The 120680-nt window shown below is 32.7% G+C and overlaps 5 protein-coding genes across 8 annotated transcripts; 4 read left to right on the top strand and 1 right to left on the bottom strand.

Annotated features, from left to right (window-relative positions):
* Positions 1 to 29723: 29723 nt before the first annotated feature.
* Positions 29724 to 37901, bottom strand: LOC139486905 (multimerin-2-like). Its single transcript, XM_071271958.1, has 3 exons — positions 37650 to 37901; positions 31908 to 31992; positions 29724 to 30199 (listed from the first exon to the last, which is right to left on the bottom strand). Exons 1-3 carry the CDS (start codon positions 37899 to 37901, stop codon positions 29766 to 29768), a joined length of 771 nt encoding a protein of 256 aa, XP_071128059.1. The 3' UTR covers positions 29724 to 29765.
* Positions 37902 to 39042: 1141 nt separating this feature from the next.
* Positions 39043 to 59524, top strand: LOC139484841 (transmembrane protein 144-like). Of its 2 annotated transcripts, none has more exons than XM_071268835.1 (11): positions 39043 to 39133; positions 45777 to 46029; positions 46618 to 46740; positions 47658 to 47757; positions 48815 to 48895; positions 50754 to 50829; positions 51717 to 51800; positions 53628 to 53707; positions 55178 to 55284; positions 55837 to 56108; positions 56816 to 59524. In XM_071268835.1, exons 2-11 carry the CDS (start codon positions 45810 to 45812, stop codon positions 56897 to 56899), a joined length of 1227 nt encoding a protein of 408 aa, XP_071124936.1. In that variant the 5' UTR covers positions 39043 to 39133; positions 45777 to 45809; the 3' UTR covers positions 56900 to 59524. The 2 variants fall into 2 exon arrangements, with proteins under 2 accessions (XP_071124936.1, XP_071124937.1); XM_071268836.1 differs by having other exon boundaries at positions 39054 to 39145.
* A 3419-nt stretch (positions 59525 to 62943) lies between these two features.
* Positions 62944 to 72552, top strand: LOC139484840 (transmembrane protein 144-like). The gene is made up of 9 exons (XM_071268834.1): positions 62944 to 63414; positions 63862 to 63984; positions 64658 to 64757; positions 65618 to 65698; positions 66314 to 66389; positions 66776 to 66870; positions 68346 to 68452; positions 69072 to 69343; positions 71829 to 72552. The coding sequence occupies exons 1-9, from the start codon at positions 63156 to 63158 to the stop codon at positions 71910 to 71912; spliced, it is 1197 nt and encodes a 398-aa protein (XP_071124935.1). The 5' UTR covers positions 62944 to 63155; the 3' UTR covers positions 71913 to 72552.
* Positions 72553 to 74816: 2264 nt separating this feature from the next.
* LOC139484839 (transmembrane protein 144-like) lies at positions 74817 to 85745 on the top strand. Of its 3 annotated transcripts, none has more exons than XM_071268831.1 (11): positions 74817 to 74922; positions 76007 to 76279; positions 76936 to 77058; positions 78028 to 78127; positions 78954 to 79034; positions 80763 to 80835; positions 81612 to 81674; positions 82890 to 82969; positions 84027 to 84133; positions 84500 to 84771; positions 85415 to 85745. In XM_071268831.1, exons 2-11 carry the CDS (start codon positions 76024 to 76026, stop codon positions 85496 to 85498), a joined length of 1239 nt encoding a protein of 412 aa, XP_071124932.1. In that variant the 5' UTR covers positions 74817 to 74922; positions 76007 to 76023; the 3' UTR covers positions 85499 to 85745. The 3 variants fall into 3 exon arrangements, with proteins under 3 accessions (XP_071124932.1, XP_071124931.1, XP_071124933.1); XM_071268830.1 differs by having other exon boundaries at positions 75969 to 76279; XM_071268832.1 differs by lacking the exon at positions 74817 to 74922 and having other exon boundaries at positions 75963 to 76279.
* Positions 85746 to 88089: 2344 nt separating this feature from the next.
* Positions 88090 to 109241, top strand: LOC139484853 (translation factor Guf1, mitochondrial-like). The gene is made up of 18 exons (XM_071268851.1): positions 88090 to 88358; positions 89696 to 89762; positions 90585 to 90696; positions 91200 to 91348; positions 92657 to 92737; positions 93137 to 93298; positions 93925 to 93989; positions 94769 to 94881; positions 95327 to 95417; positions 97877 to 98006; positions 100663 to 100772; positions 101291 to 101418; positions 102252 to 102322; positions 103698 to 103799; positions 104759 to 104892; positions 105636 to 105681; positions 106461 to 106673; positions 109096 to 109241. Exons 1-18 carry the CDS (start codon positions 88264 to 88266, stop codon positions 109219 to 109221), a joined length of 1995 nt encoding a protein of 664 aa, XP_071124952.1. The 5' UTR covers positions 88090 to 88263; the 3' UTR covers positions 109222 to 109241.
* Positions 109242 to 120680: the final 11439 nt, after the last annotated feature.

Below are 120680 nucleotides of genomic sequence, written 5' to 3'. Positions count from 1 at the left end.
CTTGGAATAAAGATCGCACAATTCTTTTACCATTTATACGGCAAATATATAACTAATAGAGGGGCGAAAGATGCCAGAGGGACAGTCAAACTGATAAAATCGAAAATAAACTGACAACACCAAGGCTAACAAATAAAAAGACAAACAGACAAATAATAGTACAAAAGACACAACATAGAAAAATAAAGAATATGCTATATTGTATATCATTGTCTATTGACTTTGATAAATTTAAGAATAATAATCCCGGTACGTGTATATGGCACTCCGTTATTATATTTATTCAATTTCGAGATATCTTATTTAGTTAAATAAGATATCTTATAAACTAATTGAGATATCTTAATAACAAAATGAGATATCTTATATATTAATTGAGATATCTGATTTATTAAATAAGATATCTTATATATTAAATAAGATATCTTATATATTAAATAAGATATCTTATTAAAATGTTTATAACGATATCTTATTAAATATATAAGATATCTTATTTAAAATATAAGATATCTCTATTAATTTATAAGATATCTTATTAACTATATAAGATATCTTTTATATGGTTAATAATAGAGATATCTTATGTACTTAATAAGATATCTCCATAAGTTAATAAGATATCTCTATTAGTTTATAAGATATCTCTATTAAGTAATAAGATATCTCTATTAGTTTATAAGATATCTACGGAAGCCTGGAGCTGCCTTGTATTATTGTTTATAACTAAACCATATATGATAATCATCGCGATAATGTTTTGTATATTGCAATACGACGCCTTATTTATCGCAATATTTCGCTATATTTAACAACAAGGCACTTTATTTAGCGCAATGATTTTTTATATTTAATAGTAAGAAGACTTAATTATCGCAAGAATTTGCTTTATTTAATAAGACGACTTATTTATCGCAATAGTTCGCTATATCTAACAACAAGGCACCATATTTAGAGCAATGCATTGCTATATTTAAAAAGAAGAAGCCTTAATTATCGTTATTATTTGCTATATCTAACAACAAGACGTCTTAGTTATCGCAATGATTTGCTCTAGACACCTTATATATCGCCATACTAACAAGATGCCTTAGTTATCGCAAGATTTTGATTTTAATATATATTCCCACACTTCAGACTGTCTATCAACTCCAGCAAAATTTCCTTAAAATTACTAAATCGGGGACAGCATCCCAACAACAGGTTGTCCGATTTGTCTGAAAATTTCAGGGCAGAAAGATCTTCACCTATTAAACAATTTAATTCCTTGTCAGATTTACTCTAAATGCTTTAGTTTCAGAGATATAAGCCAAAATATACATTTTATCCCTATGTTATATTTTCAGCCATGGCGGCTATCTTGGTTGGTTGGCCGGGTCATCGGACACATTTTTAAACTAGATATCCCAATGATGATTGTAACCCAAGTTTGGTCAAATTTGGCCAAGTAGTTTCAGAGGAGAAGATTTTTGTAAAAGTTTACGGACGACGGACGACGGACGCGAAGTGATGAGAAAAGCTCACTTGACCTTTCAGGTCAGATGAGCTAAAACTATTCAAGATAATAACCAAAATCTTTAAAATTTTCTTAAAATTACAAATTCAGGGGCAGCAATCCAGCAATGGATTGCCTGAATGGTCTGAAAGTTGCAGGGCAGATAGATCTTGACCAAAGAACAATTTTGTTTTTGAAAGATTTGCTTGAAATGCTTTGGGTTTAGATATATGAGCCAAAATCTAAATTTTACCCCTATGTTCTATTTTTAGCCATGGCGGCCATCTTGGTTGGTTGGCTGGGTCACCGGACACATTTTTTTTAACAAGATACCCTAATGATGATTGTGACCTAGTTTGGTTAAATTTGGCCCAGTAGTTTCAGAGGAGAAGATTTTTGTAAAAGTTTACGGACGACGGACACCGCCAAGTGATAAGAAAAGCTCTCTTGGCCCTTTGGGCCAGGTGAGCTAAAAAGGAAGAGGCGGAAGACATTTGTCTCACCAGAACTTTTTCGAGCGAAAAGAACAAAAGAACGAAAAAAAAATATCAAGAATTCAAGAATAAAATAACTGTTCCGCATGAATGCACACGGGTTTTAAGGGGATTATGAGAGGTGACCTTTGGTGACACCCGTCGCTCACAATCAAGATAAAAGTCTATAGGGATTGTAGAAGTACATGTTTGCCTATACCACCCGGCTATTCTACTGACACATTTATGCAGTATGTATATATGGTGTCTCTGACTGATAAATACAGTCTGTATATATGGTGTCTGTGGTTATAAGATGTTGTCTGTGGTTGTTAGATGTAGTCTTTACATTGTATCTGTTGTTGTTAGATGTAGTCTATATATGACGTCTGTGGTAGTTAGCTTTAGTCTTTACATGGTGTCTGTGATAGTTAGATACAGTCTGTATATATGGTGTATGTGGTAGTTAGATAAAGTCTTTATATGGTGTTTGTGGTAGTTAGAAGTCTGTATATATATGGTGTCTGTGGTTGTTAGATGTAGTCTTTACATGGTATCTGTTGTTGTTAGATGTAGTCTATATATGGCGTCTGTGGTAGTTAGCTTTAGTCTTTACATTGTGTTTGTGGTAGTTATATACAGTCTGTATATATGGTGTATGTGGTAGTTAGATAAAGTCTTTATATGGTGTCTGTGGTAGTTAGAAGTCTGTATATATGGTGTCTGTGGTTGTTAAATGTAGTCTTTATATGGTATCTGTGGTAGGTAGATGTAGTCTTTATATGGTGTCTGTGGTAGTAAGATAAAGTCTGTATATATTAGGTGTCTGTGGTTGTTAGATGTAGTCTTTATTTGGTGTCTGTGGTTATTAGATGTAGTCTATATATGGTGACTGTGGTAGTTAGATACTGTCTACGTATAACAAAATAGAAGTTATCTTTATATGGTGTCTGTTTTTGTTAGATACAGTCTGTATATGGTGTCTCTGTTTGTTAGATACAGTCTGTATATGGTGTCTCTGTTTGTTAGATACAGTCTGTATATGGTGTCTCTGATTGTTAGATACAGTCTGTATATGGTGTCTTCGGTTATTATATTAAGTCTGTATATGGTGTCTTTGATTATTAGATTAAGTCTGTATATTCTGTCTGTGGTTGTTAGATGCAGTCTACATATGGTGTCTCTGGTTGTTAAATGTAGTATGTATATGATGTCTGTGGTTATTAGATTAAGTCTGTATATTCTGTCTGTGGTTGTTAGATGCAGTCTACATATGGTGTCTCTTGTTGTTAAATGTAGTATGTATATGATGTCTGTGGTTATTAGATAGTCTGTATATGGTGTCTGTGGTGTTAGATACGGGCTGTATGTGGTTGTTAGGCACAGTCTGTATTTGGTTTCTTGGGTTGCAAGATGCATTCCGTATATGATGTAGGTGGTTGTTAGATAATGTTTACGTATAACAAAAAAAAGTAGAACATGTGGTGTGATTGCAAATGATACAAACTCTCAAGGGGGCCCAAAACAATGAAGTGTTACAACTTCAAAATCGTATAAGGGGAAAAGAGGTATGTTTTCAATTATTTAGTGACAAGGATTGAGTTTTAAAGGTATGCACATGAAAATTATTGCTTTTCGTGTGTTTATTATTTACAATCAATTCTATACGATATGGCAGCGAACACAATCATGATCATGATGTGATGGGATTTAAACCTGCTTTGAAAATTAAGCAACACTGATCTTTATTTTTAACTTGATACTCCGAAAGGTTGTCGTGCAGAAGGACACAGGTTACCATACCAAGTCCCATTAACTAGTACGATTGGGCTGACCAGTATTTTTCCTATTGAACAATTACTTGCTAGGAATCGAATGTTTATCCGTAGTACGAACATATAATATGACAATTGCATGTCTTTTGCTGGACTTCTGATGTACGTAGTTTTACATTTATGTTAAGGTAGCACTGCACAGTTAGAAAAATATTAATTAAAATTGAACCACAAAATGTTTCATCATTTTCTATTCCTGGCTTTCTAATACATTAACCTAACTGTTTGTGTTATACATTTTCAAATGTATGTAATCAGTTACTTCCATAGATTTGATTTTCAAAAGTTAAAAGGGTAAAATATGATTCCTTTTTGTGTATCCATGGGAACATTTTGCATTTATTTACATAACATATTGCAAAAAGAAGGGTGAAAATGTCACATATTCCCCCAAAATTTGAATCAAACTAGAAATTCAATGCCTTTGAGTGATACCTTTTCAGAAACTGTTCACATTAATCTATTTAATGATCAAATAAAAAATGGGTGTCTTTCGCCCCGTTTTTGTCGCAAAATTAATCATTATGTTCGTGCGACAAGAAAATTGTTGTAAAAAAATATTACAATAATTGACAAACCAATGCCTGGTCTGGATATGCAAAGACAGACTATCATACAGAAAACAGGCCATATTTCATACATTACATACTCTTGATATTTATATGAACTCACTATGAAGGCTATTTTAATCATCTTAATCATCAGCTATCCGAAAAAAGAATTTTATTGAACACTAGCTTTTATATTTGAAAAAGTGACCAAAATGCGAAACTACACACCGAACTGTGGAGTGCTACCTAAATCATAGTTGTGGTGTAAATAGGAAGAACTAATGTACATGAATGTCGTGTATTTCCAGTACTTATTATATCACTGTATTGATCATGAGTTCTTTCTGTAAGTGTATTAGTAAAGTGCGTTGCTTTAAGCTTAGTCCATTATTATGCAAATGTATTTTTTGTGAAACAAAAATTTGACAAACTCAGTGGTAGATCCAGAAATTTTCATGAATGGGGGCCAATTGAATGCCTAAGTGGGGGCCCGCTCCGGTCATGATTCATTCATTTCCTGTATAAGCAAATAAAATTTCTCCGAAAAATAGTTCATGCATGTAGGTTCTCAGATACTATCAGATACCATCTCGTAAATTTAAACCAAGTCATTCTGAAAAGCACTTAATGTGTTACTCTCTTTTTTTTGTTTTCACTGGCATTTAATTTCAGTTATTTTATAAGAATCATTTGGTAATGCATGCAATTAGCGTCTCCTACGTGACAGTCTTTAACAATATAACTTACTATTAGAAACAAAAACACACTAATAAATTTTAGTATTTGGTACAGGTAAAAATGAGAAAGGAAATGGGGAATGTGTCAAAGCGTTAACAACCCGACCATAGAGCAGACAACAGCCGAAGGCCACCAATTGGTCTTCAATGTAGCGAGAAACTCCCACACCCGTAGGCGTCCTTCAGCTGGCCCCTTAAAAAATATGTAAACTAGTACAGTGATAATGGACGTCATACTCCGAATTATAAACAAGAAACTAAAATTAAAAATCATACAAGACTAACAAAGGCCAGAGGTAGAGTGTCGCTTTGCTACAGTTGAACACAGAACAGTTAAATGTTGAATAAAGGAGAGAACTCTTTTTCTCAGAAAACACAGGCAAACATTCAAACAATCTATTCACTCTGAACTGTGTCCACACCTGTTTCCCTAGTAAAACTTGACATGTTTTCTTTAATAAGTCTATAGATGGCTGCTTGCAGACGTAATGTGCAGGTTGAAAAAAACATAAATAGTTAAAACGGCTTAAACCGACAAATCTATGTAACAATAAAGCAACATTAGGTAATATGACTCTAGGCATTTCATTTGCCAGGTTATTTCTATACCAACTTTTATCTACTGTGTAACTACAATAACATGCCCTAGATACCTTGGAATCGAAAGTGGATAATGACAAAATCTAATGATTTGTTAGACTACATACAACTAAAGTATGTTTTATTGTACAGTAATATAAAAGAATTGACACGAATATTCACCATTCCAATGTTAAGGAAACATTTGAATAATTGGTCTTGCACTGATCTACCAACAGACATAAAACAACATAGATTCAAAGACGTTGACTTAACGAGAGATAAATGGTACTTTAGAAGAATGAAAACCCACTCAAATCAGAAATGAACATTATATCTTAAATTGATGCTATAAAGGTTTCTTAATTTTTGTTACGTTCGAAAGATGTGTTTTTCAATACTTTAGTAACCAATCGGCATTGTAATGAGAAACAAACGTGTTTCTCTTCTTCTCGACTTGTTCATTTACCTGTTTACATTAACTTCTAAAGACGAATGAAAAGCAGCTATACAGATATTTGCATCTCACTGAATTCCTAAGTCAAAGTTTGCTGACTATGTCATGTATGTTACGTTGAACGCATTGATTCCATCGATCATGAAATAAATGGATAAAACATATATACAATTAAGTCTGTCTTATATCATAACTTACATCTTTAATTGACAATGAGGGTCGGTTAAAAACAAATCTGTTGATTTTTACTGGTTTTGTATATTTAAATATGTTTAGCAATGTTGAATGACGTGTATTGTATCAAATCATACAAATACCCCGAAAAATACCAAGGGTTTAGACTCAAAGAAAACAAGTAAGATTTCCCAAGTATTTTTGTTGAATACTAGTAGGTGCAATTTTGGTACTCGGTGCAATTTGGGTACTGTGACTTTATATACCTTCCAAATATCGTGGTTTATGTGAAACCATGCCCCCTTTTATACTCAGTGACGTGAGCGACAGACATGCTATATCATACATTTTGTTTCTCTTTAGTTTAGCTACACTCTGTCCAGTTCATTAAGAATGAAACGGATTGGTTGAGTTGACACCAAATAAGATTTGATTGTACTTAATATTTTGTTAATGTATGACACGTTAAACTCGATGGTCATTTTTATGGAAAAGTGTTTGGTTTTTGTAACAGATATGAAAAATGACTGAATGATACTCAGCTACATCATGAAGGAATAGACCAATATGGCATATTTAAATGTGTCGAACTGTTATCAATTTAATGATGACTCGGGCATAGGAAAGACTTGGTAAAAGAAACAGTCTTGGCATTTATTCTTTACTATTTATATAATACTAAATACAACAGAACATTTTCTTTCAATATTTACATCGATTCTGACATAAAAGAAGCATAATCAACGAAAAACAAGAAAATTAGTATGTACACATTATGCACTCTAATGTTGTTCTTTGCATCAACAGATCAAACATCTTATGCGCGTATATATTCGGGTCCATATATTCGACAACATGGTGACATAACAGATAATTATCATGAATAATAAATGAGCTGCGTCGGATAGAAATCGACCGTATGCAAATCAACATCAATGTATCTGTTAACCTATTTAGGTTTGAAAATGAATTCAACGGAAGGTCTGCAACTGTTTGTAAGGTGAATGTGTAAACGAATGCTACAAAATGGATAAAACTTCATCTTTTATTTTATTGTTTTTCGTAAATGAATGCTCCAAAAATAAATCAGAGTGTTGAACATGTACATATTTGCCTTAACATGCATAAGGTCGATTTCTATCCGACGCAGCTCAAATGTTAAATCTATAAATGTCTATCGATTTAACAAATGTTGTGATATTACGCCTGATAACAAGTTGAACAATTCTTTGGCCTGTGTTGGAGTTTCAATGACATCGAATTCTCCGATATCTAAAAACGTGAGAGTATTTATTAATTGTCTAAATTCTTCTTTAGTGCCTCTAGGTAGAACAGCATCCGTGTATATATCAGTTAAGTAATCCAATACAACTATGTCGCACGGCAATTCATAAGAGCAGTCATATTTATCGTAAATAAAAGGTTGGTAGAACATAACGTCAGGTATACCATGTGGACATTCAACATTTCTTTGAGATCTTATTCTGTGTGAATTCCATGATTGTAGAAACATGTCTAAATGTCTCTGAATAAGTGGTAGGAAACAAAACCGTATGCATTCAAGATGCACAGGGTCGGCATTGTTAAGTATACCTTCATCTACCATATCTTTAAAAAAAATCCTCCAAAATGTTGTGAAATTTCGCATCAGAAAACTCCATAGCATTTCGATCTTTTGGTTGGCCGTTGATCTTCCTATTGAAACACTTCTATGTCCTGCCATGCTATCAGTATGAAATGATCTCAAAGCTATTTGAATACGTTCAACTATAACATTTTCAGTTCCTGCATCCATGCGTACTACCCTTGGAACCCTCTTGCTTGTCTTCAAATACTCAAGAAAATGTCCTGCAACTATACGGGGATTTTTATTTGAACTTGTAGCTTTCAGCCAAAGTATCTTTCTTGAAAAACCGTCGATTCCACCATGGACAGATATTCCAAACGGCTTTAACTTATCATATCCATCGACGTGGATGCAAAAGCTCGGTCCGTTACTTGTGTATCGTCTTCTTGTAAGCCTATGTCTTTGTCTCATTAAAACGCCGTCTCCGTCAATAGCTTTCAAAACTAGTCTAACCGTGTGTTGTGAAGCTCTTACGCCTAGGCAGCGAAGTACATTCCATAAAGATCGATAACCTATATTGGTATATCCTGCATTTCTTAACTGTAGAATTTTTGTAACAATATCAGCAATAGCACTTTCAACTCCTCTTTTTTGCAATCTCAAACGTTTTTTAATTCTATAAAATGATCTTTCGCTCAGCATTATATGATGTATGTTTAGTAAAAACCCGAGTACTTCTTTTGTTGTAAATGAAAAACTTGTATAGTATACAACTAGTTCGTCTAATGATGCATCTATGTCTGGATATGGAATAGCACTGGCCTTGCAGAACAGGAGAAGAGCAAGTACCATCTGAAACATAAAAGTGTACAACATTAGACTATTATTTTATTGCATTTGTTCCACTGAAATGGTCTTATCCGATGTATAGTAAACTTGGGGAAGATGTTCAGATAGCCTAAAAGATTGGATCAAAATGAATGTATGCAAAGATATTTATCAGTAGATAACTGTATTATATTTTAAGCTGCGACGGCAGCAATTCGCGATTGGATGATTGCAAATTATCTTTACTGGCAACGCGTTGGCAGAGCCAGTAAACGGGTATTTGCGATCTTCAAATCACCAATTGATGCCGTGGAGCTTAAAATAAATATTGTTATCTTCATTCTTATGAAACTGAGAGAAAACTCATATCATCAATTTAAAATCTGCCATGCATCGTATGCACTTGTGTGTACATTATCACAACATCATTTGTCAATTGATGCCATGAAAATTAATGACGTTATCCTATCAAATGGAACTAAAATACTGAACTCCGATGAAAATTCAAGACGGAAAGTCCCTTATCAAATGGCAAATGGCAAAGTCGGATGGACAACGACTGCCATATTCCTGACTTGGTACAGGCATTTTCAAATGAAGAAAATGTAGGATTGAACCTGGTTTTATAGCGCTAAACCTCTCACTTGTATGACAGTCGTATCAAATTCCATTATATATAAAACGATGTACATGTATGAACAAAACAGACATAATAGGTCAAATAGTCACAATATTGGTATAGCAGTCATACTTGTGTCACAATCTCAAAACAAACAAATATTTAACAAACAGTCACCTATCAAATTAAAAACCCGCAAAGGGTTGCTAGCGAACTCGTACGAGCTTTCTAAAAACTTTTTTTTCTTCAATGCCAATTTTATAGGTCTTATTTTGAGGTTAATGTTGGATTATGTGTATGAATGTTGAAATATTGAAATGACTTAAGGTTAATTTTGTTCTACCAAACAGATTGAAATTCTATCACGATGTTAATGTTGATTAAAGAAAGGTTTGTGTGGAAAATTTGGATTGTACTTTCAACCGTTTCTTAATCACAGTTACCTTGTTGACCAGACTAACATCCGCCCCTTTTTATTTTTGCTTATTTCTAACTTCCTCTGTTGTAGGTTTTTTGACATAAAAGTAATAATTTAAAACATTTTAAATTAAACCACGGAAAGTCATGAGCAGTACAAATCTATTTCAAATAATTCATGCTCTTAGTAGTTCAAATGTAAAGAAACTGTATTTTTGCTCATTTTGATATGCATGCAAGGTGTAAAAACTAAAGTTGATTATTTTCCTTTCTTCCTTTCAGGCTGAATCGGAATTAAACAATTTATTTAATCTATTTCCCTTTGGATCAGAAAGCATGCACTACTCAAAATTATTTTTTGATGACACATGTAAAATTGTATATGATTTGATATGATTAACCATATATGCCTGTTATAAACAGGTCGGGAACTCTAGATTTTCTGACGTGAAAATATTTTGCATAAATATGGCCTTAAAGTACTGACCAATCGACTCAATGAACTACAATGCATTGTAGGCTGCTTCGAGTTTACTATGACTCGGAAACACGTGAAATAAGTAGGAAAACTGTCCACTATTATAGTTTCTCGGACTCTCATAATAGATGGTGTTGTTCTGTGAATATGTCTAATGTAAAATACATAACATAATATTCAATTTGCATGTTCAGATTAAAATAAAAATTGTTTACTGGCTTCACGATTCTATTTTCCTTTTCGCCTTGTAAAAGTAGTTGAACTGTTTTTTATACGCCTGTCAAAATTTTGACGGACCTATTATGGTATATAATTGTCGTCTGTCCGTCCGTTTTGTTCAGTAGTTTAGGTTGATCTTGCAGTTGCGAATAAGAAATGAATACCCGTTGATAAGGGATGGCAAAGTCCATGTTTTGCTATGGCAAACCCCAAAAAATATAAATTTCAATCAATATATGAAATAAAAGGAGCACAGAGGCATTATATTATAAAGAATTTGTGAAAGTTTTATTAAGTTTTGTTCAATGGACAAGGATGATCTCGGAGTTGCAGATAAAAGATTAGTACCTCCTGCATGACTTCCATAACGGACGGAAAGACGGACGGGGGTAACGATTACTATATCATGACCCCCACGTTTCAAGTGGGTGGTATAAAAAGAACAAACAGTAGCTATTATGTTGATACAATGAAATATTTACTTACCAAAAGCATTGTTCAGAATGAGGGGTAGCTTTCTTTGAATGTAGGTCCACTAAGTCTTCTCTAGTCAAATGAAGAAATTATTAAACAAATGATTCATACGGGAGAAAATGGTCTGGTTGATCGGGTGTTGATCATAACGAAAATGGCCGTTGAATGGCTGCTCACGCTACATATGTAAATTGAAATGTGCTATCGCAATAATTATGATGACTTAGCTTTAACTTCCGAAATTTAAAGCGAAAAAAATTGTAAATCGCGTTAAATAAGTGGTACTGTTTTTACACAATAAAATCATCGCAATAACAAAGACGTCTTGTTGTTAGATATAACGAAATATTGCCATAAATAAGGCGACTTGTGGTATATATATAGCAAATATTGCGATAATTAAGTCTTCTTAGTGTTAAATTTAACAAATCATTGCGCTAAATAAAGTGCCTTGTTGTTAGATACAGCGAATTACTGTGATACATAAGGCGTCATTTTGCAATATACAAAACATCATCGCAATAATTATCAAATATGGTTTAGTTATAAACAATTACACAAGGCAGCTCCAGGCTTCCGTAGATATCTCTATTTATTAATAAGATCTCTTATAAAGTATGTATTTAAAAGATATCTTATAAAATTTTAGAGATATCTTATATACTTTATAAGACATCTTATTAATTATTAGAGATATCTTATTAACTTATAGAGATATCTTATAAACTAATAATGATATCTTATAAAATTTTAGAGATATCTTATTAACTTATAGAGATATCTCATTTAATTGGTTATAAAGATATCTTATTAAATATATAAGATATCTCTATTAATTAATAAGATATCTCTATTAGTTTATAAGATATCTCTATTTATTAATAAGATATCTTATAAAGTATGTATTTAAAAGATATCTTTATAAAGAAGTAAGATATCTTATATACTTTATAAGATATCTTATTAATTCATAGAGATATCTTATTAACTTATAGAGATATCTTATAAACTAATAGAGATATCTTATAAACTAATAGAGATATCTTATTTACTTTCAAATTAAATAAGATATCTTATAAAAATTAAAGATATCTTAATACTTAATAAGATATCTTGTTAAATAAATAAGATATCTTCAAATTTGAATAAATATAAAAACGGCGTGCCATACGTGTATATTGAAAAAGATATGATACAATATCAATTAAAAATTAAATATATTGTTTTGGAAGTTGAATAGGTTTAAGATTACTTTGAATATATGATTTAGGCTAGCTCTTCATCGATTATTTGCGCAAAAAAAATATAGGGTACATGAAAGGTTGGCAGTTGTCTCGTACATTTTGTACTATGCTTTTTACATCGCGATGACCTTGAGGTCATTTCGATGAATTGCTATCGCCTAAATTTCCATTGTGCATTAATTATGCAAATTAGTTTTAAGTTTTCAACCGATCTATGATTATTTTAGATCCGCGGTCATTACAAGTGAAAACAAAGTGCATTTTTATACATCTGATTCCGTTCTCCGCTCATACGATGTTTCAACAAAATACGGAATCATTTCAGTTGTTGATTTAGAACTGAAAATTTGACTGAATTATCTCTTATTAAATACGGTTTTATATGTTTAATTGGTGTTTAAGAAAAAGGTCAAGTGTTCTTGTTCATTCATAAAATTATCGCTCATTCATAAATTTATCGTAAAATAAAAATCACTACGCAGGTCACACAGGTTATAAATACGTAGTGTCAAATGATTATCTGTAATCTAAAAATAGACAAACTTACAACAACAAATGGAAGTTTTTAACGACCTTGACTGGCTATACAGTCCTGGCACGGCCGGTTGACAAACTTAACTGACTCCCCTTTATACAAATAAAATGGACCTGAAATTTATTTCACATGTTTTCGAAATATTGAAGATAATAATAATAATAATAATAAAATTCTTTATTGAACGAAGGTAACACGTTTCGCAATGTTTTCTGAAAATTGATAAATATCAAAGCAGCATAGAGCTGCTTGTTCTTGTTCGTATAATGACGATTTAATGTCACGTTTGTCTGTGATGTTCCCCCTTTTCGGGATTGCATCAGAATTATAGTTATCTCGTATTGCATGAGGATGACACATATCAACTGAGGAATTATGTTTGGGACTTAATTAGTTTTAACAAATGATGTCAAACTAACATTATGAAAATATTTGTTGTAAGCGGAAATATATATTTATTGTTTACATGTTTAAAGTCTTATAAGATATTTTATTTTTGCCCCGTTTTTCAACATTTGCGTCTGGAAAGTTGAAATGTTTTAACTGAATGGTTATTTTAAATTAATTATGAAAATTGTTAAAATTAAATCAATAAAGGAGATTATTGCCCAGTTACAAACACCACTACCAGGGGATAATCCATAATGATTTCTTTTTGAGTTATATTTTTCCGCACATGTATAATTAACCCAAACTTTAGCCTGGTAAACTTGTTGTCTCTTTGTGAAATATAAAAATGTTTTTCTTCTAAAGTCTTTTATTGATATAAAGTTAAAACCTTCTTGCTTCTTACTAGACATGCACACTTCTGTCCTGTCAGGTTTAATTCTTATATATGTGGATGAAAAATAAAAGTCCCCAAAACATTATGGACGTCAAGTTGGTTACCTATTCCCTATTCCCTATTCGTTACCTATTCCCTATTCCCTATTCGTTACCTATTCGTTACCTATTCCCTATTCCCTATTCGTTACCTATTCGTTACCTATTCCCTATTCCCTATTCGTTACCTATTCGTTACCTATTCCCTATTCCCTATTCGTTACCTATTCGTTACCTATTCCCTATTCCCTATTCGTTACTTATTCCCTATTCCCTATTCGTTACCTATTCGTTACGTATTCCCTATTCCCTATCGTTACCTATTCGTTACTTATTCGATTTTTAATATCCTTCCTCCTTTTTAATTAATTATTTTTCTTCTTCCTCTTCTTCCTCTTCTTCTTCCGCCACTTTAAAAATGAACTTGTCCGCAGCATTTCTCCAAAACTACTTGTCAAATTTACTTAGGGTTTCATAAAATGTTAGACTAATATGTCTAGGTGAGCCATCAATCGCTCATTTGTGCATTGGGGTCTATTAACGGGTACTTTGGGGGGCAGAAAGAAGGGAGGGGTTTACTAAAGAACCCTTTGGGATTTTATTTTCTAAAATTTTCAAATGAATATAACTTGAAAACTGTAAGTGATAGATACATGCAGTCTTCAGAAATGATTAAAGGACAATAAAACAAATCACATAAAATATAGGGGAGTCCCTGGGGGGGATCCCTAACCCCTTCAACTCGAGAATATGCTTTTAACTTGTAAACAGTCCAGATCCCCACCCCTAAACCAAATATATTCTTGTATGGAACAATAAAACTAATCAAATGAAATTAAATAAAAGTTCCTGGGGGTCACCCCCACCCCGTTCAATTTGAGAATGTACTATTATCTTGTAAACGGTCCAGATCCCCACCCCTATACCATATATGTTCTTGAATAGGCCGATAAAACAAATCAAATGAAATTAAATGGAAGTCCCCGGGGGTCATCCCCACCCCGTTCAATTTTAGAATGTGCTATTATCTTGTAAACGGTCCAGATCCCCACCCCTAAACCATATATATTCTTGTTAGGGACAATAAAACTAATCAAATGAAATTAAATGGAAGTTCCTGGGGGTCACCCCCACCCCGTTCAATTTGAGAATGTACTATTATCTTGTAAATGGTCCAGATCCCCACCCCTAAACCATATATATTCTTGTAGGGGACAATAAAACAAATGAAATGAAATTAAAGGAAAGTCCCTAGGGGGTCAGCCCACCCCCTCTTGTTTGAAAACTTGTAAACGGTCAACATCCCCACCCCTAAACTATATATATTCTTGTAAGGGACAATAAAACTAATCAAATGAAATTTAATGGAAGTTCCTGGGGGTCACCCCACCCCGTTCAATTTGAGAATGTACTATTATCTTGTAAATGGTCCAGATTCCCACCCCTAAACCATATATGTTCTTGTAGGGGACAATAAAACAAATGAAATGAAATAAAAGGAAAGTCCCTAGGGGGTCAGCCCACCCCCTCTTGTTTGAAAACTTGTAAACGGTCAACATCCCCACCCCTAAACCATATATATTCTTGTAGGGGACAATAAAACAAATAAAATTAAATGTAGGTAAAGTCCCTGGGGGTCACCACCACCCCCTCCTGTTTGAATACTTGTAAATGGTGGAGATACCCACCAGTAAGTCATATATATTCTTGTATGGGACAAAAAATCAAATCAAATGAACATGGGACCATATGAGTTGCGAGTTATGGGAGCTTTGTTTGGGAGACTTCGTAACAGCATCCTGTTACAATTACTTCTTGTTGTTTATACTCTTATATCTGGTACTAGTTCTAAATTTGTTGAGGTAAAATGATCTTTTTATGACCTTTTTATATATGTTTGTGCTCAACCGATCCTTTTACTTTATGTTCGATACTCATTTGTTCCTTATTTGCTTTTTATACGTTCTACCTTTTAACTGCTTTATGTCCGTATGTTTGAAGATGGATCTTGGTTCGAAGGGATGAAATCACCGTGTTAGCGCTTGCATAAAAAAAAAAAGATGTGGTATGATTGCCAATGAGACAACAACCCACAATAGACCAGAATGACACAGAAACTATCAACTATAGGTCAATGTACGGCCTTCAACAATGAGCATAGCCCAAACCGTGTAGTCACCTATAAAAGGCCCAGATAAGACAATTTCAAACAATTCAAACAACAAAACTAACGGTCGTATTTCATATACAAAAAAATAACGGAAAACAAACATGTAACACAAAAACAAACGATAACTACTTAATTTCAGGCTCTTGTCTAGGGACAGGCACATACTAACATAATGTGGTGGGGTTAAACATGTTAGCAGGGTGTACATCGTTTCGGAGCATGCTATTACCTTGTTTAATTCGTTCCATCACTCGCTTATAATTCGCTTATAATACGTGTATCATACGTTGCACCTTTTAAAACATGATTTTCAATTGTTTTGTTGTCTCTGGTGGTAGATTTGGGTTCTTAGAGGTGATATAACTCTATAAGCGCATATGTACCCGTTCCAGCGCTCGAATAATACCCTGTTACTTATTCGTTCCTTATTCGCTTTTAATGCGCGGGGTAAGTATACGTTGCACCTTGAAATAAATCGTTTTTTAATTGTGTTCATGTCTCTGGTGGTGACAATGTGTTCTTAGAGAACAAATGACCCTATTAGAGCGCATGTACCCGTTCCAGCGCTCGGTTAATACCCTGTTACCTATTCGTTACCTATTCGTTACCTATTCACTTATAATACGTTTGTTTTACGTTGCACCTTTTAGAAAAGGATTTTCACTTGTGTTCATGTCTCTGGTGGTAACAATGTGTAATTAGAGATGAAATGACCCTATTAGTGCGCATGTACCCGTTCCAGCGCTCGGTTAATACCCTGTTACCTATTCGTTACCTATTCCTTACCTATTCACTTATAATACATTTGTTGTACGTTGCACCTTTTAGAAAAGGATTTCCACTTTTGTTCATGTCTCCGGAGGTAACAATGTGTAATTAGAGATGAAATGACCCTATTAGCGTGCATGTACCCGTTCCAGCGCTCGGATAATACCCTGTTACTTCTTCGTTCCTTATTCGCTTTTAATGCGCGGGGTAAGTATACGTTGCACCTTGAAATAAATCGTTTTTTAATTGTGTTCATGTCTCTGGTGGTAACAATGTGTTCTTAGAGACGAAATTACCCTATTAGAGCGCATGTACCCGTTCCAGCGCTCGGTTAATACCCTGTTACCTATTGGTTACCTATTCGTTACTTATTCGCTTTAAATACGTTTGTTGTACGTTGCACCTTTTAGAAAAGGATTTCCACTTGTGTTCATGTCTCTGGCGGTAACAATGTGTAATTAGAGATGAAATGACCATATTAGCGTGCATGTACCCGTTCCAGCGCTCGGTTATTACCCTGTTACCTATTCGTTACCTATTCACTTATAATACGTTTGTTGTACGTTGCACCTTTTAGAAAAGAATTTTCAATTGTGTCCATGTCTCTGGTGGTAACAATGTGTTCTTAGAGATGAAATGACACTATTAGCGTGCATGTACCCGTTCCAGCGCTCGGTTAATACCCTGTTACCTATTCGTTATCTATTCGTTACCTCTTCACTTATAATACGTTTGTTGTACGTTGCACCTTTTAGAAAAGGATTTTCAATTGTGTTCATGTCTCTGGTGGTAACAATGTGTTCTTAGAGATGAAATGACCCTATTAGCGTGCATGTACCCGTTCCAGCGCTCGGTTAATACCCTGTTACCTATTCGTTACCTATTCGTTACTTATTCACTTTATATACGTTTGTTGTACGTTGCACTTTTTAGAAAAGGATTTTTACTTGTGTTCATGTCTCTGGAGGTAACAATGTGTAATTAGAGATGAAATGACCCTATTAGCGTGCATGTACCCGTTCCAGCGCTCGGATAATACCCTGTTACTTATTCGTTCCTTATTCGCTTTAAATGCGCGGGGTAAGTATACGTTGCACCTTGAAATAAATCGTTTTTTAACTGTGTTCATGTTTATGGTGGTAACAATGTGTCTAGAGAAGAAATGACCCTATTAGAGTGCATGTACCCGTTCCAGCGCTCGGTTAATACCCTGTTACCTATTCGTTACCTATTCGTTACCTATTCACTTATAATACGTTTGTTGTACGTTGCACCTTATAGAAAAGGATTTTCACTTGTGTTCATGTCTCTGGTGGTAACAATGTGTAATTAGAGATGAAATGACCCTATTAGCATCATGTACCCGTTCCAGCGCTTGGTTGATACCCTGTTACCTATTCGTTACCTATTCGTTACCTATTCACTTATAATACGTTTGATGTACGTTGCACCTTTTAGAAAAGGATTTTCAATTGCGTCCATGTCTCTGGTGGTAACAATGTGTTCTTAGAGATGAAATGATCATATTAGCGCACATGTACCCATTCCAGCACTCGGTTAATACCCTGTTACCTATTCGTTACCTATTCGTTACCTATTCACTTATAATACGTTTGTTGTACGTTGCACCTTTTAGAAAAGGATTTTCACTTGTGTTCATGACTCTGGTGGTAACAATGTGTTCTTAGAGATGAAATGATCATATTAGCGCACATGTACCCATTCCAGCACTCGGTTAATACCCTGTTACCTATTCGTTACCTATTCGTTACCTATTCACTTATAATACGTTTGATGTACGTTGCACCTTTTAGAAAAGGATTTTCAATTGCGTCCATGTCTCTGGTGGTAACAATGTGTTCTTAGAGATGAAATGATCATATTAGCGCACATGTACCCATTCCAGCACTCGGTTAATACCCTGTTACCTATTCGTTACCTATTCGTTACCTATTCACTTATAATACGTTTGTTGTACGTTGCACCTTTTAGAAAAGGATTTTCACTTGCGTCCATGTCTCTGGTGGTAACAATGTGTTCTTAGAGATGAAATGACCCTATTAGCGCGCATGTACCCGTTCCAGCGCTCGGTTAATACCCTGTTACCTATTCGTTACCTATTCGTTACTTATTCGCTTTATATATGTTTGTTGTACGTTGCACTTTTTAGAAAAGGATTTTTACTTGCGTTCATGTCTCTGGTGGTAACAATGTGCAATTAGAGATGAAATGACCCTATTAGCGTGCATGTACCCGTTCCAGCGCTCGGTTAATACCCTGTTACCTATTCGTTACCTATTCGTTACCTATTCACTTATAATACGTTTGATGTACGTTGCACCTTTTAGAAGAGGATTTTCAATTGTGTCCATGTCTCTGGTGGTAACAATGTGTTCTTAGAGATGAAATGACCCTATTAGCACGCATGTGCCCATTCCAGCGCTCGGTTAATACCCTGTTACCTATTCGTTACCTATTCGTTACCTATTCACTTATAATACGTTTGATGTACGTTGCACCTTTTAGAAAAGGATTTTCAATTGCGTCCATGTCTCTGGTGGTAACAATGTGTTCTTAGAGATGAAATGATCATATTAGCGCACATGTACCCATTCCAGCACTCGGTTAATACCCTGTTACCTATTCGTTACCTATTCGTTACCTATTCACTTATAATACGTTTGTTGTACGTTGCACATTTTAGAAAAGGATTTTCACTTGTGTTCATGACTCTGGTGGTAACAATGTGTTCTTAGAGATGAAATGACCCTATTAGCGCGCATGTACCCGTTCCAGCGCTCGGTTAATACCCTGTTACCTATTCGTTACCTATTCGTTACTTATTCGCTTTATATATGTTTGTTGTACGTTGCACTTTTTAGAAAAGGATTTTTACTTGCGTTCATGTCTCTGGTGGTAACAATGTGCAATTAGAGATGAAATGACCCTATTAGCGTGCATGTACCCGTTCCAGCGCTCGGTTAATACCCTGTTACCTATTCGTTACCTATTCACTTATAATACGTTTGATGTACGTTGCACCTTTTAGAAGAGGATTTTCAATTGCATCCATGTCTCTGGTGGTAACAATGTGTTCTTAGAGATGAAATGACCCTATTAGCGCGCATGTACCCATTCCAGCGCTCGGTTAATACCCTGTTACCTATTCGTTACCTATTCGTTACCTATTCACTTATAATACGTTTGATGTACGTTGCACCTTTTAGAAAAGGATCTTCAATTGTGTTCATGTCTCTGGTGGTAACAATGTGTTCTTAGAGATGAAATGACCCTATTAGCGCATATGTACCCGTTCCAGCGCTCGGTTAATACCCTGTAACTTATTCGTTACCTATTCGTAACTTATTCGCTTTATATACGTTTGTTGTACGTTGCACTTTTTAGAAAAGGATTTTTACTTGTGTTCATGTCTCTGGTGGTAACAATGTGTAATTAGAGATGAAATGACCCTATTAGCGTGCATGTACCCGTTCCAGCGCTCGGTTAATACCCTGTTACCTATTCGTTACCTATTCACTTATAATACGTTTGATGTACGTTGCACCTTTTAGAAGAGGATTTTCAATTGTGTCCATGTCTCTGGTGGTAACAATGTGTTCTTAGAGTTGAAATGACCCTATTAACGCGCATGTACTCATTCCAGCGCTCGGTTAATACCCTGTTACCTATTCGTTACCTATTCGTTACCTATTCACTTATAATACGTTTGATGTACGTTGCACCTTTTAGAAGAGGATTTTCAATTGTGTCCATGTCTCTGGTGGTAACAATGTGTTCTTAGAGATGAAATGACCCTATTAGCGCGCATGTACCCATTCCAGCGCTCGGTTAATACCATGTTACCTATTCGTTACCTATTCGTTACCTATTCACTTATAATACGTTTGATGTACGTTGCACCTTTTAGAAAAGGATTTTCAATTGTGTTCATGTCTCTGGTGGTAACAATGTGTTCTTAGAGATGAAATGACCCTATTAGCGCATATGTACCCGTTCCAGCGCTCGGTTAATACCCTGTAACTTATTCGTTACCTATTCGTTACTTATTCGCTTTATATACGTTTGTTGTACGTTGCACTTTTTAGAAAAGGATTTTTACTTGTGTTCATGTCTCTGGTGGTAACAATGTGTAATTAGAGATGAAATGACCCTATTAGCGTGCATGTACCCGTTCCAGCGTTCGGATAATACCCTGTTACTTATTCGTTCCTTATTCACTTTTAATGCGCAGGGTAAGTATACGTTGCTCCTTGAAATAAATCGTTTTTTAATTGTGTTCATGTCTCTGGTGGTAACAATGTGTTCTTAGAGATGGCCTATTCGTTCCCTATTCCCTATTCCCTATTCGTTACCTATTCGTTACCTATTCCCTATTCCATATTCGTTACCTATTCGTTACTTATTTGATTTTTAATATCCTTCCCCCTTTTTAATTATGGCATGGAATAGTTTAATATGGCTGCCGTTACCATGGAAACGGCACAATTGTGAAAAAAATGAGTTTTTGGTTTTTGGTGAACTGTTTGGATATGCTTCAACTCAGAATCATCATATTTTAAAACAATGTAGGTGCCCACTATATACAGGTGTTGGATGATTTTGGCGATCATTGGAACTACTATGTTGCCATGGAAACTACACCAAAATTTTCAAAATTCTAAAAATGCTCAAAACTTCATGAAACTTCACAGTAATGATGAGCAACATTGGAGTTGGAATTTCCAAAATAGGTCTTGTTACCATGGAAACAATGCAAAAAGGTCAAAAATTTCAAAAATAAGAATTTTCCGCAAACTGGATGAAACTTTACAGGAATGGTAACTGGCATAGGCAAAGTTGGATTTTGAAGTTAGAATTTTCAAAATGGCCGCCGTAACCATGGAAACAGCAAAAATATCAAAAATTCAAAATGTTCAAACTTAATGAAACTTTGCAAAAATGTTACTAGACATCTGTAGATGCTCTCTTTGACTTTGGAATTGTCAAAATGGCTGCCGCTCACCTGGTAATAGGGGGAAGGGGTGCCTTCCGTTATTGCTAGCAATTACAAATCTAGTTGTTAATAGTCTTACATATGGTAATAGTTCTGAATTGGTTGAGGTAAAATGATCTTTTTATGACCTTTTTATATGTGTTTGTGCTCAACCGATCCTTTTACTTCATGTTCGATACGCATTTGTTCCTTACTTGTTTTTTATACGTTCTACCTTTTAACTGCTTTATGTCCGTATGTTTGAAGATGGATCTTGGTTCGACGGGATGAAATCACCGTGTTAGCGCTTGCGTAAAAACGAAGATGTGGTATGATTGCCAATGAGACAACACTCCACAATAGACCAACATGACACAGAAATTATCAACTATAGGTCACTGTACGGCCTTCCACAATGAGCATAGCCTAAACCGTGTAGTCACCTATGAAAGGCCCAGACATGACAACCTCACACAATTCAAACAACAAAACTGACGGCCGTATTTCATATACCAAAAAATAAACGGAAATATGTAACACAAAAACAAACGATAACTACTTAATTTCAGGCTCTTGTCTAGGGACAGGCACATGCTAACATAATGTGGTGGGGTTAAACATGTAAGCAGGGTCTACATCGTTTCGGAGCATGCTATTACCTTGTTGAATTCGTTCCATAACTCGCTTATAATTCGCTTGTAATACGTGTATCATACGTTGCACCTTTTAAAACATGATTTTTAATTGTTTTGTTGTCTCTGGTGGTAAATTTGGGTTCTAACTCTATAAGCGCATTTGTACCCGTTCCAGCGCTCGGATAATACCCTGTTACTTTTTCGTTCCTGATTCGCTTTTAATGCGCGGGGAATACGTTGCACATTGAAATAAATCGTTTTTTAATTGTGTTTATGTCTCTGGTGGTAAGAATGTGTTCTTAGAGATGAAATGACCCTATTAGCACGCATGTACCCGTTCCAGCGCTCGGTTAATACCCTGTTACCTATTCGTTACCTATTCGTTACCTATTCACTTATAATACGTTTGTTGTACGTTGCACCTTTTAGAAAAGGATTTTTAATTAAGTTCATATCTCTGGTGGTAATAATGTGTTCTTTTAGATGAAATACCCCTATAAGCGCGTATGTACTCGTTCCAGCGCTCGGATAATACCCTGTTACTGATTCGTTCCCTATTCGCTTTTAATGCGCGGATTATACGCTGCACCTTGAAATAAATCGTTTTTCAATTGTGCCCATGTCTCTGGTGGTAACAATGTGTTCTTAGAGATGAAATGACTCTATTAGCACGCATGTACCCGTTCCAGCGCTCGCTTTATACCATGTTACCTATTCGTTACCTATTCACTTATAATACGTTTGTTGTACGTTGCACCTTTCAGAAAAGGATTTTCAATGGTGTCCGTGTCTCTGGTGGTAACAATGTGTTCTTAGAGATGAAATGACCCTATTAGAGCGCATGAACCCGTTCCAGCGCTCCGTAAATACCCTGTTACCTATTCGTTACCTATTCACTTATAATACGTTTGTTGTACGTTGCACCTTTCAGAAAAGGATTTTCAATGGTGTCCGTGTCTCTTGTGGTAACAATGTGTTCTTAGAGATGAAATTACCCTATTAGCGCGCATGTACCCGTTCCAGCGCTCGATAAATACCCTGTTACCTATTCGTTACCTATTCACTTATAATACGTTTGTTGTACGTTGTACCTTTTAGAAAAGGATTTTTAATTCAGTTCATATCTCTGGTGGTAATAATGTGTTCTTAGAGATGAAATGACCCTATTAGAGCGCATGAACCCGTTCCAGCGCTCGCTTAATACCCTGTTACCTATTCGTTACCTATTCACTTATAATACGTTTGTTGTATGTTGCACCTTTTAGAAAAGGATTTTTAATTGTCTCCATGTCTTTTGTGGTAACAATGTGTTCTTAGAGACGAAATTACCCTATTAGCGCGCATGTACCCGTTCCAGCGCTCGGTATATACCCTGTTACCTATTCGTTACCTATTCACTTATAATACGTTTGTTGTACGTTGCACCTTTCAGAAAAGGATTTTCAATGGTGTCCGTGTCTCTTGTGGTAACAATGTGTTCTTAGAGATGAAATTACCCTATTAGCGCGCATGTACCCGTTCCAGCGCTCGGTAAATACCCTGTTACCTATTCGTTACCTATTCGTTACCTATTCACTTATAATACGTTTGTTGTATTGTTTTGTTGCTTATTCGTTCCTTATTTGCTTTTAATGCACGAGGTATACGTTGCACCTTGAAATAAATCGTTTTTTAATTGTGTTCATGTCTCTGATGGTAACAATGTGTTCTTAGAGATGAAATGACCCTATTAGCGATCATGTACCCGTTCCAGTGCTCGGTAAATAATCTTCTTACCTATTCGTTACCTATTCGCTTTTAATGCGCGGGGTATACGCTGCAACTTGAAATAAATCGTGTTTTAATTGTGTTCATGTCTGGTGGTAACAATGTGTTCTTAGAGATGAAATGACCCCATTAGAGCGCATGTACCCGTTCCAGCGCTCGGTAAATAACCTGTTACCTATTCGTTACTTATTCGCTTTTAATGCGCGGGGTATACGTTGCACCTTGAAATAAATCGTTTTTTAATTGTGTTCAGGTCTCTGGTGGTAAGAATGTGTTCTTAGAGATGAAATTACCCTATTAGCGCGCATGTACCCGTTCCAGTGCTCGGTTAATACCCTGTTACCTATTCGTTACCTATTCGTTACCTATTCGCTTATAATACATTTTTTTATACGTTGCACCTGTTAGAAAAGGATTTTCAATTATGTCCAGGTCTCAGGTGGTAACAATGTGTTCTTAGAGATGAAATTACCCTATTAGCGCTCATGTACCCGTTCCAGTGCTCGGTAAATAATCTTGTTACCTATTCGTTACCTATTCGCTTTTAATGCGCGGGGTATACGCTGCAACTTGAAATAAATCGTGTTTTAATTGTGTTCATGTCTGGTGGTAACAATGTGTTCTTAGAGATGAATAACCCCATTAGAGCGCATGTACCCGTTCCAGCGCTCGATAAATAACCTGTTACCTATTCGTCACTTATTCGCTTTTAATGCGCGGGGTATACGAATAGGTAACAGGGTATTAAACGAGCGCTGGAACGGGTTCATGCGCTCTAATAGGGTCATTTCATCTCTAAGAACACATTTTTACCACCAGAGACATGAACACAATTAAAAAACGATTTATTTCAAGGTGCAACGTATACCTCGTGCATTAAAAGCAAATAAGGAACGAATAAGAAGCAGGGTATTAACTGAGCGCTGGAACGAGTACATACGCGCTAATAGGGGTATTTCATCTAAAAGAACACATTATTACCACCAGAGATATGAACTGAATTAAAAATCCTTTTCTAAAAGGTGCAACGTACAACAAACGTATTATAAGTGAAAAGGTAACGATTAGGTAACAGGGTATTTATCGAGCGCTGGAACGGGTACATGCGCGCTAATAGGGTCATTTCATCTCTAAGAACACATTGTTACCACCAGAGACACGCACACCATTGAAAATCCTTTTCTGAAAGGTGCAACGTACAACAAACGTATTATAAGTGAATAGGTAACGAATAGGTAACGAATAGGTAACAGGGTATTTACCGAGCGCTGGAACGGGTACATGCGCCCTAATAGGGTAATTTCATCTCTAAGAACACATTGTTACCACAAAAGACATGGAGACAATTAAAAATCCTTTTCTAAAAGGTGCAACATACAACAAACGTATTATAAGTGAATAGGTAACGAATAGGTCACAGGGTATTAAGCGAGCGCTGGAACGGGTTCATGCGCTCTAATAGGGTCATTTCATCTCTAAGAACACATTGTTACCACCAGAGACATGAACACAATTAAAAAAACGATTTATTTCAAGGTGCAACGTATACCTCGTGCATTAAAAGCAAATAAGGAACGAATAAGTAGCAGGGTATTAACTGAGCGCTGGAACGAGTACATACGCGCTAATAGGGGTATTTCATCTAAAAGAACACATTATTACCACCAGAGATATGAACTGAATTAAAAATCCTTTTCTAAAAGGTGCAACGTACAACCAACGTATTATAAGTGAATAGGTAACGAATAGGTAACAGGGTATTTATCGAGCGCTGGAACGGGTACATACGCGCTAATAGGATCATTTCATCTCTAAGAACACATTGTTACCACCAGAGACACGGACACCATTGAAAATCCTTTTCTGAAAGGTGCAACGTACAACAAACGTATTATAAGTGAATATGTAACGAATAGGTAACAGGGTATAAAGCGAGCGCTGGAACGGGTACATGCGTGCTAATAGAGTCATTTCATCTCTAAGAACACATTGTTACCACCAGAGACATGGGGACAATTGAAAAACGATTTATTTCAAGGTGCAGCGTATAACCCGCGCATTAAAAGCGAATAGGGAACGAATCAGTAACAGGGTATTATCCGAGCGCTGGAACGAGTACATACGCGCTAATAGGGGTATTTCATCTAAAAGAACACATTATTACCACCAGAGATATGAACTTAATTAAAAATCCTTTTCTAAAAGGTGCAACGTACAACAAACGTATTATAAGTGAATAGGTAACGAATAGGTAACGAATAGGTAACAGGGTATTAACCGAGCGCTGGAACGGGTACATGCGTGCTAATAGGGTCATTTCATCCCTAAGAACACATTCTTACCACCAGAGACATAAACACAATTAAAAAACGATATATTTCAATGTGCAACGTATACCCCGCGCATTAAAAGCGAATCAGGAACGAAAAAGTAACAGGGTATTATCCGAGCGCTGGAACGGGTACAAATGCGCTTATAGAGTTATATCACCTGTAAGAACCCAAATCTACCACCAGAGACAACAAAACAATTAAAAATCATGTTTTAAAAGGTGCAACGTATGATACACGTATTACAAGCGAATTATAAGCGAGTTATGGAACGAATTCAACAAGGTAATAGCATGCTCCGAAACGATGTAGACCCTGCTTACATGTTTAACCCCACCACATTATGTTAGTATGTGCCTGTCCCTAGACAAGAGCCTGAAATTAAGTAGTTATCGTTTTTTTTTGTGTTACATATTTCCGTTTATTTTTTGGTATATGAAATACGGCCGTCAGTTTTGTTGTTTGAATTGTGTGAGGTTGTCATGTCTGTCTTTTACAGGTGACTACACGGTTTAGGCTATGCTCATTGTGGAAGACCGTACAGTGACCTATAGTTGATAATTTCTGTGTCATGTTGGTCTATTGTGGAGTGTTGTCTCATTGGCAATCATACCACATCTTCTTTTTTTTGCAAGCGCTAACACGGTGATTTCATCCCGTCGAACCAAGATCCATCTTCAAACATACGGACATAAAGCAGTTAAAAGGTAGAACGTATAAAAAACAAGTAAGGAACAAATGCGTATCGAACATGAAGTAAAAGGATCGGTTGAGCACAAACACATATAAAAAGGTCATAAAAAGATCATTTTACCTCAACCAATTCAGAACTATTACCATATGTAAGACTATTAACAACTAGATTTGTAATTGCTAGCAATAACGGAAGGCACCCCTTCCCCCTATTACCAGGTGAGCGGCAGCCATTTTGACAATTCCAAAGTCAAAGAGAGCATCTACAGATGTCTAGTAACATTTTTGCAAAGTTTCATTAAGTTTGAACATTTTGAATTTTTGATATTTTTGCTGTTTCCATGGTTACGGCGGCCATTTTGAAAATTCTAACTTCAAAATCCAACTCTGCCTATGCCAGTTACCATTCCTGTAAAGTTTCATCCAGTTTGCGGAAAATTCTTATTTTTAAATTTTTGACCTTTTTGCATTGTTTCCATGGTAACAAGACCTATTTTGGAAATTCCAACTCCAATGTTGCTCATCATTACTGTGAAGTTTCATGAAGTTTTGAGCATTTTTAGAATTTTGAAAATTTTGGTGTAGTTTCCATGGCAACATAGTAGTTCCAATGATCGCCAAAATCATCCAACACCTGTATATAGTGGGCACCTACATTGTTTTAAAATATGATGATTCTGAGTTGAAGCATATCCAAACAGTTCACCAAAAACCAAAAACTCATTTTTTCACAATTGTGCCGTTTCCATGGTAACGGCAGCCATATTAAACTATTCCATGCCATAATTAAAAAGGGGGAAGGATATTAAAAATCAAATAAGTAACGAATAGGTAACGAATAGGGAATAGGGAATAGGGAATAGGTAACGAATAGGCAACGAATAGGGAATAGGGAATAGGTAACGAATAGGCAACGAATAGGGAATAGGGAATAGGTAACGAATAGGTAACGAATAGGGAATAGGGAATAGGTAACGAATAGGTAACAAATAGGGAATAGGGAATAGGCAACGAATAGGCAACGAATAGGGAATAGGGAATAGGTAACGAATAGGGAATAGGGAATAGGTAACCAACTTGACGCCCATTCATTTGAAATGTATCGACGTATTATAAATAAGTAGAAATAATATGAGCTATATATAACTATAGCGGACAGGGCTGTAACTACATGGAGGCAAATGAGGCAAATGCCTCATGTTGGAAATTTAAAAAAAAAAGTTGTCTTCACATCAAATTGTTTTCTCGGCGAGTGTCTTGCAATAAGCAAGTTCTCTTTACTTTCTGATGTCGCCCTGCATGTTTTTTTGTGATCCATGTTTCTAATTTACTTTAATTTTCAGTGCTGATGGTCTATTGTTTGTGGTTATGTGTCTTATCTCTTTTGTTCATTTATTGTCTTACTTTATGACTATAGGCTAAATGTTTATTTTCATTTGTAAATTAAGTAATTTTGTTTTAAACTTGAGTTTTCTTATACCGAAGGACCTTTTGTCTAATTTAAAAACTACATTAAATTGTAAGAATATTTGAAATTAGATCTACGATGACGGGTGAACGGTTGTGTGGGTTTGGCAATGTTGCATGTCCACCGATGGCCAGACATTCTGCGAGAAAATATTTTAAGAACATGTTAGAAGATACGATGCTACTTGACACAGAAAAATTCATGGAGAATTGAACTTAATATAAAAGAATACAAAACTCTTCAACTGGCTCTCTTTTTTGTAGATAAAACTAGTTAGCTGACATGGGTTAAATTTTAGTGAGACCACCAATCTCCCGGTATCAAATCATTTGAAGAAAAAAAAAATGTATTGCCATATGACCTTTTACATTAATGGGTTAAACCTTGCATTAAAGTCGTGTTCAGACCCTTTAATAGAAAATAAAGGAATTATGGATTAAACATGCTGGGGACTAAATCGACCACAAAGTCAATACATAGAAAAAATACAAATTATCAATGGTCAGGGTTTTTATTCCTGTTCTTCATCTTGATAGTCGTTGGAGGGTCTACAACAATGAAAGAATCATTAATACCATAAAACACGGTCAAGATGGTCCCTAGTGTCGACTTAAGCAGTACTTAAAGTATAATACTGCATTGTTATTATATTTCAATTCATTCATAAAAAAATTCACCAAAGTCTAAACACAATACACATGATACAAGACAAAAACAGACAACTCCGATATTAATTATGAGAATTAATATTTTTGTTTTGCTTTATCCTACATATCGGTCTTTTGATGTTGTCACTTAAACCTTCAAAAAGTCTTAAATTACATTGAATCTATATATTTTGCTTTGAGACCAGAATATTGTCGAAAAAAATGGTTCAAAATAAATTGCGTTTCAGATTAAGAAAGAGTCCGGGAAACGCTCAGAATGCACGATTTTGCGTCATTCTTTTCAGAGCTTCTGGGGGCCCCCTGACCCCTCTCTGAAATATTTTTGGTGAATATATTTTGCCTCACTTTTAAAAGAGGCTAGTTACGGCCCTGGCGGACCTTAAAAGAATAGCAACACGACGGGCTACATGTGGATCAGGATCTGACTACCCTTCTAGACCGCTTGAGATCACTCCCGGTTTTTGGTGGGGTTCGTGTTCCTCAGTCTTCAGATTTCTTTGTTGCGTTTTGTAAACTGTTGTTTGTCTTTGTGTCTTTTTCAGTTTTTGGTATGGCGTCTTCATTTTATTTTCGTATTATGAGTTTGAATGTCACTTTGGTATCTTTTGCCTCTCATTTTGAAATTCATTTAAGGTTAATTTTGCATGAAGGAGTTGATTTTTAACAATTTCTTAATCGATATAAGTAAACTATGAAAAAAAAAAAAAACTTCATGAAGCAAAAAACACATGACAAATATTTCTTTTGTAAACTATTGTGAAAGTTGAAATTAATACAATCTAAAGCCTGAAAAGCTGCACCGGATATACTGATCACTTTCCAGCTGATTTCCACCAAAAAAATTGCCTATCCTTGCCATAACAATATCTCCAGCTTTAATGGTCAATGGTGTGGAAGTTGTGGCAAACGCACGGTCGTTATGGTCCATCGAATCTGCCCAGGAGACATCTTTAACGACACCATTCAATACTAATTGTACACTGGCATGAGACTTATCAATTGTACCAGTGGCAATACCGAAAACATAAGTTCCCGGAAGAGGCGCTGTGAACAACCCATTGGCGTTATTATATGCGTTCCCAATGTTTAGGTCAACGGTGTTATATATTATTGTTTGGTGTGTTTTCATGCCAGAAAGTGCCAGGTTTGACTGTAGATGTGCGTAAAATGCTATCGGTGTGTTCTTTGTTTCCAGGTCTGAAGCTTTATTAAAAGAAAGCACATCAAAATTAATGAAAAAATGACAAATAACTGAAAGTAATTGGAGCCGCTCAAAAGAATCATGTTTGATTGATAATATTTTTCGATTGTTTTGGAAATTGAGATTATGCTCCTTCATCATAAGATTTGGTCCTTTATCTATACAATGTATGGCTTAACTATATAAGATATGTAGGAAACACTATAATTATACTTAGATAAAAACATTATCTGCAGATTATTATAGTGATATATTCCTAAAAAGTACTACATATTATCTCATTTTACTGATGCTGAACCTTATTTTAAAAGCGATCGTTGTTCTTGGTTAGAAGTCGATATCAGAATATTTATATATTTTTCAAACAAGCATTTGCAACATTTCGTTTACTGTACAGATAACGTTAAGATATATAACCACTGCATGTTTGCAGTGACACTGATGCATTAGAATGAAAATAGGGTAAAATTTCGAATACTGCAAACTTATATAAGGGACATTGATATAATTGATTTGCGAACACTTTTATGTACTAGATTTATTTGGGAAGAGCAGACATTCAATAGAGCAAAAGCTAATAGATATAGGAAGATGTGGTATGAGTGCGAATGAGACAACTCTCCATGATAGACTCCATCCAAGTCACAATTTATAAAAGTAAACTATCATAGGTCAAGGTACGGTCTTCAACACGGAGCTTAGGCTCACACCGAACAGCAAGCTATAAAGGGCCCCACAAATTACTAGTGTAAAACCATTCAAACAGGAAAGCCAACGGTCTAATCTATATAAAACGTAGGACAGGTGCAAACAATTGCAGCGGGGTTAAACGGTTTGATGGTATCAAACCTTCTCCCTTTTCTGACACATCACATTTGATCTGTGATACAATGTAAATACAGAGTTAATGAAAATAAGGGATGAATTATTAAAGCAAAAGTATAAAACTGCTGTGAAATGTTCAACAATATTAGAAAACAATATTAGAAAATTATATTAAAAAATAATACACTTTATCGTCACATATTTATAAAGCCAATATAAAAAAGAAGATGTGGTATGATTGCCAATGAGACAACTATCCACAAAAGACCAAAATGACACAGACATTAACAACTATAGGTCACCGTACGGCCTTCAACAATGAGCAAAGCCCATACCGCATAGTCAGCTATAAAAGGCCCCGATAAGACAATGTAAAACAATTCAAACGAGAAAACTAACGGCCTTATTTATGTTAAAAAAAAAATGAACGAAAATCAAATATGTAACACATAAACAAACGACAACCACTGAATTACAGGCTCCTGACTTGGGACAGGCACATACATAAATAATGTGGCGGGGTAAAACAAATCTCTGAAATGTTCTTGGAATTAAACTATATATATAGGTTTGGGATATTATTTTAAAATTATGCTAATTGTTGAAGGTCACAAATGGACCTAAATATATATTTTTGTTTCATTGTCGTTGTTTTTTTAATGTTTGTTTTCTTTAAAAAAATCTCATTAAGATATGATATCCAACATCTCCTTTTTACATATTATGTAAAAAAAAATTAAATTGATATATGAATAAAGAATATAAAGAGAATTCATTACCAAATTGCATTGTAAACCAAGTATGTTATTTGATACATTTCTAAACAAATAACCAAATTTGCATTTTGAAAAGCGGATATCATATTTTATTTCTTGTCGATCGTACCTTGGTTTTGTAAACTTTGGACTAACCCAGTGAGGTTTTGGATTTGTGTCGTCTTTTCGTCTAAGGAAGTTTGTAGTGCAGTTACCTGTAACAATAAGGTTATTGCAAAATACATACAAAGATATACTTTTATTAGCTCATTTGGATATTTATATACCTGCGTTGCAAAGAAGAAATTAACCATACTATTTAACAACAATATAAACGACAATATGAACCACAGGTACTTGTGGACAGGATACCCTCTGGGTGCCCCTGAGTGGGAGCATAATCCATTTCAAATGACCCCCTATGTAGTTTAATAAGGTCTTTCCACTAAAGACATTTTGTTTTTCTTCTTCTAATTATTTTTTTTCTTCTGTCGTCTGAGATGCTTTTTTGTTTTAGAACATATCGAGTGGATTTTTGGCCAATGATGTTGTTCAGTAATGGGGGTTCAAAGCTCACCCAGTGTGACCGAACACTTTTTCTTATAGGAGTTATCTCCCCCGCCCCCTTTTTCTTGTTATCGCTATATCTCTAAAACCGTAAAAGATTTTAACAAACTGTTTTCATGAAATTGTTTGTCTACTCTTAAGAATGATTTGGTTAATTTAAACTGGAGTGATCGGAAGACATCTTATGGGAGTTATTTCGCTTTGAAAATTTAAGATAGGCGATATGTTGGATAAATTCATACGTTATAAGTCGTAGAGGCCTACAGTCTTTTGATATGAAGTCCTTGGTCCATTTGAAGGAAATTGAGGTCAAGGTCAAAGGTCAAGGTCATGTTATAAATTTTGAATTGAGCTGGTTATCGTTATTAAAAAGAAACTGTAACAGTTAATGATATGATGTGTTTGTCAAATAACTGTTTACAATAAGGCGCAACTTCATCATATTTTTAAGTCGGAGTGTTTTTGTTAACTCTTATAGGAGTTTTCTCCCCTTATGTATTTGAAATCAGTATTTCTCCACAACCACACAAGTGATTGACCTCGGGTCTTTCGATTTGAGTTCACTGACTAATGACCTTGAAATTGAGGTCTAGGTTGAATGTCAATGGCATATCCTAAATAACATCAACAAGGAGTGACATTTTCTAACATCGTTTTTTAAATTTCATTCTTATTATCGAGGTGGAAAGACCTTCAATTGTTCTCTGAAGAATTGGTTTTTAATTTTTATTTATTTTTCATTAAACGTTTATTTTAATTGGTTTTACTTGTAATATATGTCGAAGTTACTGACAAACAGCATTTGAGATTTTTGCCAGTCGACTGATATGGTCTATCATGGGCGGATTTAGGCGGGGGCGTGGCGGGCGTGTGCCCCCCTAAATTTGCAAAGCATGGGTAGTCTTCAAACTTTTTTAAGTATCAGAAGAGACCATTCCATCTTTTTGAACAATTCAAAGTATATAAAACAGTCAGTTTAATAGAATCAACGTGATAACTAATTAACTGACCTACGATTTATTCAAGTTCTATAAATATTATATACTTCAAAGAAAGGTGTCAAAAGCGGAGCTGTCTATGTGAGATTCTTTCTTACATGTAATGTCCTTAATGAAAGATATATAGAAATACTGTTTCAAGCGAAATGTTAGTTTATAATTTGTTTCTCTGTGTCTTTATATATTTTTTACTTGCAACCTGAAAGTTTGCCGAATTATGTACTGTATTAAATGCATGGGATCCCCAGAAAATAAACATAACTACGTAAATGCATCTCATTCTGATTTTAATGGTTTGTGGTGAACACAGTAAATATAAAGTCTGGTACGACCTCCGAAAATAAAAAAAAAGTATAAACAGATACTATGAAAGAACAATTCAAAATCACGGAGAAAAGTATAAATTTTTGTTTGCAAAATCTAATACTAGTATTGGTCAAGGTGAGCTGTCTATCTCAACTCTTTACATTGCCATCGTCTTAAGCAAGCTGATGTAATGGAGTGTTAGAGCAATTTTTTAGTGAAACGGTTTCATTTCACATTATTGAAACCATGTACAATTGGCTTAGACAACTACCAGCACCATGTCTTTCAAGGATAAGTTGAGATATGTATTACCTGGTATTGCTATACAGATAATTTTACAACAAGTGCTGGTGTCTTGGTTTTAGATTGGCTTGCATTGGAACACAAAATCAAATTAAAATGTTCGCATGATCTTCTGTTTTTTGGGCTGCAGCTTTAAAACTGTAGCTTTATAAACTCATATGTGCAATATCAATATCTTATTGTGTTAGTAAGGGGTGTTTGGAAATTGTTTTAGATTTTTCTAATTTGTAGGAGATTATGCCATCATAACTCTAAGGTTCTTCGCGGAACAGGAACATATTGTGTTACCTCTGTCCATCCATCCATAAGTCAGTCTTTAGTGATTGTAGATTGTTGGCAGGGTAGATTTAGGTGGTTTCTGCTTGAAACTTTTTAACATTTCTCGCTAATTTTACCTCACAATAGTTCGAAATACCTACATTGCACCCCTTTAGAAGAATATTTCAATAATTTAACCTCAAAATAAATTTAGCCTCGCTCCGCTCGGCGAATATAAAACTTTGCGCCCCCCCTAATCGGAAATCCTGGATCCGCCCCTGTCTATATATAACTGTTACCCTTAGCTGTAGTAGTGGTAATTATTAAATTATGGTCATCATGCTGTCATCATACGGCTTGGCTGCGGATGACAATTAATGTCTTTCATACGGAAGATTTTATTAAGCTATTATTCCTATTTGATTCAAATATTAAATATGTTATCCCTAGTAGAGTATTGTACATATATCAATAATGATAACAAATACGAGCTGGTGGATCCAGGCATTTTGTAAAGGGGGTTCCCAACCAAGGAGAAAAGGGGGTTCCAACCCTTGGACTTTCCACTCCCTCATCCGCCCTTGTGGTGGACTTGATCTTGGATCGAGGCTTGGGAATGAGTGAGAGTTATGTTAGAGGGAATTGGGAGTCGGGCGGGAACCAGGTGACGCGGGTAGTAAAATAGAAAAAAAATATATGCTTCATAAAACAAAAGGGTGATGGAAGTGGGAACTAACCCATGCTCACCTCTCAATTATAGGGACGGGGACCAGGTGAAGAGGATCCCAAGTGTATTGTACATATACGGGTCATTATAAAAAAAAAAGTGCAAATTTCAACGAGGTAATATTTTGAAAAATTATGTCATTGTTTAAAACTTTTAAATGTGTCCCGCTATTCTATAATATGGTAGCAACGATATTCAGAAATATGCAATGGGAAAAATGAAGAGTTTCTTCAATTTTAACAATTTTAGGTCATCCTTTGAAAGAATCGTGTCAATGGTGTTACCAATTTAAAGCATACATTTAGGTACTAAATATTATTGTTTAACATCAAACAACTGTTCCAATTTGTTGTTTAGGTTTAAATTACGACTTATTGACATTATTCATATAGCTGTGCATTCTATTTAAACATAAATTTCTGAATACATTGTCGTAAAAAAGTTGGCTGTCCTAATTATGGCCGTTGTAAATACTAAAAAATACACTTAAACTGAATATATGTGAATTGTATAAGATTAAATGATAAAATATACCTAATCCTTCGTACACGACCTAAAAACACTTTCATTTATGAATAGAAATTAAAAAAATGTCGCATTTTTATATAGTAACACCACTGACCCTTCAGTAACTCCATTGACACAAAAGTATCACCAATGACATCACATTTCAAATTTTACCTTTATCAAGTACTGAACGCAAGGCCAAGATCACCGAGCAAAAGAAAAAGATGAAAAAATAATTCTTAGGCTAAAAAATCTCAAATTATATAACATAACATCCATTACTAAAAATGTCAAAAGTGTTACTAACTAGTGTCATTGGTGTTACCAGCATACATCAGTTTGTGAAAACTGTGTATATGTAATACATGCTATTGTTAAAAAATTGTTAAATATAAGTATTGTTTTTCATAAATAATATGATGTTTAGCTTGTTAAATATGAAAGAAACACAAAACAATGCTGATTGTCATGATATATTCAGTGGTGTTTCTAAACTCGTCTGGTCAATGGTGTTATTTTAACAAAATGGTCTCACCATTGACAGTAACACCAATGATTTAAGGTGTATTTTAAGATTCAGTTACGAAATAAATGCTTCATTCCGCTATTCTATATGTTTTTACTGGTGCATGTTTCTATAATCAATATGTTTCATTATTCAAAGTTAAGGAAATGTTTTCAAAAAATGATTTTTATAAAGGGTACACCATGGACACTATTTCCAATTACGATATAACCTTTACTTACTTTAAATTTACGATTTTTTCACTAAATCTTCAACATGATTGTTTGTTTTCTTTTGTACAACATGCTTACAGGTAACATTGCTAAGGGAGAAACTGTTGTAAATGCCAAAATCTTGCGAAAGATAACTTTTATCCTACTAATTTGTCCTTTGGTAACACCATTGACTTAAAAAATGTTACGTTTCCTTTTGGTGAATTTTTTTTTATTATAAAACCAATATACACCTCCCAAAATCATTAAAAAATGTTTGTATGTATCAAAATGCAATAAAAAGGGATAAATCATAATAACAAATGATATGAATAATAGTCCTATTTCAAGTCTGAAAGGATTTATAGTAAAAAATAACGGTTAATTCTGGCTACCTTCAAGGGTTTAAGAAAACATTACGGGTGATTTTATACATTTCATACTGGAGAAAAGGGGGGTTCCAATCCTCGGACCTTCCACTCCCTAATCCGCCCCTGAGGTGGACATGATTCTTGAATCGAGGCTTGGGAATGAGTGGGTGTTAGGTTAGAGGGATTTGGGAGTTGTATGGAAAGCAGGTGACGAGTGTAGTTATAGAAAATTTCTTTGTTGCACAAAAAATTAAAGGTTCACCCCTTAATTACAGGAACGGGAACCATTTGAAGAGGGTAGGAAACAAGGGATAATCTATGCCTCACTGACAAAAAAAAATGTAAGGGAGAGAGAAGTGGGAGTCATTCCATATTCATCCCGTCAATTACAGGGGTGCAGTGGCGAGGACAAAAGGGGAGGTCCAACTACATGTCCCCATTTAAATGCATTGATCGTCCAAGAAAAAAGGGGGGTTCCGGCCCTCCCCCCCCCCCCCCTGGATCCGCCATTAGGGGTGAGTGTATCAGTGTATGTAATGTTCGAATCCTGAAATGTCTTTTTCACTGTTTCCGTGATGATTTTTTTTTATGTAGAATGATAAATAAACAGACGACAAATTCAAGATTTTTTAATAAAAGAAGAAATAATATACAATATGTACTGTTTTTATAAATTCATGATAAAGGTATTTGACATGTTTGATGTGAACGGGTTTTAATCGCGCCTACAGCCATCCGGCCAGGTTTAAAATTGATACACCAGTAGATAAATAATAAGAATAGTTCACAAAAAGAGCGTGCAAGAGATTTAAAAGTAGCAGTCAAGTTTCATTTGCAAAAAAAATGTATCTTTTAACATGATTAATAATGTTGTATAACTTAAAACAGGTTTTGTTGTTCAGCTTGTTACATAGCAAAACAAATTTTGATATAATCAGTTAGTCTATGAGATGTAGTTCAGTGGTAAGAGGCTGTTTTGTGGAGCCTTTTGAACGCGTGTATAAAAAGAATAGCATTTCTCGATCATAATTGGGACAGCTTGACCAGGTAAAACGACACAGATTTGGTTTACAAAATATTTTAAAAGGTATTGTTGAATTTGTGCTTTATATCTGTACCTGGTTATCCTTTTGGTTAAGTCTATCAGCAAGTCCATGAATGACGTTTTGCATTTGTATCAGATTAATATCTTTCTCCGCCAGCTTTGTCTTTACATCCTGAATATCAATATTTATCTGATGAAGTTGTGATTGGACATAACTTGGATCGTCTATCAGAAGTCGTTTGCTCTCAGTTGCTTTACAGCAGTTAAGAGTAAGAAATGAAAATATTCCGAACCAGAACATATAAGAATTAATGTATGCGGCCATTGTGTTTAAGATTACTGAACACATCCAGAAGTGGGATACAGATAAGGCATGAAATTTGTCATTGAAACATTTAGTCTGAAATATCTATGTAACATGGTGACCGATATATCTATAAGTAAAAGCTTGTGCAAGTAAATACATGAAGCAATATGGTTAAAAAAATGGCTAGAAATTACGGGAAACAATGATTGCATTAAAATACATTTACGTAAATTACACAACATCTGTATGTTCGGATAAAAGCTGTTCAAATTTCAGAACAGTTACTATTTTTTTCTTTAATTTGTTATGTGTACATCTATGCGAGCGCTCACAGATATTGTTCAATCCATTTTTATCTGTTGTCATTAAAATCAATGACCGACTTGTTAGCTTGATAAAAATATGGTGATTTTAGATTGAGTTGAGTATTATATTACTAAGCTTGAAATTTAAGAATTGAAGTTTAAAATATACCCAAAAATATAACACTTGACTTGAACTCAGTTGCGTATATACATGTCCTTTCTATTTATGTACATTTATTAATGTTGTAATGACATTATTATTTATTAGTTTTCACTATCACTGTGATGTAAACTATCCGGGACTTTTCAGTATCAAAATAATAATTACAAATAATAAACTTGCTTACCGATCTTCTTTTTGTCTGATTTTTTAAACCAATGCACTGAGTTACAATAAGATTATCGTTGAAAGGCAACTAACAAGGTGGGGAAACAAAAACCAAAAATTAGTCTATAAAACTACAAACACAGAAAATAAAGACAGAGGAAGAAGAATTATAATTGACTAAAAATGTGTCATACATGTACATGTATATACCAATTACCAGGTTGTCTGCATATTGCTATTATAACTTTTTAAATATCAGCTACAAGTAAGTAAGTCTCTGATACTGTCTAATCATTAGACAAGTTTTTGTCTCCTTGGCCATCCCCTTTTTTGCCCTAGCCCTATAGTTTTACTAGTCTTGAAAATCACAAAAAATACCGATTATTTTTCTACATCCTACTGAATTCTGTTGTATACTGAAATTACATACACACGATATTTATAAGTGTTTAGAACCAAGGATATTTATAGTAAGACTTAGTAATCCTAGTTAAAACACTTTTAATCCGGAATATAGTAACGACCTATTCCGAGTTTGTTTTCTTTTAGCAATTTCTTATCATTTGACAATTTGTCAACAAAAAATAATGGGAACAACTTTAAATTAATTTAGATCTGTAAGTTTTTTAGTCCAGACTATTATAAGTCAACTAGTCTGGTCTTCTTTTGTCAGCCCAACTGCACTTTAGACTAATAGATAGACAAGATCGATCTGGTTAACACCTCTCTGAATGAAAGAGGACGAAGTCCGATCAGACGTCTTTTTTAACTGCATAAAGCATAAAAGATTTATTTAAAGTCGGTTATACATATAACAATACAACATAAGCTCTGTAGAGCTTTTATCCGACACTGTATCAGTGGCGGATCCAGGGGGAGGTTTCGGGGGTTGGAACCCCCCTTTTTTTGGACGATCAATGCATTTAAATGGGGCCATAAAGTTGGAACCCCCCCTTTTTCAAATGGCTGGATCCGCCACTGTGTATATGATAGCAATCATGGCTATCGGCTAAACCCCCCCCCCCCCCCCCCCCCCCCTATAGTATATATAGCCTTTCCTCTAGAATGCTAGAATCACGATCTTTCCTTTGCAATACTGGCACTGAATAAAGAATTCATGTTGTTGCACCTGCATGATTGGTGAAAGTTATTATGTAATTTAATAACAATTCATCTGTATAAATAAACATGCAGATTGTTGCAAATATAACTTGTCACATGTACATGTGCATGTTTTTGTTTGACATGTTTGATACTTAATATGATTATGTGTTTCATTTCCATCCCATCTGAAAATGGCCATTTGAAGCCATAAAGTAATAACCTCATCTGGTCTTACAAAGTCGTTCAAACATTGTCAAACCCAGTTAGAAAAATATTTACAAGGGATATTAGTATTATATATTATATATCTGTTTTACTTGTAGTTCATGCATTTTAATCATGTTAATGAATTGTATGAAAAATAGCATAGGTTGACAAAAAATATGTGCATTTGACACATATACAGCTCTGAGATATGGGGTGCTTTTAATCCAATGTCATCTAAATATAGAAATGGAATTTTTTCATTTGACCATATTTACTCTAAATTACCTGCTGAAAAACTTCATACTAAATTCTGTAAATTTATTCTTGGAGCTCCAAAAAAAAGTACCAATTTTGCAGTATTAACTGAGTTGGGAAGACTACCAATATATTTTAACATGATTAAAGCAATGACTAAATACTATTACAGACTAGAAAAATCAGACACTAACTTTCCATTGTTATATAAAGCATTTATAGAATCAAAAAAATTGTATGAGTCAAAGAAACCGTCGTGGTATATGTCATCTGAAAAACTTCTTTCACTGATTAATAATTATCCAATATCCTCAGACACGGCTAAACCAATTGACAACGGAAAACTAAGAAATGCCATGTTGAAAGATTGGGAAAAAAATCTCAAAACTCACTCAGAAGGAAAACTATGCACATACATGACATATGTTACCTTTAAATCAAATTTTGGTTGTGAAAAATATCTTAATATTGTTAAAAAATTTGAAGATAGACGGAGTCTAACAAGATTTCGCATATCTGCTCACCATTTACTTATAGAGAGAGGTAGATATAGTAATACTCCCGACACAATAGAATTTGTAAGAGATGTTGTAGTAATGAGGTCGAAGATGAAACACATTTTCTTTTCAACTGTGATAGTTTATCGGACCAAAGGAAAGACATGATAACAATGATAAATAATTGCTGCAAGAATTTTATAAATCTTGACCTTAACCAAAAACTGATATGGTTAATGAATAATGAAGATGAGAATTTATTATCAGAATTATGCATGTTCATTAAGAAATATGAAAAGTGTTAATGGGATTTATCTCCCTCTACTACTTGTAATTTGAACTTTATATTTTCTCTATAGTGAGTTCTAGAGCACCGTCCCTTGATGAATATTGCCCAGTAGCAATGTCAACCCTTGCTGCTGTGCATTAATCATGAGGAGAATCACTATTGGAGTTATCTCATGTATCTGTAGCTAGTTCTGAAGGATCTCCCCTTGATGACCTTTGCATTGTTGTGATGTAAAAGTCCCTCACTGCTGTGCACTGGTCATGAGGAGAACTACTGCAGAATGAGATACTATATTCCTGGTTCTATTTTTACTTTTTGTTTCCGTATTAATAAACTTTATATCATATTCTTTTAATATTAAATCGACCTCATTGCACTCAATGCCTCTTACCTTAATTATATCCTACATTGCTCATATCATCAATTTATTATTTGTGTATTACTTATAATATTGTGTATTTCATTAATGTTTATATAATCATTGTATGATGTTTTTGTATCTTGCCCGACAAGGGCCCATGATTGGTTTAATAAAATAATGTCTATAAATGTCTAATGTCTAATGTCTATACTCCAAATTCTTATTTTCAATGGGAAGGGAGAAGGAGTGAAACCCATGTTATCCCAAGAGAACAGGTCAAATTTATGAATTTCTAATCAAACTCAGATGCAAACAATAAAGGACAAGGTACACTAAGGGCCGTATTTGACCCCCTATTTTGTCAAAAAATCATTTGCATCTTATAAATGAACTGAGCATCATAAAATATCTTAATATATATGTTCTTCAATACCACATGCCCAATTTGTCTTCTAGTATGGCAGAAACCTGATTTTGGGTTGGCTAAAGTGTGTTGATAACGTCAAAAGATAGAAAAATGTCCATTTGTGGACTGCAATCCTTCGTTTTTAAAGGCCTCCGCCAACGTGAGCCACGGTAATAATTAGTGATAAAGATGGCATACAAACAGGGTTTTCCAAATATGAAAAGAAATTCTTGGCTCACGTTGGCGGAGGTGCTAAAAAATTTAAAAAATCTCTCGTAAAAAAACAACAATTTGTGTCAAAACAGTAGTATCGGATCGAAGTCGCAGAAAGAGCTGAAAATATCCTCATTCGGCTGTTACGGCAAGACACCCTCAACTAAAGCAAGAATACTTCGATAGGTGCTTAAGGTTTTCAGTTGTATGATTTTGCCATCATTCAGTTTCAAATTGTATTTTTTATCTTTATATCAAGGTGGAGTGTGTTTTATCGATTTAAATCAACACCTTACATCATTTTGTACATAGTGAAAACATACGTATACGCACTCGGCACACACGATAAACAGGCGTTTTGCAAGTGTCCCCCTCATAAAATAAAACAAAAAAAGTTTGAATAATTTGTTTTTCCTTTTTTGGGTTCTTTAGAATAATGTGTAAATTCGGGACAAGATACCTTTGGTCGAGTCTGTAATTGCATACGACTTTGCAAAATACCACCGCCGAAAAGAACAAGTTAATTCTGTTTTATATTAACATGAATCTTTTTTGTTTAGAGTACACATCTTCTCATATAAAGGAAACAAATGGAGAGGTAGTCCCAGGGAGGTAGTTAGCCCAAGTCGGGACTCCCTGATTTCTTTTTTCATTTCTATCAAAAAATTCATGACTTTACAGTATGCCTATAAATACATACATTTACCACATTTGAGACAACGTAGTGTAGTGGTATCGCGTCGGCTTTTGAATGCCGCGATTTACGTTCGAATCTCATACTGTGTATATTTTTGTCCAATACATTTTTCTTCTAATAATATTTAAAAATATTTCAACGAGATAGAATGGCTGGAGTATTTGTTTTGATTATAATAGCTATCAATTTAGTTGGTTGTCAATACACATTCTTTTTTAGTATTTTTCAATGGGATGTTTAGGGACATTCTTCGCGGTTCTAGTCTCACTTACAGTGTTTCTTTATAGGCCGCTGATTTCTGCTGTTTCTGGGTAATTTTGTTTTTAACAAAAAAAAAGCTGTAGAGGCTTTTTGAAAAAATAATATTTAACTTAAAATAAGGAAGTACTTATCTATATACATCATGTAGTTTCAAACGCACATGAATTTTTAAGTGTGTAACTTTTGTCAATGGATAGCAGACAGATGTCCTTTCAAAATGATTTTTATATTTTAAAGTTAAAATAAATAATAATCATGACATGATAAAAAGGTATAAAAAAATCATGGCCAATCTGATCATTATGATATGTAATGTTTGCTATAATATATATATTACTCGCAAACTCTTTTTCAATTGATAACTTTACATCTAACCATTTCCCTGTCTTTTTACAAATATGAAATTGGCATCCTGAAAATGTAAACCATGAGCGCAACATAATGCAATACATGGAATGTCTTGTGTCTGTTCTCAGTTAATAGTATACATGGTATAGTTGTTTTGTTGTATATCATTAAAGACTTAATGATTTTTGTATTCAAAGATCAGATCACTTTTTAAGCGACCGGGAAAATGTTTGCGTCCGTATAATATTATCATATGTTGTTGTTTGGTGTTTGTTGTTTATTTCTTGACCAATTTCAATGGGATTTAATTCCGGGGGTTCTTTAAAATGCTGCATCTAACTGTGTTTTTATGTTTTTGGATTCAAGGCCCCGTGTTTAAATTGTTCTAAACGTGAGGTCTAAAGTCCAAAATTAAACTTTGTTTAATTTCATCAAACATTAACATGTATGCCAAATATATCCCTGAATATATATTTGTCTATTTTGGGCCCGATTTCATATGAGGCCTACAATGAGGTCTCAAGGGTCCAAAATTATATTTTTTTGGTTTTACCAAAATAAAATTCTTGCGGTTCTTTTGATGAGCTGAATCTGATGGTGTATTAAGATATTTGATTTTGGAGCACCTGAGATCACCGCCAGTTTTTGGTGGGGTTCGTGTTGCTTATTCTTTAGTTGTATATGTTGTGTCATGTGTACTATTGCTTGTGTGTTTGTCTTTTTCATTTTCAGCCATGTCGTTGTCAGTTTTTTTTCAATTTATGAGTTTGACAGCAGTGATTTTCCTAGTATTGAGGGGAAGGAGCCCAGGGCCCATGCAATTGAGAATAAAGTTCGTGAAATGTTGGATTGTGGGGAAATATATTATGTCTATTCATTTATTTATTTGCTATTTTTTTTGGGAGGAAAAAGTGTGGGGGGGGGGGGGGTGTTGTTTGTTGAAAGTGAACATCAAGCTATTTTCATCCATAGTCGGACATAGATTAATCTTTAAAAGCTCATTTATTTAGACGACAAAATACTATTAGAAAAGACAACATCAACGTAAATCATAAATGAAAAAGGTGATTGCTATGCAGTTATTATGGTTGCTAGGTAGTTTCTTAGCGAAAAAACAAGCCAAACAAATTGTAAGATTTGTACAATTGTCCTGAAAGTACCTAGCAATAGAAACAGCTTTGGTTAACATATTATTCTTTACATAAGCCATGACCATATACCAAAGTCTACTGTTGCTTAATATATATTACTGTTGCTAAGGGCCATACTGGGGTTAAGGTGTTGATAAATACTCGTTCAATTAATATAGATAACATTACTGCTTTAGATTTCCATATATGTATTTTACAATTATACATTATGATTCATATGGAAAATATGATTTTTTTTTAGATAAGGTTTAAAATAGCATATTATTGGCAGGTTTCAAATCTGTTGCTAGGCAACCAAAAAATGAGAATCACCTAAAAAAATGCCATTTTTTTAAGCTTCTATACCCTAGTCTATTGAAATTATAAAATTTAATGTCTTTCAAGAGGGGGCCAAAATTGGCCCTTATTGTACCAATTGTCCTTTCTGTAAACATGGTAAAATCATCTAACAAAAGTTTGTAACTGTAATTAGAGCTCTCTCCTCAAAATGTGCTTCAGAGGTGACTCAATTTAGTTGATGTTTGCAATTTTTGATGTGCCCCATAAACTGCAAAGTAACAATGGTCGTAAACAGTACAGCTTTGGTACTATCAGAGTTAAAGCTCAAATTGCCTGGACACCATTTTCAGGGTTTATAATTAAGCTTATATCCTTGGATTTAGAAATAATGCCTAACATCATTTAGGCAATAGTCATGACAGTCTCAAGCCTTGTACCTAAATGTTAGCTATTTGCCTAAGATTTAAGCTTGATGCCTTATTTTCAAACTGTATCATGTGTTTGTATGAAATTTATATACAATGCAATACAATATTTTATTTAGTTATATAATATAATTAACGGCTCACCTTTTACAAAGCAATACATAACACATTGATTAAAACAAATTACCGGTACACAAAATGTACAAATGTTATAGTGTAGGAATCTGTTTCTCTGATGTTTTTTATCCTTCTTTTTCAAAGATTTTTAGAAACTTGTGTTCTTTATATGCGACGTCATCAGACATGGTCGCCTTTTTTCATGACGTAACATTAGGAAAATTTAGAAGAAAACAAAACATTTTGACAGCAAAAATAAGTTCGTTCTAGCAATCTTAAATTCCCGTATCTCCCTGTCTGGATGCGGATTGGGGCTACTCCACACCTAAACTTGGTGTAAGCACTTCTATACAATGTTGGCATATAAAAAAGAAGATGCGGTATGATTGCCAATTAGACAACTGTCCACAAGAGACCAAAATGAAACAGACATTAACAACTATAGGTCACCGTACAGCCTTCAACAATGAGCAAAACCCATACCGCATAGTCAGCTATAAAAGGCCCTGATAAGACAATGTAAAACAATTCAAACAAGAAAATATAAAAAAATGTAAAAAAAAAAATATTTAACACATAAAACAAACGACAACCACTGAATTACATAGTCAGATATTAATATATTATATTATACATGTATGTGTTTTCAGAGAGAAAGAAGAGAATACTGAAAGATTAAGAAAATGGCAGCAGATCTATTTAGTAACATTACCACAATGTATAGTAACATTAGCACAATACTTCCAGTGACGTCAACAGAACCATCATGGATTTCAATACAGACAACAGCAGCTTCACCACCAGAAGAGATCCCAGAACTATGGGGATTTATTACTGCAGGGATTGCTATTTTATTTTTTGGCAGTAATTTTGTTCCTGTTAAAAAATATGAAACTGGGGATGGTAAGCTTATATCATCTATGTACTTGTATTATATCTAATTGATGAGGAAAACCTGACCCAAAAAAATGTGAAAACCAGTGTTCTCCCCAGGACCTTTTTGCCTCTTGGTAAAATATGTAAAATGATGATCTTAAATGTGATGCTACATGCACAAAATGTATTTGAAGTTGTTTTCTTATAGATTATGTTATTGATGGGATGAAACAAGATCCTATTTCAATTTCCCCTATTTACTAGGAAGCTAAATGAAATATCTGGGGAGAACACTGAACCAGATCCAAATAACTATTGCCTGTCTGTTAAATATTAACAACTGTATTTCAGGAAAAGTATACATAAGATAAATTTTGAAAAAAGGAGGTTTCAATTGTATTTCTGTGTTGAAGACCATACTTTGACCTACAATGGTTTACTTTTATAAATTTTGACTTGGATGGAGAGTTGTCTCATTGGCACTCATACCGCATCATCTTCTTATATTTATATATTTATATAAGCATATATAGTTAAAATATAGTTAAAATATCAATGAACATGTATACACTATTGAAGAATTGATTACAAAACTTAATTCTGATTTCTTTCTAGGTATGTTTTTCCAGTGGATAGTTTGTAGTGCTGTAATGGTGGTCGGTATAATTGTACAATTAATCAGAAAGCAGCCACCATTCTTTCCTATTGCTATGATCGGTGGTGTTGTTTGGGAATTAGGTAGGTCACAATGTCAACTTTTTATTGTACTGTTACACCACTGTCCCAGGTTAGGGGAGGTTGGGATTCTGCTAACTGGTTTCATCCTGTTGTTATTTCATTAAGTAAATGATTCATTGCTACCAATATAACTGTTGATATATCTATTGCAATGTATTACATACTGTAAAATCAAAGGATTCATTCCACAAAAGAATATTTCAATAAAAATGACCCATTTAAAGTGAAATGTAAAATAAATCAGAGATGTAACTGTAAGCTGTGTTCAGATAAACAAAATGTTATCAAATAATTATAGAATAACTAATCGAAGAATTCAAATAGAGAAAAAATATTCAACAAGTGACCGAACAACACATTAATTCACAAATGTGCGTAGCGCATGAGTTAATTATCAGTGTTGTTCGGTCACAAGTTGAATATTTTTTTCGATATTTGAATTTTTTAATTAGTTATTCTTTTTATTACATTGGCAAATCGCTTTTGTTTAAAAGAAACGTTAACTAATGTAAAACATGTAAGGAACCATATCTTTTTTCTACCCATTCACAATTTGTTTTGATCCGCCGTTATCGACGCCTTGACAATGCCTATTGTATGACTTTAGAGAGTTAAATAACCACATTTATTTTACATGTAAAATTATTGGTTTTTATTTAACTGGGAAATCAATAGAATTCATTGCAACCAATGTAATAATTGACATTTCATTTAATGAATTTCTTCTTTTTATAGGCAAACCAATAGTTTGGAAACCAGAAAATAGATTTCTTAATCCTGAAATTCAAAGAAGTGAAGCTTCTATTTTCTTTATTTGTAGGAAATGTTTGTGTGGTTCCTATAGTCAAGACAATTGGTTCAGGGCTTGGTATATGTATATGTATTTGGGGAATGATTGACCTATTTTCTTGTTGTAGGAAATGTTTGTGTGGTACCTATAGTTAAGACGATTGGTTTAGGGCTTGGTATATGTATTTGGGGAATGGTTAACCTGCTGAGTGGTTGGTCCACAGGAAGGTATAGTACATAGTAGACATTTTATTGTTATGTTTTTGTAAATGCTATCTTGACTTAGTTATGTTCTGTGAGCTTCCTCTTTTGGGGTAAAGTTTGCATTGAATGCAATCAAAACCCTTTGGGTCTGACTTGATATTTAAAAAAATTCTAAGGCTTATCACTACTTTTGAGATACACAAAACATAATATAAAAAAGAAGATGTAGTATGATTGCCAATGAGACAACTATCCACAAAAGACCAAAATGACACAGACATTAACAACTATAGGTCACTGTACGGCCTTCAACAATGAGCAAAGCCCATACCGCATAGTCAGCTATAAAAGGCCCCGATAAGACAATGTAATACAATTCAAACGAAAAAACTAACGGCCTTATTTATATAAAAAAATGTAACACATAAACAAACGACAACCACTGAATTACAGGCTCCTGAATTAATATTGGGACAGGCACATACATAAATTATGTGGCAGTGTTAAACATGTTAGCGGGATCCCAACCCTCCCCCTAACCTTGGACAGTGGTATAACAGTACAACATAAGAACGAACTATAAAAATCAGTTGAAAAAGGCTTAACTCATCAGATGGACAAAAATACAAGTAGACGTGGCCCGGTACTTATACATCCTGACACAAAAAGACATAATGAACAGATCTGAGAGTTCAAAGCCACTATAGCTAACAACTAATAAAAAAATCATGTAACTAAGACTAAACATAATGCATTAATCATAACATTCTATATACATGATATATACATCCCATCCTTGAACATTTCCAAAAAATTATCAGTGATATAAACAGATATTCAAGTCACAAAATGATGTTATTGTTAAAGTCATCTGTAAAAATTATATCAATGATATCATTGTTTAAGTCATCTTTAAAACTTACAGTTATCTTCCTTTTTCCAGAATTGTAGTTGAAACAACCACAACCAATACTTTATACAATACAATATTTTATTTAACTTCCCATTGATAATTTAGAGCAATCTTTTTCTTTATGCAGAATTTTACTCTTCATGTATGTACATGTACATAATTTTGTAGATTTGGCTTCTTTGGACTTACAGAATCTGTTCCTCATAATGAAGTAATGAATTATATTGGTGTTGGAATGTGTGTATTTAGGTAGGTAAAATCACGATATAAAGAATAGATAATTTTCATCTCCATTTACAACCCTGATAAAAAGGGGTAATGGTAAGAAAATAGTGAAAAAGCTGTAGGACTAGGGTTAAATTCTCTATACCACATACATGAAATTCTTCATTGACTAAACGTCCACTTATATTTTTGTCCATCTGATGAGTTAAGCCTTTTTCAACTGATTTTTATAGTTCGTTCTTATGTTGTACTGTTATACCACTGTCCAAGGTTAGGGGGAGGGTTGGGATCCCGCTAACATGTTTAACCCCCACCACATTATTTATGTATGTGCCTGTCCCAAGTCAGGAGCCTGTAATTCAGTGTTTGTCGTTTGTTTATGTGTTACATATTTGTTTTTTCGTTCATTTATTTACATAAATAAGGCCGTTAGTGTTCTCGTTTGAGTTGTTTTACATTGTCTTATCGGGGCCTTTTATAGCTGACTATGCGGTATGGGCTTTGCTCATTGTTGAAGGCCGTACAGTGACCTATAGTTGTTAATGTCTGTGTCATTTTGGTCTTTTGTGGATAGTTGTCTCATTGGCAATCATACCACATCTTCTTTTTTATATGTTCTACCAAATTAGAGATAAATATAAAGCACTTTTTATTTATTGGTTAAATATATCATTCACATGTCAACATTTCTCAGGCAGACCATTTTTCATTTTTTTTCAAATTAACTATTGGTAGATAAATTTTCCTTCTCTTTACTAGTAAGTCACAGTTTATACTATAATAATTAGAACAGTAAAGAGAATAATGTGGATTAATTCAGTTTTGTTGGTTCCAATTTGATCAGAATTATGATATTTGGTATGAAGGTGTATTTCTACAAAATAGTGTGTTCATATCATCATGACATTAGTGTGACCCGGACAAAATGGACCAAAGAAGTCGAGGGGACTTTAGATTTGCACTCTGTCCCTATGTCTGTCTGTCCATCCATTAGTCCAGCAAATCAGTTTTCCACACTTTTTTCTCCATGCTTTAAGATATTGCTTTGATATATTGTTCATCATCATGACAAGCTCAGATCAAGTTCAAATTTTGTTCCAGACTGATAATTTTGTGTAGAGTTATGGTCCTTGGAATTTGAAAATTCACTCAAATGATCAGTTTTACACACTTTCTTTCTTTATGCTTTTTTATATTCTTTTAATATCCCATTTATGGGCTTATGATTTTTAGGTCTGTGTGTCCGTTCATTTGTCCGTCTATACCGCTTCAGGTTAAAGTTTTTTGTGAAGGTAGTTTTTGATGAAGTTGAAGTCCAATCAACTTGAAACATAGCATACATGTTTCCTATGATATGATCTTTCTAATTTTAATGCCAAATTAGAGATTTTTACCTATTTTCACAGTCCATTCAACATAGACAATGCTAGTGTGGATGGGGTATCCATGTACTATGGACACATTCTTGTTTAATATTAAATCTTAAGCTCACATGGATGTATGACCTACCACAATGATAGATCAAATGCCATGGCTCTATAAGTACTCATATAATTATTTTATGTCAACATAAATATTATAAGATTTTATCATAGATATATAAGAAGATATGAGTGCAAATGAGACAACTCTCCATCCAAGTCACAATTTGTAAAAGTAAACCATTATAGGTCATATTAAGGTGGTCAACACAGAGCCTTTGGTTCACACAGAACAGCAAGCTGTAAAGGGCCCCAAAAATTACTAGTGGAAAACCATTAAAACGGGAAAACCATAGGTCTAACCAGCTTTTTTGACCATGTTGATGCATGCAGTTAGCACCTCAGTGATATACATTTTCAAAATTGTTTTAGTAAAGCAAGTTTTCTTTTCTTTCTCACAGTGCTATAATATTTTCCTTTGTGAAGAATGAGGTAACACCTATAAACAATATAGAGAGTGAACCTCTAATTTCACAGGTAAGTACACTTTAATTGGTATGTGCAGCGTCCAATATCAGGTGTAATACCTCCGTTCTTTTTCTCCTGTTAGTCTTTGTTAAATTTGTACTTTTCAAGGGAATGTGCAGAATTTATCATTATTTTAAATAAAGAAGTACTTGGCAAGAGTAAAGTTTTATTTTGTCCAGTTCCATACTCAAAACTTCAAATAACATTTCACTGCATATAAGAAAAAAAATCACCTTTTTTTCCCTGAGTACAAGCTTTAGTAACCATGTAACCTCAACTTTGATAAATCAAGAAAGACCTGAAGTATACAGAAACATGGACAAGGATTTATTATTTTATCTTTTATTTGCTTTTCAATAGTCAGGATTTTACATACCCCCATACACTACCACCTGACAAGGGTAACAAGGGGGTAAATACAGAAAAATAATGCAATATACAACATGTATCTCTGACTAATTGTTTTTAACAGTAAGAATATTTATGTTTAGGCTACATATGAATTGTATTTGATTAATCACACTCTCTCTCTCTCTCTCTCTCTCTCTCTCTCTCTCTCTCTCTCTCTCTCTCTCTCTCTCTCTCTCTCTCTCTCTCTCTCTCTGTGACTTTATTACATACAACACTAATACTTTCACCCATCTGTTCTACTACAATATTTATCATGACTTACTTTTTAATACAATTATTTTAAAGACGAACATAAATTTGCTCATAGTAAATAACTTTTCTCTTAACTAAAACATAGATAATATGAAAACAAGGAATCTTTACATAAGGGAGATATATTATCATGCATTTTTTTGTTTGTCATGAATATATAGAGAAAAAAACTTTGTATATGATACATTTTTTTAAAGATAAAATCATTATATGAAACATGATTATTTTTTAAGAAAACAGACTTGAATACCCAGGGAAGTGATACATTATATAGTTCTACAAACAACCATGATGTGTTAGTGTTTAGCAGGAGAAGGGTAATGTTAATACACATTTAGTTATCTCTTTGTAGCTGGCAATGTCAGCTTTTGCCATCACTTGACATGAATAAAGGTTGTCTGTCATCCTAAACCTATATAACATTAATACACAGATTTTGCAAATCAATGAAAGAATGAAGCAGAGTATGACATATAGACATATTGAAATTAAAAAAAAAAGCATTTGAATAATTAACCATTACATGCTTTTCTGCAGAAAATAAATATTTTCCCAGGTTGTTTAGCTTTTTGACAATTCTCAGACATTAAGCACCACCAGAACAAGTTTGAAGATTTGTTTCACAAGGATATAATAAAAAAAAGAAATAATTTGAAAATCTCTTCATGTCTCTGATATTCTCTCCTTCTCTCACATATACACTCTCAAACTGTTGTTACCTAATTTCTAGATGTATGTTCCTTATGGCTATCTAGTTAAAAAAAAAGGTATACAGAGATTTGATCCAACAACAAAAAATGGCAGCTGTTTTTATAATAAACTATAGCGGTGAAATGCAGATTTTGGCTTATATTTCAAAATCTAAATATGTTGTAATTCAGCATTGTTTGGAGCAGAAATTGAACATCAGAACCAAGGTGGACCATCCTAGAATTTCCATATGTATTTTTCATTATATTATTAAATATCATTATGGTCTAGGTTGGTGCTCATATTTCAAATTGAGAAGAAAATTAAATATTGTGGCTGTTGTTATCAGTCAGGGGCATTACTTAAACAAGTAATTTTTTTAGTTACTTATATAGGTAATTTTTTATTTAAAAAATTATAAAATAACTCAATAGAGTTATTTTAAATTTCAATAGAAGCATGGACTAAAGGTAGTTTTCATGAATTTTTTCAGTATTTTATATCATAAAATGAAGAATTTATTAGATTTAAGAGGAGTATAGAGATTAAGGGTTACTTAAAAAATAATGACAAAAATATTACTTGAATAACTTATTTTATACATCTTTGAAAGAATTAGTAATAACACTTATTTAAGGAACATATATACTTGTTTTGGGTTACACATTATAAATAACTTCAAGTCTTAATTATTTCACAAGTTTCTATCTATTTATATCTGTCTACCTTCAAGATTTTTGAGGAAAATGATATTCTAATAGTCCCAAGAGACCAATCTTTGACCCAAAAGCGTCGATATGAAAGATAAGTGCGTCAGAAAGGCAATTAGTGTTTCAGAAAGATTAGATTTCATATTTCATGGGAAAAATAACCAGATGACTGCGAAAATTTGTTTAAGCTAGTATAATCTGTATAGTCGGACACCTATAAAAATTATATTTAGAAAAGTTACTTATATAAGTATTATTTAAAATAGCCTCGTTTTCAACATTACTTGTATAGGTAATTTTAAATGTTACTTGTTTAAGTAATGCCCCTGACTGGTTATGTTGAATGAAAACTTTGTAAAATGAAGAATGATAGAAAGTTAGATTACAACAATAAGTTTAAAATGGATAGAGTAACACCATCGACAAAAAACAATTCTCCAAAGATTGCTTAAATTATATTTCACCTAACGAAAACACAACCAAATTTTTTAATGTTTCTAAACAAGATTTCTGTTGCTAGGTTGTTCATAAGCTTTTTTAAAATATTTAATTATTAAATTGGACTTATGATTCATTTTAATACAACTAGTCATCCTTGTATAGACATTTTGATTTGATTTTATACTTATTTAGTATATAAAAATTCACTTCTTCATAAGTTATATTTTTTTTCTATAGCTAATTCAAATTCAAAACTTACTGAATACTCTTGATATGACATATGGTTATATTTGTGTTTATTAGGGAAGCAGTACAAATATACAAGATATGAATGAAGATGAATCCTTTATAGATAGGATGTCACCTGGTGCAAAAAGAGCTTTGTAAGTGTTCAGATACAACATATCCTGTAAAATTATGATACCTTAATTGATTTGAGGTAAAATTTAATTTTTAATGTGTTTACCTCAGAGATGACTTCATTAAAGGAGATGCAGATTAAACATCAATGAAACAGCAACCCATCAACAAAAATAAGTTAAAGATATCCAAAGTCCAACAATCATGACATAGTTCAACAACAGAAAGTTATATATTTAATTTGTTAAACTCTGAATCATCTATTAAAGCAAAGAATAATTGTTAGCAGAAACAAGCGTTGATCTTGTTGTTTGTTTGTATGATGGACTAGGTCCGAGACCACAATTAATTCGTAGTGCATTTCTTTTAGAACATAAATGAAAATTTAAAAAATCCCCCCCTGCACTTTCTCAATGAAATTTTTACAGTGTGTTGTACTACTTTTGGGACAAATTATATCAAAATTATAGAAAACTTCATCGGCTCTAACTCAAAATATAGACAATTTTATGTTTAGGGCATCCTGAAATCTTTTGACAGCTTCCGAAGTGCTAATTTTTAACCTTTTCCAGCTGGACCAAATCACTACTTTCCTTTAAAATTCTGGACCCAAATTTTTTTACAGTGTAATTTCACCCCCTTTCTTCCAATTTAAGGCATAAAACATGGAGAAATAAATTTGGAAGGGGTATGAAAAATATTGGTAGGTAACCCACTGTCAACACTAGGGACTATATTCGTGAACTACGAAAATCAAGGGACGACAATTGTGGTCCCGAACCACTATGTGAAAAGTAACAGAACAATTTGTTGTTTTTCCCCACTAAAACATGGAATATATTCGGTATATCATTACCAGTCTTTAAGTGCATGAGCATGTTCACTGATACAGCATAATAATTTTAAACATAGTGTTCAAGAGTTATTTGAGGAAACTAAGAATGGAGGTTTGATAGTGTATTTAAGATTACAGATTTTTATGTAGTTTAAGAAAATATTGCATTTAAATATTGGAGGGTTTGAATACTTTATTCATTTTGATAATTCTTCAAGCGTTAATATTGGAGATTAATCTATATAAAAACATGTTTGCATTGAGGTACATTTATGTGCCTCAAGCATTGAACTATGTGCTTGTAACATGGAACAATGTACATACACTTTTAAAGAAAATATAAAGAATGGTGGTTTGAGAGTTTGTTGGTTGAGAGGATTGCATTTTTTGTCTTTTTTAGAGCTATGTGACTTTGCATTTTATTATATAAAAAACTAAGGTTTCATAATTTCTTATAAATATTTAGGCTTTATATTTTTGTCACTTCAAAAACCTGTATAACATCTAAATAGAATGTAATTTTTCACTTTAGATCTGTTTAACATATGAAAAATTCAATTAAAAACAAGTAGTAAAAAGTAAATATATTTGAGAGCAAGATTATTTCATGTACATTTCAGTCATTTTTCCTCATTTTTCTCTTTTATCTATATTACAGGGGATTAATATTATGTTTATTCTCTGGTGTGATGTACGGTCAGATGTTTACTGGTGCCACTTATATTCAGGACCATCCAGACAAGTTCCCAGGGGCTACAACAAATGGTTTGCATTTGTTTTATTAGACTTAACATTAACTACATTTATCATACTTGAATTATGTTTTTTTGTATGTTGAGTGAATGAAAAGTTTAAAATAATCAGTGAAAATGCAATACAATTTTGAAATGTCTTACAGTATTCTTTTTAAAAATGTTTTAAGTAAATAGATTTTTAAGGACCTGAAGTTGAACATATTATAATCCTGATGCACAGGGAAAGTCACTTTGTCTATTCCATTTTGCAAATGATTTAGGTTTTAAAAGTATGAAAAAATGATTATCTTCTATGGGTGGATAAGCTGGTTTTGTGGATAGCTTCAATTGAGATGTCTTTCATATTTTAATATTTCATTAAAATGTTAAAAATGTTAATAAAGGATTCTTGAATTGGCAAGACTTAAAACAAAATCATGTTACATTTATAGATAAATCAATTAAGTGTTCATGTATTGTGATTTCAGAAAAATATGATAAAAAGGGGTCTCATTGGGGGGTTCATCTAACAAATATACTGTTCAAATGTATTCCTGTATAAAATTTATATATATTTTTGTAGGTTTAGACTATGTGTTTTCCTGTTTCTGTGGTATATATTTAACCAGCACAACATTTTTCTGCATTTATATTGTTGTAATGAAGAACAAACCAAAGATATACCCCAAAGTTATACTGCCTGGCATTGCATCAGGTATTATGTGGGGCATAGCAACCAGTTGTTGGTTTGTGGCTAACAGGTCATTGTCTATACCAGTGGCATTCCCTATAGTAACAGCTGGTCCATCTGTTGTAGCCTCATTATGGGGTGTTCTTGTATTTAAAGAAATAACAGTAAGTGGACATAATTACTAGTTTAAAGACATATGGACCACCTAATGAATTTCTTAGTTATCTAAAACTTAAAATATAGAGAGCAAGTACAGTACAGAACAATTTTTTTTTATAGAATAGACACTTTATTAGAATTGACAGTTTTTTGTCGTAAAATATATAGATAAAAAAATTAAGCTTTTTTCAGTATAAATTGTTAATTGATTAGTGCACTGTAATCCTTATTAAATATATTTAAAAATTAAATGAGAGCTGAGTCAACAATGAAGGATACTGCTGGGAACACATCCATATACTTTTGCTACAAACATAGAAAGTGAAACATTGAACACATTTCATGACAAAAAATAAAAAAAAAAAAGTAAGCAGTTAAAATTGTTGAAACATATTTAGAAAAAAATCTTTTTGTTATAAAAATAAGATTTGGTATGAATGCCAATGAGACATCTTTTTAACCACAGTCTAAATGAGTTGAATAGCAGGATGAAAAGAAGCATTGTTGGAAATTGTTCAAATTATTAGAATTCTTTAAGACAAGAAAAGTTTAGCAAGCCTAACTTTTCTTCCAGGTTCTAATGCTCATACCAATTAAAATCCAAATATATATTTTCCAACAAGGTGTGTTTATTGTATTTGTTGTAAATAAATTTTAAAATTGTCCTTTTCATACCTGTTTTATGACTATATATATTACATACCTTTTGTAGGGAAAGAGGAATTTGTTGATTTTAATGCTTGGCTTCTCTATAGCCATTGGAGGAGCGGTATTAGCAGGAGTATCTAAAAACTAAAAATTAATTGGTACACAAGATTACATTACATAATTACCAGTGCAATAACATAATGATTTACCATGTTAAGTTTTTTAAATTGTCTGCCTTTACTAGATAAGTCAAGGTAGATCGTATCATGACCTGAGGTGGGTTGATACATTTATGTTCATGACAAATGAATAATATAAGTAAAAAAGGGTACACATTTCCGGTGTAAAATTGAAATATTTGATTCGCCAGTGGATGTAGCAGGAATTTTTTTGTATGCATATATTAGTAAATGTTCAAACATTCCAGATTTTCTGATTCAAATATATGGCTAAGTGACAAATATTTAGCTTCCTAATTCCTGTTGATACTTGTATAACCTTTAATTTGCTTTTATCAAAATGTTACGATGATATTTATTTTAACTGTTATAATTTTTTATTCTTTTATTTTAACTGGATGATTAATACTGATTATCATGTGTACCCACAAGAAGCATGTAATGAAGTAAAAAAAAAATTATCCATTTTTCATATAAAGTATAAAAATGGCACTACATATTTTGATATTATGATTACAAATACTTTTATGATTTATGTCTGTGATACCTTTTTTATTTTATGTCTCTGTTTTTTGTAAGTATATATGTGTTTATATTTTTCTCTATCAATCAAATTCATGTAGTAACTTGATTTTTCCTAAACAATATTATCTTCTTTTGGTTAAAAATACAATATTTCCTACATTTCACTGCATGTATACTCATTTGTTAAAGATATTAATTGGGGTCATATATCTGCTTATTTTCATAGTACATACATGTTTCAAAACATCTTTATATAATCAACTATGTTCATACTTTGAGATTATACTGTAATTCTTATTATTACATACATGTTATTCATTGTAAATTGAGATTTCCTTATAGTATTTATGATTGTCCCATGCACATAGTGTTGAGATGGTAATGGTGTCATTTTGAAGTAACTCTTTTTAAGGGAGTTATCAGACTTTGAAATTTTTATACTTATGTTAGTTTTGTACCTAATGACTCTTTGTGAATTTAACTCCTTTTACAGCTGTTGACATCACAGAAAGCTGTCTACCTTTATAGGTTGTTTTGCCATCATATTATGTTGTTGACTATATTGTATTATCATTTTGAGTGTAACATTTTTATGGGAGTTATGGAAAGTTTTACTATATTTATGACATTCATGTCACAATGACACATTAAAACACACAACAATTATCAATTCACCTATGAATAGAGGGGTGCAAGACATTAAGCTACAGCAAAGTAATCTTGGGGTTTCTCAAACTGTGACAGTCCTTTTATTGGGCTAATATTATAATAGCACACAGGTTTAAATTCTGAGGACATTATTTATATGTAGAATTATATTTTCTCCAATTAGGGCCTGTTTACCTATATTTACATTAATAATAAATGTACCAAATAATTCATAATTTATAATACTCTGCCCAAACAATGCAGAGAATTGATGATTTCCATTGCAATGACATGACTTTTGTTCTTTGGTCTAGTAGTTTTAGCTTCTACAAAGTCTCAAGTAGTATCAACAATGCTTATATTTATTTATACACACGTACCTTACACATGTATCATTGTAAAAATGAATAGATATATTTTAATGCCAACCACTGACAATATTCCTGACTTTGAACTGATGTTTGAAGTTGAAGCTCTCAATCCTTATGCTATGTCTAGCAGAGTGCACATCTGGCGTATTATAGGGACATTTTTTGAAGGTTGATTGATGAGATGCTAGCATAACAAATATTTATGTATTCTGATCAATCTACATCTTTCTACTCAGAACCTTCAAACTTCACAGAAAGATTGTTCACATATTGAAGTTTTGCACCTGCTATTATGGAATTGTTTGATAAATATATGTTCCATTTTCCTAATTTGTGAACAAATTAATTTTTCACTTACATTATTTCTATTTATTTATATGTTCCTTAAATATCATTCTCCATTGTTGAAGAAACATTCCATACAATCTATGTAATTGACTCTTTGTTCAACTTCAATGGAATAACACAAGGTACTAAAAAAACCTTCAAAATTTGGTTTAAACAGAACTTTATATGAACCTCATAGCTACTGTTGGCAAGCTCAATTATGCTGAATATAAACATCTTGTTAGATTATACTCTGATGTTTCATAGTAAAATGTATTCTGAAGAGTAGATTTCACACAGCAGCATCTTGAGTTGTCCAGAAAGAGAGAACCTGTACCAACTCTTATAGTATTAGTCTGTTAAATCACACACAAATGATTGTAGGTCAGTTACTACAAACACACTCATGTATGCTATTTGCTAAGCTTTGTTAAAATTGTAAATCTTAAGAAATAATTTATATTTTGAGCAAATTACTGTACAAATAACACCTCTGCATGACTTATATTTTAAGATTACGATGTTTTCATGGTTTAAAGTAACAGTCATTTAAAAATGAAATTTAATAAGTTTTATGCCAGTGATAAGAACAAGGTTGTATTTTTTTAAATGAGATTAATACATTGTATATTCATGAATTGTTTATATAATTGAAGTGTTAAAATATCATTCAGGAAATATTTATAGTTTATATTTGCATTACATAAAGTTAATGGAAACTTTTGTTATGTGTGTTTCAGTTTTTCAGTGTTGAATATACTGTATAAATAAGAAGAAATATGAATGATTGCCAATGGGACTTGCATTGTATCCACCATAGACCATACATAGATGTTAATAAATATATGTTGCTGAATGACCTACATGTTACAACATCGAGCTAAACCCATAACAAAGCTAAAACAGGCCTCAACGTTACCACCTATTACATAGTTCAAACTAAACACTTACACCTGATATATTAAAAACAGAAACCAATAACTACCACTGAAAACATTCTCCTTTATTGATTGAAAAAGAGGGACGAAAGATACCAGAGGGACAGTCAAACTCATAAATAGAAAATTAACTGACAACGCCATTGCTAAAAATGAAATAGAAAAACAGACAAACAGTAGTACACATGACACAACATATATAAATAAAGAATAAGCAACACAAACCTCACCAAAAAATGGGGTGTTCTCAGGTGCTCCGGAAGGGTAAGCAGATTCTGCTCTACATGTGGCACCCTTCTTGTTGCTCATGAAACAGGCACATACGAATTAGGCAGTCAAACAAGTCAAACATGTTTGTAATTACTCAACCCTCCCCTAACCTTGGACAGTCGTTTTGTAGCACAATACGGAAAACACCTAAAAATAAGTAGTTGCAGCATTGTCAGTTGATTTTAGACTATAGATATATGAGTGGGAATGTCCGTTTGGTATCTTTCGCCTCTTTTTATTTTAAACATAGCTTGTGTCATCAGTTCAACCCAAAGTACAGAAAACAACTAACAAATGACGCAAAAAACTAATCTTAGAGTACTATTAAGTTATCGAGAGCCAATTACAACTGGTAATTATTATATCATGTTTAACCAGCCAAAGCTTATCCATTGCGTCTATAATTTAAACTATTACCGAGACATCTTTTTAAAATTACAGTTCTATGATTGATAAGACCCTATAATCAGTGAGTTAAAGTGTTGGTTACTGTATGTGAGGAACAAGATATCTTGTGTAAGAAAGTATTCCTAATTGAAGCTTTGTATTGAAGGCCTTCCAATCCTTTATGAATACTTTTTGCAGGTCTTAATGAAAGAAGATAGGGTTTGAATGCCAATTACCATTCAAGTCACAATGTATGAAAAGTTAGCAATTATAGTTCTAAATTCGGGCTTCCAAACGGTGCCTTTGCTCACACTGCATAGCAAGATTTTAAGGGTCCAATTATAACTAGTTAAAACAACTAAAGGTCTAATTCATATATGAAATATTGTCTCTTTAACACATTCCCCATTTCCATTCTCAAAGATTCAAACACAGTTATAATTATCTTACCTCCTATAAACTTCAAGGGATATCTTTAGTTAAAAGGGAACACGTTGAGACCCTATATATCTTGTTAAGTGCTATTTGGCGTGTTTTATTTAATACAGGTTTGAAGTTGTGTTACTTATCTTTATAAAAAGTACATAATTAGGGGGGAAATCTGAAATGTTATGCCTAAACAGCAGATGATTATATTGAAAGATTGAAAATAAAAGCTATAAGATTTGATCACTATCATAGGCCACTAGTTTATAAGCTTCATGTTTAGAAAGTCGGTAAGATAAATGTGTTGCACAGTTTACTAGTGACCTAATATAATTCATGTATGGGGTCTGTACATTCTGTATTGGGTTCGCTCTAACCCCATATGTATCGAATTTACACACTCAATGTATCGTACTAGGTCAATAACACACTAACTATTATTGTATCTCCTTGTTATTCTGATAAACGTTAATACTAGATATGATTATATCGGGTATTGTCACAAACTTATTATAGATAGACACACAATTATCTTTTGATTGATAAAATAAACCTTTCACCGTAATACTACTTTTAAAAGAAGGTAAATATTATAACTAATTACACGTATTATAAAAGGAACCATATTAATGAAACCTCTTTTTTCTTTTTGTTTTCCTTAAAACATTTATAAAAAAGTTGAATAATATAACCTTATTTGAAGTTTTCGGATATTTTATTAATTATTGTATACTAGTAGATAAAAATAAGAAGATGTGGTATAGTGGCCAATAAGACAATTTTCCACCAAAACCAAATAACATGAAAAATTACAATTAGAGGTAACCGTTCGGTCTGCAACAATGAGCAAAACCCATACAACATACTCAACTATGAAAGGCCTCGAAATAACAATGTAAAACAATTCAATGATAAAACTAACAGCCTGTTTTATGTATGAAAAAAGGGAAAATGAACATGATAACCTACAGCGAACGAAAAGCACGCAATTACAAGCCCCGGACCTATGACAGGCACACATAGTGGTCTGTGTTTTTGTTAGGTGTGTTTCTGTTTTGTATCGATCTGACAATAAAGGTCCTTCAAATAAATTTGAAAGTTGAAAGCATCACGTTTGTGACGTTGTCATTTGTGTCATCATCGACGAAAGGATCAGGATATGAGGTAAACTTTCTAATCTCTGTAGTATTTCGATCAAAAATTCCAATCTCATAAGAATGCAATTACTCACTACGATGATTGGTTTTTGAGTTACAGGATGTCATTAATATACATGCATATGAAATTGGCAATAATATATAGGTATTTGAAAGTGAAATCAAATACCTGTTCTAAGTTAGATATTTGGTTATTGTTCTTAGTATTTGAGAAGGTTTTAATGAATTCTACTACATTAGAGTTCAACAAGTAGTCATCAAAGATTGTTACACATTAGAATATCGAGATTGATTTTAAATATCAATATACCAACATAATACAATTGTTGTAGATAAAAACATCTGCATTTTGATGATATCTTTTACGTCATATTTATGTTTTGCGTTACATTGTTTCTTCACACAGTAAACCTTTTAATGATATAATAAACAAATTGTATCTTCGATTCCCAGTTTATTAAAATAATTTCTAAGCTGGTAAGATTTTTTGCAAGAAGTAAAAAAATACCAATGAGTTGATCCAAAACCATAATTCGATGCCAGGCAGATTTCCAGCAAAAAGTTGCATCCGGTAAAAGACGAAAAAAATGTGAATCCTATCTTCTCAAAAATAAAGCTAGACCTATATATAAGTAATAAATGATTAAATATGTACGTTTAGACTCCTACATCGACCTTCCAGTAAGATACATCACTAATATCAAGTCCACACTAAGGGAAATGACTTTCATGAATAGTTATTGTTAGTCATTTTGATGTTTTGATAGTGTTGTTTGTAATCCCTTGCAGAATCAGCAACATCCCCATGATCACATTTCAAAAAAGGTGAAGATAATATACAAATTAATATGTTAAACTGGAAAATCAATTTTTGAAACTTTGATTTAGGTGGTTGAATTTTATATTGGTTACCCTGGAAATCGACGATCTTTCTCACTCTTGATAAAAATATATTCATCGATGGTACGATTTTATTATTTCATAGGAGTGCATAGTTTAATGCTTTATGGATTTTTAATACAACACTTTTAAACAGTTCAACATTAAAACCTATATGTTTTATTTTCGAAATTTATCTATATCATATACATGATGTTAAAGACATATGCAAATTTATATTAATTATGACATAGAGAATGGAATCATAATAATACATCAACACATTGGACTTCTGATATGGCATTGACCACTGCATCTTCAAATATTACATCATGGCAGAGCTCACACATCCCATCGACGTCATCAGTGCCATTGAATATGACATCCTTTTGGACGAATTCTACAGAATCATATAATACAACATATACTCATACAACAGCTGTGCCATTTACAGATGATACAATACCCGAATACTTGGGCTTCATAGCAGCTGGTATTGCAGTTTTATTTTTTGGCAGTGTTCCACTTCCTGTTAAAAAGTACGAAACGGGTGATGGTAAGCAATCGAAAGGAATTACATAGAATATTATGACAGTACAAACTTTTAGATTTTATTGTAGTTTAATTTGTTAAAAGAATTGGTGATGATATTAAAAAAAATAATGTACACAATGAATGGTTAAGGCATAATTTCTGACACCAAAGTCTTAAGACGATTGCCAAAGACACAAATAAATCATGTTTTGCTAAATACCGGATCAAGATTTACATATGTAATCAAAAATAATAGTGCTATGTTCGAAGAGTAAATAAACAATCTCTATTTTGCGTGCTTTTTAAATGATTTGACCAAACTATTTCGTGTGTAAAATACAAGCGTTATGATTTGTTCAGTTTCTTTTTGATTACTGTTATTTATTATATATTCTGTTATTAATTGTATATTTTGGAGGGGGGTAAATATGTTGAAATTATAAGTTTCATTGTCTTTTCACTCCTACAGGCTTGTTTTTCCAGTGGATATTTTGTAGTGGTGTAATGCTTGCCGGAATTGTGGTTCAGTTAATTCGACAACAACCTCCGTTCTTCCCAATAGCAATGACTGGAGGAGTTGTCTTTGCATTCGGTAAATTATTTTCTATTTTCATTTTTTTTTAACTTTATTTCTTTTTTTAGTTTAAATCTTTTTAGACATTATAACAGATTCAATATAAGTTATTCAAAGGTAAACTAACAATTATATGTATATATGCATGTGTGTATTGCCAGTTTGAAAACGAAATTCTCTATTCTAATTGTTATACAATAACGTGCTAGCTTTAATCCATTCTATATACATCACATTCATTGCAAATATATATATACATATATATATAACTCGTCTAAACATCAACCCAACAATGTTAGATCTATAAATTTGCTTTCGCAAATTTTTGGTTCTTCCCTTGCCGGGATTCGAACCCATGCTACTGTGATATCGTGACACCAAATCGCCTGCACTGCAGCCGTCCCGCTAGACCACACGACCACCTGGGCTCTCAAAAAAGAGCTTTCGCTGGCCATGTGTTACCTTTCCACGTCAGTTTTAATCTAGCGGCGTACTACAGTACATGATATATAAGGCATGAAGATGTTATTGATACAGATCAGCTAAATTATCTATAGTATATACATATGTATATATATTCCACTCATTATGTCCTTTTTCTAAGAAGGATGATTGTCCTGTTCCATCTTTGCCATCCATCAACAATGCTGTTCGGATGAAATATTTCTAGGTTTTTTTTTTACTGTTACAGGAAACATATGTGTTGTTCCCATTGTGAAGACCATTGGATTGGGACTTGGATTTGGTATTTGGTCTATGGTATGTCTCCTTAGTGGATGGTCTACCGGAAGGTTTGCAAAATTCTGAAAAAAACTTATTCCTTTTAAATTTTACCACATGATTTCAACTGTCTCAGGAAAATTGGCTATATATACTGGTTACATGCAGGTCCTTTTTCATTATGCACTATTTACTACGCATCACTCACGAATGATAAGATTTGAGCATACAAACTTTTTAAGTATTTACGTAAAACCTCATCGAAGATTCCAGGTTTATAATTTGGCAAGCAAGACGCGTGTCAGATATTCATAAGACTGATCAGTAAACACTGGAATCAAAACGATTGAAAGGCCTAAACCAAAAACGAAGTAGTGAAATCATTAAAAAATGAAAGTTCTGATAAGATGCGTCAAATACGGTTCAATGCCTTCGGGAGAGACTTATTTTTGACTACATTTTTGAAACAATAAATTAACAGAAGATGTGCATAAATCAATCCAATGGCATCGGTTTTATTTATCGCGTTAACATTCTTATACTAGCAAGTAAATTCTATCAGTTTTATTAAATCATTTATATTATTTTTTCTGTTTGGATCATTTTTAAAAATCGGTGATCAATATGTTCTTTGATTAATATAGTAAACATTGATCTTAACAAATTCAAAAAATTCTGTCAAAATCTGTAAGGCATCCAGGAATTCCTTGTGTAACAATCTTTATTTAAAGAAAAGTATGTTACAAATATTTGCATTCAAAGCATTTATAACTAGTGTCTATCTATTTAATTACACTACGTAATTTTCATGAACTGCTTGGGATGGACTTTTTCGTGCCAACATACCTTTTAAGTAAAATTACTTTCTTATTTTATTTCAGGTTCTTATATCATCAACATCATCATCAATAAAAAACAATTTTTTTTTCAGATTTGGGTTTTTCGGTGTAGACAAATCAATACCAGAGCATATTACCATGAACTACCTAGGGGTTGCAATTTGTGTGTTAAGGTCAGCTTAATTACAACACAAGAGGTTATTACAATGTGAAGGGGTTTTAAATCATAGGGAAATGTCATTCCTAACGTAATAAAACAAAACCCAATGCACTTCAAACTTTGAAGTAGGCTGAAATTAAGCACAAGCAACATGGGGCTCAGGTAGGATCAGCACTGTTTAACATATTTCACGAAATTTAGACACATTTACATCTAGCGTGTGACTTCTCGGCTTATTTGAATTACAACGATTCATGAAAATCAAATCGAATTACACAAACAAGATCGTGTTATGTGGTATGGTCTTTTTGGTTGTTTTCCATTCGTTGAATGTGTTTGAGTTTTTGATATTGCCATTTCATAAAGAATATATTTTTCATTTCCTTGGAGATTAATATGTTTGTTATTTTCCTGTTTTATTCGTATTAGAATTGGAATCTTATACAGCAACACATATAAGCTGCTACCATTAACGCACACAGAAATCATGAGAACAATTAAATTCAAATGATTTGATCAATAATTTCCTTTTCACATGTACTCGATCAGCATAATACATATGTATACACTACTGTATCGGTGAAGTTGGTTTTTATTATGAAACTCGTCCTCTCTTGGTGTCTTGTAGTGCATTTGTATTCGTTATGGTGAAGACTGAAGTAACACCAGTACAAGACGAAGAGACAGAAGCTTTGTTGGTAACTGTAAGTTATGCAACATAGACTTTTTGTATTTGCTTTTCTAGTACTTGTTTCAATTAAGCACATTGATGGCCAGTTTATAGTTACATATATTCTTGGTCCTTTTCCAATGTTTCTGCTCTTCAACATCTCTCTTATGTTCAGGATTAATAAATCATTGCTATAACATTCCAAAAGAATTACAGATTAATCTGAATTATTTCATTCAACGTTGCTAATAAAAAAAAGTCTATTTATTTTCTTAACAAATGCAAACAAACAAAGTATAAGGCTATAATCGTGATTTCAGGACTCATCTAAATATCGACACAATGTCTGAGCACTGTATCTTTAAACAATTTACATCAATTTAACTAAATAAAAAGTTTTTTACACATCAATATTTTCAGGAATATCCAAAAAATGCCAGTAGCATAAAAGTTGACACTGCAATTGACGAAATTTCCTACTTTGACATGCTCTCTCCTGGTATGCGAAAAATTGTGTGCGTAAATATCTGAATGAGCAGTTATGTTATATTTTGCATGTACATTATTTTGGAAGTATAATTAACGCAATTACATCACTTAATATTTACACCTGTTTTCCATGGCGTGGCAATTACAAAAACACAACACATAGTAATGCAACCTAACCGAAAAATGTGTGTCTTAAATATGTAGGACTCTAAAGTGCGATGGTACTCTAAAGTGCGATGGTCACGCTAAAGTGCGATGGGCTACGCTAAAATACGATGGTGTCTCACGCTAAGTGCGATGGTTGTTTGTTTGCTAAAGTACGATGGTATTTCACGCTAAAGTGCGATGGACCAATATGTTAAAGTCGACGGTTTAAAACATTTAAATACATGGATTTAAAAAAAATAAAAAATAGTCTATTTGCAAAAGCTAGAATGCGAAGGTATAACATATGTGATAGGCTTTATGATTTATCGGTAAGCTTATATAGTGATAGTTTCTAAATTTGTAAGACCGACCACATTGTCTGAATACATTAAGTAACATTTATTTGTACAAGGTGTTTAGCTTTATTCTTAAATGCGAGAAAAAGCGATATTCGTCGAGCTTTCTCTTTTCCGTAAAAAAAACATGTTATATTTTTCTGCACTGTACAAACTATGTTTTAGCCGACAATTTATAATTTACGCTGAAAAACATGAACCTTTATTTTCCTGACGTTACTTTTCAATAAAATCGAGAATATTTTAACGGGAACCTCTATATAAAGTAAAACTGAATTGTAAACAATAATTTCAGTGCATCCGTTCGCTGCCAATAGAAGCAGGATCTACGATACCTATGCGTATACTATTTTCAACCTATTTAGCATCTATAAAGTAAAATGGTCGACTGAAGGACACAAGTCCTTCTTCCAGCATCCGAAATAAATCAACACAGTTGCTTCAGCCGACGAAGCACGGTTAGGTCTGAAATTAAATCATGGACATTTGGTTTAAAAGTATGAATCAAATGTTCTTAATTTATGTTCCGGCATATACATTTTTTGGTTTGTATAAACGACTGTTAACGTCATAATCCAAGTACAATTCTCTCGTCTATACTTTCGCGGACCATCACACTTTAGCGTATGGAGGAATCGTACTTTAGCGTAGACCATCGCACTTTAGCGTGACCATCGTACTTTAGCGTCCCCATCGCACTTTAGAGTCCTACAAATATATCACCCAGCATTTGAGATTTCACGAGTACAATGGCGCCTTTAAATCTGTTCTCCTAAATCTATTTACCGTGTATGCAGCTGTATATTAAAGTTTTAAAGAGGCTTGATCAATACATATAAAGCAACGGTACAGTAACTGACTCATGTTGGTTTGATAAATCTTTGAATCTTTTGCTAGTACATCTTTTTAGTAAAATGCTTTTATTTACTACTTTATCATACGTTGCAAATTCTAATGAAAGTGATGCAATGTTTATAACTCTGACTTTCTCATTTCAGAGGACTGCTTCTATGCATATTTTCTGGTCTAATGTATGGACAAATGTTTACTGGAGCTACATATGTACAAGATCATCGAGATCATTACCCAGGGGCAACAATAAATGGTATCAATTTTAAAAGAAAATTTATAAGTATTTACAGCCTGCAAAATATTTTGCATTTACAAAATCTCGAAAAATAGTGCAGATAATAGAATACAGCTATCTATATTATCTAGTAGATGCAAATTATTACATTGGTAGAAAGGAATTATAGTTATAAAAAAAAATATGTACCAAAGTAGTAACAACTAAATGCATTCAACATATAAACTACACAAAGTGTACATCCATAGCAGAAGGTAGTTTGAAACATATTACAACATGTTAAATAGATCTTAAATTTTTTGTGCATGAAATATAAATATTTCATATATTGAATATATTCTGTAATTGTACTGCTTTGTTTTCATTTAAATGAATAATATGTGATGTTAATAATGTTAGCTGCATATAGAAATAAGTAAGATGCAAAGAAATAACAGACGAGTTCCTTACATTTTATTTTTAATTTAAATGTACGGTAACATCAAAAGTAATAATAAATATTAATAAAATCGTAAATACATATGTTGTTCAATCAATCGTGTTGAAATAAGTATATCTATCTTATTGCAACGACTGTTTGTTAGTTTCAAGTTGATAACAAATGTCATTGGTATAAATCATACATTTTATATTTCAGGTTTGGATTATGTTTTTGCTGATTTTTGTGGCGTATATTTGACAAGTACCACATTTTTTGTTACATACATTATAGTTATGAAGTTTAAACCAAAGGTCTACCCAAAAGTAATGATACCTGCCTTGATATCTGGTGTAATGTGGGCAATTGGAAACAGTTGTTGGTTTATAGCAAATAGAGCATTATCAATACCAGTAGCATTTCCTATTGTTACAACTGGACCATCGATTGTAGCTTCTTTATGGGGCGTTATTGTCTTCAAAGAAATTAAGGTAAAAAGATACTGACGTGTAATAGTTATCACAGGTACCAGGATTATAATTTAGTACGCCAGACGCGCGTTTCGTCTACATAAGACTCATCAGTGACGCTCATATCAAAATATTTATAAAGCCATACAAGTACAAAGTTGAAGAGCATTGAGGATCCAAAATTCCAAAAAGTTGTGCCAAATACGGCTAAGGTAAAACATTGATTATCCTTTTGTAACATCTGTGTGCTTTTGAAACAGAATACGAAATAGCGATGTCCAGTTAAGATGCGATATGGTCATCCACAATTGCAAACTTCTACCTTATCTTTGCTATATAATTGTCTCATTTGCATTTATTTGCATTTTATTTTAAATTGCCCTCCCACTTTGAAGTTTGACCTATATAGTTTTTACACTTATCAGTCATTTTGTCATTCCGTCATTCTGCAACAACCAATTATACGGATTGTTTTTCTAAACGCCTTCACGTATTGAGGGATTTTTTGTAAATGGGTTTACTACAGGGATGGGGTAGATTACTTTAAAATTTAATCGATTAAATTACAATTACTTTGCTGATAAAATGTTATCAATTACATTACAATTACACCCTTTTTCATATGTAATCGATTATATTAGATTACTTTTCTTTAAAGTAATCATGATTACTTTAGATTACTTATGATTACATTGTATATTGCAATATCAAAGTTTTTATAACTTTTTATCCTCACAAAAAAGCTAACTTTGGGGATTTCTTTAAAAGCCTTAATTTATTCAAAAATTATTTTAATAAAGAATTAATAGACAAGTACAGTGTAACATGTGTAATTTGTTAACAATAACTATAGACAAGTGTACATGTTCTTTCTCTATGTAAATATATAACTTGATTTTTCTACAAATTTTCAACCAACTGCCTAATTAACAAAAACGCTGAACAAATAGAGAAAAATTAATTAAGTAAAGTTTGATTGTCTGTTGGGACATAATTGACACATCCATTAATGTTTTTACAGGTGTAAATCACTAATTCCATTTTTTTACAAACAATAGGTGAGCTTGGGTATTAAACTTTTCATTGTCTTAATAAAATATCAATAAAGTTAGAAATGGTTGATTGTCATTATTTGTTTGAAAATTTTTAATACTTGATCTAATTAATAATTAATAGAGTTTTTGTCAGGTGAAAACACAAAACAGCTTTGTAACTTAGGAAAGTATATACATTTCTCAACAGTTTATTGTAATAAAAGATATTTTGTATTGATGAAACTTCTGACGTCACCTATTGTTTACTATGCACATTGTTTGTAATAGTATGCCATATGTTTACACTGTACATGTACTTGTTTATACTGATAGTTGTCAATAAATGAAATCTGGTTTTAACTTCCATTTTTAATTAAGTGGGCTCATATATTTACGTCGACAATCAAAGTCAAATTGGAACTAAATGTTTTCTGCATGTTAATTTCAATGTAGTTATGTTAAAGTATTGGGTAAACTTTTATGAAATTGGAGTTAATATCAGAATTTTCAATCAAGGGAAAACAATGCTTTCAAGGCATATTCTTGTATCATAAGAGCTCAATCTCACAATGAAATATTGGAGAGGCAATTGCCTTTAGTAAACTGTTTACAAAATAGAACACTTGGTTATATACATTTTTTATATAGATGATACAATTTATCACATGAAACAAGGTCCCATCATTGTGAATACCAGTTTCATGATTCTTCATTCAAGCTTTACATTTTCTTATTTTCTTGTCTATCAAAAACTATTTTCATATATATACAAGATTTGTAATCAGCAAGTAATCATATGAATGTAATTTTAAAGTAATCTAAAAGTAATCAGGATTACACCTGTGTTTTGCAATGTAATCGATTACATTATGATTACTTGTAATCAGAAATGGCATGATTACTGATTACATAAGATTACACTGCAAAATGTAATCGATTACAGCTGATTACGATTACTGATTACGATTACCCCATGCCTGGTCTACTATGATGAGATTCTAATCAAGTTAACGTTTTTTTCCTATCAGTAAAACAATTACGGGCTTTGTGGTTTGAACATTTTCTTTTGCGATTGGGATAATTCTTGTCGTTCCGACACATCTAGTTTATTATAAAAACTCATAGATAAACGACATCTGTCTAATGATTAAAAAGGAAGATGTTGAAATTTGATTTCTACATGATCAACACTATGACGACCAATAATATCAATACTGATGTTATCACGTGGACTGTGTATTTTTTCCTTTATGACTCTTGACTGTCAGACAATTTAGTCGCGCATATACATTGTAGATAAATACATCATATTGTCATAGAAAATCTTCATACGATGTAAAGTGAAGTTCTACGTTGATGTCTGGCAAATTATCTCCGTTAATAGAGTAACTCAGCTAGATGAAGGCGTTTAAATATCATGTAGCGACATGACGCAACACTGCATAAGAAATATTCTATCATTTTTATTTCAGGGTACATATAATTTACTGATCCTTGTGATAGCATTTACAATGGGCATCACTGGAGCAATTCTGGCGGGAGTATCGAAGAACTAATTCTGAAAGACAATACCATAACGAGCGAGTTATTTTCAATTTCGTTTTGTCACGCACAACAACTTACGAAGGATGCCTTCATTTTGAAAGAGTTAGCTATGAACAACGAGGCTTTTATGTCTTCTATATACCAGAATTTTGATAAAACCGAGTTGAACATTGTCACTGATTAAAGGATGAAGCAGCCAAAATGTATATTAAGTCTGTAAACCTTGAATTAGAAAAAATGATTTCTGCTGACTTGTCATTCATAGATGAAATAAATAAAAAATCATGAGAACATACTTATTTTGTTTTACCCTCAATTTGTTTGTTACTCTGACAGAGGCAAAACTTTGTTTCAATGTGAAATGAATTGTTTAAAAAGTTTACGGTCGGCTTTATTTTGTGTATTTGACACTGTTCGTATAGCGGGGCTTTAGTTTGATTGTGTACGTTTTACATAGTGACTTCTCATTTTTCGAATTTATCTATCCAGGATCGAATAATCCACATTTTACAGCGCGCGCGCGGCGTTAGCATATGGGACATGCTATAATGTATTATTTTCACAATCAGCTCGCTAATATCAACCAAAAGTTGAGGTATATTTGTCCATTTTTCGTATCTGATTTTCTCAAATAATTACTTACAAATATATTTTTTTCTGTTAAACATTGTTATGTTTTTATTTCAAATAAAGCTGTGAAAAGTCTAATTGATTTACTGTTTTGAATTTTGAACATGTGCAATACAAATTTACATATCTATCTATTTTTATAAGAATTTATCTGTGTAATGTTAAATATGTACTGTAAATATTATAGTCGAATATCTATATTTATTTTATAGATATACTCATTACATTTTGATACACTGAAGTATCATATGATTATCATGATACATGTATGTTACATGTATTTGTTAATTAATAATATTGACCTCTTTTATGGAATATTATATCTCTAAACTTGATTTATGTAACACTTTCAGGTGAATATATTATAAAAAGGATTTAAGTTTGTTATAACTTTTTGGGGGGTTTGTTTTCCACATTGCATGGTTGTGTGAAATATAAACTAGAGATGATTATTGTGTCAACTTAAAAGAAATTCATTAACTTTCTTTTCTTCATATAAACATTATTGAACGAGATCCATTCTCATTCTGCACTCATGTAGCTTTACAATTCAAAACGGAAAGTCTCTAATCATAGTATCATTTTAAATCTTCATTTTATATGTTGAACGAATGGTTAATAACCTTATTTCATGTTTTGATATGATAATTAACAAAATATTTATTTTGATTCCAGTGCATAAAAAATAAATACTATAACGTAATTCATACTAAAAATAACGTCATATAAAATTGAGAATGGAAATGGGGAATGTGTCAAAGAGACAACAACCCGACCAAATAAAAAACAACAGCAGAGGATCACCAACAGGTCTTCAATGTAGCGAGAAATTCCCGCACCCGGAGGCGTCCTTCAGCTGGCCCCTCAACAAATATATACTAGTCCAGTGATAATGAACGCCAAACTAATTTCCAAATTGTACACAAGAAACTAAAATTAAAATGATACAAGACTAACAAAGGCCAGAGGCTCCTGACTTGGGACAGGCGCAGAAATGCGGCGGGGTTAAACTTGTTTGTGAGATCTCAACCCTCCCCCTATACCTCTAACCAATGTAGAAAAGTAAACGCATAATAATACGCACATTAAAATTCAGTTCAAGAGAAGTCCGAGTCTGATGTCAGAAGATGTAACCAAAGAAAATAAACAAAAATATGTATCTTCATTTATTGAGTTTGTATCGATTTTAAAATGTTTTTTTTTGTCCTCTTTTAAATAATCATACTGAAAATGTTCAAACAAAAACAAATGTTTGGTTGTCGGCTTCCTGGTGCAACATTCACAGAAACTTATCAAATGGTAACGTACTGCCGAAAAGATAAAGAATTGATTGTGTAATTTCCTATCAATTACTGTTTGCTTGATATTGCAAAATATTTCATGCGTATTCATTACAAGAACAAAATAAACAAAGATAATAAAATATAGGTGTCTTTTCTAGCAAAGTGACTGATTAAAATTAAAGCGGGCTGAAAGAAACCCCGGTACATAGGATAGGGAAGATATTTGCAAAAGATCACATACAGAGCACATTTAAAAGCCTAAAAAGAGAGATCAGTCTTCCAAAACGGGACATGAAATTCGATGTCATAATTATTTGTGATGTGTTATATACACACTGCACTAACAAAAGAAAGTGCTCTCACCGAGACTAACTTTGGGACAGGGGTAAATACAAGTGACCATTTGTAATAACTAGAGGGGATTGTAATGTTATACTGCTGATTCTTTGTTATTCCCATGATACAATGGAATGTGAAATGACGTGCAGATTAACACCACGCATTTCATTTGCATTCATTCAGCATATAAATGATATAATTATTTGTTGGTCCCTTCTATGTACTAATTAAAATCTCAACAGGTAAAAATACATGACAAAACACATATCGTCATGGTCATCGTTGCCTTTTTTCTATCAATTTTCCTACAAATCATGAATTTAGTTTGGAGAAATTGTACTAAAAAAATACATACTCCTGTTAATTTTGTGTTGGCTATTATATATTAGGAGAGAAAACTACTTTTTGTGTTTTCATTCACTATAATATTATTTTTGCTTTGAACGAAATTAAACTAAAGCTAAATAAAAATATAAAATCAGAGGGTTGATTTTTTTTTAAGTTGATTTTATCGATTTATAATATTTTAACTGCCCGTTTCACTTACAAAACAGTTTCATAACATTGAAGAAGTTCAAACAACAGTGTAACGATTTTTATTGCACTTAACTGTAACAGGTGTACTTAATGAGAAAATACAATAAGAAATACAATCAGAAATACACAATTGCATTTAAAATCAATATGATTACATAGTGTATATAAAGATATATATTAAGCATCTATTAGCGGAATATGAACAAATTAAAGACCATATTTTTGATTTAAGGTAGGTATGTGATATTTTGGAAACTGAACTTAAATATGAATGTCCCGACATCAAGTTATATCAACGACATAATGACATCATAAACGATGAAATTACGAAACTCTTTAATATAAATGGGAAGGTCGTAAAGAGGCAACTTCAATTTCTGTTACAAGTTCCTGATGTATCTGTGATTTTTTCTCAGAATTTTTCTTTCTAGTTTTTCTTTCTTGGTGGTCTTAAATAAAACAACTAATGACTAGACAAAATATTAAGTCATGAGCGAGACAAATTACATGTAGTTTTCATTAGATAACCCGCATATATTTGTAAATTCGGGAAAAAAATAACTAACAGTTCGCCGAAAGTATCCTTTGGTTTTTATAGTGAGGGTTCCTATTTCTCACCGCTGTGCTCAGACCAGAGAAATCTTGATCGTGTATATAAATCTTTCTGCAAAATTGATTGATTGTTGAGTTGCGAAGGGCGCTCGGTCTAGAACTTTAAACATATATATGAAAAACAATATATATAATTTATTTTTATTATAACCAGAAGTAGGTAATGATAAAACTCGTATAGAAGGTGAAGTGATCTGGTTATCTTTTGGTATAGTTAGGAGCTCTAATACAAAAAGTATTGGTTAATGAAGCATGTCAATCACAATAAACAAGATAAAGTTAAATAATAATGACATGTCATTAAGCAGTCCTTTCCGCAAAAGCATGCTATTCAATGATAACATATGTAATTAAAAAAGAAGATTGCAGATTTTGAGCTTTGCATACTTTCTGGGTTGTCTTTATAGTGCATCAAGATACAAAGCTAGTAAAGGATAGGCAAAAACACTCGTGACACTATACGTTTGATTTCCCGTGATTGATTTATCGTTAGCAGCAAAACAAGTTTCTAGATTATCCCAAGTATTAACAACAATAACTTCATATTATCATTTCAAGAAGATTTTGTTTGTTTCTTTTTGTTTGGTATGCTATATTTAGAATTTCATTTTCCAATGACGTGCAAACAGTTTTGTTTTTCATTAACTGAATATGTTATAATTGCAGTTACTTGCGATATATGGATTGATTTTTACTTGGTTTAGACAAAAAGAACCAAACCATGGAGCATGTCACATTAGGCACGATAACAAATAACACAACCCATTTCACAACTTTCAACCAATCTCAGAACATAACATCTTGGCAAAGTACACAAGTTCCGATGACATTATGGACAAATTCCACAGATTTCCAAACTACAGCTCAACCGTCACAAGGAGAGATCCCAGAGTACTGGGGATTCATAGCAGCTGGTATTGCAATTCTGTTTTACGGAAGCAATTTTGTTCCGGTAAAACAATACGAAACTGGAGATGGTATGAAGTTTTGATATGTACATGCATATATTGTCAAATCATACCTATTTCAAATAAATTCGTTATTCAACATTGAAATGTAAACAAAAACAAAAAAAGTTTTTACATAACGGTATTACAAAACCGAGACATTAAAATATTAATAACATACAAAAAAGGAGAAATTTACTTATGTTATAGTTAGAAATAAAGCAGCGTCAATCTGTTAGAAAGTAGATTCAAGAATGCATATTGATTAAAAGCTAACCTTTCTGAGTAGAAATCATCTTCCAAATAGACATAAGACTTTAACAATTATTCATTTCATATTTCATAAATACACAAATGTTCACACGTATTGATCAGAAAAACCGAAAGGTACATACTTATATTATATTCCAGGATGTGGCATCTTCATATAAATGATTTGTTATTGCCAATGAGACAACAACCAAAGGATGCAAAAACTCAAAAGTTAAAAAAAACAATATTTTACCAAAAGAGGGTGTTGAGATAATTTAAATAAATATATTATTTTGATTGCATATTTGTTTTTCTAGATGAAATGAGTGTCAACCTACATGGCAGAAAACGATTTTTGGACAAAGCTTTGTTTTAAAGTTATCCTTTACATTCGGGTATTTTTTACTTAATTTATGTACAAACTTTACATTCAGGTATGTTTTTCCAGTGGATAATGTGCAGCGGTGCAATGCTTGCAGGCGTTGTTGTGCAGTTAATACGAAATCAACCACCGTTCTTTCCTATGGCAATGATTGGAGGTGTGGTTTGGGAGATAGGTATAAACATTTGCTATTATCATTTTAAATGTTTGTCTATGGAAATGTTATGATAAATGTATAGTGTGTGTGTTAAGGGCATACGATACATTTACAGGGGAGGTAATGACGTTGCTAACGTAAATTGTTATTTTCGCGACGTCAAACTATGACTTATCGGGAAAAGATGGAGTTTTCGACTGATTGTTATCATTTAAACTTATTTAACTTGAAAACGAGTTCATGGACCCCTCTTTTTAAAAAGTCATTTGGATTGATTCTGCGGGAAAATTATGTGTGCCAATTTTCATGAAAACGTAAATAGTGCAATTGTTTTAAATTTGATAAATATACAGCAAAAAATTATGTTTTTTTATACATTCATGAACATTTAATGAAATGAATATGAGTTATTTCTGAATAAAAAATGTATAAAATACAGAAATTACAAATTATTTAACAAAAAAACATTTTTGTTTATCTTTTAAAACAAAAAAGTTATGTCTTCCTTTCGAAAGGAAAAAAACGGCCACAATTCCAAATTTTCAGCAAATATACAAATATACAAAACTTCGACCTCATTTTACTCAAAAAGTAGCATATGAAGGTATATTATTATCACATATTTGATATTTTATTTAATCAGGTAAAAATAGTCTATATGGAAATTTTTATCAAAATGCAAATACGGGATCAAAACCGTATCGTATTCCCTTAAGATCAAAAACATCAGTTTCCAAAATGTATGAAAGGGCAACATCATGAACTAAAGTTGACAACAGTCCATACGAGTAGGATTACATTATACTGTTATAAATTCCTAGTCACTTTGTTAGCAACGAGCAAAGCTGTCATTTTTCTTTCACATATAAATTTTTATCATTCTGGACATGCATGTTATATTTTACGGCCGACGGTAATTTTTAGCGCCTACCATCCTTTCGCAGTTTTATTATTGGTATACACATATTTATATGCATTATATTGTAGGTAACATATGTGTTGTACCAATAGTAAAGACGGTTGGTTTAGGTCTTGGGCTATGTATTTGGTCAATGGTCAATCTTCTCAGTGGATGGTCTACTGGCAGGTTTGTGTTTATGAATCAAATGCATTTTTAAAAGAGTACAGTAATATGAACCTGGACGACTTGGAGAATATAAAATGACGAGTAAAGGTAATATTGCTGCATTTCATTCTTATATTTACTGGACGACTTGGGGAATATAAAATGACGAGCAAAGGTAACATTGCTTCATTTCTGTTTTATATTTACTGGACGACTTGGAGAATATAAAATGACGAGCAAAGGTAATATTGCTTCATTTCATTCTTATATTTAATGGACGACTTGGAGAATATAAAATGACGAGCAAAGGTAATATTGCTCCATTTCATTCTTATATTTACTGGACGACTTGGAGAATATAAAATGACGAGCAAAGGTAATATTGCATCATTTCATCTTATATTTACTGGACGACTTGGGAAATATAAAATGACGAGTAAAGGTAATATTGATTCACTTCATTCTTATATTTTCCGCTGTATCTATAGTTTGAGCAGTACACAGACAAAAAATCACTTTCTGTCATCCTCAAGGTAATGACATAATTTGTGTATATAATTCAATGCAGAAAATATTCGATTGTTGTCTTTTTACAACTCTCAAGATACTAGACCAATTATGATACTATTATTGGTGCACTTAAAGTTCTATTTGGATTTTGTTTTTCATTTCAAAAACTAAAGGGTCAAAATTATAGAAAATAAAAACATTTAATCTACATTTAAAACATTTCGAGACAAAAATTAGTCCAGCATATATGTAGAGAAGGGATGTCTACGTTTCTCTCATTATACTTACTATAATTCTCCCTTCTGATAGGGTTTTCACTATCTCATATATTTGGTAGATTTGGATTTTTTGGCGTGACGAAGGCAGTACCAAACAACAAGGCCATGAATTATGCTGGTGTCGCTTTGTGTGTTGTGAGGTCTGTATAGTAAAATAACATAGAAAAGAATGTCATGACATGCATAATGATTAATTACGCATATTGTCAATAAAAAGTAAGGATAGTTACAGTACTTATTTTATAAAATGACATGATCATTTACCTTTTATTTATGGAAAAAAATTATTTGGAATAGGTCAATAACCAAAAGACATTTAGAGGGCAGTTTACAATAAAATCAACGGTACCAAGTTTGTTGCACCAGATGCGCATTTCGACAATAAATGTCTCTTCAGTGATGCTCGTGGCCAAAATATTTGAAATCCAAAGCTTATATAAAAGATGAAGAGCAATAATCCAAAAGGTCCAAAAAGTATAGCCAAATTCGTGAAAGGAATCAGAGCTTTGCATGAGGGAGATACATTCCTTAATTTATAATAATTTCTAATATTTTGTAACAGCAAATTTTAATAACACAAAAAATCCGCATTTTCATGCCAGTACCGAAGTGCTGGCTACTGGGCTGGTGATACCCTCGGGGACTAATAGTCCACCAGCAGAGGCATCGACCCAGTGGTAGTAATAAAATCAACGGTACCAAGTTTGTTGCACCAGATGCGCATTTCGACAATACATGTCTCTTCAGTGATGCTCGTGGCCAAAATATTTGAAATCCAAAGCTTATATAAAAGATGAAGAGCAATAATCCAAAAGGTCCAAAATAATTACAACATTCAACAATATATATGCCTCCATTCTATATATGCAAAGCTAAAATTCGTTTGGATATAACAGAATCTTGTGCATATTTTATCTAATTCTTTTTTTGTTGTAGTTTTTTTGACAATACGTCGATCTCAAACAATGTAAATGTCTCAACACTATATAAAAAGCTATTTATTTATCCATGATAATGATAGTGTATGTCATAGATCATTGTCGAAATATGTAAAGGATGAAGTGCAATGACCAGACCAATTTTGATTTTGATTAATACAAAATAACAATTTAGTAATGTTTCAACGTATAATTGGACGATTGCAGTAAAACAATCGAACTAAAGGGACTATATTTTCACTGCCATCTTAATAAAGGAGTAGGTCCGGTAAGGACCGATTTTGGCCTCAAATTTCAGGTTCATCTTACGAAAGATTTTGACCACTTTTTAAACACTTAAGTGTCTATTCCATTTGAATCAATTAATGTATGTGAAAGATTTTAACCGATTTAGTCATTAAAAACAACCCGATTCAAGCTCAAATATGAAAAATCTACCAAATATGCCGAAAAATGTCACTTTTCAGATGATGTTTGTCAAAGATGAAATTGGCCGCATCCGTGTTCATTCTCAACCTTTATATATGTTATGTATTATCGTAAAATACAACTGACATTTCAATATTAAGGATACACACGAATGCGGCCACTTTCGTTTCACACAAAAACTGTCTAAAATTTAACTAAAATGCTAGAATTGTGAAGATTTCAGTAATTTAGCATGACTTAATGGTGCTAGTACCCGATATATGTGCATTGTATTGTCAAAAACAGCCCATATTTATGTAGCAGAAGCATTCTATTGTCCAATAAATAACTAAAAGTTTACATCTTAACAATTTTGTAAAACTGCAATATTTTGGGGCCAAAAAGGGGTCTTACTGGACCTACTCCTTTAAAGCATTGGCATCATTAGGTCTTTTACAAGTGTTCGTCTTGATTTTGTAAGTACACCACTTGTATTGGTCCAATGTTTTTTTTTCTTTTCAGTGCTGTTGTCTTTTCTTTAATAAAAAACGATGTAACACCTGCTGAGACCGAGAATGAACCATTAGTATCAGAGGTATATCCCTTATAAATTAATATCAATTCATGGAGACTTCTTAGGCTTATACTTCGCGTAAAGTGAATTTACGTGTAATCATGATTGTTCTGTGAGTTGTGTTTTTTTTAACTTGACCGCTGATTTTAATTAAATCAAATATATATTAAATGGGATATAGACTCTGTATAGATAATACGATTTCATTTGTGTACGCCAGACGCGTGTATCGTCTACAAAAGAGTCCTCGGTATCAATCGAATTAAACAAAATTAACAAGGCCAAATAAAGTACGAGTTTGAAAGCATTGCGAGACACACAGCCAAAGATACCAACTAAGCTCTCTCTAACTGTTGTTTAATTTATTAACATGAACAACAATTGCTTTATTATAGGGTTTTTAATTGAATAGATATATACGTATACAAATGAGATACAATTTACTCTCATTGAAATATTATATAGAAATTTGAAGAAAAAACGTAGTCAGCCGTGTACAGCGAAAATGTCAAAACAGATGAGTATTTATATTAATGTTCTTCATTTGTGATCACGGAATGCAACATACTCTATTGTTATTGTATCAAATAGTCAAAGAAGTTTACACAGAAATAAAACAATACACGAGCGTACATACTTATATGTCTATACCTAGAATTAAGAAGAATGTGATGAAGCTGACAATAAGTAGAATAGCTTAAACTAGCATTTGATATTATCACTGATACACCAACTTAAATTAAAGTGTAGCAAACACTTAGTATCTCATAATATTGTTTTCATGTGTTTTATTTAAGGTATTACAACAAAGTTATGGTTCAAAAAGTAATGATTCATCCTACAAGTCGAAAAATAACAAGGTAACATTTTTTTTTCATCCCCGACACAAACATACGCACATAAAATGTTTTACGGAAATCTATATTCAAAGGTGCTTGTAAAGGTTTAGTTTACGGAAGATCAAATAAAGGCAACAGTAGTATACCGCTGTTCAAAACTCATAAATCCATGGACAAAAAACAAAATCGGGATAACAAACTAAAACCGAGGAACGCATTAAATATAAGAGGAGAACAACGACATAACACTAAAATGTAACACATATAGACAAAATCCCACGAGAATAACAAATATAACATATATATATAACATCAAAACCAAATACATGAATTTGGGATAGACAAGTACCGTGACACGTCTTATCGCAATGTGAATTTACACTCAAAAATAAGAGAAAACAAACGACACAACGTTATAATGTAATACACACAGAAACAAACTATAATATAACAATGACCATATTCCTGACTTGGTACAGGGCATTTTTAAAGGAAAAAATGGTGGGTTGAAAACCATTATAGAGATGCTTCCACCTACCGATTGTTACTGCAAAATCAATCTTTGTTCTTAACTAAACTGTTTATATACAATTTGAAAACGAAAAAAACGTAATTAAAATCAAAAAAATAAAATCTAGTATAAACGTTTAGCAAAAATACTGAACTGGAGGCAAATTAAAAAAAAAATATATAAAAACTGACAAAATCGAACACTATCATTCAACTAAAAAAAGTGAATAACAACTGCCATATTCCTTTAAATGGTACAGGCATTTTCAGAAGAAAGTGGTGGGTTAAACCTGGTTTTATAGCTAATTATAAAACGTATTAGTACAGTCAATTAATACAGTGCTTTCAAAACGTAATAAATGGTCATGTAAACTCTAAGTTTCAATGTTTTCATAACGCTTAAAAAAAGTTGACCGTTATTGAATATCCGTTTCACAAATGACGAATGATATGTTCCAATGACCGTCACTTTATTTCCGTCCTCTTTCCCCCGAAGGTGACCTACCTACTGAGCTGGACTTATCATCGGGTTTTTACTTATTTGTCTTTTTGTCATTTTCTTTTCATCTTTTTTTTTGACAAGGCGTTATCGGTTTATTTTCTACTGATGAGTTTGAATATCCCTTTGGTATCTTTCGCCTCTCTTTTACAGTTTTACACATGTTACAATAATTGTCAAGCAAATAGAATTGTTATATTCATTAACATTACAATTACCATTTGCAGGACAAAACTATAAATATGGATGATCAAAGTGATGAAAAATCCTATATAGACAGACTATCGCCGGGTATGCAAAGAATTGTGTAAGTAACTTGTTTGTAAACATTTTTAGAGGGTAGTATAAAGTATCGTGTACATTGAATTGATAACGTGTATGAGTTTAGTTACACAAATGATATCGGATATGTTCCTTACGTCGTAACTACAATCCCCTTCCCTTTCATCAATGTGACCTACCAAATTATACTATTTCCCGGATTTGTTATCACATAAGCAACACGACGGGTGCCACATGTGGAGCAGGATCTGCTTATCCTTCCGGAGCACCTGAGATCACCCCTAGTTTTTTGGGGGGTTCGTGTTGTTTATTCTTTAGTTTTCTATGTTGTGTCATGTGTGCTGTTGTTTGTTTGTCTTTTTTCATTTTTAGCCATGGCGTTGTCAGTTTGTTTTAGATTTATGAGTTTGACTGTCCCTTTGTTGTCTTTCGTCCCTCTTTTAGTTAAAAGCAAATAAAAAAGTACACATTTTTCTTACTTAATTATAGACGATGGAAAATATAAAAAAGCTACATTATTAAATGTCACTTATTAACTTATTTGAAAGCTAAATGATTAAAAAAAAAAAATCAAAAGGCATAAGTAAGAAAATCGAAATAAGAAAAGAAATTCCCAGCTGTAATAGTGCAAAACTGAACGGAATGGTCAAACAATAAAGCATTACAGAAAACAAAGTTATCAGAGGTACCAGGAATATTATTTGATACGCCAGACGCGCGTTTCGTCTACATAAGTCTCATCAGTGACGCTCCGATCAAAATAAACCAAAACAAGTACAAAGTTGAAGAGCATTGAGGACCCAAAATTGCAAAAAAAATGTGCCAAATACGGCCAAGGTAATCTATTCCTTGGATAAGAACATCCTTAGTTTTTCGAAAAATTCAAAGTTTTGTAAACATGAAATTTATAAAAATGACCTTTAAATTTATTGATATTCATGTCAACACCGAAGTGCTGACTACTGGGCTGGTGATACCCTTGGGGACAAAACGTCCACCAGCAGCAGAAATATGCTTATTCATAAGATAGTCTATTTAATCTCCATGTATGGTTTAATTTAATTACCTTTTCTGCATTTTAGAGGCTTGGTACTGTGTATATTTTCCGGTGCTTTGTATGGTCAAATGTTTACTGGTGCTACGTATGTTCAGGATCACCCAGAACTCTATCCCGGTGCTACTTTAAACGGTAATAGAACTATATTTTGTCAGGATAAAATGAATTAACAATCAAATAAATTATGTGCAGGTAAATACAGTTGGTTAATAAACTCATCATAGATACCAGGATTAAATGGCGTATTGTTTTCCTCAAATAAAATAAAGAGTTTGTTGGAAAACAGTAAAAGTTTAACCTACTGATCCTATATCTAGAACGTTTTGAATTTGTTGAATTTCTTTTTAATTTAAATTTCACCTGTTTTACTGACGTTTATCCATTCGTTTGATGTGTTTTGTCATTTGATTTTGCCATGTGATTAGGGGCTTTTCGATTGAATTTTCCTCGGAGTTCAGTATTTTTTGTGATTTTACTTTTTATCTTTATCTTTTGTAGGTCTTGATTACGTATTTGCCGATTTTTGTGGTTTATATATAACAAGTACAGCATTTTTCGTTATATATATTATATTCATGAAAAATAAACCAAAGATATACCCTAAAGTGATTTTACCAGGATTAATATCAGGAGTTATGTGGTCTGTTGGAACTAGTTGTTGGTTTGTGGCAAATAGGTCATTATCAATACCAGTTGCGTTTCCTATAGTCACAACAGGGCCATCGATTGTAGCATCTTTATGGGGTGTTGTAGTTTTTAAAGAAATTCAGGTAAGCATAAATACGAATCAGATCTAATTTCGCTGAACAATGAATAATGATAACATGTACTTGATTTTTGCTTTCGTTCATTTGAATGTTTAAATTAATAATGCAATACAGAAATTAAAACAAAACCTAACACAGGCTGTTTGCACACATTGTTAGCGGGAATAACTTATTAAACAGCCATATATCCTTATTCTGTAAGTGTTTGCCCTTTTTGACTTTATAGAATGAGATGCAAGGTAAAACTTAACATTGCAACCTCATGAATAAAAGTAAAATTTTCATAATTTTCCCAATCTGTGTAGTATGAAAAACTATAAATTTTGTTTTAAACAATATTATTTAGTTTTCAAAGGAAATAAGGTTTAACTACTTAAGTATCACGTTTTTATACCATATATATCCTGACCAGCTTTCTTCAAATATGTTTTCCCATTTTGATTTTGAATATAGTTGAGAATGGAAATGGGGAGGATGTCAAAAAGACTATAACCCGACCAAAGAGCAGATAACAGCCGAATGATTCATGTACATCTCTTCAACAAATCTTTCATCATAACAATTGAAAAAACTAACAAAATGAAAATCTTGACATTTGAAAAATACAATTAACATAAATCTAACAATTTTCTTCTTTACTTTTCAGGGCACTCGTAATTTACTCATACTTTTCCTAGGATTTGGTATAGCCATTACAGGAGCTATTCTAGCTGGAGTCTCAAGACATTGATAATTATTTCCAAACATGGATATAAATAAAATTAACTATTATTAAATTATCAGTAATTCAGACAACATAATAATAATAATGTTATATATTAATTATGACAAGAAGTAGTAGTAGCAATATTAGTAGAGGTAGATGTAGATCATGTAGATGTAGACGTTTATTTTAGTATAACTGAAGTGTCAACTGATGTAAGAAAGTTGTTAAGTTTCACATATTTGTCTTTACAATTAAAAAAAATGTCAAGCCATTAAAGATTTGTTTTTGCCTAAAATGTTCAATGAATGATCCAAATAAGGAGCACGTGTATATTGACATGAATATGCTGAACCGAGGTCAAATCAAAATGCCAAGTCATATCAGACTAATATTGAAGAGTGAACACTCCGAGTCTTACTCCAATAAATTCAAAACAGTAAGACAACTGGTGCAATCAAAACACTTCGTATTAAATCAGTACTGATACATACGTACCAGGATATGCAGAATAATTCAACATATGAACGCCCAGATTAAGGCTGCTCCGGGCCCTTCAAATTCTTTCACTCCATGGAATCTCCAATAGTATGTATATGTTTAGAACTATCCAACAAACCTGCCCAAGACTGTTCCCACTAGTAACCGGTCGCTGCTTAGACATTAACTTTCCAGTAAAAAAATTGTTCATCTTGTATCTTTGATAACATTTTTTGTTATTAAAGTGAACGTGATCGTGCAAATAATATTTAAATATTTAAATCATTGTTGATTCAAACTTGTCTTTTATATGTCATATATGTGTTAAAAAAACGGTGAGATATTGTTTTGCTGTTTCCATTTCATGGCCCTTTACAACTGACTATGCGGTATAGGCTTTGCTCATTGTTGAAGGTCGTACGGTGACCCATAGTTGTTAATATTGTGTCATTTAGTCAGTTGTGAAGAGTTGTCTCAATCTTACAACATCTTATTATTTTTTATTTACTCAAACATAATATTGTTCGTTTTTGAATTCGTTTTTTGTTAAAGTTTATGAAGGCACTTTCTTTACCAACTTTTTATAGAAAGCTCCTGGTTTATGAATCTGAAGTAAGTAAGCAAGTAAATTTTATTTAGAGTCGGCATATATATGTTACAGTGAATTTGTATTATCAGTGAGTATGTCGAATCCCTGAAAATTTAAGGGATTATGTAGAATCACTGGCTAGTTTAGGGATTATAAATAATCACTAAATATTTTAGGGATTATGTATAATCACTAGAAAAAACGTTAGGGATTATACATAATAACTGAAATGAAGAAATAGTTTTATTTATTAAGAAATGAATAAAAGTCAAATAATGTATTCTATTAAATCAAATTCAAACATCATTATAAACATAAATTGTAAAATATTGGGCACAATATATTAAAATGTTAGACACAATATATTAAAATAATATGCTTCACATCTGCTTCTATCACAATATCCACATTTAAAAATACCTTTTCCTTCACATATCGAATCAAATTTTTCGACACGCCTACGAAAAATAAAGTGTTCTGTAAAACCATCTCAAGGTATCCCGAAAAAAAGGAAATTAGCAGCCTCGAACCTGATCGAGCAAAATACCATGTTTTGTGGCCAGGCAATACTATAGTATTCTTTTTCAGACTTTTTGTGAACAATTGCCAATGATTGTTTTTTGGGTTTCCCTTTTCTTTTTTTACCTGCGGAATTGCTATGAGAATATTACACCAAATGCCAGCTTCCTCTAAAATTTTGTTCTATTTATCAATCTTAGTTCTGCCTGTTTTTATCATGACATATAGATGTCTAAGTTCTCTCAGTTTGAATTCTTTTTGTTTATTTGACCAAAAATAAAAAAAACAAGAAAAAAAAAACAAAGTTAATTTAAACCACAAAACAGGGGTTCCATAACCTTCTATACCACAAATAACAAGCTCTGTGGATTTACAAATAGAACATGAATAACCATTTGATGGCGGCTTTTAAACAAACATGTATTTTAGTTATCGCTATAAAGGGAATGTTGATTATTATGAATTTTGAAGTCTTCCAGCTTTATCTCAAAACCCTGTGTTGGTTATATCTTTAAGATTATCCTCTGTGTTTAAAAGTAAACTTATTTCATCTGGCAAGGAATATGAAAAAAAAAATGATAATTTGTCTATACTATTTATATTTTAACAAACAAAGGATCCTAAAATTATTGATAATCCCTGAAATCATATTAGGAAATATGTAGAATAATTATTAAAATGTTCATTGATTATGTAAAATATCTGGTCATTTTCAGGGATTATATTATCATGATTATCAGAGACATATAAATATACATGTCTCTGTGATTATATACTAATGATTTCAGTGATTCTACATATTCCCTGAAAAACCCCATGATTCTACATAATCCCTAATTATACAAATTCACTGTAGCATATATACATAATAACAGACAAAACATGAGCTCTAGTGAGCTCTTTAACCTACTATGAAAATTTCTGCTTGTCAGAAAAGCTGAAAAAAATGTTCTTCGGGGTGAGTTTTTATTTAAAAGTATTCTTAGTGGATCTCGTGATATTTCAGATTGTTCAATAAGGGAACAATCTAGGTACTTCTCTCTGCCTCGTTTTGAATCAAAGATGTCAGCCCCCATCTCCCTTGGAAATGTCAAATAGAATACGAAGCAAATTAAAGTTATTTTGATGTATTAGACGGAAATATGAGTAACATTCATTTATAATTGAATAATCTTCCAAAAACAACATCAACATTACATCGACAATGATGTTTTTGTGGAGAATTCCAACTTTTTCCTCGACTTGTCGTATGTGCAAACGATGCGAGCAGAAAATATTTAGCATAAAAAGAAATTCCAGGCATGTCTTAACATTCATTCACATAATTTCAGAGTGTATTATTGAATTTCTATCTCTATACGCTTCAAGTGCATAAGAAGGATTAGTTTTGGAATTTTGGGACTGAAAAGGTACATGTTCAGTTGTTCATTCTCTTTGGCAGAAAATAACTCAACTTTTTTAGGAATATCCTTCTGTAGTCTGTCTACATGTTGTACAATCGGTCATCATGTTGGTTCGTTTAGACTTGTAGGTTATTGTACTTTTCACACAGGAAACCTCTGCATTGATGTCACTATGCTTATACATGTACCATTGTATACCAGCTTACAAAACTAGTGCAGAATACGTTTTTTTCTACTAGGAAAAAAAATATTGATTATTCTAAAGATGTGTGTTCATTGTTATGTTCAGTAATGTGTAACAATGCAGATATTCTAATGGCCATTTCATACCTGACTTCTGAATGCCTTAAATCATTTCAAACTTCCAAAACATCCCACTTCAGCATATCCCGACTCCATTGTTTTGTTATTTTACATTCCATTAAGCATCATCAATCTTAATGGCAGACCAATCAGGCCGAGCAAATCATATTTAAAAAAAAAAATGACAAGCAACTTATGTCTCTTTGTCTGCACATGATTTTTCCAAGAAAAAAAACCATCACACATTTTCCAAAACGAAAGAAAAACTTTGAGAAACAAACAATATTAATGCCATATTTTTGTTCAAGAATATAGAGTAGGTTAATAAAAAACAATATTTACCATGTTTACATATACTACATGATATCAAAAGAACCGAAATACCGTACGTAACGTTCCCGATTTTGATTCTGTTGTTAGGGAATAAGCTGTGACGTTCTTTAAGTTATGACGTCATATTCGATGTAAACAAAAGAAACGCTTTCATCAGGTAACGTTTTTTCATATCAAACAATTATTAAAATTGAATTTGTATTGAGATCCAATCTTATATTTTACTAGACTGATAAATATACATTTTTTCAAAGTCTCATGCAAACAAGACAGGTATCTGCGCAAAAGCGGAGAGAACCGAACAGGAAGTAGATCTGAAAAAAAAAGTTAACGATTTTGAGTTCATTAGTTGAATGAAAAATTCGGGAAATTTTCCCGATTTTTTAATTTTTTTTTTTTTATTGATTTTTCTACCGTAATTGGGGACTTCGTCCCCATAATATATATAATAGTCCCAGCCAGAAGCATGATAAGTGAATATTCATTATAATTTCATATAAAATCCCATTGATGTCAAATTTCATGGCTAATAATGAGGTTTCCTGTTTAATGAACCCTTATAATAATTTAATAAGATAAATGATATATTTTTTCCAGAATTATTTCACCACACAGTAATAGTACAAGAAATCTTTTCACTTCTCTTGGACTACAGACTAAATTGGTAAGATTTTGTAATTTTTATCCCCCACCTAAGATAATAGAGGGGCATTATGTTTTCTGGTCTGTGCGTCCGTTCATTCATCCGTCTGTGCGTCCATCTGTGTGTCTGTTCGCTTCAGGTTAAAGTTTTTGGTCAAGGTAGTTTTTGATGAAGTTGAAGTCCAATCACCTTCAAACTTAGTACACATGTTCCCCATGATATGATCTTTCTAATTTTAATGCCAAATTATAGTTTTGACCCCAATTTCATGGTCCACTGAACATAGAAAATGATAGTGCGAAATTCAGGTTAAAGTTTTTGGTCAAGGTAGTTTTTGATGAAGTTAAAGTTACATCAACTTGAAACTTAGTACACATGTTCCCTATGATATGATATTTCTAATTTTTATTCCAAATTAAAGTTTTTACCCAATTTCACGGTCCACTGAACATAGAAAATGATAGTGCGAGTGGGGCATCTGTGTACTATGGACACATTCTTGTTTTAAGAAGTTTTTGACTTAAAAGGCATTGCTTATTGCTATATTTGAATAATGTACAGTATTAAAATCAAGTCCGGCTACACATAGCATTTAATGTGGAAAAAATAAACAACTGTTCATGTTTATAGCTATGGCAACACTGATTTGAGAGCAAACACAATTGCGAAAACATTTATTACATGATAAGTGCAAAAATCTAAAGAAATATTTAACATGTTTAAGTTCTTCCACGATATTATTTTTTTTTACATCAAAATTTCTTTCACATACTGTAACATCACTTGACCCTTTCGAATTCACTATAAGATATATCACACATCATCTTGTTTTTAAAATTACAGGAGAAGATAGATTTACTACAGTTCCCAGCAGATCTTATCAGAAATTTCAGTATTATTGCTCATGTAGACCATGGTAAAAGTACACTAGCTGACAGACTATTGGAAATTACAGGTAAAAGACAACCATTATACTACTTATGTTTAAATCAAGTCAGTCAAAGTAATTGATTAGGCATACTAGGTTTATAGATCTTCATTTATTCTTATCCTAATACTTTACCAAAGATATTATGTTTATAATAATTATAGACTACTGAATGTTGTTAAAGTGAATTCTAACAACATACACATAAGAAATGGAAATGTTGTTACAAATGAAAACTAAACGACAATTAAAATAAATCACACTTAAAGAGCTTGAAAAAAAATGAATTGATATGCTTCTTGCTCAACTGCTCGTATAAAATTCTGATGAATATTAATTTGGAAAAATTGACCACAAAACACTGGTTGTCCAATACCAACTTTGGTTTTATAAATTCTTGATTGTATTTTTTTCAATTATACATGCAGACCGCTTTAAAAGCAGTTTGTTTTTGTGATTGTAATACTATTTAGAGCAGCTGATATTTTATGAGCTTTCATCTTGCATTCCTTTATTGTTTATATTTACAGGTACCATATCAAGTAACACAAAGAATGAACAGGTGTTAGACAAACTACAGGTAGAGAGGGAAAGAGGAATTACAGTGAAAGCTCAAACAGCCTCATTATTTTATGAATATAAAGGACAGACATATCTCCTTAACCTAGTGGACACACCAGTAAGTACAGATTGCATATACTATCTAACATGCCTAAAGCAAACAAATTCTAGTATTAGCTGCTTATACATTTAATATAAGAAGGAGAAGATGTGATATGATTGCCAACTATCCACCAGAGATCAAGTTTTGTAAATGTTAGGTCACCATCATGACCATTCATACTTCAACAATGAGGAAAACCCATAGTGTATTGTACATATAGTTAGAAATAAACGGCCTGACATAAAAAAATTATGGAACAAATAAATTGATTTTATAATACACCTTATCGCTAATCAGGCTGACCCGGCCGCTTGAACTTTTGACGCATACAACAATCACTTTTCCATTGTGGCGTCAGATATTTTGCTTTATGACGTCAAAATTTTACGGGAACCTGTGTGATATCCAGTATTGGCTGACAAATAGCTATAAGGTGTATTAAAAAACAACAACATTTAAACAAAAAAGCAAGAATGACTTAATCAATGACATTCACTGATTATAGGCTTTGGACGGTAGTGGTACTGCTCAACTTAAGACAAAACTGTAACAACAGGTGAAAAAAACTTGACTCATCAGATTGACATAAAACACAGAAAAAAAATAGCATCACAAAGACTGAAGACAAACAAAATAATTATCAAAGACCTAAATATATCTTGTATAATTAACCAAATATTGTCAATAGTCACAATGAAACTCTTTAGACATTACAACTGCATATATCATTCTTCAAATCTTGAATTTTTGTTCCTTTTTTTTACTATTAAAAATAAATTGCAAGAGGTCATCTAGCATGTCTATATGTAGATTCTGAAATGGCAAATAATCTGTTGATGGCATTGTACATCTGTCAAGTTATCATACATTTATTATGTCCCTTTGTCCATTTATTTGAATCTATAAAGTAAAATTTTTGAAAAGATTATTATTTTATTTGTCTTTACTTGTAATATGAATTAGAGCTAATTTTTAATACAATGGAGCTTGTATAGAGAGACCTTTCGATTCCCAGACCACCTATTTTAGGAAAACAACACCAGAGGATGTCTTTTACAATATGAACACATGTAGCCCACTTTTATGTCCCAATATTACAGTAACTTTGTGCATTGTAGAATGTAAAGTAGCAAATAAAAAATTTGCTTCTAATCATGTACATGTAGAACTTGCATGTAATAAACTAATAAATTAAAAAAAAAAGTATTATAATGATAATAATAGATCAGCCAAAAAAGAAAAATGTCTTTTTAAAAATGATATGTAGTCATAATATACAATTAATAAACTATTTACTTACTTACTTTATATATTATTTTCCAGGGACATGTAGATTTTAATTATGAAGTATCCAGATCACTAAGGGCATGTGAAGGTGTTATTCTACTTGTTGACGCTAATCAGGTAAGCTTTTATTGCAAATGGTTCTTTCGTTAATTTTTTTTATTTAAATAGGTAACTATGTTCATGATGTTTTCTATGGTCTTTTATGTTATTTTGCACTATACATGTGTATTATGTTTTTTGGGGAAAATCCTTAAAATCAACACTTGAATAAAATTGTTATATAAATGTAATGAAATGATAAGCTTAAGATACAAATCCGGTTTCTAAAGAAAGATAACTATGTAAAAAAGCTTTATTCTACTTTTTCGTTTTTTTTAATGGAAAGTTAACTCATCATTTTAAGATTTTTTTAGTTATTTTAGCATGTGCCTTTCACATATATCAAACTGTTTTGAGTAACTGTTCTAAATGAAGTAGAAATATTGAAATGTTATGTAAATTGTACTCTATTTATAGGGTGTACAAGCTCAGACTGTTGCTAACTTTTTCTTGGCATTTGAGGCAGACTTGACAATTTTACCTGTCCTCAACAAAATTGACTTACCTGGGGCTGATGTGGAGACAGTACAGAAACAAATGAAAAATGTATTTGATATTGAACCTCATGAAATATTACAGGTGAATTGTTTCTTGTGGCTTTATTCGTCATGGTTTGCAAAATAAAAATTCTTATTGGAGATGAAAAATTACCTAGTACACCCGTAGATGAATATGTCGTTTTAATGGAAAAAACATCAAGGTTGAAAAAAGTAAACAACTTAGTGTATAGTTGTACAACAAAAAGAATTCTGAGTGGTTTTAAGTAATGGCAGACAAATTTGCATTCAACTGTAAATAAGTCTTTTTATAAAATAGTCAGGGATTAAAGCTTCATTTAAATGGTTCTTTACTAAAAACAAAAAAAATCGGCTTGCTTGGATATATTGACCAGTATGCTACAAAACAAAATGACTACTAGTAAAATATGAAAACTGCAAAATACTTCAATTAATTTGACTTTGTGTTATAATGATTGATAAACTCTCAAATTTGATTTACTGTAAACTTTACACTGTGTCAGATAACAACTTGGACTTTAATAACCACCTAGCTATTTTAGATTGAAGAGGGTTGCCTTGTATGAATTTTATGATTTTAAACAATTAGACGTTTTATTATCTCCTCCCACTGTTCCCTCCTTTGTAATTTTTATACTTCCCAGTATATCCTGATAATATGTTATTGTAATATGTTGATTATTGTAGGTATCAGCTAAGCATGGTACAGGTGTAGAAGAGGTGTTAAAAGCTGTGATAGATAGAATCCCTCCGTAAGACATACAACAAGTAAACTGTGTATTACACTTATTGTGCTAATTAATGTATATCCAGATGCATGTGGTTTTCTTAAGTAGATTTTGATGACTTTAGAGTTTCTTAGTTATGACAAAACACACAGTATCTTAGGAAAATTAATTTATGTGTTTCTGAATCATTTTTCTAGAACCTTCATCGTGATTGCTCAAAACCACCATTTGAAAGCTAAGGATGTCTAAATATAAAACATTATCAAGTTTTTCTGTATACAGAACTATAGATATTGACCTAAAGTGAGCCATGCATGGTATCACAAACTAAAGATTTTTAGAGAGAGAGAGAGCTCAGAGTTTGAGCCAATGACATAGGCATATAATGAAAAAATGATTACTGCAATACTTCAGTATGCACAGAATTTTAAAGTTTTATCCTCTGTTTTTTATAACAAAGCATACAACATGCAGGTTTTACTGTTTAACAAATTTCTATATGAATCATCAGAAATGATGAACAGAAAATCAAATTTTGTAGAAAACTGACTTTTTAGTGGACAAAATCATAGTAAAACAAATAACATTTTTGTGTGGAAGAGGACAATGAAACAGGAATTCATTTACACAATATTACACAAAATATATTTTAGATAGTAAAACCATAAACCTTTAGTTGTGTTCATGTCTTGCAAATACAAAATTAGTTCTATTAAAACAACTTACAGTTGCATTTGTAGAGAAAAACTACTTCTGCCAAAGCCACCACATATCTGACATTTTCACCATTTAATGTTTTCCAGACCTACTACAGATATCAAGAAACCATTTAAAGGATTAGTATTTGATTCTACATATGAGAAGTTTAAAGGAGCTGTAACTAATGTTAGTGTCAAAGATGGAGTGGTTAAAAAAGGTTTGTGTGGTATTCTATATAAAAATTATATATCATAGGACTTAAATGTTCATGCAAATGAACTTCATTGTTGACTTTCATATAAGTGCAATTTAAAAAAAAAAGTAATAATAAAATTGAAAATGAAAATGGGGAATGTGTCAAAGAGACAACAATCCTACCAAAGAGTAGAAAACAGAGTAAGTCCACCAATGGGTCTTCAACACAGCGAGAAAATCTCACACCAGAGGCGGCTTCAGCTGGCCCCTAAACAAATTGTTTTTTTGTTCAATAAAAATGGACATCACACTTAACTCCAAAACTATATAAATAAGTTTATATTTAATTATGTTTATAGAATGATCTGCTACCTGCTCAGCATTAATAGCTTTCAATGGAAGACACATATATAAAGTTGAATGTAATGAACACCTCTTAAACATAATCATACCTTGACTCTTTTCAGGAGATAAGATAGTATCAGCTCATACAAAGAAGAGTTATGAAGTTCAAGATGTTGGCATTTTATACCCAGAACAAACATCAACAGGTTGCTTGTATGTGCAGATTACTTCAAATTAGGGATTTTTATCACATTAACTGACAATATAGAGACTAAGAAACTTATTGCAGCAATGTCATGTTGTCACCTTTAGGACTCAGCCAATTTTATGTGATACATTAGGGTTGTGGTACAAAGAGGGAGAATTGGAAGATACATACATTTATGAAAAGGGTCTTAGAAAAAAGTGCCAGTAAATGAGAGCTTTCATTTTGAATTAAAATATATAAAATGATTTTAACAAAGACATTTTCATATAAAACAAAAAAGTAAACTGTTTCTGTAATAAAGATCTTGAGTTTCAAGCTACATTTTTTTTTACCTCTTTTAACATTCAAAAACTAATAGTCGACCCTTGATCATGTTAATCTTATAAAAACTTTGTAATTTTATCTAATCTCATATTATAAAGAATACTTAGGCCACACCAATTTGATTCCTTGTTCGACGGACCCGCCTGCACCTATTTTTTTCAAACCAGAATTTTTTTATTTTTTTTATATTCCTGCTTCCCGCATCCAGAAATGTAATCATGTCCATTTCCCGCACCGTTTTTTTTGTGTAAATATTATATAAAGATATCAACATTTGTTTTTAAAATCACAGTCTAACCTGTATGTAACGATTTTAAACATAAAAGCACCCCACTGTGACCCCACCACACTGTGTAAATATCTGTGAGAATATTTGTTTCAGCATGAAACCTATTTATCCAAAGTGGGAGTGCTCCAATATAAATTTATAACAGCGGAATTACCTGAAAAGAACAAATAATTGGTTTCTTTCCCCCTTGCTTATATTCCCTATAAAAAAATGTTCGTTGTTAGAATAAAGTACAAAGAACTTCTGAAGGATTTGCCTTCAACTGCAATTATATTGTATGCTGGCGAAACAAAACTATCTATAGCCGCTGCATGTTTATGCACCTGTCCTTATTGATTCAGGGGCCTGTCGTTCAGCAGTTATTGTTTGTAGATGTTGTTCATTGGTATTTTCCTGTTTGGATATTTAAATTAGATCGTTGGTTTTCCTGTTCGAATTGTGTACGCTAATAATTTTGGGGTCCTATATAGCTTGCTGTTTGGTCTGTATCAAAGCCCTGTGTAAAAGGCCGTACTTTGACCTGTGTTTGTTTTATCAGGTTGAGAACAACCCTCCCTCAGACAAGGGGTCATTCTTCTGATGTTGAATAGAAAATAGAAATACCAAGGATTTGTCTAGTTCTTCTATACAAAACTTTTGAAAACTTAGAATTTTGTACTCAAAAAGAGGAGAGTTACATCATATTTTAAACAACTTTTTCTAAAAGAGGGGTCCACTTATTTTGAAAAATATTAAACTGTTAAAGTAAATGTGTTAGTTTAACATGGTTAAAGTCCAGAAATATTACAAAATTCTTGGACATGTTTTGACCATTTAATACGAGATAGATATATAGTTCTTTGAGAAAATATGAGCCTTTTTGCACAAACAAATATATTATAACTTATATTGATCCCTCATACAACATGTAAAAGGGATATTTATAACATTAAGGGGTTGCCCCCAAACTGACTTATGACTTGGATGGAGAATTGTCTCATTGTCAGTCACACATACATAGACCAGATTGAATTATTTCTTGGTGAACAGGGAAAAATACTTCAGAAATTAAAGAAATGTCAAAGTACAAGTGATAAATCAAGTTTACATATTGTCAATCTTACTATTATATGTTTACAAAAAAAATTTTATAATCGCTCGCCTTTACTTTTCAAGCTTCGCCTCAAAAATTTGCAAATTAAATATTTTTTTATTAAAATTTTCAAATCGCTCGCTTGTCCCTAATTTTGGAGTCAAAATATCCGTAGAACAAGAAATTAAATTGGTGTGGCCTTACAGTGAAATAGGTATAAAAACAAGAATGTGTCCCAAGTACATGGATGCCCCATCCGCACTATCATTTTCTTTGTTCAGTGGACCATGAAAATGGGACAAAATCTCATCAATAACTACCTCGTCCAAAAACTTCAACCTGAAGCGAGAAAGACAGACAGACGGACAAACAGATGGACAACAGACAAACAAATGAACAGACGAACAAATGAACAAACAGACACACAGACCAGAAAAAGTAATGCCCATAAATGGGGCATAATAATTACTTAATAAATTCAATCCTCCAGTCATGCTAGTATAAGTTTAATGTTTTTCTTGCCTTTTTATGTATACTTTATTTTATGAAAGGAATTATGCCATTCAAACTTTTTTCAAAGAAAACAATTCTGCTGCAAGCTGGATGGATTATGCACTAAATTTAACATTAATTTATGATGGTTATACTGCAAACATTTGACAACCAATAATATATTAAAATATTACTTGAAAATGAAATTCCCTAAGATGACTTAATTTCAATCTCTTTTTAGATACAGTATTTCCAAGATAACTTGTAATTTTATTTTTTTGTTGTAGATATGGAGGCCAGGTGGGATATATGATGGCTAATATTAAGTCTATGACAGATGTGTGGATAGGAGATACATTATATCATGAGAAATCTCCTGTTGAAGCCTTGCCAGGATTTAAACCTGCTAAACCAATGGTAAAAATGTGCTCTGTATATGGTTAATGATCACTTTATTTAGTGTTAATTTGATTTGTTCTCGATAGTTGTGGATCAAGGATTATATAAAAGGTGCAGCTAACCAAGGTAACTTTAGGATTGTCCTTGTAAAAATTCGTGAATTACCCATATATGTCGCTCAATATGGGACACCAGCCCCTAAAAAAGTTACGGAAATCAACCTCTTTTAGTTTACAGGTGCATAAACAAACTATTTTCTATTGAAATGAGTTCAATATGATTGCATTTTAAACCGTTTGTATTTATAGTTGGCATATTATCTCACAATTTTTAGAATAGCATTTTACCCTGATGTATATATAACAGTTAACCTCTGTATAACACACCTCTTTTAAAAACATTCAGCTCATTACTTTGAAGTCTGCAAACATACAAAAAAAGAGTCAGTTAGATGTACCCCAACATCTGGAATATTAGCACCCCTGCTTTGAAATAGGTATTATGGTTTAATTATATTCTGTATATCTGTCCCTTACACCATTCATAACATTTTAATGAGAATGACAAATTATAATCATCTTATTTAGAATCAAATATGTCAAATAAATTTGTACTGTCTGAAGAATTTTTATGTCACTAGCTCATTTTTGGGGAAAGACGGCTTCAAGCCGTCAATTCCCTAATGGGGTTGGCCAGAGTATTATTCCCTCACGTCAATCATTTTGTTTTGATAGTTTGGAAACCCCCTCAAAATGTCATACTGAAATTGATGACAAGGAGAACAGATTGACTTTAAATACATTTTTTACACATTTCCCTTCTGTTTTTCATGAAATTATCGTATATTGGGCTTTCCCTTACACTATATACGTTTCTTTTACAGTCCGGAAAAATCAGTATTACGAAATATTCTAAATATATCGACCCTAGTGACGTCATTGTTGGAATGCCACACTACACAGGGATATCCTTTATTCATTATAAAAATCATTTACATTACTTGTATACTAATTTAAAATCCGTATTTGTTAAATATAAACCTAATGATGTTTGCTGTAGTGTAGATGATTCGCACACCAACATGAAATGCTTGAATCTGAGGCTATAATAAGATAATATGTAGGTCAACTTTCGCGGTAAACAATGTCAATGGGGATACATGAGATTGGGGAGAGAAACGGCAGGTTTTATTGTTTCTGTAAAGTTCTGTTTTTAGAATCTTCCTCCAATTCAGGAGCACCTCAATTGATGAGTAATTTTACACTAAAATCAAAGTAAATGTTTCTGAACATTTAAAATGTGACCTTTAGTATATGATAAGTAGTCTTCTATATAAAAAAAATGTGTACCAACATAATTATTGAAATGGTTAAAAAAAAAAATGTTGCTTTTTGTAGTTTATACATATTGAGATTGGGGAGAGCAACTGCAGTTTTCATTCTTTCTGTAAAGTTATGTTTTAGAATCTTTCTCCAATTAAGGAGCACCTCAATTGATGAGTAATTACCCACTAAAATGAAAGTTAATGTATATGAACACTAAAAATGTCACATTAAGTATATATATGATAAGTAGTCATCAATTAAAAAATAATTTTGCGTACCAACATAATTATTGTAATGGTCATTTTTTTTCTCATTTTTCTTTAAATATTGCTTTTTGTAGTTTAAAGCTATTTATTCATGAATTTTACAGATATATCAAAATGTGGGATCTGCAAACAAACTTCACACAGCTTTTATATCAATCATATTTGATTTTATAAGTACATGTATCCCTGTGATGTGAGTTGTAACTGGGAACTTTATCAATGGAAAATTAAAACTGAATAGATTTTTCAGTCCTCAATTTCTTGAGAATATTGTCACAAAAAATTGAGAATAGTCTTAGCCTGCCGTTCAGTTGTACATAATTAAAATTTTAAAATATAATGTATTCCTAAGTCAGGAATCTGATGTACAGTAGTTGTCGTTTGTTTATGTAATATATACGTGTTTCTCGTTTCTCGTTTTGTTTATATAGATAAGACCGTTGGTTTTTCCCGTTTGAATGGTTTTACACTAGTAATTTTGGGGCCCTTTATAGCTTGTTGTTCGGTGTGAGCTAAGGCTCCGTGTTGAAGGCCGTACTTTAACCTATAATGGTTTACTTTTTAAATTGTTATTTGTATGGAGAGTTGTCTCATTGGCACTCACACCACATCTTCCTATATCTATAGTAGTTGTTAAATTCAATTGAATTTTAGATAATTAACTCCCAACTTAAATAAAATGTTTTGATTTAGAAGGTGCAGATCTCATTGGTCCAAATTGTCTCTATGATGAATTCTTGACTAAGGAAATGAAATAACAATAAACAACAAGTAGTTTCATTATTGTCAGCCTTTCTATATGTTCTAGCTGTTCTTTTGCTCATTCTTTGTATGTAGACTATCAAAAGATACCCCCCTAAAAATTGGAACAATGGCCGTCTTTTCCCTTCAGAGCTTTTCAGCTCTTTGATTTTCTTTGCTGACGTCAATGTAAAAACATGTAAAGAATATTAATCTATTTGTTTGAGTAACTATACGTCAGATGATTTGATCATCTTGCGATTGGTTCAAAACTGTATCTGGTGAAGCTTTTAAGTGTGATGCGCTTTCAGATCAATTAGATTATGCATCATATTTTTACAGGTATTTGCTGGGATATATCCTATGGACCAGTCAGAATATCAATCTCTAAAAATGGCTTTAGAAAAACTAACAATGAATGATCCCAGTGTATCAGTCAGTAATGACAATAGGTAGGTACTGTATGTTTAGAATGCAATAAAGGATTGTAATATCAGTATCAAATGAGGAGATGCGGTTGTGATTAAAATGAGACAACTATCCATTAGAGCCAAAATGATGTGGATTTGATAATTGAAATGGAAATGTTTGAATCAGAAATGAGTGTATTTGCTTTGCAAGGATATTTGGGTGCCTCCAATCTTTTTTCATGCACTACACAATTGAAGAATTTACATTGTTAAAAGTTGTGGTATTTAAGGAGGTTAGGTCTAGAAGTACTTTAAAATGATATCTTCTCCATTATACAAACATCAATATCATTATGGCAGTTATTCTTGATTTTACTCTATGACACTTATCTGTGTTAAGAGTTTTATTTAAAATATGTATTATTCTTGCAGTTGTTTGAGATTGAATTTTTCATTAATGTTTAATTTTAACTGTGGGTTATACTATGCATAAAATTGACACATGCAGCTATACAGGTGGATATGCCAGTGTATAACTAATGATTTTTTTCTATTTAAAGTGAAGCTTTGGGTGTAGGATTCCGTCTGGGATTTTTAGGCTTGCTACACATGGATGTATTTAACCAGAGATTAGAACAGGAATACGATGCTTCAGTTATACCTACTGCTCCTAATGTCTCATATAAAGGTATAATTACAGTAAAACTTATCCATAATGGATTTCCAAATTATAAGCAAAGGGTGCATGGGGGTGCTATTTTTTCAGACCCTAACTACCCATAAAATTTTCTTTTTACATCAAATATTTACAAACTTGTAAGGAAAATTCAACTATACACAGTATATTAATTTGAGTGCCTCAAATTCCTCCCACTAGAATCAGTTTTTGAACAGCATTAAGCACATTCAAATCTTGTATGTATTCAATAATGTCTTCTATCTCTGAAGCTTGTAGAGATGAATAACAGAATTTCTGACAATGTTTTTATATAGTACATGTATGTCTGTGTTTTTATGTTTATTACTAATTTGGATGATTAACTGGACAGAACATTTAAGCTTTATAAATTCTTCATAAAAAGTGCTTCAGTAGAAGTGTAGCTACAAGTTTCTGTCCTTCATATTCTTAACTATAAATTCTAGGTTAGACATATATGTTTTTATTTAAAAACAATCATTCATACATAATAACGTACACTATTTCAACATAGCGAACAATGTTGCAGTGAAATTCAGAAATCATTGTTCAACCTAGAAAACTTTATGTAGTGTATGGAAAGAGAGACAACTCTGAAAATCTCATAAACATTAAATTCATGAAATTACAGTATGAATACATTGTCATAATATAAAATCACTCACTTTTTTGTAGGGTAAAATAATTAAAAATTTGATTAACACAATTTGATAAAAAAAATACACTCATAGTAAGTTTTTATAAATTACAGTGCTGGTGTGTAAATTAATGATATATGATGATTATTCAAACTTTATTTATAATTAAAAGTACATATTTTGTAGTAAAATTAAAAGGTGACAAGAATATAAAGTTTTATGGTGCTGAGGAGATAATTATACTTAATCCATGTAAAGTAAGTCACAATGAAGATTTTATATGTTGTTATTGTTCTAAAAGCTGTATTCCCTGCAAATATAGACAGCTTTCATATTAGGGGTCATCCATAATTGTCAACTATTTTCCAAAGTGTATAAAAAGCACACTTGGAAGAGGGGGTTAAAAAATCAAGATTTTTACCGTACGCTTTTTTTTTCAGAACTTTTTTGTGTTTTTTTTTATTACAGCAATGAAGCCATTTATCATCTATTTGTTTGAAAATAACATGAAATTGTACATTTAAAGTAGCATGTTTCAAAATATATGCAAGCATCACAGATGCATGTCATAAAATAAAACAGTTAGATATGTTTCAGTTTATTTTCAATGCAAATTTCTATATTAATCTAAACTATAATAGAAAAGATATTCTTTTTAAGAATGATTGATTCTGGTCTTGAAATCTGTATATAGTTGATTTACACTTTTTGAGGGAGGGTGGGAGGTCTGAAAAAGTTTATGTTTTGTACACTTTGGAAATGGTTGACAATTATGGATCACTCCTTAGTGGTCAACAAATATTAATTGTATGATGATGTATACAGTTGGACATCTCGAGATGCTGCTAGCGAACTTGATTTTCTTTCAAAGTTGATATTGACACTGTGGATGCAAGTTATAACTCATCACATCAGTTACATTTAATTCTTGTCTCACTTCTTGAAGGGGAGACTACTACATGTATTACTATCAAATACACTTGTATAAATCATTTAATCTATCTATTACAAATCCACCAGTTTATTGTTCTGAATTATTTTTTGTGTAACAATAGTAAATTAATGTACCATTCTGCTACAGTGTAATGTAATCCCACTTACTAACATATGAATAATAGGTTGGTTTTTTTTTGGAAACCAAATTGGTAGACACCCAAAGAATCAAATCCACTAAAGTAGACATCTAAATGTCCTTTTAGGGTAATGTTTGTTCTTTTCAATTGATGGGTCTGTGTTGCATAGTTTTTACTGTAAACATATTTTATTAAAGAAATCATTATCTATATAGCTAAAGACATAAATACGAAATATTCAAAAGATTCAATAACTGGGATTAGGAAACAAAAGCAGTGCTCTTATATAAATCCATCTTCCTAGTCTTTAGTTTTCTATTTTGTGTTTTTTTCTTTTAGCCATGGTGTTGTCAGTTTATTTTCAATTTATGAGTTTTAGTGTCCCTTTAGTATCTTTTGCCTATCTTTTAATGAATTGAAACTATTTGGACTTAACATTATATAAAGGGAACCTTATTTTATAATCTTATTTCCTTTTATGGTGATCAACTATAAAGATTGAAACATATACAAAGACTGTTCATACAAAAGTAATATAACATGTATATCTTACTTACAGTTACCAGATCCTAGTATAATAGAAGCCCAGTATGAGCCTATGGTGTATAGTACTATAATAGTACCTGTTGATTATATTGGTGACATTAATCCACTTTGTATGGTAAGGTTAAAAACTGTTTTTGTTGATTAAATGTGATACTTGTAATCAAAACTTGATTTTAATGCAATTTGTATGTAACAATTTTTTTCATTGGCTAAAAGTTGCCGTCAAATCCACAGTTGACCAGGCGTAACTAAGGAGGGACAACCATTTTGAAATGATTGAATCAACAAATGTTCGATTACTACTATAAAATCCAAAATAAAATAACTCCTACCTCAAATTTGCCGTTTTTAAGTTATTTTATCCGAATTTGAAGCGTACAGGTAACGTAATAACCTCCAGTTTGTAAGTTTGTATTTGTATGACGTCACATTTACCTATGACGTCTTAATTTGCGCCAAAATCATTCATGAAGTTTCGCGGATTTTTTATTATTTGTCAAATTTAGACATTTTTCCAAGTTTTATCTTATTATTTCTTTTTGAAATGCATTAGAATCGGAATAACAGTACTGTAGTTGAAGAGTTGCCACCGTTAATTTTGATTTGATGGTCGCAAATCTCTGTTTTACTGTCTCCGCTACGCGTCACCAGTAAAACTGCATTTGAGACCGTCAAATCTACAATTGACGGTGGCAACTCTTCAACTACAGTACTGTTATTCCTTAATTTGAAAGACATTCATTATAATATTGAATCAGTAAAAGTAGGCAAATCATTTTAATCTGTGCACTTTTGTTTTAAGAAGATTTAGCAGGCTTTCTTTCTATTTCTTAAGTACACTGTATGTGAAAACAAATGTTAGTTATAAGCTAATGTGCTGTTTTATTGTATAATCATGATACTTTAGTATTACAACTCTGTATTGAAACCTCACAGCAAATAATTTTTTTTTTAAGATACTATTCTTTAAATTTTAGATGTCATTAAATACCGCTATTCTATCAGGATAAGGAAAAGAGAACATTTTAAATTTGATTTTGTGTTTCTGAATAATAAACTTTAATTATGTTTTAGGAAAGAAGAGGTGAAATATTAGACCAAAGTTATATTGATGATACAAGAATTATGTTTAAAGTTATTTTCCCGTTGAATGAGATTTTGATAGATTTCTATGACGAATTAAAATCTGTTTCATCGGGATATGCAAGGTATGCTATAACTGCAAATGCTAGAATTTCTTTTGGATAAATGGACATGGGATAAATATGATGAAATAATAGTTTTTCCATTCATATTACCTGTGTTTTTGTTTGGTCTTGTTTATCATTTTTATGGCTAATCTAGGACCTGTCATAAATGAAAAAGTGTGAACTGCATATTTTCCACACACATTTCTGTTGATCTCGTTAATATTCTGCTGTAGGATTTTTCCTTAATCTTTTTAAATAATCATTATTAGATGAAGGGATTCCCATGCTATATCTGATCATATATTATGATATTTATCAATTATCCCTATCAAACTGCCTCTGTAGTACATGTATATATATCAATTGTTATTAAAATACATTGGTTGCAGTAAAGTTATGTACTGTTTTGTCATTCTTTGAATTTTACCTATATTTTTAAATTCTTGTATTTGGTATTCTATAAATAAATGTTGGTAGAACAAAGATTTTATCATGAAACTTGTTTGGTAGTTAGTCTCTTCAAAATGTATAAACTTTATATTTCATCCCATTTGCCAATTTATAGACGTTTTTCAATTTCCCAGTATTTGGATCTTGGAGGATTTCTATTGTTTTTAATGTCTACTTTTTGTTGGATGCTTCAGATATGACATACATTTATAAAAATGTTCCTCTTCAGTTCTTTTTCCATAATTTTGAGCTGAGTAATTTAAAAATTGTCAGATATAAGCTTTGAGTAATGTTTGAACTATCTGTTTCAGTTTTGATTATGAAGATCATGGATATCAGGAGTCAGATTTAGTGAAGGTTGGTAGAATAGGAAGATAGTTGTGTTTCTAACATTATACCATTTTAAACAAACAGAGCATAAACTTATCATCAAATTATGTGAGCAACATGAATGGTGCAACCAGCGCAGCAGAATATGCTGAACTTTTGGGAAGCACATGTGATAAATCCCAGTTTTGGTGTAATTTTGTCTTTCTGCACAGAACATGATAACTCAAGAATTTTTAACGCAATGTTGTATTCAGTAAAAATTGTTTAATCAACTTGCAATGACCTAATCTTTTTGATGTTACGACAGTCTTCTGATCTTCATAATTTTGGTGAAATAAATATAAAGCAAATCAGTGCCCAAAATCAGTTTTTGCCAGTGAAAGGATAAGACACAATAAGCATTTTTATGTTTGAATAGGTTTTCACCCAATGGCTGTGCTGAATATTAATTCAAAATAAAATAAAGAGATGTATTTATGAGACAACTATTCATCAAAGTTCAAATGAAGTGGATTAAAGCAATTATAGGCATCCTCACAGTCTTCAACAATGAGATAAAACATCACTTATCGTTGGCTATAAAAGGCCCAACATAAAAAAATGAACAAATCAATTGATAAAACTAATGGCATAATTTTTAACAAAACAAATATGATAGACTTAAACAAAGGACAACCACTGAACTACACGTTATTGAATTTCCAGTGGTTTTATTGCAGTGTAATATTAGGGCTAATTTGGCCCCAACTCTTTGTGTATGTTAATTCAAAATATGCTCATTATATAACCATAAATGTTTTTTGTAGATAATCTATTTATTGAATGGAAAAGAATTAGATGAACTTACAATGATAAGCCATATAACTAAAGCCAGACAGAAAGGCAGAGAGATTGTAGAGAAACTGTGTAAATCTATACCAAGACAATTGTTTAAAGTATCTGTACAGGCCTGTGTTGGTGGTAAAGTGTTAGCTAGGGAAGATATTCAACCTTACAGGAAAGATGTTACCGCAAAATGTGTAAGTTAAAATCAGATCTGTATTTTCAAAGGCATATACATGCTTAAACACTAGCTCATTGTTGTTTTGTTCTGTTATCTAGGCAGTGGCTTAAATTTGAAAAGGTTCGAGTACCACCTTTTATGGTTGTTTGTATTGTTAAAATGTTTGATAGAAACATCTGTTGGTTCATGTAACATCTTCACTACACATATTGTTAGATTAAGTAAACAAGAGACAATGGAGACATGGACTGATGTATATCTACTATTATTAAGGCCAATTAAAATCAATTGATAGATTTTCATCCCCGCCCGCCCCTCTGAAATCTTCCCGCCCCGATTTTTTTTATTTTTGAAAAAAAAAAAAAAAAAAACGATTTCCGGATTTTGTTTATTTCCGTTACCGGTAACTGTCGATAATTTCGTTTCATGTAAAACTTCCTGTTTCAAATTTCGGTTTTCGTATTTCTTAGAGTATTCTTACTGAATGATTAAGTCGATATTATCTGCTGAAATAGGATGACAACAATCACAACATCATTTATCGAGAATATAGATTGATTACGAGAAGGGCGTGAAATATTCGGGTTACAAGTAATATGCTGTGTCCAAGAACTCAAATCGCCTTATGTCACAAATGACACAAATGTTTGTGAGTAAAACACCTTGGATTTATTTTATTTATGCAATGACTTTGTGTCAAGAAATTTGGACTGTGCATAAAACCCAAAAGCGTGAGAATAGTGAAACACATTTGACTGGAATAAAGAAATTGACACAAGCGTGAACCTTTTGGTTGGTGACCGTATATTGAGTTCATAAAATCGACAAATATGCGCATTTTTATTTTATTAATTTATAGCAAGCTCATAGATTTAGATTTAGCCATGCCTTTCGTTTTTTGCAGAAAAAACAGCAAACATCCTCTGTTCCAATATCCATGATAGAGTCATTAAAAAACTTTATGTTCTACATTGTAATTATGTTTGCATCTTGCATACATGTGTATTAAGGACCAACCCTAATATTTCAACACTTTTTAAATTTTCATTCTATTCTGTACTTATCGTACTCGTGTTGCATACCAATGGATTTGCTTCATTTTATTAGGACAACAAAACATTACTTATAAAGCAAATTACATATGATGTACGTAGTTTAACTGACGAGAGTGTTTCTCTACATTTCTGCTGTTTACTATATAATAGGTTTCCAAAGCGGCAATTACATGTAGAACAGTGGTTGCCAATCAGAGATATGTATTTACGAATTTGAAAAAGCGGCATATCAGCATATGGAGTATATGTGTCTCAATTGATACGTAACTCTAGAGCTAGATCAAAGGACGTTGATTTTGTTGAACTGGGAATACTGCTTTCTCAAAAGTTGCTAAGACAGGGCTATGAATCAATCAAAAAAAGGTCATCACTCAAGCAATTTTATGGTCGCCATCATGAGCTGATAGGCCATTATGACAAAAGTGTGTCAGAAATCATATCTCAGTGATATTCTTCCTCAGTCATAACAACCTTCCATCATAACAGAACTGAACAAAGAAATAACATGACGGGTGCCGTATACGGTGCAGGATATGCTTACCCTTCAGGAGCACTAGGATTTCACTCCTGGTTTTTAGTGGAGTTCGTGTTGTTTCATACTTATTATTTGTAACTGTTGATGTAAATTTCTTTTGGTTTTGATTGTTATATATATAGATATATTGTCTTATACACAATACCTTATGGATGTATTTTCATGATATAAGCTTATAATTACACTTGCATATATGAATAACACTTGATAAGAAGGTTTCATATGAAATAAAATTTAAAAAATAAAATCCTCCCACCCGCCCCATTTTTTTCAAAAATGTGGATGAAAATCTACTAATTAATTTTAGTTGGCCTAAAAACACATGTTATTTTCATTTTAATGTAAAAAAAATCATTAGCTTGTGGAAGAGTTTTTTTTAATGATATTTTGAATTTTTGTTGTACATATATGTAACAGATAACATAAACTAATGTTTGTTAGCTAAGAAAATGTTGTATTTTACCATATTAGAAGGAATACAGTTTTATCAATCAGATTTATGCTAGAGATTTGATAAATGATATAAATGTATTGGTTATATGAAAACAAGTTTGATGACAATTTTCTGCTGTGTTCTAAATGTTCTAGAATGATAAGATGCACCAAGTTTTTAATTTGCAGTTAAAGCGTTAGGACTATGTTTAAATGAATACACATAGAGTTTTAAATGTCTCAGCTAATTTATCAGCTGCATATTATTTAGTTTATAGCCGAAAGGTCATAAAGGATATCTATAATTTATTAGGAATGCATAAAATGTTTAAAATGCATGAATAGTGATTGATTATAAAATTTTATTTTAATATGCATTGATTGAATTATACATTGTTTATATTTATATATTTCAGTATGGAGGAGATATCAGTAGAAAGAACAAGTTATTAAAGAGACAAGCGGAGGGGAAAAAGAAAATGAGAATGATAGGGAAAATCAGTGTGCCAAAAGACGTATTCATCAAAGTTTTGACTAAATAAATTATTGTATACTGATAAAATAATACCTTTGCTTACATTTAATATTACTTGGACGAAGGAATTTCACAATACTTTTGTTTATCAAAATTTGGAGGATTGATTTATTCACCAAAATCTTTTCTATATACACTCGCTATTAGTACTATTGCTTTCCAGTGTGGTATGTTTACCAATTCTCAGACCTTATCTTTACAAATATTTTTGTTATCTTAGTAATTGATTTTTTACCAAGATGATATATTTTTGTCCATTATCCTAAAAACCTCCATAGACGAAGAATTTTATAGGGGTATAAAAGTTCAAAATTAGGAGATTCACCTGCTGATCATTTAAAAAACAATGACTAAAAAGATGTGATCAAATAACAAAATTAAAAATATTCTAGTTTAAAATAGATCCAGGTGAGCAACACAGGCTCTTCATTGCCTCTAGTTACATCTTGGGCAAAACCCATAGAAGGTACACAGTCAAAAATATCAACAAAACATAGATTTCAATCATGATTATATTCTAGTCTACAATGTTTGAGGTTGGCCATTGTTGAAGATGTAAAATTGAGAATGGAAATGGGGAATGTGTCAAAGAGACAACAACCCGCCCAAATAAAAAACAACAGCAGAGGGTCACCAACAGGTCTTCAATGTAGCGAGAAATTCCCGCACCCGGAGGCGTCCTTCAGCTGGCCTGATAGATCCAAGTAAACAACAGTCTCTTTCAAACCTATTGTTTTTTTATATTTATTAAGTCTTCTACTGAACATGATTGTTAGAACAAAGATTTCATAGGTGTCGGTATTAAGAAAAAATCTTCAAATTTATATGTCTTTTATCATAGCAAAATGTCTCATATTTGCCTATTTTCAGAAACAGCAAACTAACATATAAACGTAAGGCAAATATCCCACCACTACTTTAAAACACAATAAATTTCTTTTTTAAGTGAAATTGGTATGAAACATACTGACATATATACATATTAATCACTGATATATAAAAATATCTCAAAGGACACAAAGGATGGTGTACTCTTTAATATAAAAAGCCCCAAAGATACAAGGGAGGAACCTTGCTTTCTTGCAAACCTTACCTGACCCAAAGGATAAATCAAAGAGCATGATTGCTATGAGGGATATGATTTCCATTGTTTTCATTGATACATGTATTATTATTATTTTCAAAAATAATTCAACTGCACATGTAAAATGTAATTTATGTATAAATCTGAATAGTTACTCTACTTTAAAAATAGCCAATCCTTGATACAAGTGTATGAACAATGTAATTATTGTGTTTTATTTTTGTACTATCATAATCAATTTCGAGTTTACTTTCCATCGTAGTCACTGAGAGTGAGAGAAGGTATTTCACTTCGTATCTTATCACATATTTTCCTAAGTGAATTCTAGGAGGAACCCCATTTTTAACTCTTTGAATATTTAATTTCCTTTGGGTCAGAGGGCATGACTTCTTTCCGTACACATTCCTCTGTTTAAATTGTGATCGCTTATAATATAATACGACGTTGACAGAACGAGTTAATTTTTCCCGACGTAATGTCGTATTTTGTTTCAGAATTGACAGAGGTTACTTATGGAAAGGAATAAGATTTTTATTAGTCTAAAATCCAAACAATAGGATTGTTACTAAAATACAAAACGAAAGAAGACAACTCGAAGCAATAATATGGAAGACTCCATTTCTGCTGAAGGGGTGTTCTTGTTACACCTTTACAGTGTGGACTACATTTATTTTAATTTAAATGATGTATATGATTTAAAATTATGCAACAACAATACCCTCAATAGCAGACACACATAGAAAGGATCTCACGAGTTTCAAAGTAATCAATGGAGTGTGGAATCCAGAGCAACCATTCAATATGATACCCCTTGAAGTCAAGAAAACTTTACGCATGCACACAATTACCTAAACAAACCCTAGACTTGTGATTTGTAGCAAGGACATATATTAAATGTTGATTAAACGACCCAGATGGTTCTCTATTTCTTTATGGAAGTACAATATCAAATATCAGTTTCATAACGGTGACACATAAGAAAACACCCACTTCAGTTCTTATGTGAGATACATGGGAGACTCTTACATTTTATCAAAACTGGGGAATTCCCTCACGTGTTTCTAAATTTATAAAAACACTAAATATAAATCCTGCTTAATTCTGATTTTCCGTGTTGTAAAAAACACGCATATAAGTCAAGGGAAATATCGAAACATGAAGATTATGAGAAGAACATTAAAGGAAAGCTGTTTAAATTCAACCCGTTTGTTTGTTTTTCCTTTTATAGCAAGACAATATTGTTAAGAATGTTCCTTAATGTTTACAATAAAACGGTTGACGTGAGGGCATGGCCCTGAGTCAATGGTAAAAGTCTACAGATGGCTTGAAAGCAATCGTATCCCAAAAAAACTACCTTCAAAGTTAAACATACAATTCTATGGGGGAAGCTGTTGTACATTCAAAATAATTTGCATACTTAAACCACTATCTTAGATTCCGTAATGATAGAACAAGAGTTGGCAAAATGCTTCACAAAAAGTTCAGGTTTATAATAGCTGAAAATTTCACACAATACAAGAGACCACTTCAACCAGCCAAAAGTGTAGACTATGAAATTTCATAACAAGTGTGTATGAAAATTCAAAACACAATTGCTGCATAAAAATGAATATATATCAAATACACTTATAATGAAAAAAATAGATGATCACAAAATTAGGAAAATAATTTCTTACTGTAAAATGCAGAGATTTGATCACACAAAATAATACATTATAGGTGCTAATGTTCTTTTTCTCCTGGTCATGCAGTGTAGTATTATCACAAATAAGGATAGAATGTATGTCTTACATTTTTGGGATACGATTGCTTTCAAGCAATCTGTAGACTTATACCGGTGGCTCAGAGCAATGCTCTCACGTCAATCGTTTTATTCTAAACATTAAGGAAAATCTCACATTCTTATGATTGTCTTGCTTTAAAAGGTAAAAACAAACAAAGGGATTGAACTTGAACAACTTTCCTATAATATTCTTTTCATAATCTTCATGTTTAATAATTCCCTTGACTTATATGCGTGTTTTTAACAACACGGAAAATCAGAATTAAGCAGTATTTTAATTATATTTAGTGTTTTTATAAATTTAGAAACACGTCAGAGGGAATTCCCAGTTTTGATAAAATGAGAGTTCTCTGATTTCCGATAAATCTATTTCTGTCATATAAGAACTGAAGTGGAGATTTTCTTATATGTTACCGTTATGAAAATGATATTTGAGATTATACTTCCATAAAGAAATAGAGAACCATCTAGGTCGTTTAATAATCATTTAATATATACGTTCTTGCTCCAGGGTTTATTTTGGAATTTATGCGCATGCGTATAGATTTCTTGACTTCAAGGGGTTTTAGATTGAATCGTTGCTCTGGATTCCCCACTCAATTTATTAATTTATAACTCATTGGATCTTTTCTATGTATGTCTGCTATTAAGGGTTATTGTTGTTGCATAATTTAAAATCATTTGCATTATTTAAATTAAAATTAATTAGTCCACATCGTCAAATTGTTACTAGAACATCCCTCCAGGCGAAATGGAGTCTTCCATATTATGGGTTCGAGTTGTCTCCCTTCCGGAAGTAAATCCCGTGAGTTCTGAATGAAAAACAATATTAGCTCGTTCTGTCAATAAACGTCGTATAATGTTAAAAACGATCGCAATTTAAACCGTGGAATGTGTACGGAAAGGAGTCATGATAAAAGGAAATTAAAAATTTTGACAGTTAGGAATGGGGTTCCTCCTATAATTAACGTAGGAAAATAAGTGATAAGATACGAAGTGAAAGTACCTTCTCTCACTCTGACTGCTGTCAGTGTGGAAAGTAAACTTGGAATTGGTAGTACAAAAATAAAACACAATAGGCCTAAGTACATTGTTCATACGCTTTCATCCGGGATTGGCTATTTTGTAACTATTCAGATTACGTAAATTATGTTTTACATGTGCAGTTGAATTAGTTTTGAAAATAATATTATCCAGCTACATGTATGCATGTGTCAATGAAACAATGGCAATCGTATAGAGCAATCTGCTCTTTGATTTTCCTTCAATTTGGTATTTGAAAAGAAGTACTTTCCTTGTGTAAGTACTTACTAAAGGTCTTTTTCAATTTTTATCTTTAGATTAAATGCAGCAAAAGTCTAGAAATAAGTTAGAATTGAAGATATATAAATACTGTAAGATGGTTCCAAAGGAATATCACCTTAAAAAAAGGATAATTAACAATAGGGAACAAAAACTCATCCCTTTTGTTGTGAATTAGTGTCGAATTTCCGGTGTAAAACTGAAATATCTAAATTTAGAAAAGGTATAACTGTTATTATTTGATTTATTGTTGAGCCTGCATCCATTGTCGCAGGAATTAAGACATAAGAATAGTGATCGGTTCATTGCTCAGTGTTAAGTTTTTGTGTTTTGGTCTGTTTTTATAAACTATAGGCAATAGGTACATTTTATTTGTTGTATGGAAAGATTCATGATTGTAAGGTGTGTATGTCTGTCTGTCAAGGGGGAATTGCTATTTTGCAGGTTGCGTGTTGAGATTTGCAGGTTGCAGGTCACACATAAAAATTATATATGTGAAAATACATGTATAAAATCTACCCCATGACTAATAAATTTAAAATTATTTGAAATAATCCAATAATCATATTTTTAATACACATACATGTATCTTATAATGCTAATCCTACTTCTTAATTGCTATTAATAGTTCTAAACATTGATTCTAATTAAGTGAAAGCAATAAAAACTTATTGACATATGGGCTGAACAGGTTCTATAGATCATACTATTCTGTATTAATCTAGTTACATAAACAATTAAATTCCTTTCAGTGGACATTCAACGTCTTTGAGGCTTATATTAAAAAAATATTAGGTTTAAATAATTGTACATGCCCTTTCTTGCATGAACATAATTTAGTGCAAAAAACAAACAAAAAAACTTGCTTCCCTTTATCTTCTAAGAATTGTATACGTGAGATCGCTAAATAATGAGGACATTTTCTAAAAAAAATAATTCTTCTAAGGGGCATAACTTGTTTTAATAAGTTCACATTTTTAGAACTTGTCAGAGATACTGCTGATATTAACCTATTAAACTATTTATAGATTAGTTTTATAAAGAAAACTCAAGAGTTGTACCTGTGAGAGCGCTAACAAAAGCCGGATAGCCGGTACGACGGAAGGACCAACAGACGCTCGGTATTTCTATTTCACCCGCAACATTTTACTCAAAGATATTCCTATCATAGCGTATAAACCCAGTACAAATTTATGGTATGGTTGAGAGTCTGAAAAGCTTCGTCCAGTTCATTAGGGTTCATTGGATCGACTTTTAATAATGCGATGCCCTCTTCAACTAGATTTATATATTTATCTTTATCTATTTTATGTCAATAAATACGTTACCATCATAAATTCTGAGTGCATCCATCTGCGCAAGTCTGACAGGCGGAAAACCCCAAAATAAAAATATCATCCAATGAGAAGAGGGATGACCAGTGCCCGTATAACCATGCCTTTATATCATCCATTTAATTTCCGCCTGCGCATCAAGACACACGTATTTTTTGTATTAGTACATAACTTACAGAGAAGACTGAAGTTTTTTGTTTTTTCTATATTGAATATCGTAGGTATCCCCATACCATTATTTATTTGACATTTTTTGTTATTATATTGTTGTTATAAGTGTTTTACTTCATACTTATTTAATTATGGAGTTTAATGCTCCCAGTCCTTACGAGGCCATTACAGGTAATGATGTTTTCTTAGACGGTTCATTACCTTTTCCTGTGACCGTAACAGCGGTAGGGCAGGGAACCCCTCCTATTAGTAGTCAACTAACCGACGTTTTTACTTCGGTGACTACTAAGACCGGTCAACAGACCCTGCATGCAGGTTCTGTCGGTTATGATGGAGGTGTCCCTACCACTGCTACGGTTACACACACGTTTTCTAGGCCAGTTGACACCACAGGGTCCATTTCATCTTACCCTGGTATCTCTATGGGTTTGAACTTACCTGGTTCTAGAGCACCAGCGTCCTATTGTGGCTTAACTTTACCGGCTTCGACTAGTAATGCCATGTCATGGTCTAGACCTCCTTGGTCTCAGGGTTATCCTTATTCAGGCTTTTCTGGTCAGGGTTTTCATGGTCAAGGGTTTCCTGGTCAAGGTTTTCCTAATCAGGTTTTTCCTAGTCAGCCCTTTCCAGGTTTCTGGCCTTATTGTGGACCAACACCAGTTATTGTTCCACAGAGTACTACTCCTAATCTGTCAGTTCCTGCTCCTCCTGTAGCAGTGTCTAGTAGGGGTAGTAGTATATCTGTACCTGCTGCTCTGCCTACCTCTTCTGTTGGGCATCAGTCTAATCAGGTAGCTAACTCTGGCCCCTCCTTAGATGGGTTCAAGAGTATTTTGGATGATTTTCGTCAATCTATTTCTTCGGAATTAACTTCCTTCTCCAATCGCCTGTGTACACTAGAGAACATTGCCAATAAGTCAAGTTCTCCAGTGATTTCACTCCGTCCAGATCATGACATTGGAAGTGACCTGGAAGACAGTGATGAGGAGGAACGTTTTTCAGTTGCCCCAGGCAGCCAAGAAAAAGGGTTTACTTCGGATGAAGATGACAACTCAGTTCAGGTTTCTCAGATTATTTCGCAACCTTCTGTTCCTGTGTCTTTATCTTCATCTGTAATTGGTCAGTCTTCTGCCAATTCTGGTAAAGAACCAGAGACTGAAGATGCTCCTTCCTCCTTGAAGGATCTCAGAGATTCTGTCTATACTATCATGAGAGATGTCAACAAGGTGCCTTTTCAGTCACCTCCCAGACCCAAGAAACTAACCTCCACTTTTGAGGCTTCATGTGGTCTGCCTGTAGATGATAATAAATCTCATAGTAGTTTTCCACAGTCTAATCATATGTCCAACTCTTTGCAGATCATTAATGATGGGATTGTGTCTAATGAGTCCCAATTTTCCCAGGTTAGTGGTTTCGGTCTGGCCTCATTCTCTGAGCAGTTCCGCTCTAAGGATTATGAAATTTTTGACTCTACTTTGGGCATACTAGTACCCAAATGTGACAAAGTGTTATCATCTACTATTTCTTCTAAACCCGCCGATGGACTGCGTCTTACTCAGTTTGTTTGGTCTAAAACAGAGAATCTTCTTAGAAACGCTTCTCATGTTCTAGGCACTGCTGAACATTTCTTATCAGCAGTTGCCCAAGTTCTTAAAGACTCTTCTCTTCCACCAGAGGTCAAACCTTTCCTATTACAGGTAGACAAGGCTTTGGGTGCCTCCCAATTGCTGATTATGGGTTCCATCGCCAACTGCACCTTATCCAAAAGATCTGAAATTTTGGAGAAGGCAAAGGTGTCAGATAATCTTAAGGATGCTTTAATCAAGTCTCCTTTGGATGAGAAGACATTTGGGTTACCACTTGATGAGGTACAAAAACATCTCAATCAAACTCCAGTCCCAGTGAAGGTAAATGTATCTGTTTCGGGAAATAATTCTAAGCGAGGTAGTTATTCTTCTGCTGGAGGCTCATCTTATAATTCTCAGGAGAAGAGGAGGAAAATCACTAAAGATGGAGGTAATAAACCTAAGAAATCTTCAATCCCTAGGTCTAAACCTAACAGTTTTAAGAGAGGTGGCAAGTGGGCCAACCCCTCTTCCTAGGAAGTTGCCCCCTCGTACGTTACTGTCAGAACCCAATCCAGAGATGTACTACAAAACTCCTCTTTCTCAATTACCAGTAGGGGGAGGTTAACTCATTTTCTAAAAAAATGGATAAGTATTACCTCAGATTGTTGGGTTCTGTCAGTAATTCGAGGGGGATTGACTCTTCAATTCAAAGAACAACCACCTCTTTCACCTGTTCCTATCCCACTGTCCAATACTCAAGATCCACAGAAATTTCTTCTTCTGTCAACAGAAGTAGAGACTCTTTTGATAAAGAGGGCAGTGGAGGAAGTCCCTGTATCTTCAATAGATCCAGGTTTCTATTCTCGTCTCTTCCTTGTATCGAAGAAGACCGGAGGAATGAGACCGGTCATCGATATGTCTATCCTCAACTCTTATATGATTATTCCCCATTTCAAAATGGAGACCAATCGTTCAATGAGAGCTTCTATTCTTCCAGGTATGTGGACAACATCCCTGGACCTGACGGACGCTTATTTTCATGTCCCAGTTTGCCATTCATACCGCAAATTCCTTCGGTTTGTTTGGAACAAAAGGGTTTACCAGTTCAGGGCTCTCCCTTTTGGTCTGTCAACTGCACCACTAGCTTTCACCAAACTTATGCAGGTAGCAATTGCTCACCTTCATTCACAGGCTATTCAGATTCATTCTTACCTGGACGACTCACTGATCAAGGAACTTTCTCCCGAGAAACTCTATCTCAATACAGATGTAGTCATCAGATTGCTGCTCTCTCTGGGGTTTCTCATTTCTTGTAAAAAGTCGGACCTCATTCCGTCTCAGGACTTTATTTTCCTAGGCGAACATTACCTTACTCATCAGTGCATAGTTCGACCTCCTCAGGAAAAGTTTCAGAATCTTTGTTCAAAAATTCATCTGTTTCTATCTCAAAAAACAGTCACTGCTCGCCAGTTTCCACAACTGCTAGGTCTCTTGAATTCTCTAGCCGATGTTGTTCCACTTGGTCGCCTTCACATTCGACCTCTTCAATTTTATCTACACCAACATTGGCTCCCAGCTACACAGAATTGGGAGTTTCCAGTTCCAATCATTCATCAGGAATTGTGTCCTCATTTGGTTTGGTGGACTTCTCAAGCAAACGTTTTGAGAGGCCAACTTCTGTCCTCTCCAGTCCCAAATCAGACTCTGTTCACAGATGCCTCCAACCTCGGTCGGGGAGCTTATCTGGAAGGTCTTTCAGTGTCAGGAGTGTGGACTCCAGATCTTTTGAAGGAACACATCAACATACTAGAAATGAAGGCAGTGCTTCTTGCACTGTCTCATTTTCAGTCCCTACTGCAGAACAAATCTCTGGTTCTAGCAACGGACAACACCACTGTGGTGGCTTATTTGCGAAACCAAGGGGGAACTCATTGTTACGAGCTGTATCTTTTAGCAAGAGAAATCCTTCTTCTTTGCAATCAACTTCATCTACAGATTGTAGTTCGTCATGTCCCAGGGAAACTCAATGTGTTAGCAGATGCTCTGTCAAGAACACTTACTCCAGTCAATACAGAGTGGGAACTTCTACAATCAGTATTTCAGGCAATAACACTTCAGTGGGGGTCTCCCCATGTAGACCTGTTTGCAACGAGCCTCAATTACAAAATTCAAGTGTTCATGTCTCCTGTACCAGATCCGAAAGCTTACGCAGTGGACTGCATGAGTGTTCCTTGGGACGGGATGTTCGCTTACGCTTTCCCACCGTTCAGATTTCTGTCACAAGTTCTTCGGAAGATCTCAGCAGAGCAAGGGTTGATCATTCTTATTGCTCCAGCTTGGCCCAAACAAGCCTGGTTTCCAGATCTTCTTCATCTATCCTGTGCTCGTCCACTGGTTCTTTTGTACAATCTTTTGTCCCAGTTCAAGGGCAAGATACTTCATTCCAATCCAGAGAAGCTACATCTGTTCGCGTGGCTTCTCTCAGGGATAGCTTCAAGGAGAGAGGTTTTTCTGAATGCGCAGCCAGACATCTCTCCAGGGCAGTCAGAGATTCCACTAACATCGTCTATGATGCCAAGTGGACTATCTTCAGTAGTTGGTGTAGTGGGAAGGAAATTGATCCTTTCCAAATTTCTGTACAACAACTAGCAGACTTTCTGATCCACCTTTTTGAAGAGAAAGGATTATCTCCCTCTACTATTAAAGGCTATAGATCAGCTATTTCTAGGACGATTCTACTGTCTGGAGGTCCAGACTTTGGTAATGATGAATTCATTTCTCTTTTAGTTAAGAATTTCACTCTTGAACGCCCTAGACAGAGAGTTTTAATCCCCTCTTGGAATTTGAGTCTTGTTTTATCAGCTTTAAAAAACCATCCTTTTGAACCTGCGGAAAAGGTTGAAATCAAGTTTTTGTCGTATAAGTGTTGTTTCCTTCTTGCCTAAGCTTCTGGTAGAAGAAGAAGTGAAATTCATGCTTTTTCCACTGCTGACTACTGCCTTCGTTTTAATAGGGATAAGTCATCTGTTACCCTATTAACGGATCCAGCTTTTTTAGCCAAAAATCAAATTCCTGGTAGAGGTTCAGAACCGATAGTGATTCCAGCCCTTCCTGTTGATTCAAGTTCTAAAGTACTCTGTCCTATCCGAGTCTTACTTTTATATCTTCAGAGAACTCAAAGTCTCCGCACACGGATCTGTAAAACTATTCAATTAGCTTACAGTTTTTCTAATGAAGAACTTCTGAATAGTATGCATATTAAAGCCCATGATGTTAGAGCTGTTTCTACCTCCTGGGCCTTGTTTAATAATGCTTCTTTAGAGGAAGTCTTATCTGCAGGTTTCTGAAGAACTGAAAATTCTTTCATTTCTCATTATCTGCAGTCTTTAGCTACTCAAGCTCAGAGTTTGTACTCCTAAGGACCTTTAGTTTCCGCACAAAGAGTTGTTTTTCCTCCTGCATCTTCAAGTTCAGGGGATTCAGCTTTGTGTTAGATTCTATATTTCACTCAGAATTTATGATGGTAACGTATTTATTGACATAAAATTGTACATTTTTAAAGTAAAATGAGATTTTATTAAATAAATACTTACCATCATAAATTAAAGGTCCCTTCCAACCTCCCCTTCATCCCCTGTTTTTTTCCTATGGCTTCATGCTTATGTTGGAAAATTAAATGGATGATATAAAGGCATGGTTATACGGGTACTGGTCATCCCTCTTCTCATTGGATGATATTTTTATTTTGGGGTTTTCCGCCTGTCAGACTTGCGCAGATGGATGCACTCAGAATTTATGATGGTAAGTATTTATTTAATAAAATCTCATTTTACTTTAAAAATGTACAATTTTGTTCTATCTGACCTTATGATTGATAGCTCACTAGTAACCCGAATTTAACTTGATCGGACAAAAACGCATTAACGCTGTTTAAATGAGATTAATCGTCATTTGATAAAGATTGACAAAAATTAAAAATCATTTTTAATTTATTTCAATGCATATCAAATCATTTTAATGCTAGTCAAAAAGATTCACTTGCAGTCGTTCAATTTAATTCAAGTTGGCGGTAAGTTACGTCAAACAAATAGGCCACGCCCCCGTTAAACTATTTCAAACTGGTATTAATTCGTTTTAAACCGTGTTACCCGAGCTTTTAACAGGTAAATCACTCAAGCAAAACAACATCGATGTATCTTTCGTTTATTTGTTTCAAACGTTATC

The sequence above is a fragment of the Mytilus edulis genome, chromosome 8 (genome assembly GCF_963676685.1).
Source record: "Mytilus edulis chromosome 8, xbMytEdul2.2, whole genome shotgun sequence".
NCBI lineage: Eukaryota > Metazoa > Mollusca > Bivalvia > Mytilida > Mytilidae > Mytilus > Mytilus edulis.
This window is presented reverse-complemented; position numbering and strand designations above follow the sequence as displayed.

Excerpts from the sequence above, each read along its gene's own strand:
- LOC139486905 (XM_071271958.1), bottom strand. The coding sequence starts at position 37,901 with ATGGCCGCATACATTAATTCTTATATGTTCTGGTTCGGAATATTTTCA. Across the intron at positions 31,993-37,649 it reads TTAACCAAAAGGATAACCAG|GTAACTGCACTACAAACTTC; the intron begins GTACAGATATAA and ends TTATTGTTACAG. Across the intron at positions 30,200-31,907 it reads CCAAAGTTTACAAAACCAAG|CTTCAGACCTGGAAACAAAG; the intron begins GTACGATCGACA and ends CTTTTAATAAAG.
- LOC139484841 (XM_071268835.1), top strand. The coding sequence starts at position 45,810 with ATGGCAGCAGATCTATTTAGTAACATTACCACAATGTATAGTAACATT. Across the intron at positions 47,758-48,814 it reads AGTGGTTGGTCCACAGGAAG|ATTTGGCTTCTTTGGACTTA; the intron begins GTATAGTACATA and ends ATAATTTTGTAG. Across the intron at positions 50,830-51,716 it reads GTGAACCTCTAATTTCACAG|AAAACAGACTTGAATACCCA; the intron begins GTAAGTACACTT and ends TTATTTTTTAAG.
- LOC139484840 (XM_071268834.1), top strand. The coding sequence starts at position 63,156 with ATGGCATTGACCACTGCATCTTCAAATATTACATCATGGCAGAGCTCA. Across the intron at positions 65,699-66,313 it reads GTTGCAATTTGTGTGTTAAG|TGCATTTGTATTCGTTATGG; the intron begins GTCAGCTTAATT and ends GGTGTCTTGTAG. Across the intron at positions 69,344-71,828 it reads TTGTCTTCAAAGAAATTAAG|GGTACATATAATTTACTGAT; the intron begins GTAAAAAGATAC and ends TTTTTATTTCAG.
- LOC139484839 (XM_071268831.1), top strand. The coding sequence starts at position 76,024 with ATGGAGCATGTCACATTAGGCACGATAACAAATAACACAACCCATTTC. Across the intron at positions 76,280-76,935 it reads ACAATACGAAACTGGAGATG|GTATGTTTTTCCAGTGGATA; the intron begins GTATGAAGTTTT and ends CTTTACATTCAG. Across the intron at positions 78,128-78,953 it reads AGTGGATGGTCTACTGGCAG|ATTTGGATTTTTTGGCGTGA; the intron begins GTTTGTGTTTAT and ends TATATTTGGTAG.
- LOC139484853 (XM_071268851.1), top strand. The coding sequence starts at position 88,264 with ATGATGTTTTTGTGGAGAATTCCAACTTTTTCCTCGACTTGTCGTATG. Across the intron at positions 98,007-100,662 it reads TTAAACCTGCTAAACCAATG|GTATTTGCTGGGATATATCC; the intron begins GTAAAAATGTGC and ends ATATTTTTACAG. Across the intron at positions 104,893-105,635 it reads GTTTCATCGGGATATGCAAG|TTTTGATTATGAAGATCATG; the intron begins GTATGCTATAAC and ends TATCTGTTTCAG.